The sequence below is a fragment of the Diabrotica undecimpunctata genome, chromosome 10, assembly GCF_040954645.1.
Source record: "Diabrotica undecimpunctata isolate CICGRU chromosome 10, icDiaUnde3, whole genome shotgun sequence".
NCBI classification, from domain to species: Eukaryota; Metazoa; Arthropoda; class Insecta; order Coleoptera; family Chrysomelidae; genus Diabrotica; species Diabrotica undecimpunctata.
The window spans coordinates 51,724,804-51,868,982 of NC_092812.1; the positions used below are offsets into that span (position 1 = coordinate 51,724,804).

Consider the following 144,179-nt stretch of genomic DNA (forward strand, 5'->3'; position numbering starts at 1 on the left):
ATCACTTCACAATCTTCTGGTATACTGGTGTACACTGACTGTACACTTCGAAAATTTGGTCTCTCTTGCACTTTGAGTGGACTCGTTCTGATGTCGATGGCATTATCAATACTTCATTATTAGTTACTTGTTCGATAATGGATTCTTGAAGAGTGACTTCTGTGGTAAAACATTGGGTTGAACTTTGACCATTGAGGAAACGCAAGGTGCAATTGTCTTGTAGTATGGTATCTTCTTTGCAATAATGTTTCTTCTAAAATGGGGCATTCTTCTTTTTGTAGGTGCGTCTCGTCAGAGGTTCGTGCCAAATAATGGTATGTGGGAGTGAACATCTTGTTCTTTGAAATTATTGGGTAAATATGATAAAAATCAAGGACATTTGGTTTTAGGATAGGAATGTGAGTAGCAAAGATCAATTTTGAACTTGAAAAAGTTACTTGTGTCCCTAATAGCATGTAATATGTTATAATATTTATAAATTTTGGAATTTGAGAAGGTTGGTAAATACTGTGCAAATATTTAATCATATCCTGAATTTCCTGACTCGAAATAATTGAATTATGTAATGTGTTTAATTTTGAAAACATAATTCCATTTGCTATATTTTCAATAAAATCTGACAATCTAAATTTATCTGACTTATGGTACCTTGAAAAGTAATATAATTTCCCAAACTGTTTATAGTACTCTGAATTTCTAATTGGAACTTTTGTAAGTTATGTTGCAGTTTTTCTTGGTTTTGCCAAAGTATTTCTAAAAATTTGTTGTAATGATCAATTAGTTTTTTATATAAAGATATTTGTAAGTTCGTTTCATGAATAATCTGTTTCTGATTATTTTCCAGTACTTCTATTGCTTTATCATATCTTTTTCCGTATTCTGAATCTAAATTTCCAAATAAGTATTTATTAACTTTACCTAGGCCATCAATTAGGCCTCTTTTTGATCGAATATGTGGATAGATGTTTTCTAATTTTTTCTCTAATATATTAATTAAAACTTCTGTTCTTTCTAACATGTTTTCTGCCAATCCATGATACGAAAGAGGATTTGAGGCATTAACTTTTACTACATTAGTTTTTATTATTTGAAAATTAACTTTTAAGAGATTCTACTTGTCGAACTATTTCTTTTAAGTTTATATAATGGATAAATGTATGTTTACTATAAATTAATGTACATGTGCCTAATTTAATTGGGAGTAAAAGGTTTTCGAGAGGTGTTATATTAATATCGATGTCAACTCTAACCTGGTTGGACGTCTGGTATATCATCTGTATCAGGGTCAAGACGATTATTGTCTTCATTTTATTGAACCTGCAAAAAGTTTCTTTTATTAAATCTGGGTTTGCGAACTGTGCTTTTATGATACAATCCTTTATCTGTTTCCAACAACAAGCCACGATCGTTGACAATAATTCTTTCTTTAAACTTATGAAGTGCTTTATTGCGATTTCCACTCTTAATGTATGCTCTGTTTTCATTTATGTAATCGTGTGGATCTGACCTCGTTAAATTGCGTTTTCAAAGGGGTATACGTCTATTGGTCTTAGTAAAGTTATCTTCAGAGGTTTGTCTGTCGTGTTTATTATTTCCATTATAGCATAGCCATTTTTTGCTAATGTTAATGTTTCAGGTATATAAACTTCTAAATATGTTTCTTCGATCATTATTTCTCCATTAGGTATACTGACAGAAAGAGGATAAAGCATTCTTTCCTGTGCACCTATAGTAAATTCAAATTAATATCCATTGGTCCTCTAAATTTAATCGGTATCGCTACATTGTTATTATACAGTCGTTTATTAGTAAAATCTAGAACTAAGTTCATTCTCATCATATCTTCTAATCCTAAGATTCCATCAAAATATTCGTGAAAATCATATAAGATATAATGAATATAAAAGTTACTTCTGAATTCTGGGAATGCTAGTATTTTGACTTGATATTTAATAGTCTTAGTATAAAGAGCAGTTATAATATCTACATTTGACTGGTATATTATGCAATTAGGAAAATATTTTTCGGCGATACTTGGTCGTAGCAAAGACCTGGCACTACCGGTATCAATCAGCAATTTTATTTTTGAATGTCCTACTTCAATATATGGTAGAGGATTATTCGAATTTATTTCTATATTGACTGTTTCCTTTCCGAGGCATCTATCTGAAAATTTTGGTCACCTTGACCGTTTTGTGGTAAATCGTACTCAGAATTTCTAAAATAGCTATTTACTCGTTCATGTTGTGGTTCTCTTGGATTATTATTTTCGTTTTGATAATTATTTGTGTATAGCTCCTCAGCTATAGTATCAGGAATTCGTCTAGGGAAATAATTTCTCCGATAATTATTGTATTTATTGGAACTTGATCTAGCGTTTGAATTTAATGTATTTCTGGATGCTATTGACATAGGTTGTGGCCTAGGTAACCGATCATTAGGAATTCGGTTGGGCCTGAATACATTACTTTCTGGTCGGAAGTTTGTGGAACGATTCTGAGATGTGAAATGATTCTGAGAATGTTGGGGTGCTAAAGAATTTTGGTTTTGATAACCTTGATTTCGTTATAAAGAGTTAGAATTGAAAGGGTTTTGATTTTGATATGTAAAATTTGGATTTGTTTGATGTGTGGGGTTAGAATTTTGGGGACGATAATGGTTGCTAGGCTGATTTGGCCTGTTAGATGGATTAAAGGAATTGTGTGACTTAAAATTATGATTGTTTTTTGGAAAATTATTACTAGAATGTCCATATAAATTTTCAAAACTATGAAACTCGTCGACATATGCAATGGCATCTTCAAGAGAACTGGGTTTCTTAAGGTTCATATTATTTTTAAGAACACCTGTACATCCTGCAATAAAAGTGTTCAGTGCGATTTTATCACAATGGTTAATTTGGCATAATTTATCTGCATGCTCTATACTAGTATCGTTACTTATTCTTTGAGCTACATTGCTTCTTAATAGTTGTATTCTTGTTCCAAACTTATGGAGTGTTTCGTTTTTAAATGGTTTTGTTCGTGTTAGTTCTTGCATTAAGCAGTCTGAATCACGTCTATCTGCGAAGCATTGTTCTAATGCTCTCTTTATACTATTCCATGTCGTTAGTTCCATACGATTTCCTACTAGTGCTTCTGCTTTTCCAACTAGTTTATGTTGTATGCACTCCAAAATGTGTTTATTTAAATCTGGATCGTTATATGCAGAATATGTTTGTATTAGTTCGTTGCATCTTAAGATAAATTTGTTAAGGGTATTAAAATCTCCGTCGTAGGGTTTAATATTTTTTAATTTTGATTTGAGAAAATCACAGTTGAGGGGAGTTTGAGTTGCAGTAGCCATATTTTCAGATAAAATTATTTGTCAAAATCTCTCACAAAATTGTATAGAATTATGTATTATAAAAAATATATATGCAATATAAATATTTTTCGAAATTTCAAAAAATTATTCAATAAAAATAAATATTTTCAATAACATAAATATGTATTAAAATGGATAAAAAAGTATCAGTATTCTTATTAAAAAAAAATTCAAAAATTAATCTATCTATCCTTACAAATGTATGAAAGGAAAGGCACTTACAGTTGTCTGGAGCACCTGCTTCTCTTCTCCGAACTTTTGTTTCCTCTGGAACTCTGCTTCTTCTCGTTAATACCACTGTATTCTATCACTTGATGTGTAAAATGTTCTTTTCCGATCCGCACGTATCCTACTGACTGCGCCAATTATAACTTTGTGTTTTGAAAAGGAGTTTTTAAAAAATTATTTTATTTACTTTTTGAAAATACAAATTTACAAAAGTTAACAAACAAAAGTTACCAAGCAAAAGTTTACCACACAAAAGTTATATTAATTGAATTGTCCCTCTATTTATAATATTGTACTGCGTAGTTTCTATTGTCCTACAATGTGCAGATTCTGTGGAATCCAGTGGCGTAACTCGAGTTTATAGGTCAGGTAAGGGGATAGGTCAAACGGACAATATGTATAGGTTTATGTATAAGATGACCGCATGGATAAAGAATTATGAAAATAAGGCAAGGATTAGACAGCTGATTTCGGTATTCGTAAATTGTATTAACTCTACGTGAATGAAAATTCCATCTAGTTTGTGATGATCGTGGTAATCGTTTATGAACTATCTTATCGAATACCTTTGTTCTTTGAGGTGATGTAAAAAAAGAAATAATTTCAATTAAATGGGCGAAAAAAAATCCGAACAGATGCATTAATTGAAGCCGTACTGCTCATAAGATTCATCTGCTGTGCATAGTTTGCAAATGGATATTACTTGAATTATTTTTTGTACCCCATTTACACCTCCGCTCATTGCTGACGCTCAGTCATAACTTTCTGCTATTAACTTCGTCATCGTAGTCGCGTCACTGATTAATTTCATTAAAATACAAACAATTGCTATTGGAATGGCATTATGTTCGGGAGGATTTACAAATTTCCAAAATCTTTCTATTAACTTATTGGATATCATATATATATATATATATATATATATATATATATATATATATATATATATATATATATATAATGACTACTAAAATTCGGTAGCGACATTGTAGTTCCATCGGCAATTACAGCTACATAATTTGATTTGTTAATTTCTTTAGTCACCTCATGGTAAACGCCGAGCATAAAGTCCAATAGTTCATTTTGTATACATTTTTTTAGCTCCCTTTAAATACTTTTGCTTTATTAAAATGATCCTTTATCCGGGCAAGGTGGGTCCAATGGGCCCGAGACGCCAATTCTTTTATCATAAACTGATAAAAAAAATTTTATTGAATTTTATGCATCACTGAATTTGTTTAGAAGTATGTTTCCTAAACGACTTGTATGATTCCGGAAATCCAAAAATAAAGTCTAAACGTGTAACAAACAGTGTAAACATTGCAATATTTTTATTAATCTAATTTATTGTCTTTATTTATTATCAAAGGTTCTACATTTATAACACTTACAAGTTTTTATTTGTACAATATAACTAATTTATTTCACACTAATAATTATATAATTTATTTACATTTATTACAATACGCGTTACAATTCGAAACTCGGCGCGATATTATTTTTTAGACTGTTTCCAACAAAATTCCCTCCTTAAATATAAAATACAGTTATTCGAGATTCCATTCGAATTTGGACGGCGACCCTCTCGAAAATTCAGGTTGGCAAACCGGTCTTTCAGCTGAGCGGCGGAATTACTAGAATAGAATAGAATTAGAAATAATATATTTACAGTTTTATGCGTCATAATATTTATCGTAACAACATCTATTTGATGTGAACATCAAAGAGATGCTTACAATAGGTGTTATATCTATTCTAAATGATTTTTAAAAACTGATAATCATCTTGGAATGCAATAATATTAGGTAGGTACCTATACATATTTTGAAATAAATAATGCATCTGCTATCAGTCGTTTGATATCGATGTTAGTGTCGACAACTAACCTCCTAAAATTATATTGAATTACAGTGAAAGTAGGTAGTACAAATAAAATGTCCCTAAAACCATTATCAGCTGCAGAACTGCAAGATATTGCTAATAATTTATGGGATTCCGATGATGAAGGATCTCCTGAAGTAGGTGGCATTGAAAGTGACTCTGAAATTGAAGATCATTTTTCGGGAGCAAGTGAAGAGGATGATCAGCAAGTAGTATTGAGTAATAATGAAGAAGAATGTGTAGCTACAAGTTCTTAGATTTCAGAGTGTGTAATTTTTGAAACTAAGGATGGAATTAACTGGAAGAGTCTACCACAACCGACAGGACGTATGCGATCCTGCGACATAATATAAAGCAAAGTGCACAAAGTAATGTTAGCCCCTGGTCAAAGTGTAGATGATCCTGTTGATTCCTTTTGTTTGTTTGTGGACGAAAAAATTGTGAACGAAATAGTGAGGTGTACAAATAAATAAGCCGAAAAAGTCCTGGGGATAGAGAACTGGAAATATTGCGACTCTACAGAGCTATATGCCTTTATTGGACTACTACTAACTGCAGGGCACCTGAGTGCCAACAACCATAATGTAGATCTACTTTGGAGTAAGTTTTATGGACCTACTATATTTAAAGCTACCATGGGGTTAAAACGATTCAAAAATTTGCCAAGATTTGTTCGATTTGACGATAAGGACACGAGGTCTGAACGAAGAAGGAACGACAAATTAGCAGCAATACGCGATGTGTGGAATCAAGCCAACCAAAACTTTCAGAAATACTATTTACCAGGAAAAAACATAACGGTAGATGAGCAAGTTGTTCCGTATCGAGGTAGGTGTCCTTTTAAGCAGTATATGCCTTCAAAGCCAGATAAGTATGGCATGAAAATATGGGGGGCCTGTCACTCGCAAACATATTACCCTTTAGGTGGAATACCATGTACAGGAAAAAACGGAAATACAGTAGCCAAAGGTCTTGCATCTCAAGTTGTAAAGCAACTCGTTGAGCCTTATTTTAATTCCAAGAGGAATGTGACTTGCGATATTTATTTCACTGGTCTTGCTCTTGCACGTGAATTACTGGCAAATTCACTAACTCTTGTGGGCACAGTGAGAAAAAAAAATAGAGATTTGTTCCTCGGGAATTTCTACCAAACAAGAACCGTTTAGAGGAATCTTCAATTTTCGGATTCACTCCAAAAGCATCTCTTGTTTTTTACGTTTCAAGAAAACAAAGAAGTGTCCTAGTCCTGTCTACCTTGCATCACAATGCTTACTGTGCAGATGATGTTGACAAAAACCAGATATGATACTCTATTATAATAGTACAAAATGTGGTGTCGATACGCTAGACCAAATGGTTCATAAATATATGTGCAAAAGACAAACTAACCGTTGGCCTTTTGCATTTTTTATGAATATTTTAGACGTGGCTGGGGTAGCCTCACTTATTACTTGGACAAATTTTCATCCAAAATGAAAAGGGTCGGCAAAGGTCGCCGGGATTCCAGACTAACGGCTGTTTGATATAGAGAAATTTTGATTGTGTAAGTTAGTCTGAATAATGTATCGAGTTTTGAAATGTAACGCGCGTATTGTCGGGAGTATAAATTGTAATAAATATTGTAAATAAATTATATAATTATAGTGTGAAATAAATTAGTGTTATATTGTACAAATAAAGACTTTAAATAAAATAAGTGTTAGAACATTTTTATAATAAATAAAGTTAATAAATTAGACTAATAAACTCAGTTAAATTGATGTCAAAAGTGGAACTTTTAATAAATAGTGAAAATGTCTACGATTTATGAGCTCACAGTTACGAATTTAAGAAGATATCTCGAGGACAGAGAATTAGTTTCTACCGGAAAAAAGCTGATTTAGTCCAACGACTAAAGAACGCTTTGGAGGAAGAGGGTTTAGACCCAGAAACTTATATATTTGAAGACAAAAATGCTACAGTCATCTCGTCGATTTCGAAAGTTTCTGGTGACATCGCATCATTAGAGAACAAAGTTTCTGGTGACATCGCATCATTAGAAAACAAAGTTTCTGGCGATATTTCGAAAGTTTCCGGCGACATCGCATCATTAGAGAACAAAGTTTCTGACGATATTTCAAAAGTTTCCGGCGACATCGCTTCTTTAGAAAACAAAGTGTCTATCGAGATTTCTTCTCTGGAAAGCAAAGTTTCTGCTAACATCTCTAGAGTCACTTCTGAGATGTCTGCCCTCGACGATAGAATATCTTCGTTAAAAAACCAAGTTGCTGTCGATATGTCGGCCTTCGAAGAAAAGATGAAAGAGATGGAAAGGAAGATGGAAGAGACAAGGACAGCAGAGGGTAGAAACAATCCGATTACAGTAGAGACAAAAGAAGATGAGACGAAATGTAAGTTGGAAACATGGCCGAAATTTGAAGGAAGTGGAGGTTCTGTTCATGTTAAAGTCCCAACTTTCGACGGAAAATCGTCATGGAACAACTACATGAAACAGTTCGAATCAGCTGCAAGAGCGAATGGATGGTCTTAAAACGAAAAGGCTGTAAACCTGACTATCGCTCTTCGAGGAGATGCCTTAGATGTGCTTCAGACCATAGCCGTAGAGGAGACGGATGATTTCGAACAACTTAAGAAGAGGTTAAATATGCGATATGGTCACGAACATTTGAAGCATGTATATCAGTCGCAGCTTAAAAATCGAAGACAAAAGAGAGATGAGGCTCTTCAAGAATATGAGGTAGATATTGCCAGATTAGTACGATATGCTTATCCAACAGCTCCCGAAGACATGATGGAAAAATTAGCCGTTCAAACGTTTATTGATGGTCTTCGTGATCATTAAATGCAGAGAACACTGCGATTAGCTCGTCACAAGACGCTGGTTGATGTCTTATCCGCCGCTCTCGAATACGAGTCAGCTACGCAGGCCTCTGGCGGATACAGTAAAGTTAGGTCTGTAAAAGAGGAAGGATATGAAGATAAACTTGACCAGCTCGTTAATATGATGAAAAGTATGACATACAAGAAAACGAAGACCATAAGATGCTGAAATTGTGGCGAAATAGGACACGTACACAGTAATTTTATTTATATTATTTTTTTTATATTTTATATTTGTCACAAAGTGAACAAAATGTCGCACAATATATAAATCTCGCCGAAGAGTAAACAAAGACTGAGCAACCAAAGACTAAAGATCTTCCCGAAGGTTGCAAATTTGAAATCCGTGAGATAATATATAAAATGAGCGAAAAGAAAGAACATGTTTCTTTAGATTCAGTGCTACAAAAATTAAAAGACAGAAATATATTTGAAATTTCCAGAACAAGTCTCTGGAGAGTTTTAAGACAGATTGGCTTTAAGTTCAAAAAGGAAGACAATAGAAAGGCTTTGTGTGAAAGAGCTTGTGTCGTTCACAAAAGAATAGAATTTTTAAGAAATTATAACAAATTTAAAAAAGAATGTTCTTCCTTCGTTTATTTAGACGAAACTTAGAAACATCGATAACGAGGGAATGAGATATATTATAGTGCATGCAGGTGGAAAACATGGTTTTATTGAGGGAGCAGATCTTGTGTTTTCATCAAAATCAAAATCAGCCGATTATCATGACAATATGAATACGGAGATGTTTTTGAAATGGTTGAAAGAAAAACTTGCCAAGTTTACATGAACCATCCATTATAGTACTGAATAATGCTGCGTACCATTCGGAAATTTTAAATAAGCAACCAACAAACACCTGGACCGTAGATAAAATACAAGAGTGATTAACGAAAAAAAATATTACATCTACTCAATACTGTGTTAAGCCTCAATTACTAACGTTAGCTAAAAGTCATGCACAACCAAACATATATATCTATAGTAGACGAAATTATACATAACTGTAGACATCGTGTGTTAAGACTACTGCCCTATCATTGCCAATTCAATCCAATTGAATATATTTGGGGAATATGCAAAACATATTATGATAACCATATTGGATACAAGGGTTACAGTGACGAGGCAGTCTTGGAAACATGGCAACAAGCATTGGATATTGCCACTCCTGAAATTTGAGAAAAAAGTGTAAAAAAATGTAAAGACTTAATTGAAGAATGGTGGATCCGTAGGTCGCATCGAAGAAGTTAATCCTGTTATAATTTACCATCCAAATGAGGATAGCGACGACAGTGATTATGGCTGTGAATCTGATGGTTGATGATAGTTTTAGGGGATTAGGAGAATAAGTAGGGTTTTTTGTTTTTTTAATACTAATTGAATATTCGACTAAATAAATTACACTATTTAATCACTTAAGTATTGTTACACTTCGTTTAAATAATTTAATTCAAAAACCAACTTGTTTACAATACTAAACTCAATGATAGTAGGTAATTCTAACCAACATCTGAATTACAACTGTTCTATAAACTATTAACTCTATATTTATATCATGACTTCATATTTAAATCTAAGGTTTATATCTGTCATAACAGTAATTTAAAAAATGGGGAGAATTTACTATTGTGCAATGAAATGAGCACATTGGACCATTTAAATCAAACCTTAAATGGAATTTAAAACAGTCGTATATTCGTGGAATGGTGGTCTTAGTAGTAGCACACATATAATAATTTATTGAATTATTCTAAAATAACATCCATGCCGGTATGTTATAACAGGAAAAAAATGTAGTTATGGCAACAATGCAGAAACAACTTCACCGTAAAACCAAAGAATATAGAGCGTCTATATTCTTTGGTAAAACTTTGTCTATTTGCGAACACGTGGCGCTAGTATTCAATACTTATGAGAATTTATTTTATTACTTTAATATAATGTAAATAAACTGTTCAATATATATTTACTACATTATTAAATATAACAGTATTTATAAAATCATAATACATGTATTATAACACTTCTAGTTTTAAATTTTCGTTTAATACATGCCATGTCGGGCCACCATTTTGAGGGCGTATCCAAAGTACATCGACAACCGTCTGACAGATAATCGGACGATCTTCTCTCATTTCTGTTATCCGGCTACTAAATTTCGTGACAGGTTGGTTTAGTGTGTGAATGAGAAATTTGACACGTCACGTCGTGTCTAAGGACCCCAGTGAATCAATCCTACGTTACCATGTGTGACCAATTTCGTTTATAACTTATACATCCTAGTTTTTTTGCTTGAATTTATGGGTGTGTTTGTTGTTGATTATTTAATTGCATTTGGTACAATAATTTCAAAAGTTGTTTTTTAATTTTATATCCTAAAGAGAGAAATGATGGATTTGTACAAAATAGTCAATTTAAAGAAAATGTAAATAAAAAGAAAATATATATATATATATATATATATATATATATATATATATATATATATATATATATATATATATATATACTTATACATATGTAGATATGAAATAAATAAGCTCTAGAAGTTTATAAATCAAGTTCGGAAGAAAAAACGATATAGAGGAAAATGTAATGTGAATTAAAATTATTGCGAATTCAGAAAAGGAGTTATAGATACATAAGAGGGAGTTATAAAGTTATTGATAATTATCAATCAACATGATTTATTTCAGATTTTTCAAAAGAATAGATCCTGTATAGATTTATAAAATACATCTATTTTCGAAAAAAAATTTTAAGCCTTGTGGTTGGTGCCTTGGAGCTCACTAAAAAATCTAAATAAATTCATAAAGGTTCTATTGACTACCAATCACAACGTTTTTTGTAAAATTTTTGAACTAGTAGATTTTTCTATAGAAGAGTATTATAATACATATATTATTAGTGTACCTACAAAAGAGTATAACAGTTTATAGGTGATAGTGAGAAACTCTTCGCCTTAGCGGATATTAAATAAAGTGTATGGATTTAAATTAAAATAAAACTAAAAAAAAATTCACAAGCAATATTGATTTATCTACTTTACATAAATTAGGTTTTCAAAAAAGTTTGATTTTAAAAGCTGAGGAGAAGGTGTCTGGCGCCTTACGTTTAGAGATAAGGTTGGCGCCTTTTTTTCAGCCAGTTCGGCCTTGGATAAGATAGGAAGATGAAGACAACGGAGAAGATTGAGAAGCGTAAAAAAATCATCAAAAAACTGCATAATTTTAAAATAAATAGTTTATTGATAACAAAAACTTTGCAAACTTTACATTTTGAGTTTTATAAGAGCTGATTTCCCGATGAATTACACCTGACGCGTTAGTTGTTGCCATTATAATTAGTTAAGAGATTTAAACTTCTCTTTCCAGGACTGTTTCCACCATTTATCCAGTCACTATCATCTCCTGCACCAGAAGCCCCTCCGTTACTACAGCTCTCATCTAAAAGATTTACACAACGTTTACCAGGTGTTATTCTGTTGTTATGAGGAACAAAGGGAACATTATGATCATCCAAGACGTTTAAATTTCTCTTTCCAGGACTGTTTCCACCATTTATCCAATCGCTATCATCTCCTGCACCAGAAGCCCCTCCATTACTGCAGCTCTCATCTAAAAGGTTAACACAACGTTTACCAGGTGTTATTCTGTTATTATGAGGAACAAAGGGAACATTATGATCATCCAAGACGTTTAAACTTCTCTTTCCAGGACTGTTTCCACCATTTATCCAGTCACTATCATCTCCTGCACCAGAAGCCCCTCCGTTACTACAGCTCTCATCTAAAAGATTTACACAACGTTTACCAGGTGTTATTCTGTTGTTATGAGGAACAAAGGGAACATTATGATCATCCAAGACGTTTAAACTTCTCTTTCCAGGACTGTTTCCACCATTTATCCAATCGCTATCATCTCCTGCACCAGAAGCCCCTCCGTTACTACAGCTCTCATCTAAAAGGTTAACACAACGTTTACCAGGTGTTATTCTGTTGTTATGAGGAACAAAGGGAACATTATGATCATCCAAGACGTTTAAACTTCTCTTTCCAGGACTGTTTCCACCATTTATCCAATCGCTATCATCTCCTGCACCAGAAGCCCCTCCGTTACTACAGCTCTCATCTAAAAGGTTAACACAACGTTTACCAGGTGTTATTCTGTTGTTATGTGGGATGAAGGGAACATTATGATCATCCAAGACGTTTAAGCTTCTTTTTCCAGGACTATTTCCACCATTTATCCAGTCGCTATCATCTCCTGCACCAGAAGCTCCTCCATTACTGCAGCTCTCATCTAAAAGGTTAACACAACGTTTTCCTGATAAAATTTGAGAATGGATCGGGAGATTGTGAAAATTAAATAATTTCCAAGTTCGTTTTCCAGGAACATTTCCTCCATTTCTTATCCAGTCACTGTCAGCACCTGCGCCTGGTACACGTCCGTTACTGCAACTTTCACCTATCAGATACATACAACCTCGTTTTTCAGGAGTGATTTGTTTAAGCCAGTCGTTTTCATTGGGCAACAAATTAATATCGTTTGTGTTATTATCATCAAAGAACTTTTCACCTCTATTGTTTGACAATCTTTTCAGGACGTCTTCAAGTAGATGTCTTTGTGGATTTCCATAGATGATTTGTCGAGTAGAAACTTCATGAAAAGTCAGGACACCTAGGAACAGCGTTCCTAGAACCAGTTTCATCTGAAATTAAAAACAAGCATTTAATTAACAATTTCTCAGAACTTTCTTTCAACTGTTTTTTTTTCATTACAAAACATTATTAATTTATGAAGTACTTAGATCAAAACATTACAAACGAATGAATAAATAGCTGAAGTCCAAAACTGGCAAATAACGAGAAAAGTGCGAGAAAATAACAGCTGAACGGAAAAGAAAAAAGAGAATTTCCTTTTTTTGCAAGAAAAAAGAAAATTTACTAAATTGAACAAACTAAAAAACAAAAAAAAGAAAAAGAAGTTACGTTATCGAGAAATTACAAATGATCTAAATAGAATATTAAAGCCAATTATAAGCTATTAAAATAGAAGGAGTAAATAAATGGGAAAACTAGTAAAAATATTAAATACATATAGAAATTAATAGAAATAGAAAATTAAATAAAATATAATGAACATACAGAGAAATTATGTAGAAATAGCGTAATTGAAATGTTGTGCTGTTAATGTGTTGTTAATTTTTTTTTGTTTTCACATTGTCAAATTGCTTTTTTTGCAACCTGTCTTAAATGCCCCATTTACATTATTTACAGATTATTGATCAAGAACATTCCCTCGAACATCAGGAAGAATGGTGTTTCTAAAAACCAAAACTGGTCAACGCGGAGTTAAATTTCCTGTGAATTCTCTTGTGTACAAAGACACCCCTTGTGTCTTCCATTTGTATTTATCCATTCCTTAGCAGGTCCTTAGAAACACATTGGAACCACATTGATGATAAGAGATCTTGATCCCGAAGAAGAAGATATGTACCGGAGTAATTAATACGTGGTTACAAAATTAAAACCGATTACCGATTAAAAGCTTACACATAATTTGCCCCAGTCTATCTCTGAAAAAATCATCGATTTAACGTAAAAATCTTATAAGTACTGTTTTTTGAAGATTCTAAAAGGTACTTATATGAGGGATAGCTAATGACAAATCCTTGAAGATGTACAGCTGATTTTGCTTTATTTCGTTTTTAAACAATCATAAACACATGTTTCACTTTAAACAATCAAAAATTGTTCAAATAAAAGATGTATGTCTTAAAAAGTTCTTTAATTAGCGAGTTTCTAAATTAAAATACATAAACAGTTGAACGAGATAATTGCAAAAAAGCTTATTTTGCAGTAATTTATAAATGTTAGTGGCCTTATTTTTTGCATAATGAATAATATAACCACTTGAAATTATGGCAATTAATGCAGCGACGGTTTAACCAGGGGTATTTTCGGGGCTGTAGCACCGGGCGGTTGAAGGTTCCAGGGCGGTACGCGCGAAGCGCGTGCTGATCCGAAATTATGGTTATTGTGAAATAAAATTTGCATACAAATCCACATGATATAATAATAATAAAATTTTGTTTTATCATTAACTTTGAAACTTAACAATTTATAAATAAATTATTATTATTACCGTCGACCTATTAGTTTGCTCTCCCATACATACAAACTATTCATGAAGATAATAACAAAACGACTTGTGAACAAACTGGATAGTTACCAACCTTGTGAACAGGCTGGGTTCCGCTCCAGATACGGAACAAATCATCATCTACAAGTTATACAAACGCTAATAGAAAAGTGTACAGAGTATAACAAGCCTATCTTTCTTATATTCGTAGATTATGAAAAGGCGTTTGATACTAAAGATCATCATAAAATGCTTCGAGCATTGGCTGACTGCCGCATTGACTACCGATATATTGTATTGATTAAAAGTATTTACGAAACTGGTACAGCTTGTGTCCGCTTTCATGAAGATACCAAGAAGTTTCGAATAGAACGTGGAATTAGACAGGGTGATACTATCTCCCCTAATTGTTTACAGCTGTTCTTGAATATATGTTCAAGCAAATGGAATGAGAGGATAACATGGGAATTAATATAAATGGGGAAGATCTGAACCACCTAAGATTTGCCGATGACATCGTTTTAATATCTGATAGAGTTGATAAAGCTACAAAAACGCTGCACACGCTCTATAAAGGGTCAAAAACAATTGGTCTTAAAATTAAAATTAAGATTAAAATCAAAGACAAAATTTATGACCAACCTTGTAGTCAGCGGTAAAATTCTGATTGAGAGCCATAGCATCGATCAAGTAATAGCTTACAAATATCTAGGGCATAAGATTCGCTTAGGCCGAGATAATCAGACAGCTGAAATACAAAGAAGGATAGGTCTCACATGGGCTGCCTTTGGTAGATTGAATAACATTTTCAAGTCTGTTATCCCAGTTTGTTTAAAAAGAAAGGTTTTTAACCAGTGCGTTTTACCGGTTCTTACATATGGTGCAGAAACACTGACTCTGACAAAAAGAACAATAGATAAAATAAGAGTTACACAACGCGCTATGGACAGATCAATATTAGGTATTACCATCAGAGATAAAGTACTAAATCTAGAAATAAGAAGAAGAACAGGAGTCACAGATGCAGTTGAAAAAATAGCCATGGCTAAATGGGCTTGGGCCGGACATGTTGCCAGATTAACGGATGATAGATGGACCAGAAAGATTCTGGAATGGCGACCAAGGCAAGAGGCATATCGAAGCAGAGGACGACCACCGACTAGATGGACGGATGATATCAAGCGTATCACCACAAACTGGATGCAAGAAGCACAAGATAGAAATAGGTGGACAATTTTACGGAAGGCCTACGTTCAGCAGTGGACAAATATAGGCTAATTGATGATGATGATTACCGTCGACGTATATGCACGGTGTTCAGTTTATGTTATCTAAATGTCAGATAACGTACAAATATGCCGCCGTAAAATTATATCATTTTACAGCGCTTAAGAATAGTGTGCGAACACTGCAAAATTGTAACACCGCGTTTGTACCGCGTACAAACGTACAACTAAACTACGGTAAGAGGTTTGTCTTACATTTGAAACTGTATAGGTAATTATAATCTGTAAATATCCAATAGATTAATATAATAAATATTCAATAGATTATTATAATAAATATTCAATAGAAAAATATGGAAGGGCGGAAACAACCTGGATCTTTCTGGCGTAAAAGGAAACAAGAAAAGCAGGAAAGGCAAAATAAAATTTTGAAAGGTATACCCAAAATGACAGCATTTTTTACAACGGATCGAAATCAAGAAGACAACACTACAAATATTTCCCAACCCGGTCCTTAATTATAGTGCTACTAGTGATAAATATATTCATATTCGACCACATGAACCTATTTTGGAGACTTCATAATCAGTACCAGATCACTTAGTATCACCTGTTTAAAAAGTATTAAAAGATGATGAAGCAACCACAAGTAACTCGGGTAAGGCATATTTAAATTTTTTGTAACGAGGCTAAAATACAAAAAGATATCGGTGTCTTACAAAAATGGTAACTAAAACAGGACAATGACAAATAATTATTTTTTATTTCTTTTCAGATCCAAAACAGGATTTACCTAATTTTAAAGATCCAGCACTTTGACAAGATGCAGAAGATATGCAGAAATGATTCTAGAAAAATGGGTCGAACAGACATGTACTTTTCAACGTCAAAAAGCAATTTCGGCGAACAAAACAGGTATTCCAGTAAGCAAATATTTTATAAAAAACTGGTTAATGAAGACGTGGTTCGCCGCGATTGGACAATTTACTTCGAGAGCACTGGCAATATATTTTGTCTTTTTTGTGTCTTATTTGAAAAAAAAAAAGAACCAATTGAAAACAGGATATTCATTATGGAATAAAAGTAAGGAAATATTAGACGAACATGAAAGATCTAATGATCATATAGATAATCTGAAAATTTATACAACTCGCTTATTAAAGCAAGCAACAGTTGATGTAGAACTCGAAAAGAAAATTAGCACTGCGAAAGAATATTGGGTTAAAGTACTAAAAATAATTATAGGTGTAATAAAGTTTCTGGCTACCAGAGAATTGGAATTTAGAGGTACTCATGAAAGAATTGGTGAAAAACGGAATGGAAACTACTTAGTTTACTGGAACTATTGTCAGAATATGATTCATTTTTAAAAGATCATGTTAATAAACGAGCAAATTTAGGTAAGGGCAAAACGTCATATCTATCAAAAGATATATATAACGAATTACTGAATATTTCGTAGAATCGAGTCATTGATGAGATTGTTAGACAAATAAATGCAAACAAATACTATTTTATAAGTGTAGATTCAACACCTGACATAACACACCATGACCAACTTACAGTTATTTAGAGATATTGTAACAATAAAGGGAATCCCGTGGAAAGATTCATTCGTGGAATTTCAAAAAACACTGGGCATAGCTCCCAAGAACTTGAGGAAACAGTTATTGGGATGTTAGAGTCTTTGAAATTAGATATTAAGAACTGTAAAGGCCAGTCTTACGACAATGCCAGTAACATGAGTGGCAAGTATTTTGGTTTGCAAGCACGTATTAAAATTTACAATGATTTAGCTCTCTTTGTGCCGTGTGCTGCTCACTCTTTAAATTTGGTTGTCCAAAATGCAGCAGATTGTTGTTTGGAAGCAACATCTTTTTTTATGTTGGTACAAGCTATCTAGAATTTTTTCTCCGTGACTACATACAGGTGGGAGTTATTGTCTCGTGCAATAAAGGATTCGCCTGAGTCGGGGCAGACACTGTTACCAAAAAGAGTGAATACAACCCGTTGGTCTTCTAGTTTTGATGCCGTACAATGTTTAAAATCAATTACGGTTTGATTAAAACATGTTTGAAATGTCAACGGATATAAATGAGAAAAATGTAGTAAGAGTAAAATCAGCTTCTCTATCGGAAAAACTTGATTTGTTGGAAAACGGAATAATTTTATCATTCTGGTTTGACATTTTACAAAGGGTTAATGAGGTTAATAAAGCAGTACAAAAGGAAAATATGGATTTAAGCACAACCGCTCATCTGTTATCATCTTTAACCAGATTACTTTGATTTCTTACGTGATCATTTTGATCACTACGAGGCCTTAGGAATGTTGTTAACAGGAAACTAAAATTATGCTGAGAAGAGGATTATAAAAAAAATTGCAATTAGGAGAAAAGAATTCGGAGGTAAGTTTAAGCCAAAAAGAAAAAATGTGAACACAATGTTAAGTTTTTATAATAGACAATCTTAAGTCGGAGATTATTCGCCGATCTGATAGTTATAAATCTTGTTCAAGAGCATTTAAATTTTTGGTTAAACTAAAAACTACGGAAGATAAAGATATTTTCAGATCGGCAACCGAATTACAACAAAAATACAAAGAGGATTTGGACGAGTATTTTCCCCAAGAATGTGTTCATTTAAAGCATTTGTTGGGGGAACGTGGGGAACGTCTGTTCCCCAATTAAAAATAGATACTCCTTTAGAATTGGTACAGGTTTTATACGAAAATAAATTAATATCTTCATTTCCAAACGTTAATGAGTTATTGAATAGTGGTAAACCTCGGCTAGATCGACCAAATAATTTGTTTCACTGGGTTTATCCCGGAGAGCGATTATTTAAACAACTGTACTTGCCCAAACAGTGATTGTAGAGGTTTTTGACAGATCGCAATCGATTTTTGAGGCTTTATTTTTAAGATATAGGTATTAAAAAAAATTCAACATTTTATCAAAATTGTTATTAAAAAACTGTTTGAAAAACGGCTGACTTTTATAATAACGTTGATATTTTGATAACTTTGAATTATAAACATTTATAGTAACTTTGATATTTTTTATGTCACGCGCTTGTAAATAGGTTCACTGAAAAGATAGTGAAAAAACACAAAAAAGACCCTTTTATGACGAGTAGGAACCAAGATAGCATTTTTTCTTTAAATCATATTTCCATTGTTTATTAACATTAACAAGAGCTGAAAATTGAATAAATTATAAGTGAAGAACTAGATTTTATGATCCAATTTATAGATAGCATATAGAAAGAAGATGTAAAAAGTTACAATCCGTTAAAATAATTATAATCGTAGAATACCCCTACGTTAATGTGGAGTAGAGAACTTTCCGAGTTCTTTTTTCATTTTTTCTTTTTGTAAACTGAGGTAGCTCGAGAAAACAATAAGAACGGGTCTACTTTCATATCTCAGAAAAATAAATAAATAATTTTTTTCCATAAAAAAGTTATTGAATTTTACTATTATTTTGTAACAAATATTTAGATTTTAATAATTAATGTATATTATTTACACAAAAATACAATATTAATTATAAATTAACACTTCAAATGTATTTACTTAAATTAATTGATAATGACGATGATGGTCGGTCATTCTAGTTATACTGCAGATTGCTAATAACTTCAAAATCCATAGAGTGAACTACCTAGTAAACCACAAGAAAGAAGAACATATTCCCAACATTTGACGAAATAGTGTATTGGGTATTTTATTAACAATAAATACAATTTGACTACTTTGATGTATTTTATAAAGAAATATGAGAAAGTATTTGATCCTCTGTAAGACCTTTTATAATAGGAAAGTCGTGAAACCATTCAAAAAGTTGTATTCGATCAAAACTAACATTGAAACATAGGGAAACTCATAGTGAATCTAAAAGTTCAACTCATTTTTTAGGTACAAGCCAAAAATGTTGTAGCATAAAGAGTAAACAGTGTTCCAAGAAAAAAAAGGGATTTTTATGAGTCACAGTATTTGTATCGTCCTGTATACACAAGAATACTTTGACATTAATTTACTTCATTGACCTCTATGATTCTAATAATTGAGAAAGAAAAATAACTTTTAATAATAATCGTAAATTATATGGATATTAAAACTAATATTTAAAATCCTTACGACTGGAAAATGATGTTTATGGAGATCAGCAAATATAGATATTATTAATTTAAAGAATCCAAAAGCTGAAATATAAAGAAGAAAAAGGAAAATACGACAAAATAGACCAAAAGTTTTCCCCGCTTATGCAAGCTTAACAAATTTTTACTATATTGGATCACTATAATAATTTTTTACTAATCCAAAATGAACTTACCGTTTACGATCAATGACACACAAATAATTGATTAAATATGTTACGGTGTTTGTAGCTTATATAGTAAAATATTTGATCGGGAAACATTTCATTATTGGATAGAATAAATTAATTTGGATTGCCATATGGCGAAAAATAATTAACAATATATTTTCAGTGAGTCCTTTTTATTGCAACTACTTGATATACACAGAACCAGTATTTAATATTAATTTCCTAAACAAATATTACGAACAGGACCGTTTGTAGCTCAAATTTCAGGATAAACATTTAAAAAGACTGATAGAAAATAGATGTTCAGGTATGCAGTTAACGATAATTATTGGATCTTAAAAATTATTGAACGCTGAAAGAAATAAATAGATATTTTTAATGCGCACAAAAAAATTTAAGAATTAACTCACAATAATAGTAAAAGAAAACCGAGAATACTGAAAGATACTAATGGGAAACTAGTGTCGAATACTAACGAGAAATTCAAGAGATGGACAGAATACATTAATGAGGTATTCAAATACAATAGAACAGAACAGATGAAAGTAGAAGTAGAAGTTGATTTGGTTTTAAAGATATTAAAAGAGGAAATTAAATTATCATTAAAAAACAGCAAAAATATCAAAGCAGTAGGTCCAAACTAAATTTCAGTAGAAAGCTTCTTCTTCCTCCTCTTTATAAGCAATTCTGCTTGTTCATTTGCGGATTAACACCTCTATGGAAGGTTGTCACTTCATCTTTTGCGCGTTCGTTCGATACTTCTTCTGCCGATTGGTGACTTATCTCTTTTTGACGACACAGGTCTCTCCCATTCTGCTTATGTTGTTATTCCATTCTTTTTTTCTATTTAGTATCCATTCGTTAACACACTGTACGTTACATTTTCATGTAATGTCCTTCACTTCTCTTTCGATCTCTCAGCGTATTTCCTGTAATTCCTCTCAGTACTTTCATCTCTGCCGTTTCCAATAGCCTTTGTGTTGTGACTGTGTCGGGTCTTATTTCTGAGGCATATTCTATTATTGGTCTTACACTGGCTTTATAAATTCTTGATTTTCTCTCAGTGTTAATGTGTCTGTTTCGCCATATAGTGTTATTAAGGCATCCTGCCAGTCTATTTGCTTTTTGTACTTTATCTCTCTCAGTTCTTTGTCCAGGTCTCCATAGCTGGACAGTGTAATTCCAAGGTGGTGTATTTCCATTACTTGTTCAGCACTGATATCATCAATTTCTATTTTACATCTGGTTTGTTCTTTACTGATTACTATTGTTTTAGTTTTCTGAGATGAGATTATCATATTAAATTCTTTTGCACTTATGTTAAATCTGTGGGCCTGTCTTTACAGACCGTCTTCATTTTGGGTTATCAATATTGCGTTGTCTGCATAACAGAGTATTTTTACTTCTTTATTCCCTATTCTGTATCCTCTTCCTTTGTTAACGCTTTTGATGATTTTATCCATGATTAAATTAAAGAGCATAGGTCTCAATGAAACCCCCTGTTTTATTCAGCTGCCTATTTCTATAGGTTCTGAAAGCTGTCCATCTATTCTGACTTCCATTTTGATTGTTTTGGTAGATGTCTTCAATAGTTTTTATAATATTTAGAGGAATTTCTCTATTATACAGAAGATGGATTACATATTTGAGTCTTACTCAGTCAAGTTGGACACTGAAGCAAAACACATAAGTGTAATATATTGAAGATTTATCAATGTTTATATAATTTATTTCTATTTCTATTTCACATGACATGACAGACATAGAATATATTTTTTGTTGCCATCGACGGCCTTCATGGAATCTTAATATAAAAGGGTTACCAACCCACTAGCTACCACTATATTATACCTCTCCATCCTTAAATTAGCGAATTATAAATTATGTTGATTCAGGAGGTTTTATATTACGACGAGGTCTTGTGGAAACTACTGGACAACTAACCTTAGGAGCACTAGGGAGCTAGCCAAGTTTAAATTAGCATTAGGATTATGTGCACTCGCGTCACTCTCTAGCGATTTCGAACTAACAATTTGCACTCCCGACGCTCCCGCTACTTCAGCTGCTTGACTTTCATTCCTATTATTATAACCATCAGGTCTATTTATATAGCTTACTATACCAGCCCATATAGCTTAACTGACCTAGCTTTGAGACAATTATAGTTTAGACCCATGAAGGTTTATTTAAAATCCTATCATACTTAGTATGAACTTCCCCTTCTTCAAATGCTACCTGTCTACCCCATTACCCCAAACCTTAGTTATAAAGGAGTGTCCTCTATAGTGACGTGGGGTGTGTTTATATATGAAAACAAATATTTACTTAAAAACACCGATAAATCTTTTGAATTTGAAGTATTATCAATTAATAACTTGTTCAGGGCATTTATAAAAGTTGCACTGTTTTTAACAGCCCCATTAGTCGATATGGCAACCTATACCTAGCCAAGTAATCTCTTAGTATTTGTAATATTGTTGTGGTATCTATTTTATCCATTACAAATACTTCTAGCCACTTTGAAAATGAGTTTGTTATGATCAAAAACATCTTTCCTCTAACTGGTCCTAAAAAGTCTAAGTGAATTCTATCAAATACTCCCTTCTTGGCTTGGCTTCTTCAAACTTTACCAATACTGCCTTATTTGGATTACTTGCGTTTGCCATACATGCTCCGTAACCCTTTACATAAGCCTCAATTTCTTCATCCAGAGGTAGCCACTAAACATACTCTCTTAACCATTCCATTGTGTGCCCCATGTATTTCATTTAATAACTGTTTCCTTGTCCTTTCCGGTACAATTACCCTAATTCCCACATTAACATATCATTACCTAGACTTAATTCAAGATATCTCTTCTTAAACGGTCATAAATCTTCTACTTCCTCTGGTCAACCTTCCCTTATATAATTCCCCTATAGTCATTAACATCTTGGCAGATGTGTTGTGGTTCATCACTGAGCTCGGATATTATGATCAATGATACTTCTCCATTGGTCGCGGTCATCTATTACATATACTACCTCAGTATACTGCTTGTTGAGAAGGTTTTTTGTGATGTCTCCCAATCGCTGTGGAGATCTACCGCATTGGCATTGACTCTGAGGCTTTCCTTGGACCACCAACCGCTCCATTTTATGATGATTTCTATGGATATAACCAAAGAACTTCAAAATTCTAGAGTAAACAGTAGGGGAGACCGGGGCTGTTTTCAAATTAAGGTGCCCATATTTTTTTATTGATAGATGGTAAAAAATGTGTTTAATTTCCTGATTAGTATTGTCTTATTTACATAAATTTCAAATTACGTAATGTTAGGACTTATCCTAATTCCAGAATTTAATTTTTTCCTTAAGGATGCAAGTGTACACACCTTGGGATTGGTTGGTCAAGACAGAAACTAGCAGATTGATTAATATTTGTATTATTTTCATATACAAATCAGCCTACAAAAAGTTAATATTATAAAAAAATCCGTGTCTATTCTTAAAAAAACGAATAATCTAATCAGATCCATCCGAATCGCAATTGTGACACACGTAGAAAAAGCCCGCATCTGCGCATTTTTCATGTGCCCACAATTTGCATTGATTGCACTGAATCCATTTCTCATTAGGCAAACTATTTGACCAGGGTTCAACGCAAATCAGGCAGAAGGTGTCCTCATCACTACTTGAATCGTCTTTAATTTTTGCTTGTTTTTTCGTGTTCTTTTTATTTTTGCCAAATACCTGTTTTTTAATTGATTTCGTTTTATTTTCTTTTTTCTTTTTCTCTTCTTCTAAGGCATCTTTAATAGGAGTATCTGTCAAAATTTCAGATTTTCTTTTTTTGCGACCATGTTGCCTTTTTCTTTCTGCGGCTTTTGGAAACGGGTTCAAATTTTCGAGATCTGTGAAATTAGAATGTTGCTTCTTTATTAGGGGGCTTGGGACACTGAGAATTTTTAGGTAAGAAAATATTTGGACCTTTTTTGGTAGGCGTCTGACTTTCTTTAATTCTGCTTTTTCCGCTTGCTGCGTGTCTTCGTTAGAATTAGTTTGTTGGTCTGACAATGGGTTGTCGACACGGATTAAAGTCACTTTGATGTGTGTAATTTGATCAAGTTCCGGTTGATTTGTTTCAACCTCCAATACGGGATTCGGGTTTTGCCTCGAGTTTTGCTCGATAGCTTGCAAATCTTGTTCACGATCTGGTCTATCTGTGACATAAGCAGCCATAAATTAACTGTCCGGAAAAATATCTCTATTAAATGGACAAATTCCGGAAATCTGAAATCCAGCTGTAATATTGTTTGGAGTTGTCGCTAATGGTAGTGCAGTACGAACTATACTGGGTATGTCATAAATGGTCATCGTTGCACCAGGATGATTAGTCATCCAAGAGTCACACGCACTATTGACATGCTTTTTTAATGGTCCATACACACTGCGATCCAGTGGTTGGAGCTTATGGCTGCAGTGAGGTGGGAAGGATAACACTGTTATGCCGTGATCTTTGCAGATGTTTATTGCCTCAGGAGACAAATGCGAATCGTGGTTGTCTATCAAAAGTAGGAGAGGGTTTTCTTTAGATGCCTTGCAGTATTTAATAAAATGCTGGATATATTGTATAAAATGAACTTTTTTCATCCAGCCTGATGGATTAGCACTTCCAGCGCTTCCAGCCGGGGCATCTGTGAGAAAATGGGGCTTAAAATTTACTCGAGGAAATATGAAAAAAGGTGGCACAGTATTTAAAGTAGCAGAAACAGCACACGCTAGAGTTACAAGCGTGCCGCGTTCTGTTGAAGTAACTCTTCCACTTATTTAACACCACGTCTAGCCACGTGGTCAATACGATCAGGTCACTGAACTGTAGTTTCAGTTTCGTCCATGTTCCAGATGTCCGCAGGACTAAAGTTAAATCTTCTAAGGACAATTTCTAGATTGCTGAAAAATCTTTCCACATTTGTTTTGTTGAAACTGGTCGCTCTAGACAAACTGGTGGCTTCAGGCGTCCTTATAGCCAATTTAGTATTTCTCTGTAAAAACGATGTAAACCAATCGGGGCCTGCCATCTCATTCGTTTTCCAGCTATTTGGAACCGACAAATTCAAAGAAGTTGCTTATAAAAAAGCTAATCTTCTCACTTCTTTGGGCGTAAGACCATAATAAATATCTGCCGATTTTTTTATGTAATCTGCGAGGTTGGACTCTTGAATCTCGGTAAAAATCTAAAACCAAATATTTTATTAGTAAGCAGACCATCAAGGATACTATTTTTTACAAAATCTACCTGTCTATTTTTAGAGTATCCAACAATTGTTGAAGGCATTTCCCTTTCTGCTTGCAGTTCCTCTATCGTAAATTTGTGGCAATATCTTCTTAACGTATTAAAAGGAATTTTAAAGTCACCAGCAGCAGACCTTAGAGATTGCCCTCGCAATTTTACGGCTCTAGCAGCCCTTAGCATAATATCTGGAGGTGTTTTGCCCCTTTCTGATTTTTTTTTTAAAGATACGCATTATAATAAAGGTTTCCTTCTGCCTCTTTCTGATTTTTTCTTAAAGATACGCATTATAATAAAGGTTTCCTAAAAAACAAAAACTGGGAGAAGAATGTCATATTTAAAAAACCTGAGGAAATGGTTCTCCACAACAACTAATATATTTAAAGCATCAGTTAATAAAATAACTACAGTCAGAATGATTGCTAAAGTGTTATGTATATAGTGTACTATGTTAGTGGACGTTAACAGTCAGCTCGTTACGACGTTTAAAGAGCTTTGAGATGTGGGTATTTCGTCGTATGCTGAAAATTCCATGGACCGACCACGTTAGAAATGAAGAAGTTTTAAGGCGTATGAATAGAGAACGTGAACTCATTTGCCATAAAATATCAACCCCTTCCTCTACTATAGCCTTCTTAACCTCCACAGGTATTCCATCAGGTCCTACTGCCTTCACGTTCTTCGCTATCCCCGGTATTACATTCTCATTTGGGATCCTGCATCCTCTGTCCCTCCTCTGGCGTTCTTTATCATCCTACACACTCACTCTTTATCACTTTACAGTTCGTAATTACTTTTAGCTTACTTCTTCTACAAACACAAAATTTATCTGACTCTCCCTTCCCCCGCTACTATAGGTAACATACTGGTCTTCAGTCTTCATAAAGAACGTATTAATGACAGCCAAATCCCATGCCACTGCACACCAAGTAAATCACAGTATTACCTTATCAACGAGTTTCCTGCACACAAAGTACACCAATCCTTCTCCTCTTTCTATTAATATTTTAGTAAATTTAGTAAATATGTTAAAAACTTTTTAAGTTAAATTTAAAGTTCTGGAATTTTTTTTCTAAAATTTTGTTCTAAACTTTTATTAATGAATATTTTTTGCTTTTTTAAACATTTTTTCCAATACTTTGTTTAGTAAGGTTATTTATTTACGGATGTATACGGAAGCTCTCTATAGACATCTCGTATTTGCAATTGGTGAATGGTGATGCAGTTTAGCAAACTTTAGTTTTATTTTTCACACAAATTGGTTACTGCCTCCTAGTTTTTGTTGGTAGGTACCAAAAAAATAATATAAAACTTTCCGACACAAATGTACCTAACCTCAATCTTATGTTGACATAAATCGAGAGTTTCATTGCGATACAACAAGTCGTGTAGATACAGTGAATTTCTAGGACCCTTAAGCTAGCGGGGACACATGAGCGGAATCCAATTTAACCTACGTAATATTTTTTCACCCATTTTTCACTAATTTATTACCACCCTAATAATTTTTCACCACCAAACCACCCTTAATGGGAGCGATTCTGCTGGCTTAAGGTTTAAGCTAGCAGAATTAAAAAAAAAACTTTTTGTTGATGGCATACTTTTTCACCCATTTTTCACTAATTTATTACCACACTAATATTTTTTCACCATCAAACCACCCTTAAGGGGAGCGGTTCTGCTGGCTTACGGTTCAAGCTAGCAGAATTAAAAAAAATATTTATGATAGACCACAGTGTTCTGCTAGGTTTTTACGAATTTATTACAACTTTAGTAATTTTTCACCCCTTACTACCCCTTTAACAAAAATTAAATAAATTTGTTTTTTCAAAAATACTTCAATACATTTACACGGTGTGTGTGTGCGAAAAACACTTCCGTTGTAATAATTGGTATATTTAATTAAAAATTACTACTTACCTATTACTTATTAATTACTTACTAAAAGTACTACAAATTTCACTGAAGATGGACTGATAAGTCCGAAAACGTTTTGAACTTAATCCTTTAGGATTTTTAAAATTTAATTAAATATATCAATTACAACAGTGTTTTACTTCAATGTTCGAGTTTTTTAACTATATGATATACAGCCAACTCACGGGAATGATCCCTTTTTAAGTTGTAAAATTTTGTTAAAAAATAGGCAATGTACAAAACAACAATATTGCAATGTTTAGCATATAAAAAAGTTAGTGATGTTGGTGTTTGTGTAAATTCTAGCATTTAAAGATGTAAACTACTTTCCTTATTTGAATTTCTAGTATTTATGGGAATAATCTTCCACACTGACACATACGGATTTCAAGATTGGAGGGGTATTGGAAAACAGATCCACTATTCAACTTAAAATCTTTTTTACAGAACATCGGAAGAGATCTTTTTCTTATAGTTTTAAGGTGCTTAATCTTCATCCATAATCCAATGAGACAGAATGTTATTCCTGAAGATCGGTTTTATAGAATAAGAACAGTTATAGACTAATAAAATGACTGCTCTGCATTATCCAGTAAAAGAATTATCACTAGATGAATCGATTGTACCGTGGAAAGTTAGACTTAATTTTAAACAATATAGGTACTAAACAAAAGACATAAAAGACGATATCAAGGTTAGAATTAATTCGTAAATTCATCATCCAGCCTCAAAAGTCCACTGCTGAACATAGGCCTCTTCCTCATGTTTCCAACCCCGTCTATCTTGCACCGCTCTCATCCAGTTTTTATTGAGTCTTCTTAAATCGTCAGTCCATCTTGTAGGTGGTCGACCGACGCTTCTCTTGTCTTCCCTTGGCCTCCATTCCAATAACCTCTTTGTCCATCGCCCATCTGTCATTCTGGCTATGTGTCCTGCCCATCTCCATTTTAGTCTGGCTATCTTCTCGATGATGTCAGTCACTCCGGTTCTTCTCCTGATGTCTTCGTTGGTTATTCTGTCTGGCAGAGTTATTCCTAACATGGACCGCTCCATTCTTCTCTGCGTGACTCTCAGTTTGGTAGCTGCTGCTTTTTTTTAAGGTAAGTGTTTCTGCTCCGTACGTCAAGACTGGGAGGACGCACTGATCAAATACCTTTCTCTTTAGGCATGTGGGCAGCTCACTTTTAAAAGTTTCTCTCAGTTTTCCAAATGCTGCCCACCCAAGGCCAATTCGTAAATTAATTTATAAAAAAGCAAAGAAAGACGGAATATCGCAAGCGAACATTTACCTATAAATAATTGCTAATAAATCGGACAAACGCGAAACGAAAACGAAAAGATGCAGAGTATGTCCTATCCTAAAAATAAGAAAAAACCCAATTTATGAGTGTGTTAAGATTGTTCCGAGAAACCAGATCTCTCCGTGGGCGATTCTTTCAAACATTTCCATAAACAAAATAAATAAGTTAATATTTTTTTGTAATAACCTTTAATTTTTACCTATATTCAACTGACAATGAATGAAAAATCGACAAAGAATTAAAATACAAATATCTTTAAATTTTTAAAATGTTGCTAATATAAATTTACTTTACTACGAAAATAATCTATATCAGCTGTTCTAACCAACCGGTAATTTCGGTCTCATTTGAATATACCTACTTAAAATATTTATATCCTTAAATGTTTCCAATATAAATTCTTTGTGTTATACACCTAATCTTAAAATTATGTTTTGACCAATCGTTAATACTCTTCTTATACTTATACTCTTCTTATAATATTAAATACCTAAATTATTTTTCAAATTTTCATCTACTTTTAACAATAGATGCGCACGGTCCCGACCCTCCTTTACAATCAGTTAAATAATGTAATAGACGTAATAAAATTATTTCAATTTGAATATTTCTTACCTGGTAATTTATTCTGTGAAATATAAAAATTCCATTGTATTTACTAAAACTTAACTTGATTTCAGTTATTTTATATTCATAAAAGGGACTAACGATTTGATTTCGCTTAGCCATGTAATAAGACTCGAATCAGAGTCAATTTTGTAAAACAGGTAAAATTTATAGTTTTTGGAATAAAGTGTTTTCATATTTTTAATATTTAAACATTAAAAAAATAAATATTAGTTAGTATAGAATAACATTTGAAAATGTTTTTCAATTAGGGTAGTTGAGAAAAACATGACTAGGCTGGTAAAAATATAGTAAAATTCTAGCAGAGTACTCTTGTGTTTTCAAAAAGATTTTTTATTCACCTAGCGTCAATGTGTATCTTGTTGAATGTTTCCCATTAACTGAGGCTTAGGGGGTCAAAAATTATAAGGGTGGATCAAATTTAGTAAAAACCTGGCAAGCAATTTATATTTTCAGTTACAAGTAGAATACAGTAAAATTATAAAAATAGATTTTTTATCACTTTAAATTTTAACGTCGTAGAATTATTGACTCCTCATAGAGGGTAGTTGAAGGGTGAGAAATTACTAGTATGGTAATGTATTAGTACAAATCTAGCATAATACTGTAGTATCTCATATTTCCGAAAAGATTTGCTTTGCATTCAACCAGCGTAAATGTGTAGATGGTGGAATTGGTGGAGTTGGTTAACATTTAGTAAAAACTAACCAGAGAGTTTCTTATTTTATTTATAAATAGTATTTAGTAAAATTACAAAACATTTTTCACCTTTAATTTAAACGTAGCAGAACTATTGACTTCCACTAAGGGTTAGTCGAGGGATAAAAAATTACTAAGTTGGTAATAAATTCTTAAAAACTTAGCAAAACACTGTGGTATATCATAAATAATTTTTTTTAATTCCTCTTACTCGAATATTAAGCTAGCAGGAACGTTTCCAAATAAGATTGGTTTAGAGATAGAAACTTATCAGGGTAAAAATACTTTTTTATGTCAGTTATAAGTAGAGGATAGTGAAATTGTAAAAAAAGATTTTTTTCACGTTAAAAACCCAACAGAATTATTGACTTATCACAAGGGGTAGTTTAGGTGTGAAAAATTACTAGGGTGGTAATAAATTAGTAAAAACTTAGCAGAATACTGTGGTATTTCAAAAATACGTTTTTTTCTTATTTTGCTGGTTCAAATATTCAGCTAGTAGGAAAGTTTTGGAATAGGTTTATAGGAGCAAAATTATCAGGATGGTCAAAGTTTAGTATAAACTTAACAAAACATTTTTTTATTTCAGTTATAAGTAGTGGACAGTAAATTTGAAAAAAAAAATTCTCCTTAAATTTCAATCTAACACAATTATTGACTTTTCACAAGGGGTAGTTAAGGGGTGAAAAATTACTAGGATGGTAATAAATTCGTAAAAACCTAGCAAAACATTGTGGTATATTATAAATATGTTTTTTTATTTCTGCTAGCTTGAACCGCAAGCCAGCAGAATGGCTCCCCTTAAGGGTGGTTTGATGGTGAACATATTAGGGCGGCAATAAATTACTGAAAAATGGGTGAAAAAATATGCCATCAACAAAAAGTTTTTTTTTTTAATTCTGCCATCTTGAACCTTAAGCCAGAAGAACTGCTCCCATTAAGGGTGGTTTGGTGGTAAAAAATTATTAGGGTGGTAATAAATTAGTGAAAAATGGGTGAAAAAATATGTCATCAACAAAAAGTTATTTTTTGAATTCTGCTAGCTTAAAACTTAAGCCAGCAGAATCGCTCCCATTAAGGGGGGTTTGTTGGTGAAAAATTATTAGGGTGGTAATAAAATAGTGAAAAATTGGTGAAAAAATATGCCATCAACAAAAAGTTTTTTTTTGAATTCTGCTAGCTTGAACCTTAAGACAGCAGAATCGCTCCCATTAATGGGGGTTTGGTGGTAAAAAATTATTAGGGTGGTAATAAATTAGTGAAAAATTGGTGAAAAAATATGCCATCAACAAAAAGATTTTTTATTTTATTATTCTGCTAGCTTGAACCTTAAGCCAGCAGAATCGCTCCCATTAAGAGTGGTTTGGTGGTGAGAAATTATTAGGATGGTAATAAATTAATGAAAAATGGGTGAAAAAATATGCCATCAACAAAAAGTTTCTTTTTTGAATTCTGCTAGCTTGAATCTTAAGCCAGCAGAATCGCTCCCATTAATGGGGGTTTGGTGGTAAAAAATTATTAGGGTGGTAATAAATTAGTGAAAAATTGGTGAAAAAATATGCCATCAACAAAAAGATTTTTTATTTAATTCTGCCATCTTGAACCTTAAGCCAGAAGAACTGCTCCCATTAAGGGTGGTTTGGTGGTAAAAAATTATTAGGGTGGTAATAAATTAGTGAAAAATGGGTGAAAAAATATGTCATCAACAAAAAGTTATTTTTTGAATTCTGCTAGCTTAAAACTTAAGCCAGCAGAATCGCTCCCATTAAGGGGGGTTTGTTGGTGAAAAATTATTAGGGTGGTAATAAAATAGTGAAAAATTGGTGAAAAAATATGCCATCAACAAAAAGTTTTTTTTTGAATTCTGCTAGCTTGAACCTTAAGACAGCAGAATCGCTCCCATTAATGGGGGTTTGGTGGTAAAAAATTATTAGGGTGGTAATAAATTAGTGAAAAATTGGTGAAAAAATATGCCATCAACAAAAAGATTTTTTATTTTATTATTCTGCTAGCTTGAACCTTAAGCCAGCAGAATCGCTCCCATTAAGAGTGGTTTGGTGGTGAGAAATTATTAGGATGGTAATAAATTAATGAAAAATGGGTGAAAAAATATGCCATCAACAAAAAGTTTCTTTTTTGAATTCTGCTAGCTTGAATCTTAAGCCAGCAGAATCGCTCCCATTAATGGGGGTTTGGTGGTAAAAAATTATTAGGGTGGTAATAAATTAGTGAAAAATTGGTGAAAAAATATGCCATCAACAAAAAGATTTTTTATTTTCTTATTCTGCTAGCTTGAACCTTAAGCCAGCAGAATCGTTCCCATTAAGAGTGGTTTGGTGGTGAGAAATTATTAGGATGGTAATAAATTAGTGAAAAAATATGTCATCAACAAAAAGTTATTTTTTGAATTCTGCTAGCTTGAAACTTAAGCCAGCAGAATCGCTCCCATTAATGGGGGTTTGGTGGTAAAAAATTATTAGGGTGGTAATAAATTAGTGAAAAATTGGTGAAAAAATATGCCATCAACAAAAAGATTTTTTATTTTATTAGTCTGCTAGCTTGAACGTTAAGCCAGCAGAATCGCTCCCATTAAGAGTGGTTTGGTGGTGAGAAATTATTAGGATGGTAATAAATTAGTGAAAAATGGGTGAAAAAATATGCCATCAACAAAAAGTTTCTTTTTTGAATTCTGCTAGCTTGAATCTTAAGCCAGCAGAATCGCTCCACTTAAGGTTGGTTGGTGGTTGGTTGATGGTGAAAAATTATTAGGGTGGTAATAAATTAGTGAAAAATGGGTGAAAAAATATTTCGTAGGTTAAATTGGATTCCGCTCATGTGTCCCCGCTAGCTTAAGGGTCCTTGAATTTCTCAGCGACGAATCCAGGTAAGGTCCACAGTCCAAAACAGCAGTCACACAGCAAAACATTGACGCGGTTCGTCAGCTAATTAAGTGTTTTATTGTAACCTACCGGGAGATAGAGGCATCTTTGGACATTTCAAAAACCTCGATTCAAAAGATCCTACATGAAGAACTGGGTGTTACGAAGTTGGTTTCCCGTTGGATCCCTCATTTGCTCACAGAAGAGCAAAAAGCGGTTCGCGTAAATTAGTGTCGAAAAACATTGAAACTGTTCAACACAGGAAGCTCAAAAAACGTTTATAGTTATTGTTAGTGGCGATAAATCTTGAATTTACTCATACGAACCGGAAAACAAACGCCAATCCACTGTGTGGGTCTTTCACAATGAGAAAAAACCAACAAAAGTGATCCGTTCTTGAGGTATGTCAAAGAAAATGGTTGCAACTTTTGTGTCAAAATCTGGTCATGGGGCAACAATTGCTTTAGAAGATCGAAGAACAGTTACTTCTGCTTGGTATATAACCGTTTGTTTACCAGAAGTTATCGTTAAACTCTGACAAAGCAACACACAATAACAAATCATCCTACATTCGATCAGGACAATGGAAGTGCTCACACTGCCCAAAAGACAATAAAGTTTTTGGAGCTTCAAAACATCGAATTGTTAAACCATCCCCCGTATAGCCCCGACCTAAGTCCCAACGAGTTCTTCACGTTCCCAAAGATCAAGAATATTCAATGTGTGGGCACCGATTCCAGTCGCCAGAAAAATCCATTAAAGCCTTTAAAACAGCGATTTTGCAGGTGTCAACTGAAGACTGTAATAACTGTTTTACCAATTGATTTGAACGTATACCGAACGTGTATCGATCTTGGTGTGACATATTTTGAAAAGCAATAAGGTAGTTTAAGTCTATATATTTTTTGTCTTTATGGCTATACGCAAAACTCAAAAGACTACCTTCGTATATTTAATTTTAAGGTTGCTTCGGTTTATAAAAGGCGTTTTGGAGATTATAATAAGGTAGGTATGTGGATTTTCTCGCCAATGTGTACACATAAAACTATAACTAAAAATAATTTAGTTAATAAGTTAATAATTATTAACTAAAATTCTATAGAAAATCTACTCAAAATTTATTTTTCGCAAATATCTCTAAAATAATGCAAAACAATGGTTTAGTCTCATAAAGACACAAGTTTATCTAAATGACTCAAATTTATTGTATAAAACAGTTTACTGACAAATTTACTAAGTACCTACTCTAAATACCTACATCCAAAACAGTTTTTCTTAATTTAGATAAGTCATTGAAATCTTTTCATATCAATAAAACTAAAAGGTAGTTTATAAACATTTTGCATAGTAATTTTTGAATTATGTATAACTGTCTCCATTAAACAGTATATACCTACCATACCTACTCAGAAAATTAAACAAGGATTATTATCCTTTCCCTTATTCAAGGATTTCCATTCCATACTCTGCAATTTCAATTAATATCGCATGCGCATTACAGTGTTTCACATATTAAGCCCGATTTACACTCACTGAATGGTCAGTACCTATTAAAGATTCATCTCCAAAGATAAGGAATATGAACAGAACATAATACAGAAAACTAATTTTAAATTGTCTCTCTTTCATCTTAAAGCAAGAAATTGCCAGATGTGCTAAAAATTTTGTACCAATATGGAAGAGAACGCTTCTCATTTAACTTAATACTTTTCTAATTACAATTAACATTATCTAAGTATATGCCCTGCAATTGACAAACCGGACGAGATCAGCGAAATATTTTATAGCGAATTATGCAACAGTGTAAGAAACCTCCACAAAAAGGATCTAGGTTTCATAGTAGGTGCATAGTATAAAAAAGATACTGTGGTAGGTGACATAAATGTCAAAATTATTACAGGTCAAAATTAAAAATTAATAGGTCGACTTGGGCTTGGGAAATGAGCGAGGAGACCGACTGACTGAATTGGCAGCAGAATTAGAGTATGTTATTAAATAATAAGTATATATTTTAAACACATATTTTGTTTATTAAAAATTTATAAATAATGATCATAACTGCATTTTATTTTTTAAAAATGTTTAAAACATATCCAATCTTTTCGATAGTAACCGCGTATCATTAAAATCTGATTACTTATTTATCAACTTTGATACAGATCGATTTATATTCACACTATTCAGTTCAGACTGTAGTTAGCGATCGCATAAGAGCATATTATAATAAGTACCTACCTGGGCGATTTATTCATCTCTCTCATAAAAGTAAAATTTTTAAAAGTTGCAATCCATCATTCGCATCCATGCACGCCATGCGCTGGCTTACATTATAAAATAGATACAAAAATAAGTTACTATTTTTTGATTGGTTAACATTAAATTTAACATAAATATTACTGTAAAGTTAACAAAAGTCGTTATGTGTATTTTGCGGCAAACCGGATTTAATACATTATGGAGTTTACTTACTCTGGTGTAGACTTAACTTTAAAGAAAATACTGCTTCGCTGAACTGTCAGAAGAGGTCCCTGTAATCTAATAATTGTTGGTTCACTGTTTTTAATGGCATTGGATTGGTATGTGTATGTATGGTGTATGGCACAAGCTGACGCTGCACCGCAGCTAAATAACAATATTTAAAAAGAAAAACTAAATTTTTTGTACAAAAATTATTCAAAATTAATTCCTATTGTATGAAATTTATATAGGTAAGTGAATTTGAGATTATTTTGTTAATTAATGTATTTTTTAGAGAAGCACATGGTTAGGTTAGATTGTTTATTGAATGGATAGAATAACAGTAAAATATTCTACTTTTTAATTATTATTTCTTTTGCCTCAGGAGTTCATCCGGGTACATCAAGATGGCAAGAGGTCAGCAAAAACTCCAATCACAAGCTAAAGCTGCGGAAAAAGCCGCTAAAGCCAAGAAACAACAGGGGCACAGCGCCACAGACCAGAAAAAAGCTGCTCAAAAGGCACTGGTTCATGTTTGCGCTGTTTGTAAAGTAAGTAATATTATTTAAATTTGTTTTAACAATAAATAATATTTCATAGTAATAACTACAGCCATATTCTTGGTTGTTTCTTTGTTGCTTGATGTATAGATTATACATACTTACACATATAAAAACTTTAACAAGTTTTAAAACCATTACAGTTATCAATATCATTAAAAATTATATTTTAAATAAGTAATATATTACCTAATTAGCTGTTAAGTCACAAATGTAATTATTTAAATATTAAGTGGGTCACTGAAGATTCTTCAACAAATATATAAAATTTGAGTGATTATTCCATATCTTTCTATTTCATCTGTTTCTGATACAGAGTTAGATCTTCTTATCTCATATTGTTTAATAGTTCTTTGTACCTTGTTCTTTGATTTTTTTTTTGTTTTTACACAGGTAGTAGGTACTCAATAAGTGGTCATGTCATTTTCTCTCCTAAAAATATATGTGTGTAGTCCATAAATGTCTTGGTAGTAATATGTAAAAGTTTATTATATTTCTAATTAAAAAGCAAATGAAATAATAATTACCAGAAGCAATTTACTGGAAAGTAACCATTAAATAAATTGTATGACCTTATCAATGTTGTCACTTTATCATAATTTGAATTTGTTCTCTAAGAACTTGTGTGTAGTAATCCAACGGTTTTCAAAACAGTTCACATCTTAGACAAAGAAAAAGAGAGGATGCGTAATTGTTTGGAATTGACTGATGCCTAAACCAGCACCAGAGGGGTTGCCAGGTCATATTTTACTTCTACAGTAGATTGAGAATAATGGATTTTTGCCAAAATTTATAATTGACCACTGATATAGTGATCTCTTTTTGAATATGATTTTATCATTACATATCTTTTAGTAGATCTATATAGTGTTTCAGTAGATCAGTAAATTGAAGTTGAAATCAGCAGATCTACTGAAAAATCAGTAGACCTGGTAACCCTGCAGGTAGCAATGCGCAACATACAGGCATTAAAATATGGCAGTCACATCTAAACTAAATTCACGTTGTGAAAGCTTTTTAAATGCATGATACCTGTCCTCTCCCTTTCCTTGTCTAAGGTTCACATTGATTGAAGAGCCAATGAGAACACTAGACAGTGCTGTTTCCTGTTTCTCTTAAATGACCTTGAATATGTAACCAGACTTCCAGTAAATATGTCAATACAGTGGAACCTCGATTATCCGTCAGGGCACCAGACCAAGGGTATGACAGATAATCGAAAAGACAGTTAACAGAACATTAAAAAAATAAAAATTCATAGTATAACTCACAAATTTTATTAGCATGTTTTATTTGACAATATATGAGGGATTTATGTTAGTACAGTTGAATCAATTTGATTTAAAATATTTCGAAATCTTTGTTTTTTATTGTTACTTCCCATTTTGCAACAGCTGAGTTTTGCTTATTTGCTTCTTCTTACCGAGAATACCACTCAATGACTTGTTGTATGTGCGATGCAGCTTCTATAACTTCTTTACACAAATCTTTGTGAGTTGCAATAGCATCATCAAGATCCCCACTTTCAAAGTCTCTGTCAGCTTCTGAATCAGTTTCATCCACCTCTGTTACCATTTCAACGATTTCATCATCTGTCAGTAATTGATAGTCGTTTGCATCTTCATCACAAATTAACCATTTGTTTAGGTCATCTTTAGGCAACGAAAACAGAAACAGTTGATTCAGCCTAACTTCATTTGTTACTGTATCACGTTCGGCTGTCACGGGGTCATTTTCATCTTGAGTTGATTCAGGCCAGAATTTATTCCACGCTCTTTTCAGTGTTACTTCCGATACATCAACCCAAGCATTGTCGACTGCGTGTTTTAAATTGTATGCTTCTAGTATTCTGGCAAAGAATATTCCTCTTCCATAACTAGGTTTTGAATAAATTTTTTTCTGTATCTTCTTTTGAATGTTTCAATGCCTTTTCGGCAACAATTGGTCCAGACAAAGGAACACCTTTGCTTCTTTTTTGAACGAGCCACAAATACAGAGCCGTGTCGAGTGATTCATTTGTGGTTTTTTTCATTGTCTTACAATGTTTCACCCGGCCATCCAACGAACGATTCCATTTGCCAAGCATACTTTTCAATTCCTTCAGCATTTTTCTTTAAATCATTGATTGTTGTTCTCGGAACATCATACTTTTTGCTCAACGCGACAGCAGAACCTCTCTTTAGTTCAGTAATAATTTCTATTTTTTGTCAATTGACAAAACAACACGTTTTATTTTTGATGCTCCAGATGTGGAAGGCTCCATTTTTCGAAACTTAATTGATAAAACGACTAAGTGACACAATCAATGTTCGAATTTGAATCATACTGAATTATGGTGACACACAGATATTGATTGTAATAATTATTGTGCTGTGCGTTTTTATTTTCGGCTTGCGATTCTAGAAATAAAACTCTAAAAGCATGGTATCATTTCTCATTACCTATTTAAATTGAAATTTAATCAAGAGCCCTGAGTAAGAACAAAAATTATTTACATAAAAAAATGCTCAAACAAAATGAATTGATGAGTAAATTTTTACTTATGTAGTCAATATAACTTATGTATGGACCCTGACAGTTAATAGAGCGACGGATAATGGAGGCTCCACTTAATTTGCAAACTGAGTGAGCCAAAACATAAAAAAATTGTCTTAACATTTAGTCAGTATTTTTGACTAAGGTATTTTATAGGAGAAATTCAAATATTTCTATGTATTAGGTAGTAATATTGTGGAGAATTTGAAAGAAGCAGGTTTTGTGGGAATAATTTAGTAACAAAATTCAATCAAACATTCAATTAAACGTGAAAAATAGTGTGTACTGAATTGAGTTTGGTTGTGATTATTATTTATAAAATTCTTTTAAAATATTATCGAGATACACTTATGTAGTGTCCTTGATGTGACACTAATACTCATAGCTAAAAAACCAATGGAAGCTTCTAAAATTAGCTGCAAGATTTGCAAGGCTGCCAAATTAAACAGATGCCCATTTTTTAAGCTTATGTTGTTTAGTAGCTGAAGAGCCTCAATACAAGTATGATTATGGAGTTCTTTTTGTGGTTCTCTGCAAATCTTATGATTTGCAGTAGAACTCAGATAGCCACGTCTTTGCTCTCTTTTAATTCCTTAAATTTCCTGCCCTTCTCAACTTATACTATATATGTGATTTCCTACATCTTGTCTCATTGTGAATCCACATGTTTGTTTCCTGTACTTTAGTCTTACTCCAAGCATATACCTTTACCTTTTTCTTCAAGTTACTTTCAGTTTTTCTGCACTGGTTTTTTTTATAAGAGATCAGATTTTAAAGGTCGTTTGATTTATCCTCATTATGTTTGTAGGGTGAGTTTTTGACTTTATATATATATATATATATATATATATATATATATATATATCCCTAGATTGGATTTGCCCTATATATTCGTGACCCTCTGTAGGTTCCTAACCATTTCCTCTAGTTCATTTGTATTGCTTGATAGTTATATTATGTCTTCTGCAAATATGTCATTCTCTAATATATTGGAAGTTTCAAACACAACTTCTAGTATATTAGTGAATATGCCAATTTTTTTTATTTTAATGGGTTGTGTGGAGGCAAATAGGTTAAATTGTAAAAATGAACTATTCTGAAACTAAAATGTTTTGAACAGTTTATTATAAAGTAATGTTCAAATTCTGATTAGATTTACTTTAAGATAAAAGTGTTGGTGGTATTGTATGGATATATTTATTGTTATAAATTTTGTTTCAGGCTCAAATGCCCGACCCAAAGACCTACAAGCAGCATTTTGAAAACAAACATCCAAAGAATGAGGTGCCTGCAGAACTTAAAGACATATAACATATATTTTAATGTTTAATAACCGTAAGTGTTCACTTTAAGTTGGGGACACTTTTTTTTACTTACTTGTTTTTATGTTATTATGTTAGAATGTATTTAATTGTATAAATTTTTACGAGCTGTGGGCCGCACTTTCTTTTTTAGTTCTTTGTTTTTATGTAATAATTTTAAGAAGTATTTCTTATTTGTATAAATTCTTGGTTTGTATACATAAATTTCCAATTTAATTTTCGATATTTGTATCTATTAAAGTCTTAGTATTTATAGCAATAATTTTTTATTTAATGTTACCTCTGGGAAATGTGCACATATTAGTACGAAAGTGTGATTAAATTGCTCACCTACAGTTAATTTGAATTTAGGAAAGTGCAGTGAAAAATAAATTACACAAATTATCCTATTGTGTTAAATGAGTATTAAACTCAGTAAGTAGTAAGAAGAACAGATGTAGTATTAAACAAAAAAGCTAAAAAACAAAACATACCTTGCCAAACAAATTTTTAAAAACAATCCATATAAAACGGAGTGCTCGCTGAATCGCCGTTAGAGAACCGTACTGTATTGCGGGTGTATGTCGTATAGACTAATAGATAATAAAATAAAGTAGCCGATAAGAATCAAGTCTCCTTTTTTCTTTCGTGGTGACTAACATTTAGTAAAATTGGAAACAGGTAGACATAGCACCGATGAGTACATAAAAAGAAAGAAAGATAAAACTGAACACGCTATGTTCACACACGCTTTTGTGAAAAGTAAAAAAAAAAATAGGGAGACTTGCAAATTAAAGTCAGGAAGATAAATTAAACAAAATTTGAAGTTTGACGAATGATATGAAAGTTGGATGATATAAAGAAAGAAATAAAAGCCATGAGAGTATGAAGAAGTACTAAGAAAAAATTGGAAATCACAGGAAGAAAAAACGGAGGTGGCAAAAAATTAAGATAAAATACATAAGTGAACCAGAAAAGCTGTAACAAACAGTAAGTAAATTTATGGAAGAGCATCAGAATATCAAAATAAAAGCATGAAATTGTTGCAAACCAATAGAGAGAACGTGTTTAGTATTAGTAGAATTAAAAAAAAACAATAATGTAAAACAAAAAGTGATGCAGAATAAGTTAAAATTAAAAAAAAAACATAAGCGAGCAGATCTTATAGCAGTGTAGGACTAGACACGAAACAGGCAATGAATAGCATAAAAGTAAAAAGCAAGAAAGAAAGAAAACTATGTCAACCGGGCTATGAAAAAGCAAATTGAATAAGTGGAGAGAAAATGAACTGATAAAAATGTGAACTTAAAACTATCATCATCATCTTTGGCTCGACAATCCTCTGTGGATCCTGCTCTAGGATCCGTCGCCATTCTGTTCGATTTCTGGCGACGTGTTGCCATCTTCTCAAGTCGGTCTCAACTCCATCTCACCACCTAATGTGCGGTCGCCCTCTTTTTTCATATGTCCTTCAGGTGTTCCTGTCGTTAGCTTTTTAGCAGTCATATATTGGAACTTAAGTAAACTTAAAACATACGAAGCATTACTAAGCCTTGTAGAAATAGAGAATGATTATAATATACAAATTGTAATGCTACTTGTACAAGAAAAGGAGCCTTACTAAAAAGAACACGCAGAAAGTAGAAAAGAAAGCATTTGGATGAAAAATTAAAAGCTTTGGAAGACAACTATCAAAATAAAGAGATAAGGAACAAAAAAGTGCAGTGATACATAATTCGCATATGTTTAACTGTAGAAATAAACAAGAGGAACTGGTTGGGGAGATAAATGAGAAGACTGAAGTATGGGCGTAATATTTTGAAAATTTATTAGAATTTAAGTTAATTGTACATAATAATATGTAAGTTAATTGTACTGAAGTGTATTAATGTAATAGGTGGAAGATGTCGAATATTTGATCAGATAATAAATAAGCAAACGTTATTAGTGTAATAGATTTTGATAACATTTCAAATTAAGTGTCACATGAACATCAATACAACATTACACTGTTCCCGTATAAAATTGTTTCTTAATCTATCGCTTCCTGTCACTCCCAAAACCGCTCCTAAGTACCACATTTCACACGCTTGTATATTATTTTTGTCCCTCTTAAAGTCCAAGTTTCTGAGCCGTATATAAGCAGGGGCACATATACACTGTTAAATACTTTTATTCTGGTCCTGATACTGACCTCCTTTCTCCGAATAAATGCCTTGTTTAATGTGTAGTAAGCATTCGTTACTCATTTATTGATTTATGGTTCCATTTTCGCATTTATAATTAGCCCAAATATTTGAAATTTTCAGGTTGCTTAATCTGTCTTTGATCTATTCTGACATTACTTTCTTCAACCTTCTTGACAACTACAATAATCTGTTTTGTTGATTTTCATTTTATATTTATTAAAACATTCGTTTGCAAACTTTTTTATAAGCCTTTTTAGCTATTTGCCACATTAACTAAATCATCAACATAGATTAATTCAGATATGAATACTTGTCTTAATTTTCTCACTCAAACTCTTACGTGTTTGACATTTCTTCGCGCTTCGTTGGCTATTTTATCCATTAATGTAACAAACAAGTGAATACTTAGTACCCCTCCTTGTTTAACACCCATTTTCGTAACAAATTCTTTCGATTTTTGGTTGTTCATTCTGATCTAATTTCTTGTACAGGTATATATAGTTTTGAGAGCTAGTAGTAGGTTGTTATCAATCACTCTCTCTTCAATAGCTTTACATATTTTCTCCCATGGTTCAAGTCAAAGACTTTTTCAAAATTTACAAAACCGAAGCATAGTTTATCATTGTAATTCACATTGTACTGTCATACTGTGAATATTAAATCTGTTTTTAACAACAAGCCTTAATATTTTTTCTACAAATATCTCGTGTACCTTGTATACTACGATCAGAATAGATATACCTACCTTTGTAATTTGAGCATTTCTTTTATCTTCTTTCTGACTTATTAAATCGACTGACTCTTATCGACTCTATGACTTCTTCTAATGTTATTTTAATCTCTTGAACATCTTTTAATATGTGTAGTAGTCTTAAGATTGCTTTGAGTTCGCTCTTCAATACATTTGTATGCATTTAGCACTCTTTTACAATGTTTTTACCACTTTTCTATTACATGCTTTTCTGTGATTAGTAACTTCCGGTTTCACCTTCGATAAATCCTGTATCTTCTTTACCTTTTTTTAAATTTATGAGTGTTCTATATAATAGCTTACTATTTTCTTTGCTGTGCAAACTCTTCGCACTTTTGTGTTAGCATTTTTTAGTCTCTTTTACTCTTCTTTGCTTTATATGCTCATAATTATCATTATTTCTTTGTCCCAGATATGTTTTCCAGAGCTTCTTCTTTAATCGTACTTCCATTTTTATTTGGTTATTGCACCATGGTGTATATTTTTCTTTATTAGTAACTGCATATCCACAAATGTCTTTAGCTACTTGTTATACTGTTTTTTTGAACAGTTTTGATTAACTTTAGATCGTATGTTCACTCGAATTTACGCTCTCTAGCTTTTCTGTAAGTCTATCTTAAGAAAGAATAAAATTAATCACAAAACCAACAGTAACCGGTATAAATATTAACAATCTAAAAGAAAACTCAAATCACTACCAAAGGAAAATTGATGAAAGATTGCATAACAGTGGAACTGCTTAAATACGTTGGCAAAAAAACCTGCAAAATCTTAGCAGGCATATTTACGAATTGTCTAAGATCGAGATGCATACCAGACCACTGGAATACAGCAAACACAATTCTCATTCATAAGAAAGGTAACAAAGAGGATATCAAAAACTAGAGACCTATAAGTCTACTACCAATTGTATACAAGATATTCACAAAGATCGTCAACAACAGATTAACAAATGTATTACATGCTGCACAGCTAAGAGAGCAAACTGGCTTCTGAAGTGGATTCAGTACCCTGGATCATAATATAGCATATTTATACGCTTCGAGAATTAATGAGTAGAGATAAAGAACATGAAATACTGCTAGCATTAACCTTAATAGATTTCGAGAAGGCTTTCGATTCTATATATCCTAAGATAGTAATAGATTGACAAATTGTACATAGACACTTTAGCAAATATATACAAAGCAAAAGCTAAGGTAAAAATTTATGAAAACACCAAAATTTCCCACTACCAGAGGCGTCCGATAAGGAGATGCAATATCGCAAAATGAACTGGCAGAACAAAGGCCTATCCATTGATGGAGAATACCACAGCCATCTAAGATTTGCAGACGACGTCGTCGTGATTGCCAATAATCCTGCAGAACTACAAGAACTTATAAGCGATCTAAATGCAGTTAGTAATGAAATTGGCCTAAAAATGAACTTGACAAACACAAAATCATGTACCAACGAGCTAGTGGATGTCCAAGATGTAATAATAAACAACACTGCACTTGAGACAGTAGACGAGTATGTATACATTGTACAACTAATACATAAATCTGGCTCCTTATTCCCAGAAATCAACAGAAGAATGAAACTGGCTTGGGCATCTTTTGGTTGAAATGAAGTTATATTTAAATCGAAGCCGCCACTTCACCTGAAGAAAAAAAGCATTCGATCAGTGTATACCTACCAATCATGACATACGGCTATAAAATTTGCACACTAAAGAAAGAGATACTAGCGAAACCCAAAGGTCAATGGAGCGATGCATGCTAGTTATAATAAAGAGATCGAATAATAGAATGGACCAGACAAAAAACTGATGTAATGTAATGGTCACTGATGTAATCTTCAGAATTAAATTTTTAAAATGGCAGCGTACGGGACATTCAGCGAGAGCAACTGACAATAGATGGGAATAGTGGGCAGAAATGAAGAATGACTAGGTAAGGGAGGCTGCACCATAATCGGTAGAATCCGCTGAGAATGATTATACAGCACGGTAAAGTAGGTATAATACCTACGCTACTGTAAGTATATGACGATTCGATTTCTTCTAACGTTGTTGTAAATTGGCTATCCTATTCTCACTCTTATTTTCCAATAAAATTTTGTGTCTACTACGTTGGTACACATACTGATATTTTTTGAGGGTTTAAGAATTAATAGTTGTATTTTACCATCGTCTGTTCTTTTCTTTTCGTCTGTTCGACATGCTTTTAGAATTTGATATAATATTTAATAAATGAAACACGATTAACACATAAAAAGTTTATTTTTTAAATTCCAGTAGAATTTAAAAATAGAAATAAAAAATATACATCATTAATACAACTTAACAAGTACATATCCATTCGAATAAAAAACAAGCAACTTACAAACGAACCTGACTAAGATCTAAAAAAACGTCATGTTCTGTAAGATAAATAAAAGTATTAGATTTCATTATCAAAAGTACGGCAAATTTACACAACATTCATCAGATTTTCATCAGAGGGGTTTCACCATATTTACCACCATAAAAAATTGGGTTTCAGAGAAAAAATGGTAAATTTTCTTGATATACGTTAAATAAACTACTACAAAAAACCAGTTGTCAAAATTGTTATTCAATTTGATAGGATATTTCCTGTACGTAGATCTCTCTCTCTCTCTCTCTCTCTCTCTCTATATATATATATATATATATATATATATATAGAGATATATATATATATATATATATATATATATATATATATATATATATATATATATATATATTATTCCGAATGTCTCTATCAGTGAAGTTAACCTTCAATCTTTGGCTACGATTTCCATGTATTTTTATTTCGACTCTATATGAGCACTTTGCCTCATCCTGGACCAGCACTGTGTTTGATAGTATCTTGTCTAAATTGTGTTTTTCATTTTTACTGGTTGATTTTATGGTTTATAGTTATATTATTTTATGATTTTTACTTTGTTCAAGGATATAATCGGCGAATTTCCATAAATTCTTTTTACTTGAATTTAGACTTTGATTCTATTACGAATACGGTCATTATGATTTATTTTAATCTCTTTTTTAAGCCACTGCACTTTAAGTCAACCTATTCCTTCTCTTTGTTCTCATTTTGTTTTTTTTTAATTAGTTTGTTCAAATAGTAGGTACGATTTTTAATTTTTGTTTTCATAAAATCCTAAGATTTTATTGATGTTTAGAAAATCCATATAACCCGCAGCTCAATTTTATCCATCAATCATACATCTTAGCAATTATCACAGTATCATCAGAATTTCGGATAATTTATCACAAGCATGTTAATTTCGGTTCTAGCATTTCCGATTGTATTGTTTCATAAATAGTATACTCAGATTACACAATTTGCAGTTTGTCTCTAAGTGTATCTATCAATTGCATCCATTTAAAACAATCAGTATCTTTGATCTATCTCTTTTGTGTCCATCTATACTGGTTTATTCCAATTGCTCCTGTCCATCTTTCATTTCTATAGATTATAACGTTCTTTTTTTAATAAGTCATACTGCTATATATGGGACTAGACTCTAAACAATCACTGAAAAACCATCAAAGAAAGCAAGAAAAGGAGGGCGGAATAGATCCTATAGGTCGCAGGCTGATTTCACCCCTAAAAGTAAACCGCTACAGTATACTCTAAAGAAAAGTCTTCTAAATATTGTTTCTTCTCTTACAGCAGTGTAAACATCTCGAGTATAGTGTTCGGATATCTTGTGCCTTTTATATAATTTGTTAAATATATCCCAATAGTTATATTTCTTGTTTATTTTTAATTGTTCTTATTCTTCTTCATTTTCTGCTTGTTGTTGTCCGCCGATAAATATATAGATTCTGTTTAACAATGTCAAACTACCACTTTACATTATTCTAAAACCCATTATCTTGTTAAGGTTCAATCATTAAACAGCTAAGTTTATTAGAACAAAATATATTAAACTCAAGAAGAAAATTATGTACAGCCTGTTGTGCTGCTTACATGTTTTAATATTTCTCTAAACCCATTTGGCGTGATAAACAGTTCAAAATCTGAGAGTCTTAACTAAATGCATGTGGGGTAAAATACTTTATAAAAGATCGACATTAGTCGACCAATATTTAAGAAAGGCTAGGTATGATTTCTAAGAATATAGTATAAGAATATTGTAGTGGTTAAATGGTGAAAACACTCTTTTAGAGGGTGGTTTTTTATTTACTATAGTTAAATCGTATAAAATAGAGTATAGTATTTTGTGCAAAGCAAAAACCATTGAGCACTACAACACGTACTTCGTGTGATTGTCTGTTAGATATATCACAAATTATTTAGGCATTAAATTAGTTGAATAATTTCAATTAATAAAAGCTACAATTTCATCAGAACAAAAAAATCATAAAATAGATAAGACCTCTCCTGTTGGATACATGATAGTCACTACATTTTCATTTCACGGATGATTTGCTGAATTAAACAAATATCGATAAATATGTTTATATTTCAACGTAAAAAATAGATTTAAATTACAAAGTTAAAGATGCAATTCGCCTAATAAATGAGATTATCATTACATACTGATTTTTATAAAGAATTTTCATTTAGATATTATGAAAATTTAAGAAGCAAAACAAAAACGGCAATAACAAGTCTAAAAATTGATCTATGACATAGACAGAAAAATACAATGACAGGTCTGCTGGAAAAAAATTCAACAATTGAGAAATATTTATTAATAACTATATTTTTGCATTTAAAAAGTTCGAAAATATCTACCTGGGTTAAGTCCTAAATATTTTTAGAGTTTTACTAACGATCTGCTGATATTGTAATTTTGCTTAAATAAAAACCCACCCTTTAATACACACAATTTCACCAATATTCAAGATTATGAAGAGCAAACAGATAAAACTTAATCTAATCTACACGAACTGAGTCTTTAAGTAGTAAATATCACATACATATACGTCATGGAAACTTGTACAGTATGTGTAAATGTACTTGGCATGGGTATTTTTAAACAACCAGCCAATGTATAGTATTTCTTATTCAATTTTTATTCAGATAACCTGCAATTTTATTTATTGAATATATCTACGCTACACATTAAAAAGTTCTCGATATACGCATTTAGACAAACAGCAAATTTTACAAGGATATGACAGATTTTGTCAAACTAAAAATATATAAATGGAAAACAAGGTAGAATAAAAATGGAGCATAAAATTAGTAAAATTAAGAAAAAATTACCGAAATTGTTATACAGCGTTATTGTTTTTCTATTATTGCTAGCTAACGTTTTTGTATCTTTGGTAGTTTTTATTGTCCTATAATTTACTCAACCGCAATCAAATCAATATAATTTTTGAAGATTATTTAAGACTCACGCTTCCACTTGTCCAATAAAAGTAAAAGCACCAATATGATAAAACGCAGAAATTATATCAAGAAAAAAATCTATGGAGAAATAATAAGGAGAAAGACCCTGGATCCGTTTTAAATCAAGAGACAGGAAAATTATAGAAAAAGAGATACCACCACATACTATGTGATGGTTATACTTAAGTTTAATAAAAACTGTTTATCTTAATGCGTATATCTATCTTCTGGCACGCAGATATCATGGTTGATAATATATTTGCTGCAAAAACCATATGCCGACCAAAGAACATATTGAAATGAAAATAATTCTGTAGGCCAACGTTTATATTCTCATTAAATCGTTCCTATTAACAAAAATCTTGGTCCCAATCAAATCTAGATATCATAGTCATTGTAAAAGCCGTTATAGTATTTAAAAAATATGTATGTATAAACTTAGGCCTCTTATCTAAGACGTTTACTTACATACAAGAGAAAGCTGATTTGTAAAGCAGAAACGCAAATTTGATTATGTTATTGGTGCCATTGGTACCCAAAGAACACTCAAATTATCAAGATTCGATCCCAATCGATTCGATTCTATTTTAATAATAAACACGCATGGGATTGCATTTACAACTCCACGTAGTGTGTGACCGCGCGATATGTCGTTACAGTAGGTTTTATGTTTTTCACACCTCTGTGCGAACCACAGCTCCGTCCGTAGCCAGCGATAAGAAAGCTATGCTTCCGATAACTTTTCAAAGCTTCTAGTTTTTTTATTTATTTTCCGATTCCATGCTTCTATTTTCTCTTTTATTAACATCTAGTGATTGATGCTCTTCGACTTAAGAAAATAAAGAATAATTTAAATGTATACTATGTAAAATTAATAAACCCATTAATTCACTAAGGACATATCTAATATTTTTTAGGCTCCTCACTGCGCCTTTGGTGAGTAGATCGAATAATTCACAACTTTTCATTACCACTGCCTGTCAAATATGGACAAATCCTGAAAAAATTATGGTTAGGAGACGTTCAGAGGTATTATCAATACATCTCAAAACATTTAGAATATTAGTATGTTATATTTGTTTCAAATTTTGAGTGTTCTTTGGGAGATATATATTTTTATATACAAACTACAATTGGAATGTATGATCAATACTACTTTAGACTCAAGCTAAATAATAAGATTTACAATCCCGCGTTTCAAAATATTGAAGATTAATGACTTTGTTAATAAAAATGGTGATAAGTGAAAAATGACAAAATTATTTTATAGTAAGTTTGCATATAATATTTATGCATACCACATCCACGCTACAAACACTACTCAGTATATATATATATTAGATAATTTCTTTCACAATGTAGTCTGTTGTTTTAAGTTTCCAAGTCTTGCTTTGACTTCATGAAAATATGGTCTCTTATCTGGATTTAAATCCCATGCCTAAAATAGATACATTATTATAATATTCACGATATAAACTAAACAAAAATATCGCACCACTTACATTTATGTCTTTTAAGTCTGACTTATATTTATGTCTTTTTAAAACAGACGAAAAATAAATATATTTTAAAATATACTTTTAACTCTATATTATTTACTGACAATAAAAAATTACATTTATCCAACAAAAAGAGGTTAAAGTAACAAGTTTTTCGTTACGGAGGAATTTTGGTGCCCAGGCACCCAATAGTATTTTTAATATAGAATGTTTCCAGCTCTAGTTATAATAACAGTTTGAATCCTTCACGCTGCATTCCTCTTATTAAATTTTAGAAGATTTGCTATGGATTGCTTTCCCACTTCTCATAAGCAGTTTGCTCCAATTTAGGTAAAATTCGGTGGAGCACCGGATACGTCTTTTTAGTACGTCTCAGACATGTTCTAGTGGATTCGTGTCGGGACTGCGTGAGGGCCAGTCTAAAGTTAAAATGCCCACTTCATAAAGGTAATGAAGAACATCCTTAGCCACGTGGGGTTAAGTATTATCATGTATTAGCAAACAATCTGGTCCTATAAAAGGTGCAAGTGGAGTACATGTTCATCATCATTTCATTCTATGTATTGTTACGTTACCTGTCTGATATAACCCCAAGTAAACAATGCCGACGTCGGCCTAACAGTAAACCGAACAGTATTATCTAGGGCTAGATCCAAGGAGCAGGCATCTGCGTGACGTCACGGAAGGGTCCCGCTTTTTTTAATACATTAAATGGAAATTTCGCTTTTTCACCAGTTTCATTCATAATAAATCATTAACCAAGTCACATATGATGCAGCCCTCACATTCTTATTTTCTTATATGGTGGCCCCCGTTTGACAGCTGTGGTGTAGAATATTCGATTCTTCTTGATTATAATTTACCAAAGTTTCGATCATATTTTCAGAATTCCGTAATATCTCCCTAATGGACTACGTAAGTCTGACGTCACAATGGGCGGGGATTTTAAAGACCTTTCCAAACATTTCTAATTTGTGTGTATTTGTCCCATAAGAAGTTGGAAATATTGTTTTTTAATTGTTTGAAGAATAAATAAGGACTTTTGGTTATGAACATTCAACTATGCGATTTTTATGATTTGTTGTTCGTGAATTTCTGAGGTAAGAATGTCAAAGTAGTAAGATATTTTCTATAAATGTTCATATTTTAAGGTTATGTTATTGTTTGTTTAAAACTTTAATTATTTTTTTACTGTATGTCAAGGTATTTTGTTGTTGTTTTTACCAGGGTTATTCCAAAATAAATCAATAAATCATTGAATTTATTTACGAAGTTAAAAAATATTTAAATTAATGTTTTATTCTTTTTTTCGTTGCCAGTGATTTTATCCTGTTAAATACTAAAGATACTTGTTTTCTCGTAGTTTAACTTGTAATATAATATTCTGTGGAAACCTTTCTATGAAATTGTCATAACGGGTGTTTAAAAAAATGTTTTTTAATGTTGTAATAGTTTATTTTTTAGATTTGGGTATATAATGGCTAGAAAACATGTGTTAAAGATATACACTATTACTGAATTTTTCAGTAATGACAACAAAACTACTATTAACTATTTAAACTACGAGAAATCCGACACCCTATTAGGGTAAAAGGAAGGGGAGAAAGAAACTACGAGAAAACGAATATATTTAGTCTTTTAGGGGATAAAATCACTAGCTCTTATACCTTATTTATTCTTGAAACAATTAAAAAAAAAAACCAATATTTCCAACGTCTTATGGGACAAATATACACAACTTAGAAATGTTTGGAAAGGTTTTTAAAATACCCCCCCCCCCATTGCGACGTCAGAGCTTAGGTAGTCCATTGAGCTATCATATACCTCGATTTTTAATTTCTTCTTTCTATATAATTTTTTCAATCATACATAATTTTGTTTTCCTGTTTTTATTTTCTAATAGAACCTGTCCACCACATCCACTTCCACTTCTTGTTGTTCTTCGAGTATCTTCTTTTAATATTAGCGAAAGCATTAAAATCTATAAACAGTAATGAATTTCTGAGTCATACCGAGGATGAATAATTAAATAAATATGCTACAGTTATTAAATAAATTAGATGAATTATTCATATTTTTTAATTCTCTTTATCAACTTAAACATACCTGTCTCATAGTTTCGTACACTTCTGGGGGACATCCTTCTGGGGCTTCCATTTTATATCCTTTTTCCACATGTTTCACCACATCGGCCAAGGGCTAAAATATGTATGTTAATTTTTGTTTTTATATCGAATATATTTTATACTTACTATCCTAGGATAGGGAACCCTTCCAAATGAATATATTTCCCATAAAAGTATACCAAAACTCCACATATCAGATTTGTTAGAGAATTTCTAAAAAAAAAAAAATAAACATGAATATTGTGTGAAAAATATTAAGATGTTATTTACTTTTACATTAAAATAACATAGAACATATACTAGTTGCAGAAAGGACTCTGCTCATTTCTTATGGGAAATGGCCCTCAGTGCTAAAAAATGAAATTCATAATATTCTAGATTTTGATGTTAAAACGCCATTCCTTCTTACTTTAAAGATTATAGATTATAAATATACAGAGTGGTCTTTAAGTAATTGTACAAAAAGAAACAGCAGATAATACACTTTAAAATATTTTCAGCCAACTTGCTTTGATAAAATTTTAATATTAAAAAAGATACAGGGTGTTAAAGTTAAAAATATAATTTTTCGCTATAACTTTCATGTTTGTGGACACTTCTGTATAAAAATATATAACGGAGGGCTTTTGAGTCTGATGAATTATAATGTGTTGCATACTTTAATGTAAATGGTAGAGGACGCCACATATGTGGCATAAAGGAGATCGCACACATCTTATGGAAAATGTAATGCCACTCAAATGCAATAAAATTTACGTGAATAAATTCGTCTCGAAATTATAATCATTTGATATCATTGCGCCAACTCTGAATTTTGATTAATAACGGCGTAAATTGATATAAATAAATCTAAAATCAAATGGATATATACTTAAGTAGCTGAGTGAGAAAAGAGATTTTGTAAATCGTCACTTCATAAATCTTTCTGCAGGTATTAAGGCAAAGTACCATTACCAAAGTACATAGTTCCTCTAATCTTCTTAGCTCACGCCGGTTAAAGCTGTTTTCAATAGCGACTAGACTAAAAGTATTTATGAATGACAGTTTTATGGACTTCAAAAATGTGATTTCCATAAACTTTAATTACACAAAAAAACAAATTAAAAATGCTACAAAACACATCAGTTTTCGAGATAATGATATTTAAACAGCTGCAAAATAATTCTTAATCAGCGACTTTTGTAATATAGTTTATTTTGGTTTATTAAAAAAAGTAGAAAATTCTGAATAATAATTAATTAATAGTGTTAGAAATAATTATTACTTACGTTTTGCTTGAGAGCTTCAGGTGCAGTCCACTTAATTGGCAATTTAGCTGACTCGGAAGTAGCGTTCTTTTCATTCCTAGCCAATCCAAAATCAGATACTTTGGCTCTTCCATTTTCTGCTATCAGTACGTTTCTGGCCGCCAAGTCTCTGTGCACTACGTGCATTCTTTCCAAATATTCCATTCCAGAACTAGTATCAAAGGCAAAATTGATTTGATCTTTTTTGGTGACGTGTTGCCTCCCTCTGGACCTTAAGTAATCTACTAGACTTCCTTTACTCATATATTCTGTGACTAAGTAGATTTGTTCCTTTTTTCTGACTATTCCAAGTAAATTGACTAAGTGTTCGTGGTGCAGAGACCTAAAAAAATACATATATGCACATTTATGACGTCCAAAATAAACAAGTAATCTGAGAAAACGCCATTTAGAAACAAAAATCGAGGGGTGTCGAATGGTGTTTCTCTGCTATTCGGAAATTTTCTATACAAAACTGTCATAAGCAAATTTTATTGAATGTTGAGAATTTTTGTTAATAAAATGAAGGGCAATAGTAAATTAAATATATATATATCTTTAAAAACCTACACATTTTCTTCTTAGTTTTTGAGTTATGGACAATTTTATGCAACTGTGACAGGGGACTGTTGTAGCCATCCAGGGGAATGTTTTTATGGACAAAAACAATTATTTTTGTTAAGTTTAATTTGATAGTATTTTTAAGACTATAATTTTATGACACTACAGACAGTCATAATAAAATATAAAAAACATTACTTCTGCTTATTAAATATCACAAGAGATATTTAAGGTTGACATAATACTTTGAAAAATTGATACTTTTGAAGTAACTAAAGTAATTCATATTAATTATACGGTGCCTTCAAAAAAATCAGTGTTAACATTGTACTTCAGGAAAAAACTTTAAATTAACTTATTTCTCAAAAACTGGTACAGATATAGGAAAATATTCTTCCTTTTAGATATAAATCTAGATCTGGTAACTTTTGCAATATTTGTCAAAATTAACATCAGAAATCTGTTGTGGAGGTAAGTGGGCAACCGTTATTTTGTTTAGTGCTACTACTGCGTCTGCTAATGAACTCCGCGTCTCAGTCGTAAGTGAAAACAGTCCTCTGGTAACCAGAGTTTTAATTACCAAAATTTGTTTAAAGTAATTGATTACCTAGTATGTTAGTTCACCACAGTTGGTTCTTTAATCTGATGTTTAAATAATTTTATTTTATTAAGTATTCGTGTAAAAATAGTCCAGTCCCCTGTGCTATAAAACGGCAGGGACTGTTATTTTTACATGAATACTTATTAAAACAAAATTATTTGAACATATCAGATTAAAGAAACAGGTGTGGCTACATACTAGATAGATAATCATTTATTTTAAACAAATTGATATCAAAACTCTTAAAATAGTAAAAAAAAAGCTCACCAGAATGTTTTCACTAAGGACTGAGACGCGTGCTTCACCAGCAGGCACAGAAGAAGCACTAAACAAAATAGCGGTTTCCCACAATAGAACAAACTTTACACCGATTACGTTTCGTTTCACAATCTAGATGTCCCACATCAAAACAAAATTTGACTCAGTGTTATTTTCAAATTTTAATTTTGAATAAAATTTTATTTTAAAAATATAACAGTGATGTTTAAAGATGCTTACCAGGTTTTTATGTATTTTGATATTTTTGATTCAGTTAACAAAAAAAAAACGTACTTATAAGATTTGTAATTATGAAAAAGGACGTATCAGAGGACTGTGTTTTTAGGTGTTTGAGGTTCATTTATTTAAATATTCCATTATTAAATTACTAAATATGTGCCAATAATATCTAATAATATGTCGTTGATGATACAAAGAACTTAAAAATATTAACATTTATTACATAAAATTAGCACTTAGGATAGGGATTTTCCATTTAGTAGAGAATTATCCAATAATATATATATATATATATATATATATATATATATATATATATATATATATATATATATATATATATATATATATATATATATATATATTTTAAATTTTAATTTCATGATAGAATTTTAAAATCTGATCACATACTTACTTCATTAATATTGCCTCAGCTTCACTCGAATCTTTTAATACTTTAACGGCTACTTTATTGCTTTTCCACTTCCCAAGCATTACTTCACAAAATTCTCCCTTCCCTATTGATTCTCGGATCTAGAAACATAATAAAAATTATACTAAATAAAAAAATTAGCAAACACTAAGAGAGAATAAGAGGTAGATTTAAAATCGCATTCAATATCGACGGTGAAATTGCAGGACCATCTAGACCTAAAACTGCTCGAAAGGACAACCTATAAATCTACGTAATTTATCTGAACAACAGTTAGAAGAATTGCTGAATTCATATTTTCAGAAAGTGTGAGTGACTATGAACCCGATGATGATGAGCTAAGTTCCTACGAAGAAGAACCTGTAGATGAAACTAATTTAGAAAATCTTAACCATTCACATGCTCGTTTAAATGAAAATATACGTAACATAAATACCGTGCTGTTATGGAGTAATTTACCAAATTTTAATAATTTTCAATTTTCTGGTAATCCTGGGCTAAAAACAAGTTTACTTACAGGTAACCCGTATGACTTTTTACTTTCTTTACACAGTATTCTTTACTAATGACTTTTTTGAACATATAGTGGCGGCAACCAATACGTACGCTGTTTGTTTTTGAGCGGAAAACAAAAGAGCACTCCAGAATAACTACATGGAAACGGTTAACCGTTTCATCACTAAAAGTATTTTTGGGTTTGTGGTTGCACATGGGCAATATTCAATTGAATCGTTTTCAAGATTATTGGAAAACAGATAACTTAGACAATCTTCCATGTTTTAGACTGTCTATGAGTAGAAATCGTTTTCTTACAATCTTAAGATGTTTGCATTTTTCGCCAACACCACAAGTAGGCCAGCCAGATTATAACGATCGCCTGAATAAGATTAGGTGGCTGCAGGATTTTTTTAACGAACCAATTGACCAAATTCATTACCCAAATAAACAACTTTCCCTAGACGAGTCAATGGTTCTTTGGCGAGGGCTTAGCTTAGCATTTAGACAATATATCCAGAACAAGCGACATAAATTTGGAATAAAACTGTATATCTTAACTGAACCAGATGGACTTATTAAAATTAAGAATATACATTTGGGCATTCATTGTTTATGGACAATTAACCTTGCTCTCAGTAAAGTAACACATAAGATTAAACAGAAAAGGAAACCCTACAGAAGTTATAAACACAAAATTGACTAAAGGGGGAGGGGAGTTATAAGTAAATATGCTGACGGAGTCGCAATAAGAAAGTGGCGTGACAAGATATAAATATATTTTATTTCTACAAAATTTAGCGGTGAAATGATTAGTCTACAGAACAAGGGAAGACAGATGATCGAAAAGCTGAATGCTATTGTGCGGTATAACAAATACATGTCAGGGATTGATCGCAAAGATCAGATGCTGTCATATTATGTCAGTGAACGGAAAACGATTAGATGGTACAAAAAACTTGGCATTTATATAATGTCAACGATGTTACTAAACAGTTTCCATTTATTCAACAAACACTATTAAAAAAATGTCTATTATGATTTTCGGCATGAAATTATAAAGATTTTACTATCAGAAGTCGAGAAAAAATTATTCTATTATGTAAGTATTAGTAGTAGAAGTATATATTTAACAAACCGCTATAACTGAGCCTCAGGTCACAACCAAAATTAGGATCAAAATGAAAATAATAAAACAAAGAACAACAGATGCAAAAATCGATACAAGTAAATTACGGAACCCACTAAACACAACACTGACAGATGATGTAATAATTTAAAAATAAAAATATTCATTTTTTTAAAAACTTTATGTTTATTAATAATTTAATACGTTAAATAATTAATTTGTAAGTTAATGTTATATAAAATTTAAGGTACATACTGTTAGCTCCTGTTCAGGAATAACAAACAGATCATCTCCTTCCTTAATCACCGATGTCTTGGTATTGGAATATAAGGCTTCGTTTTCTTTAGGCAAGGTTTTCACTAATTTTGTACATAAACCATCGGCATCGTTCTTGTAGTGTTCTATAAGTTCCTCTAAATTGTCAAAAAATTCCTCGTCATCGATTGTCAACCTATCGTTATTCGATTTTACCCTATAGTGTTCAACTTTTGATTGAAAACATACGCATAAGGTGTAATCACCAGGGAAGTTTGTGGATTCTCTAATTAGGAACAGGCCATCTGACCTTGGACGCAATAAGTTTTCAGCTTCATCACGAGATATCTTGCCATGGTACCACCTACAAAAATAGTGAAATACTAAGTATGTAAGTCAACATTTATTCTACTGTTAATAAAGTGATATAAGTGGCACAAAAATATGGAAACACCTAATTAACTCTTAAATGGATAATCCGAATTGTACAAAAACCGGGATACGCCTATTCTGCAATACGGAGATTTCAAATGTGCTGCTTGTAATGTTGCCAGATTTACCATTTTTCTAATATCATTAGTCAATTTGGTTTTTTCAATACAACACTCTGTACATTATATTATTATTGGAATCCTAACTTTAATACAAGTTCAACCACTTGGTATTTGATCTAGTTACGAAGTTCTTAAATAAATAAAACTTCTCAGTGCCAAATGGTTTTGAAGTAATTCAGTAAATATGGAATGCTGTGATTTTGACATTAATTCATAAAACTAACAATGGCTTGACGTTTATTGAAAAGATTTGTAAAATAAATTGTATTAATAACTAAAGCTGACAGTTGTTTTATGTGTTTTTAAAAGCTCTAAAATAAAGATGGTTTTTAATGAAAAAGAGGAAATGAATACTTTATATAAGGTTTTATAGGACCAAAATTATTAATTTTTGAAATATTTACACTTTTATTGAGTAAAACGGTAATATTTAAAGGGCTGTGGATTTGGTTTTACATATCCTACATTTCAATACATCCTACAAGAAAAGCCTTCGTAAAATTTTTTACTTTAGGCAATGTGCAATATTTAAAACCATTAATACCAAAACGGTTTTAGGGATGGGAATGAGTGATGTTACATTTAATAGATAATCCACATATAAATAAGCGTCAATTGAGCAATAATACAGAGTTAAATGCAACAACAATGAACAAAGTAAAAAAAAAATCACCCATTTAAAATTCAGGTGCACCAGGAATTAAATGAAAATGATTTTCAGAGAAAAATGAATTTTATATGTGGACGGAAGAAATGTTATGTCATGTAAATTTTTTGGAAAATATTGTATTTCTGACGAATAAACATTTTATCCCAATAGGTTGATTAACAGATATAATAATCATCATTATTAATCCTATGAAAATCTTCACTTATTTCGAGTTAAGTCCTAGAACAGGTGATCGTTGAATATTTGTAGAGGCATTGTTGGATATGTTACTGGAACTTATTTTTCCAAACGGTTACTGGCAATGAGTATTATAAGTTTTTAACAGACGAAATGCCTGGATTGTTAGAGGATGTTCACTTGGGAATTATAAGAAACATGTGTTTTCAACATGACGGATCATCACCGCATTGTACAATAAATGTTAGAAGTGTGCTAAATAATAACTAAAGCGACAGTTGGATCGGATACAGTGGTACAGACTATTTTTTTTTGGGTACATCTGGAATATAATATTTGAAGACGAGCCCATAACACAGGATAATATCAAAATTCGTATACAAAATGTCTTTGACATTGTTGAACCTGAAATGCTATGGGGCGTTCGGTACTCCTTTATCAACATTTATTAACATAGTTAATAAGACATTTATGAATATAACTTAAATATAAGGTAACTATTTTAACATAATGAGTTATTAAATTCATATAATTTTTAATAGCATACTTTTTTAATTTTTGATATCTTTATTTATGTTTATAAAACTAGATTATACTTTTTGTTTGTTATATTTCAGTAGGAACACAAAACTTATTAATAAAAAATTTGCAAAAACATAAAATCTATAATTCTCTTCTAAATATCTACAAAACGAAACATGCTAGGCATGCAATACGTAATACCAAAAGAAAGGTTGTAATATTTTTTACAGAATAAAATACTAATATACAGGGTTATCCACTAAAAAATGAGAAAATTTTGTATTTGAAAATAGTAATCACACTGTATATTGTATGGCTCGATTTCAAAGATATTAAATTATTTAAAAATAACTCTACACTAGAAAATATTTGACATATCATTTACTTTTTCATTACCTTGCAAACCTAATCCACAGCCCTTTAAATATTACCGTTTTACTCAATAAAAGTGTAAATATTTCAAAAATTAATAACTTTTATAGACGTCTTTGTCATCAGTTTTGTTTGAAACATTTTTTATATACTCCATAGTGTTAAGCCATAATTAAAAAAAGTATATATAAAAAGTCTAAAAATTAAAGTATATACATATATATATATATATATATATATATATATATATATATATATATATATATATATATATATATATATATATATATATTGATTTATAGTATCAGCAATCGGTCAGGAAATAAAACTCTTATTTGTTCAGTCTCAATATTTCGTCACGATTTTGTGACTTCTTCAGGAGAAAACTGTAAATTTATTAGAATAATTAATGATTATATGTCAACAAAATGAATATTTTAATACTTACAACTATAAGAATGAAAATTTAAATTTTTTTGACATATCTAAAGAAGTCACAAAATCGTGACGAAATATTGAGACTGAACAAATAGAGTTTTATTTCCTGACCGATTGCTGATACTATAAATCAATATTTAAAACAGTACGGTCGAAAAAATAATTTGAAATATATATATATATATATATATATATATATATATATATATATATATATATATATATATATATATATATATGAGAGGAGAGTACGTTATTATTTATAATTTTAAAATACAGAAAACTTCACGCTAGTCTACAGTACCGCCTAGTGTACCACTTTTTTTGAGATATAATATCATAGGCTATTTGAAAGGTAGAGAATGAGTAAGTTCAGCTATTAACCAAATGCAGTTATTTTCTCGATTACCTGAGAGATAACAAATAGGTGATTCGTTGTTAATATCTGTGTTCTAAAATCAGAATGTTTATCAGCTTCTACATTGGCGTGCCCATATACTCAATTCAATCTCGAACATTTATAGCGTGAGAAAATACTAAATGATTTAAAAAAAATAGTAGAGAGGTGGAAGATATAAGCAAATGGCATGCTAAAAACCTTGTCAAAGCTTAATAGCTTGACAAATATAAAAAAATGGTTAATACTTACGAGGAAAAGGCATACTTTGAACTCGACCTCAAAGGACTTTGTACATTATTAACATTAACGTCATGTTCGCTATTACCAATTTGATTTCTAAAATTAACGGCATCAGGAGAACTTGTATTCATATTATTTTGCCGCATAAGTAAATTGCACTGGTGTACTACATTATTATCCATTTGTTGTTGTGGTAGTGCTTGTGGTGCCATCTGCAAAATATATCTATTAAACCACAAAGGACGAGGGACTTCCTGGTGTATATTTTTTATCAATCTTAGAAATGGTTAGACTTATATATAAAAAAGTACAGATAATTAACAATAAAAAATATTTTATAACGTTTGCTGAATTTAAAAGATTTTGTGAAATATTCATTAATTTATTAATTTAATATTATACATTGTTAATAAATTACGCGAAAATGTTTTTGTTTCTAATATTTTGTGAAGTTTAATTTATATTGGAATTATACTTATAAGATTTTTGTGACTGTGCTACTCAGTGATAATATTATTGGTCTTAGGAAATGGTAGGTGAATTTATATTTCTATTTTTAGTAAGTTGTAAATATGAATACCACAAAAGCATAATATAGCGAAATTAGAAATTATTTACCGCAGTCTATGCAGTGAAAAATTATCGATTTCACGTAAAAATCTTATACAGGTTTTTGGAAGTTCTAGGAGTAGCTTTTGACAAATACGTGAAGACGTACAGCTGAATTTGCTTTATTTTTTTAAACAATCATAAAAAGTGAAAAAATAATTTTTTGCCTACAAAACGTTTCTTATACATTTTAGAGAAAAATGTCTAAGAATTTTCCATTTTTACTATTCCTTGTCCATTGTTCTTGATCTCTGATATTGCTAATATACTTGCCTCTGTTCTGTTGCCTCAAGAAGACGATAAAAAGAATTCCTTTGAGATGGGCGTGTATAAAAAGATTCTGAAGATACCATGGGTGGATCACGTTACGAATGTTAAAATATTAAATTCATAATCCAAGACAAAATTGAGGACAAAAGCAATATGGGAAGAAGACCAATATCTTGACTGGGTAACCAAAGAACATGAATTTTACCCAGGTAGAAGTAATGTGTCTAATTTCTAATATATCAGAATGACCTGTTGAATTCTTGAATGGTTCTCAAATGGATTGCGTTTATAGTTTCCTCAATGTCAAATCACACTTATTTTTAGCAAAATTAAGCGCTATGGGATTAGGTTATCATTTGGTATCTTGATTTCAAAACTTTCTACAAGATCGATACCAGTCGGTTAGGCTGAATAGTAAAGCATCATATATACAGGGTGTCCCATCCTATACGCCTCGGTCTCTGTACGGAAAACGACTTAATATGCAAACCTTTTTCTTCACAGAATTATGCAGGGTCGTTAATACTACAATTTAAAAATAATGTGAATTATACAGGGTGCCCCAAAAAAGAGTGGTATATCAAAGTTATATTTTTTTTATCGAACACCCTATATTTGATGACATTTTTGAATTGTCAGTAAAACATAAGCTATACTTTTATAAGGGTTTCCTATACCTAAATACAGGGTTTTTGATTTATTTCAATTTTTCTAAAAATGTAAGGTTTTACAAAAAATTAAATGTCCAACTAAAAATTGGAGACAAGTTTTGTCGTGGACCTTAATAATAGACCATTTGTCATATTTAAACAGATGTTTATTATAGCAAAAATTTTTACAGGGTGTTCAAAATATTAGATTGTTCTATTAGCAAATTCAAGCTGTAATAACGTACTTATTTTAAATGAAACACCCTATATTAGTCTGTCGTGTGGAAAATTTACTTAGCTTTTCATCTATATTAGTCTTTTCTATACACTTTTAAAATATTTAAAGATTTCCTAATTTGTAAGCTTTAACAATTATAATCAAGTATGCCGTGGAACACATCACCGAACACCGGCGATATACCGAGCCAAGATATTATTAACAATAGCATTTAAATTTTATCATTTCATCCCATCGGATATTTTATTACTTTAGTTGAATTTGTTCTACATGTGACATTGAATAATATTCTTATTAACTGTCCGCCTGTTTTAAAAACGTAGTTCGCAGTCGATTTTAATAAACCTTAATGCATTTTGTTTGCTTTGGTTTTGTTTATGATAGTTTACAATTTGACAAAAAAAAATAAATAAAATTTTTGCGACTGAAAAATGCCGAAAATATGGTCAGTTTTTGAACAATTTTTTCAAATGTCTGCCATTTTATTTCTTTTCAAGCATTTTCTATTTGGCTGGTAAATTATCATGTAAGGGCACTTCTTTTTTAAAACCCTTCTCAAATTTTATACTTCAGATTTGCCGTTTCAGAGATTAACTGTCCGCCATGAAGCAGTAATTTTGGATGAAAAGTTCTTGGCAGGAAAATAAAAAAAATTTTTGTAATCTTCAAGTTGTATAATATAAAACAAAGTTTGATTGCCATATATAATAGATAAGATACAACAAAATTGTTGAAAATGTGCCATTTTTTAGCATTCTGGACGGTAATAGTTCCTTCATATTTTTGTTAAGACGATCGTTTTCATAAAAGTAGCAATTGAATTTAATTATAATTAGAATTGTGACTGACATTCAGTTTGACATTTCTATTTAGAAAACAGGCTGAATGACTTCCCGAATACTGTATAGAATATATGGTACGCCATTTGAAATCAGAATATTATTCAAAGTCACATGTAGACCAAATTCAACTAAGATAATAAAACCTCCTATGTGATGAAATGATAAAATTTAAATGTTATTGTTAACAGTTTCTTGGCTAGGTATATCGCGGGTGTTTGGCAATATGTTCCACGGCATACTTGATTATAATTGTTAAAGCTTACAAATTAGGAAATCTTTAAATATTTTAAAAGTGTATAGAAAACACTAATATAGATGAAAAGCTAAGTAAATTTTCCATACGAAAGACTAATAAAATATAGGGTGTTTGATTTAAAATAAGGAGGTTATTACGGCTTGAATTTGCTAATAGAACAATCTAATATTTGGAACACCCTGAAAAAATTTTGCTTTAATAAACATATAAAAATTATATATATATATATATATATATATATATATATATATATATATATATATATATATATATAAAACAATGTTTATCAAACGAAAAACAGAAGACTAGCGGATTTGTGAAAATCACATCGTAGTAACTAATCCTGTTAATTTAAAACGCGAATGAGGATCGCTGATGCTTGATCATACTGAAAGGTAACATGTTTTTATTTTCGTATTAGTAAAAAACGTTAATTTATGTTATTTTGTGAGCAAATAGGTTCCATTATAATTTATAAACAATGAATACGCAATTGTGTTCTATTTTTGTACTGATATTACCTAGTCCACTAAATAGATGTACAGACAGATATCACTTAAAATCGTATTGTTACTTTCACCACAGTGTACTATCTAATTCGATAATTCCATACTTCATTATAATGAAAACTTATCGTTTAGTCGTCAGAGATTTGATCTCTAAAAACGAGACGAACGAGCTGGATTTTGTTGTGAATGTCAACCTAACCTAACCTAAACCTTCTCCCTCTCCCCAGCTCAGGGGAAAAACGGAAAACAGCGATTTTCCAAGAATCTCTACACCAAACCAGAAATATAGCTGAGATAATTTTGAACTAAAATGTTTGTTAGCACTTGTAGAATGAACGATTCCCTCAAACAACGCTTGTAGCGACCAGTGATTTTGAATGTCAGTCACGCGCGCGAAATCAATTTTTAAAAATAAAATTTGTATCAATCCGACGGTAAAAATTCGATACTTTTTGATCAGAGTGTCCTATCGACAAAAATTAAAATGGTGCAGCTTTTAAAGGTGAAGAGTGCAGCTTTCCTATCTTAGGATAGGATCTTAAGATAGGACGTCTGAGGTGGATAGGGCATGTAATGCGGATGGAACAAAATGACCCAGCTAGACCCAGGAAAAGGTTCCTTGATAACATCGATGAAGACATGAGAAATATGAAAATACGTGCTTAGCGGAGGAAGTCGTTGGATAGGGACGACTGGAAAGAAATTCTTGAGGAGGCTGGGGCCTACGCAGGGTTGTAAAGCCAGAATGTTGATAAGTGCAACTTTCGTATGCAATTTTTTTATTTTGTCGCAAATCAAATCAGTGTTTGTAAAGGTGTTAAATAAATAAACGTTGTGCCTTTTTTGCCATTTTTTAAGATTCTCATGAGATGCAATTTCGTAGCTGAAGATGTGTAGTTTCTAAACACCTACTTGTGCACTTGAAAAGAAATTGTTTTATTTGAAGTATAAGGCCAAATATAACGATTTCCCCATTTTTCATAAAAACGTATATAACTTTCGATTCCGACCATATTTCGTGACGTTCGAAACGGAAGATTGAAGCTGAATGTTTCAGCTGAAAACAGGTAACAATGCGCATTCACACAACAAGACTAGGTTAACCGCACTTTTTGAAGATTACCTTGTTGGCAGAAAATTTCGCAGTTGAACAGCTCGTCATTCACCAGCTGTAATAGTGTCTGAGGACATTGACGTTCTGACCCTTGCAGTAGGCCTCACTCCAACGAAGAAAAAAAGGATATTCACATCCCTCAAAACATAATTGTCCCTTGATTCCACTTTTATGCAAGCTTATGCAAGTAATTTTGTACATTTAATAAAGACCGTTTAGCAATAAAAATTATAATTGTCATAAATATTATTACTAGTAAAACTCTTACTTCGTACGGTTAATAGGGGTTGGTTGTAAACTTTTCCTAAGCGATCAAAGGCTCACGGTTCACTTCACAAAAAACTGCTAAGGAACTTTTTTGTCCACAATTATCTCCAGCTACATTTTTTGTTTGAAATATTTTTTTCTACGGCGTACAGATTCTTGGAAAATCGATGTTTTCATCTTACCCCCTACAATGGAGGTTTTAGATTAAAGCCTAGGGGTAGGAACGACAAACTTTTTTGATCTTTTTTGGAGTCCCAAAATTGAACACGAAAATTGGTCCCAAAATTGAACTTCACAGCAAAATTCAGCTTGTTCCTATGATTTTTAGCGGTTGAGAGGGATTTTCGTCTATAACGACTGGATTATTACAATTTGGATTTAAAGAGGTTCTGAAACTGTTTTGAATTGATTGTAATCAAAATTACATTTTTAACTAACGATTGACGCTTCGATTTCCACTGCGGAAATCGTTTTCGAAAAGAAAGAATCTTAAATTAAAATAAGGATTGTATATTGTTGTACCAGTTGTTGTATATTAGTTAAAAAAGGGGCGCCAACTAATAAACAACAACAGGTGTAATAACCTTCTTATTTTAACTTAAATTTCTTTCATTTTGAAAACAATTTCCGGAATGGAAATCGAAACGACAAAAGAAATATAAAATTTAATTTTCATTACAATCAATTGTGACTTAATCCCATATAAATATAATATTTGATTTATTTTTTATTTAATATATTTTTTTTTTCACTAGTAACGAGAAAACAAATGTCTTTCTGCTAGTTTCTTGCTCGTTAACTCATTTCATTGTCTTTCATTACTTCTTGCAAATAATAATTATTTTTAGTTAATTTTATTTAATTTATTTTATTTTACTTCATAAAAATATTTTAAAATCAAAATTATCCAAGTCTCGAGTTGTTATAAAAAATATATTACATAAAATTATAATAGGTGTATTTAGTTATGTATATTAAGGTATACCGCAAGGTTACTACACCCGTCTCGATTTTTCAAGTCACGCTAAATAGGATTTCGCACCCGTCCAAAACATCATACCGAGCAATAGAAGTATTCACTTTAAAATAAAACAGCGTCTACTTAAAATCGGTCCAAAATTTACTTGTAAAGCACTTAAAACACTTAACGTTATCATTATCTTCAAATGTTTGAAAACTGTTAATAGTGTTTTATTTAATGTTATAGTTATATATAAAAAATTATGAAAATACTTACCCAGGAAGATTCTTCATATGAATGCGATAATTCGCTTGGGGTGTTTCTCTTGACACCCCTAGCAGGAACGGTAGGAGGATTTGGGGCTGCTGAAGGGTCCCATTGGCCATCGGGTTGACGGAATTGGTCAAAAATGTAAGGTTGGTACCTCTGTAATTTTGAAAATTTAGAATGATGACTATAGTATGTCAAGAAGTTTGTATACAAACAATTACTGTCGTTTATATTTTTATAAAATGCTAACTTTTACATTACTTATATTCTGAGCCTTGGTAACAATGAGTGTTTTCAAGGGTCATCTGAAATTTTCACTAGAAAATTTGACATTTTTGACATAATCTTTTATTTGAGTGCAAAAAATTTAAATTAACAAGATGATCTGTTGTATATTTAAAGTTGCTTCTAAGTTTAAGTTGCTTTTATTTTTTCTTTGAAACGTTTGGTTTATAGATTATCGTTTGCGATTATCAGAAAATGATCGCTATCTGCATCTGCTTCTCTGTAAAATCTCATACCCTTATGGGGATGTCTTCATGGGCAAATTTCGTGCTTATAACATATAGTCCTTCTGTTGTTGCTTTTACTACTAAGTTTACTAGTCTTTGTCCGTTATCATTACTAATTTTGTGTTTGCTAAAACTGCCTATTACTGGCATATACATTTCTTCCTTTCCAATCTTTGCATTTTTTTCTCCTATTATTATCTTTATGTCCTGTTTTGCTAAATAATTAAAACATTTTTCTATGTTTTCATAAAAAGCATAATTTTCTTCGTCCTCTTTATCATCGCTTAACACATGCAGGATACTTATAAAATGTTCTTTCGTTCTAAGCCTGCACATTCTCTCTAAAATTGGATTAAAACTTTTTATTATGTTTTTATTTATTTTGTGCACCATAAAACCTACTCTCACCATTCTGTCATTATCTCCACTATTGAAAAAAATGTATTCATTTATATGAAATTTCCCTTTTGTTTAGTTTCTTGGAACAGTAACACATTTAATTTATATCTATTTTACTGCTTAGCCCATATTCGAAACTGTCTCTCACATTCCAAGCATGAATTTTCTTTTAGTTTCCAATATCTTTTTCCTTTGGCCCTGTTTTAGGTTTTTTGTTTATATTTTTATTAGCTCTTGTTTGCTGGTATTCCATTTCAGAATTATTCCGCCTATCGTTATCTATTTTGAAATATTATATTATTGAAATAGCAAATTTATTACATTCGGCTGGTACACACTGTACATTTGAATACAATTATTCAATTACATAAAACAATTAAAATGAATCACTACTGTAAAAAAGTAATAAACTATAAATTGATTTGTTTTGATACTAAGGGTTTTAACTGCAAACAATACTAAGAAAATGTCAGTACATCACTGTTCTATTTTACTGGAAGAGACTCTTATGCAGGGTATATATGAGGCATTATAATTGCAGACCATTCTAAACTTTATACAGTGTAGAAAAATTTTAGTTTTCGTATTTTGCTCTTACATCAGTGATGTCTATTAAGAAATTTCTACACAATTTAAAAAATCAATTCTACGCAACAAAAAGGAGTGACAAATATTGAAATTTTCACACATTATTAATTACTGATAAACCCTGAAGTTAAAGTCCAAGGTCTGTGAAAAAAATACAGATATTTCATTATGCATTTGGTGACTAAGCTTTTGTCACTAAACGCAGTTAATAGTCATCGCATTTCGGTAAATTTCCATATTTTTAATTGCTGTTTTGATTTTCATTGTAATGAAATAAAATTGCAAATATCAAATATGTTTAGTTCTTAACAGAATTAATAATACAGGTACATATGAACGTAACAACAGGTTATAACAAATAAATTAAAACAAATTAAAAGTCTAAGAAATAAAATGAATTTTTAAATGAATATCTGGAGAAGGATAGTTAATATTAAAAAAAAATAATTAAAAAATTTATTTTATAGTTTGTGGAGTTCAAATGGGGTAGTGATGCTCAAAATATGACGCTGTATCCTGTTAGCGTCACTAGCCTCTCCTACTCAATCAAGACTTCACCTCCGTAATCTGAGCAACTCTATGGAAGATGTGCACATGGAATGTATGAACCATTTATGTCTCACCCGCTCTTAGATTGCTGGCACAAGAACTGGATAAACTGACAGTCGATGTAACAGCGATTTTTAGAGATTAGATGGACTGGTTCAGGAATTATCGAGAGAAGAGACTGCAAGATATATCCTATAGCGGATATATCACCCGACACGAGTTTGGCAGTGGTTTTCTAGTCAGTAAAACATCAAAGTAATTAGTCCTTAACTTTAAACCCATAAAAAACAGAATATAATTATCTACGTCTTAAAGGAAAATTCTTTAATTATAGCTTACTTAGTGTACAGCGTCTCCTATATTGGTATGTTTTGCAAAGTATACCGAAAACTAGAGGAGATAGAAAAAAAGTAGTGAAGATGTCATGACTTCTTTTTTCGTTAAAGTAATGATTGCCCAATCAAATCATCAACAGCTCCTCAACGTAGCGAGATACAGGGCGATTATTGAAAAATGTCGAAAACGACAAACTTAAATATCTTCGTTATTAAGAAAACTTTTAATAGAATTTTTGATGGAAATATTATGACAGCGTTCAGTGCCGTACAAAATCTTTTTTTAGAGGTCTCAATAAGAGAAATATAATACCAACTTTTGTTTTTTTATATGAAGCACCCCATATATCTTGACATTTTTCGTTTACATGTTTAATTCTCTTTCACCTGATATGACATGTTATATCTATTTTCAGTTTTTGAAGCTACTATGCAGATATGGTTATAGTTGACGTTATCTTATAGCCACTTAAAAATAAAACACTCGCAACAATAATAACGCATTTTAACATTTTATTATGAGGATAATAATCCCTTGGCAGTATTATTTAGCAAAAATAAAATCAGTTCCTACCTAACTTGAAAGTAAAGTAAATACTACTGCTAATTGATGGTTCAAAGTGAATTATTATTTTTAAAGTATTGTTTTATTTTATAAATAAAATTTTATAAATAAAATTGTCACGGAATAGAACACACTGTATTTTATTACATTTTTCTATTTTTTTTTATTTTTGTTTTGAAGCTATTTTCTTGTGACATTTTACTAGTTTTATTGGGAATAAGCCTCAATTTTACTTTAATAAGTTTATTGTGACGTTTAGATTTCCGTAAATTGCATTATTTTTTTTTATCTAATATAACATATTGTTACATCTTGTATAAATATTTATTTTGTAGAGTAAGTTATATTAAAAGGTAATAGGTAATAGTGAAGGTAATATTTAGCGATGAAGCTCACATATCCAGTGCAGGAATATTTAACTGACACAATGAACTATATTGGAATGACTCAAATCCTCACTTCGTTCAGGGGATCAGGAGATAAGAGAGATTCGGTTTTAACGTTAGTGTTTTGTTAAGCATAATAAATAATTAGTTCATCTTGTATTAGATGTTAGACTAACTGCTACCGGGTATAAAGGGTCTTAAAAACGAATTTAAATAACATTTTTAATGAGAAATTCATATTTGAATGAGAGGAACACATTTTTGTTTTAACAAGATGGAGAACCTGCTCACAAGGCCGAATTCGTTGGAAATTATTTAAATGAAAAATTTCATAATCGATGGATTGGAACTTATGGTTCTTGTTCACCAGAACTAAATCCTCCTAATTTTTTTTATTTGGCGATTTTAAAAAAATAGTATTTATAAAACTGGCTTTAATACCAAGGAAGAATAATTCCAAAGCATTCATCAAGCATTTAGAAAAATAAAGCCAGTGCATATACTCAATTGAGTAAGATCTGTAAGAAAAATGTGTCAATTATTACAACAAAACGGGAGCATTTTGAATATTTATTATAATTTTTAAGTTTTTGTAAAATGAATTCTATTTGTTCTTTTGTGTATTATTGTAGTTTTTATGTTTATTATAATGTTAATATTTACGTAAAAATAATTCTGATTGTTAAGTAGTTTTTTTCTGCTACTAGAGGTGTTACAATTCCAGAAAATTTTGCAGCAAGTAACCGTGATGTTCTCGGTATACGCATATTTAGCGCTCTAATTTTCATATTTTTCTGGACTAACGCAATTCCTAAAGACTTCAGAAACAATCGACGAGAAGCCCGAAATTCCGCATTCGTATTATTGGATCTTAGTATATAATAAATGCATTTATAGCTGCAATATTAGCCAAGCCTTAGCACAAAACAAGAAACGTCCACCCGCCTGTCAGGATACTTTTGCAGGTAGCGATTGAAGAGATTCATACAATTTACACCAGTGGGACAACTGTTAATAACTGCTTACAAAATATTAGCAAATATTCCTACAAAAGGTTACAAGTTTACACAATGGGCATAATTGGAAAATACCAGGCCAGATTCACATCAGAAAACACAACAATTGACCAGTTTCTTTAAAAAGATAGATGCACGAGAAAACATTAGAATTTAACATTGAGAAAATAGAGATGATTAAAGAATTTAAAACAGACACAGAATTTAGAGATTAAACAAACAAAACAACTAAGAACATTAATTATTAAGGAGAGAAGACCAAAAAATAAAAGAATTAAACTAGCCATGGAAAATATATTAAACAAAAATTGCAAATACATGTAAATTTATAATCAGCACACAACTTAGGAGGAAAAACCTGCTTGATCGAAATCGGAAACTAAGAAAAAGAAATGATTATGTAAAAGAAAGACAAGCTAAGAGAACGTAAGATCTATGTAAGTAAATCATGATATGACCACAACAGAGTATGAGAAAAACAAAGAAATAAGGAAAATGACAGAAGAATAACTTAAAAAAAAAATGTAAAACTTGGTTGTTTGTGTAAACGATAAGGTAAGTGTAAATAATAAAAAACTAGCAATAAAAAGTAAAGATGATATGGAAAAGTAAACATGATGAATATGGCAAAGAAAAAGATGTGATTAAAATGGACATTAAAATTATTGAAACAACTCATACATCTAAAAGTAGGAGAAAAACATACAAGAATAAAACAAAAAAAAAGCGAGAAGAAAAAATAATCATACAAATAGCTACAAGATAGCAGCAGTTTTGGGACTAATAGTCAAACCAGAAAGGGTAAAGAACATAATTGGTAAAAGATATGTAACCAAAGAATACTAGTTGCGGAAATAAGAATGAAACATGGAAATAATATTATCGTCTTATAGTATAGGGGCCAAACAATACTACACAAAGGATAAAGACAACTATTTTTGATATATTACAAGAAGAACTAGACAAGGAAACATAAAATACAATATTAACGGGATATTTGAACGACCGGGTCGATAGAAAGCGGAGATGGTTAGGATAATGAAGATGAACTGGAACCAATGGCGATGAACGAAATGACAGAAGCAGTGGATGAGATAAAAATCATACTCGTCAAAGCATTTACTAGCATTGGGAAAGGAAGGAGGATCTGATTTTTATACTGAGGCAGATAGTAGTACACATATGTGTTTCATTGACTTAAAAAAAAAGCTTTCAGCAAAGTAAGAAGAGATGACATCTGAAAATGTTAGAAGACAAGAGGAATAGAAAAGAATATGATAAGAGATGATTAAAGCTTTCTACAAAAATGGCAGCACCATAGTAAGAACACACAATCAAGAATCTTTAGAGTTTGATGCAAAAGTGGGATTAAAACAAGGTGCATAGATGACGTAACAAAAAAATACAAAAATATACTAGCAGGAAAATGCAAGATGAATTATGTTACTCTACAAGAACTACTATTTGTTGATGGTATGGTCCTAGTAGATGAAACAGAAGAAAAACTACAACAAGTCGTACATATATACATAAACAAATTAAGAGAAATCAACTCTGATAAAAACAAATCAATGGTAATGGCAATTTCAAAAAAGAAACTTGCAATTGCAAAAAATTAGAACAAGTCAGCAACTATAAATATGTAGGTACAATTATTAAAGAAAATGGAAAGGTAGATGAAGAAATAATCGAGAAAATTGAAGAAATAGGAAAACTATTCAATATATTAAGAACAATTTTATTTAGAAAGAGATATATACCTAAAAACACAAAAGTAAAGCCCAAGTATATGAGAAAGTAGTGAGACCCTCAATAATGTATGGAGGTAAGTCATGGGTACTAACAAACAACAACAAAATAAAAATTGCAGCTACTGAAATAAAAGTTTTAAGAAATATCAAAGGGATCACAAGATGAGATATGGTATGAAACATGAAGGTAATAGCACATTTAGAAACCAATAGAAACAATTAGAAATGAGAGACAACTGAATGACTGTCATGTGTACAGAATGAATAACAGAAGGACATCAAAAGAGCACAGAGAAAAACAAGGTTGGCTGACTGCAAAACTATCATTAACATAGGATGAGAAAGATAGGAAATATATAGAAAAATGAGGAATATAAATCAAAAAGATCTGAAATTTGGCACAAAATAGGGCAGCATGGAAAAGAAAAATCAGAATCTTTATTAAGGTGAGACACATTTATCTCTGGCACTTGGTCATAAGACCCTTGTACTATCAGAGAAATCATACACTAATACTAATAAGAGAACACTCAATATAAACTTGGTTGATTATAAATATATTGCAAATATTGTAAGGGATGCAATTAATTATGAAATTTAGTTAATAATCTAACCATTTAACAATGTATTGGTCAAATAAATAAAAATAAATTCTGATTTCCCTTTTGGTAGGTTCTTAATTTGGTATATCATACTCTGTATTCTATTTTTAATTTCAAATGGGATTTTTTTCGTTGATATATTCTTTGCTGCAAGATTTTATTTTGGCAGATGGTCACGACTCAACATCAAATAAGATGGGGTTTTGTCAGTTGATTCATTTACAGCTGATAGGTTGACCATCAAGAACAAAGGAAATGATGGAGTGACTAATCCTTCAAATATTAAAAATACTATGTTCAAAATAAAACATGAAAAAAGCTGAACAATAAAATCACAAAGAAAAAAAAATCGGTTGCCTGTAAAGTCGGTTTTACGGGCGAAAATTTTACGTGACAACGTCTTTTTCTCGGTAGAATATTTATTGATATGAATATTATTAAATTGCACAATAGGAACAAGGAATTGAATGAAAATAAGAATTGCACAAATTTTAACTATAGAAATATATTTTGTTTACTAAAACATTGTACATGTAAACTTAAACTTAACTAATTTCTATTTGAGTGATTTTGTTGAGGATAGGACGATGATAGGAGAAATAGCATCGCACCAGCGGACCGATCATGTTTTAGTGGGAGAGAGACGCAAGGCATTCGCCGGTCCGGCGGGCCTCTCTCTCGTTCGGTGACTCATCGTAACAGACGTGAGCGGGCGTTACACTTTTTCATGAGTGACTCCGAGCCACAACCTAATTTAAGACGTTGTCACGTCAACAGGCAACTTATACACAATGCATTTTATGAGTTTTCTAGTACAGGCAACAGAGACAATCTATTTAATGTATATTGAAAGAAAACAAAGTTTTCAAAGAGGACACAGGTTGTTGTGTTTAGAAGGTGTTTGATGAAATCCTCCATTTGAATAATAAAAAATACCTGTAAGCCAAGGATTCTTTACAAACTCCTTATATATTTCTGAAACTGTTAATAGGACTATTTTAAAATCAAGCATATTATATAAAAATACATGCTTAATAAGGAATCACATAAATTATGCAAATACAAGTATTTGCCTTTAGATCCAAACATTTCAAAAATGTGTAATTGGTATAAACATTTTTGCAAAATATAAAGACAAGCATGACACTTGTTTTAAGTATAACAAACAAGTTTCATCTGCCGAAAAAATTAAAACAAATAAAACTACAAAAATTATATTGGAAGAAAGTTTAGGCCAGAAAAGTCATTACATACAAAGGTACACTATAAAAACTTTGTAGTAAATCCGACAATTTAAATGTATGTTAAACTATAAGAAAACTGCAAATTTTATCAACCTTACCAGTACAAATGCTACTTAAATTATACATAAAATTAAGTCAACAAAATTTTTCTTATAACTCAGTAAAATTACTGTATATATATATATATATATATATATATATATATATATATATATATATATAATGGTAATTTATGTACTGGAAGAGAAAAGAATGAATGTTTATAATCTTACAATGTATAGTGTAAAACATTTACAGCACTTTATGCAATATGTGACATGAAGGAGTTACTGGCCCTTTACTTGGGATATATGTGGGTGACAAAACAGGAAAATATTTAAAAATGTATATATATATATATATATATATATATATATATATATATATATATATATATATAATCAGAAAAATATTTTTGATGCAAAAAGCAGGTAATGCTGAAATCGACATATAACAGTTTAATATGACTTAAATCCAAGATAGCAATGTGATTCAGTCCATATTTATTTTAAATATAGTAAAAGTGAACTACATTTTAGAAATTTTCAAACAATACGAAGAGAGAAAAGACATTCAGCTCCATAAAAAATATTATTGGAGTAGTCTAGAAGGGAATAATTATTTCTAGTCAAAGACACTATATAGAATGATTTATTACTCCTGACTTTATGATAACTCTAAGAATGTATGTACATTTTGTAATTTTTGTAGGAGTATAATTGCATTTAAATAATTTAATCATTGTTTAAATTTTAAGGGTCAAATAACAAAAATTATGTGTATTGTAACATCAGTAATTTTTAATTGTACAATAATAGAAAGAAAAGAAATAAGAATTTAATTTATTTGACTTTTTGAAACTTTTAAGCATTTGTAGTTATGTTCATGTAATTAATTATATGCCATCAAATTGATATTGAATTTGCCATTAAATAGTTAAATTTCCCACAAAAGTGATTAAAAACATGATATTCTGGTTCTAGTCAAATTGACACTGTGATATCGTGAAGAAAAAATAGTAGTACAAAAAAAGTAAACATGAAAAATGAAAACAACAGTATGTTATTGATTCTGAAAATAATAACATTCTAAAAGTACGATTGTTTAATATAAATATCCTACCTGTGTAAATGGTGAATTTTGGCTTGTCATCACTCTCTAGGTTCCACCATAATACTCACTGGAACAGAATGTAATTCAACATTAAAATATGCAATGAGTAACCTTACAGTCCCTACCATAAAAGTATAATATTGTGCTTACTTTGAATATACACTTAAGTCAGAAATGAATGAAAAATAATCAGAATATTGCACATTTTAAATGGAAACAAATATATGCACATATGAGTAAAATATTTCTTTTAAGTGACAAATGGGGTAATACAACCAAAAATAAAAAAGAGAAAATCTACAAATAAAAATGTTAAATATTCCAAATGAATGAATAATTTAAAATAGATATATAGATTGATAGAATTCATGAAAATGAAAAAATTCATACACAAACAATGAAAAAATTATACATTATATTACACATAATACAATTTAGTGAGATTTCCAAGTCCTAATAGTCTGTAATTAAAAATAACCAAAACACAAATACTGGAAGCCTACATATCAACCAACAAAAGTAGAAGAAATATAAGGAGAAAGTAAACATATCATATAAAAAGACATGGGAGAAACACTGGAACAACTATAACTAATAGCACCAGATTAAAAATACTGGTAAAAGTAGATAATGTTAAGTATCAGAATTCATAATTTCACAATGAGTGTGTTAGAAAAAGCAGGAGTATACAGGTATTGCCAAACGATTTAATATTATTCAATTTGCTAATTTAGTTTGGTTACTCAATAGAAAAAGAGATCCTTAATTTGCACTTTTAACAACAAATTTAATGTAAGACAATTAGATAATATATGTCCATTTCCGGTATTTTTCAATGTTATGAACATTCGACCAACGAATAGCTGAATAATGTTTGTAATTATGATGATGATTAACTCATACACAATTGTTGGCCTAATAAACAATTTAGAAAAAGTGATTTAATGTATATTATAAGTACCACTTACCATTTATCTAAGTTTGATATTTGCACATAGTCCCTTTAATAATATTTTCTTATGAATAATAGTGTTCCTTTAAAAAACATATTTTCTATAGTATTATCTGCATAACAACCACCATTTTATTTTAGGCTTCGATTGACATTGACAGAAACATAAAATGACATTTACGTCAAACGACACACAAAACTCAAATAATCAAAATTTCTCCACCAAGTAACAAGGAACGACCTGCAATCATCAACAACTATGTAACCGTTATCTCTCTCGTTACCGATGAGGAGTGTCATTGTCATTCAAGATCTTTATCACTTTATGATTATTTTGTTTACATGATGTAATAAATAATGAGTTTAAACCTAATTGGGTTAAAACTTCGTGGTAATATATATGAAATACTAAATGAATACACCCTAAAAATTTTGTTAAACCGTTTAGTGGTACAGTCTACATTAAATTTAAATCTTTGAGTTGCCCCAAATGTAGGCAACTTACAGTTACTCGTTGCAGTGCTGCGCTGCCCGGGTACATGGTAGTTACTTGGTACGGTGGTTACATTTAAAAAAAATACATGAAGACGCGCGCGAAAAGCTATTAAACGCCTATCTTTTTGAGCTGCATATCTTTTGGAAGATAAACCTTGTTCATTTTTTCTTCTCGAGGGATATATGCTCACTTAACTAATTTTAGATGAACTGATGATGTTTATGGATTCATATATGAAACACCTTCAAATTAAAGGATGAGTAGTTGGTATCTTTTCTTTTATTCTCCAACTTTGGCCTATAACACTCAACTATCACAGTGATTTATATATTTACAAATTTACATGATACATGAGAAAAACCAGATTGTTTTTGTTGAATCCTGTGCATGCGTTATGATGGTGGTTCTATGGTTCTGATCACAGACCACTAATAATTCTGATGAAGAAATGAAGGAAACTGTACTTTACAACTTTACAACAAAACGATTTGTGGAACTTGGAACTACGATTGCTATGCAACCAGCTACGCTCACTTGTCTCCTTGTTTTTGTTATCTACTGTAATCTTTTTTCAAATGTCAAATAAACCGATATATTATTAGGTGATTACTTATTTATTAAATTTTAGATTATCACAATAAATTATTAAATATCATCAGAGAAAGTCGCACTGAATTGGTAAAAATATTACAAATTTTATTTATTAAGTAAAAAAATGGCAATAATGTCAATTAAATACACAAAACTCATAGCAATTCTCTTTGTTATGATAATAACATTGAAGTCACTTGAATATTTTATAAAATATCATGAAGATGTTGAGAAAGATGACGAACTGGAGAGGGTTAAAATATCCATTCATTATGAGGCTCTATGCCCAGATTCGAGATTTTTCGTGGTATATCAGTTGCTTCCCATATACAAACGTCTTAAAAATAACATTGACTTAGATTTCATACCGTATGGAAAAGCTAAGGTAAGAATTAATATTAACCTTCGAAACCCACGCCTGCTATTAGATTACACCGTATTTATCACTGCTATGTGATTTTAGTGTCCAAATTAGGTATATGTTAAAATTTGCATGTGTATAATGAAAAAGTAAATCTAAAATTTTCCAATTAAAACAATGTTAAAGTCGTCAGGACCATGAGACTACTCTTTCCAGCATTACTCATAATGGGTAGTCCAGTTGCTAAATTTGAATTCTTGTGTAATTACTGTGTTATACCTACACCATTTCGAAATTGTCATATATTTGCAACAAACATGTGTTGTTTCATCCTGACAAGATCAAAAACTAATACCATGAATGCAAGTCAAGACATTCTTATTGCCCAAAAACTAAAATCAATTTTAATAATAACAGGGGAATATCAAAAAAAGTCAGAAATTCAAGAAATAGCATTGTATAAAAGATTAGAAACATAATTTGATTAACAGGAAGACATTCTAAACTATCAATACACTACAATATTGAGAAAATAAACATAAATGTACCCTACATGTTTGAGTCAAAAAGTCTTCTCAGCTAATGTGTCCTCTTTTTGTTCATAGGCCTTCCTTTTTGTCCCCCACTGCCATAGCCAGTACTGCTGTGATCTATTTTGGTTCAAAAATTTTTCTTACTGGAAACACTGATGAGAAGATACTATTCAATAAATATTAGTTGATCATAGGTAGAGCAATAAATAGCAAAGATGTTAAAAACTACTGTCCTATCAGTAAGCTAATGTTTTTCTTGGCATTGTAAGAATATTATTATTGATGAGCAGCATGGTTTTTTCACTGGAGGGCCACAGTAACTAATCTTTTGATATTCCAAAATATCATTAATTCAATAGAGAGTGTCAGTCAAGTGGATGCTATATATACTGATTTCAATAATCCTCTTTCAGCTCATTCTGGTGTTCCTCAGGGATCTCACATTGGACCATTGATTTTTAATTTGTTTATAAACAACAGTGGATTATAAATGCCATGAAGGATTTGGGAGTTTTCTTTGATTCAAAGGTATCTTTTAATCACCATTATAATTCAATTACTTGTAAAGGTCTTCAAATGATTGGTTTTATTTTGCACAATTCAGTGTATCTGTCCAATAATTCAACAAAGATAGTGTACAATGCATTGGTTAGCTCAACTTTACAGTATGCATCTTATGTATGGTCTCCATTCTGTCAAATCCATGTTATTGCTATTGTAAAACTTCTGCATACATTTCTAAGGTTTATAACATACAAATTGAACAGGCCTTTGCATACTTACTGATATGAATATAAGTACTAATGCAACTTAAGTTTATACTCTGGAGAATCACAGGATAATGTGAGATTAAATACTTCTTTTTAGGCTGTTATCTGGCCAAATTTGTTGTAGTGCCCTGCTTGAGCTGTTCTCTTTTAAAATACCTAATAGGGTTACCAGAAATACTTGTTTGTTTGATGTTTCATATCCCAGCACTAACTATGGATTCAGAGATAAGGGTGTAGGTTTTACTGGATTATCTTTGTTTATTTTTAAGCCTAACATTCAACTAGCTTTAAATGATTTGTAAATTCCATATTTTTGTTTTCAATGTATTCTTTTTTATGATACTTATAGTTATTTATAAGTTGTTGCTGTTTATTGTTTTAGATATAAAGAGTTGGTCGTTATCTCTCATTTTTTGAGCTGGGAAATTGTATGTTCCCTTAAAAAATCTAAACCTTTATCATTGACCCAATAATATATATTAATATTGTCTTAATAATTATAATGTTTGTTACCCAAATTATGTAATTTAAGGGTCATCTGATCTTTTGAACTATGACTACATCTGACTTTATGACTATTTGAATAGGAAATATACACAATTTACTACAGATGACATTGTTGTGTGCACTATTATTAGCTTTTTAATTATGCTTAATATGAAGTGTTATTTACATAAAAGGAGCTTTTCTAAAGATTCCTTAAACTTATTTAAATTAAGATCTAATTACTGTATCCAAATAATAATAATAATATTCTTATAGAGTTGAGCAGTCACATTATTACAACCAGATATAATTATTCTAGAAGTCACATATAAACTATCTATGTGTAATTTATAAAACTGTTGCATAAAAACATACGTCTTTTGTATTTTAGACTATAGAAACAGCAGGAAAAATCGAGTTTGAATGCCAACATGATATTACAGAGTGCTTTGCTAATAAGATCCATGCTTGTGCCATATCAGTTTTGAAAAATCCTGAAAGGCTAATTAATTATATATCCTGTCTTCTTAAACAGTATCTGTCACCACCAGAAGAAGCAGGGGAGCTTGTAAGTGTTTAATTATATTTAATATCCAATTATAAATATTAAAAATTCAGTTACATACACTAATAAATATATAGGTATTATAGATAAGCAGCATTTCAATTCGAGGTACCACAAGTCTTCCTGATGAGAGATAAAACCTCAAAGAAGAATGGTAGAACTCGAATTAAAAAAAATGCAACCATCTGCTTTCATTTTAACTTATTTTTAAAAAAATTTTCTACTCTTGTCAATTATTTCTCTCTTGATTTATATGTTGATCTTGTTTCTATGTTTCCACCTTTTTTAACTCCCAAATCTCATAAATTATTTATTATTTGAAATTTTTTTCTGAATTCTTCTATTATCTAATTTGTATATAATACATAGTATTTCTTTTATTTTCTTTTTAGTCTCACATGTGACTTGTGCTTTAATTTCTCATACAACATTGCACTATTGAAAATGTACTGTATTTCTTTATTATTTAATGTTTAATATATTATTTTGACAATAAATTCTTGAATTATGCTTCCCTTGCTAACTAATCAGTTAACAAAGGCCATAGCCGGATAAGAATGTCAAAACTGTCCCAGCGTAAACTTGACCCCACATTTTGGGGTAATGTTTGGCATCACAAAAGATGAAGATTCATCAAATTTTAGTACAAAATATTGACACATAACCTCAAAATTTCATAAAACGTCAAAAATCGATTTTTGTTAATAACTTGCTTATTTTTTTACCAGAATAGATTTTGTTTTTTTTTTATATTGAAGGTTTTTTTGTGCTCTACAAAACTATTTAAACGAAAATAAGAGTTGTCAAGAAATTTAAGTCTATTTGTGCGTTTGAAAATTTTAAATGCCTATAAAAAAATAAAAAATATATAGATCTCTCGAAAAAAATATATATGATGTACGATCACCAAAACTATGGTCCAGAATTTTTTCAGAATTTTGAAAGTGGTACCAGGCAGATTAAAAACCGAAAAAACCGTTTGTATGTGTGTAAAACGCGTATACCTACATACATTCGATGGTTTGGACATGATTTCAAAATGAGTGTAAGGTCTTTATGGTGTACCACCTTCCTTGTTTGATTTTTTCTATATTCCTATATGCATATGTCAAAATCGGACCAATACCAACTAAGATATGATATAGTGATCATTTGGCAATACTGTCATGTTTGTTTTTCTCTTAAAAATGCATCGGTGTCTAATCCCCTTTCATTTAACGTATCATACGCTCCAATCTGACCAACAACGAAGATACGATATAGTGCCCTTTTGTAAATGTTGCTTTTTTTGTTTTTATGTCTAAACATATTCGCTACTCCTCACCTTTTATTTAACATCTCAAACGTCAAAATCGGACCAATAACAACGAAGATACGATATCGTGCCCTTTTGGCAAAGTCGATTTGGTTGTTTTTTGTCTCAAATCTTTGTGCTACCCTTACGGCGTCTCACAAATCTGATGCTCCATGCCAAGGCCAAGCTTACTCGATCTTGTCTCGCACAATCGCTTACTCACACACACAGTATCACACATATACATTGATCACTCATGCGCAGTGTACCTATATTAATATTTACACGAAATAAGCCACAAACCGGCGAAAAAATGGCAAAATATACGAAAAACAGAAAATTCTAACCAGATTTTCGTTTTTTAAATCATCATAACTCCGTTTCTACGAGTCCAAAATGGTTCATTCGGTATCCAAATTAAAGGTATTAATGTCGACTGATGGAATCAAATGATTTTCAAAAGAGTAGCGTCTCTTTAACTAAAAGTATAACTCAAAACGGTGAAAACACCGGAGAACTGAAGGTTCTTATCAGATTGTTTCTTTTAAATCAACATAACTCTGGTTCTAAGAGTCCAAAATGGTTCATCTGAGGTCCAAATTAAAGATATTGATGTCATCTATTTGCACAAATAACTTCCAAAACGGTAAAAAACCGTTTTTTTCGATTTTTAACTGCCTACCACTACTGCCTACGCTACTGCGTACCACTTTAAAAATTCCGAAAAAATTCTGGAACATAGTTTTGGTGATCATACATACATACCTATTTTTTTTCGATCTATCCATATTTTTTGTTATTTTTTATAGGCGTTTAAAATTTTTAAACACTAAAATCACTTTGAATTTCCCGTCAACTCTCATTTTTGTTCAAATATTTTTGTAGAGCAGAGAAAACCTTTAATTAAAAAAAAAACAAAATTTATTTTGGTAAAAAATTAAGCAAGTTATGGCTGAAAAACCATTTTTGATGTGCTATGGAATTTTGAGGTTATATGTCAATATTTTGTAATAAAATTTGGTGAATCTTCATCTTTTGTGAGGCCGAACAATACCCCAAAATTTGGGATCAAGTTTCCCCTGGGACAATTTTGACTTTCTTATCCGGTTATGCTCTTTGTGGAGTTCCTATTATAACTAGCAGTCTCTGTGTTCTCTCAGCTAGACCTTCCACCCGGTTCTCTCCTTTGTTCTACATTTTTGGAAAACCTTTTTTGTAATTCTTTTTATTGGTTTTAGCCATATTATGCCTGATGCTTTATTCTACTTTCTTACTTAACTTATTTTTTTAGTGTGCCAAAGAGCAGAACATCAACTTTACACCAATACTCGACTGTGCGAACAGCAACCACGGATCTATACTGTTAAAACATTATGGAGAAAGAACAAACGCTTTGCGTCCTCGAGTAAAATTCATTCCAACTATCCAATTTAATGGCAGCCAAACCATAGTTAGTCAAGCACTAATCTTGAAAGATTTTAAGAAGGCTTTCTGTAGTATGCTTAGAGTTAAACCAAAATTATGTTTAAATTCTTAATCACTATGATCTCGTATACAAATCTACAGAACATATCATTATCCTAAAAGTTCGTCCTATAATTTTAAGAGAAATGTTCCCTCTACTTGTATCCCTATCCCATACATTTCATTATATGGAAGTGAGTGGGCAAACCTGATCTGGTGTTCCGCTCATGTACCAACGTTTCATAATTCACAATTCCTAATTATTGTATTATAAATTCCAGATCTGCACTGATCAAGCGGACACGTTTCAATAATATGTATTATTTATATACATTGAAATTTAAATAATGAAAAATTCTGTGCACACTATGTATATAATTAACTGTACTATAATTAGTTAGAAGCATTAGTACTTGCTTTCACATTGTCTTTTTTAATACTTCCATCGAAAGAGTAGTCAAAATGATTTCAAAAATATACCACGTACCATGAAAATTGTGATCATTTTATAGTTTAAGATCTACAATTGTCACTAATAGTATCTTTTGTCTGGAAAAGAAAGTAATATGAACAATTTACAATTTTATGACAGTTACGATAATTTTAAAATACTAAAATATATTTAAATAATCCTTCTTAGACATTTCCACGATATTACGTCACTTTTATACAACGAATTATAAGTATCTACATAATCCTTTACTATATACAAACTTACATGTGGTGACTACCCAAAAACTTACATCGGTCAAACTGGTAAAAACTTTAACAAACCTATAGCAAAACACAAAAGGGCTTTCAATAAGAGAAAAACAGATTCTACGTACGTACTTCACCTTCTAGATCATAATATTCTTTTAATGACCAATTTCAAATTCTGCAGATTCAAAATAAAGGCCTTAGGCTATATTTATTAGAATCTTTGGAAATTAATAAATTAAAAATAACAGATATAATTCCGAATGTTAAACTTGAGACAAACAGCTCTCCCCTTCTCAACTTATTCAGTTAAAGACTATATAGTAGACGCTTAGTAAAAATACATCACTTGAGAAAGGCACTCTGCCGAAACCGCTGTAGTGATAATAAACTATAATAAATTTTGCGGAAGTGTTGAAAACAAAAGTTTTCAGAGTTTTATTGCTAGATAAAATGAACTATCATCAAGTAACAGTTGAATTCATTGGTACGCTAATATTTAATGAACTAAAAAACATAATTGAGAAAATTATTTTTATTAATAAATAATAAACTTTTAATAAACATAGTAGCGCTGATGAATCAAGTGCTATAAGCACATTGCGGATGTCAAATCTAAATGGCCAAAAAGTCAATTTGTTCCAATAATTGACAACCAGTAAGTAATTGTTTATCGATTTGTTAAAGTTTTTAAAACAATTAAAAAAATGATATCAGTTAATCTTTATTAATATACAGAATAAATGACACTATTAAATTCTCCAGATGAGTTGATAACATCCCTAACTCAACGAATAGATAGAATATATCTGTAACTTTACCCGTTTGGTTTGAAATTTAGAGTTTTTTTCTGAAAAAACCTGTTTTTCAGAACAACAAATTAACCATTAAAAATGCCAAATGTTACTAGCCTTTGAACAAATTAGAATATATTTTTATATTATTATTTATATTATATACATATTAAAAAAATAAAAAAAAACTATTAGAGTTATTAGAAGTAATAGTGTAATGGGAAACAATCCATTCTGTAGAACGTGAGTAAACCCCTAGTGACAAACGAAATTTTACTTTGGTAACCAAAATTTTTGTTTCATGCATTACGACAAAAAACATCTCATATTGAATGAATCATAAATGTGATTAATTAGAATTTTCATTAACGCACCTGATTTTATTCCTTTTGGCACCAAATCTTTTTTTTTTCTTCTATTTCTCCGCATATATATATATATATATATATATATATATATATATATATATTTAAGATTACAACTTTTTATAGGCCAAAGATTACTAATAATTTCAACACTATGAGGACTGTGATGTAATTTGATTTAAAAATGTCTTATACGTTTTGTCTGAAGTAATTGCTTTTTATTAATACTACTATCACTCGTTTTTTCAACCTTGGTCCTGTTCTTACACAAACTCTAGCGCTCATTTAGTTCCAAAACCGAGTATTGTTTCTGTTTCCCTATATTATTTACATAAAAAACTGTCATCACGAGCGTTTCTTTTTTTCTCCGAACTAATTCTTCCGAAGTATCATCTCGTCATGTATAAAGGTATCAGAGATTAAAAAAACATATACTAAAACAATTTTTAATTGAAGGTGATTAATTGGCAACATCGCACTTAACGAAGCCCTTAACGATAACTTTTCAACGAAATCATATTCTACTTATCAATTTTGTAGAGGCATACCAAAAAAAAAATTTAATTATTTATTTAAACACACAAAACAACAGTAATTACGTAAAAATTAAATTTAAGACCGGTATAATTATTAAATTATCAAGTGTCTTTTAACAGGTATCTTATAGTTGTCTAACAAAATAAAGTAAAATTTTATTCTTATTAGAGAGTACCTAATACAGTACTTAAAAAACAGAAAACTTTGCAAAATACTTATTATTTCATTAGACTAAACAATCTGAAATTTTAACATACGATCTTCGCTAAGTAAGCTAAACTATTATCATGTGAATGCGTGTATATAGTAGTGCATTTGTTTATTTCAGTAAATTCTCGAAATATGAAATGAATATGGCACTAACTACTAAAGAGTTATTAGCTTTGTTAGAAGAAGATTCAGATTGTGAAAATGCCGACTCACTTAATGTGGTTTATTTGCCGCCGAAATTAGATGAAGTTTCTGATGTAGAAGACATTGATGATAATATTATATGTGAAGAATCAATAAAATCGGATATTGCAGGTACATATGAAATACAAGTGATTGGGAATTCTGACGATTCTGATTATCTGAACCACAGATAAAACGTCTAAAGAAAAAACCAAGCAAAAATAGTAAATCCAAATTTGTCTTAAGTTGGGTAACCACAGATACTCCTTCGTGCTCAGTAGTAATTCAACATCAGTCTGATATTTAGACAATATAAAAGCCAACCATGGAGACAAGTCATATATTGAAGTTTTTTCACTCTTTTTTGATAAAAAAGTAATTGAGAGCATTCTATATTTTACAAATATTTATGCATCGCAGAATAACCGTCACGATTTTGAAATGAATAACATAGATTTAAAAAAATTATTAGTATATGTATATTATCTGGTTCACACTCTGCTTCAAGTTGATATGCATTGGTCGTAGAATGAGGATAAAGAAGTGCACATTATAAGAGAAAGCATGAGCCGACTATTTATAATTTATAATAGTTAAGAAACCGTTATATCAGTGTCATACTTAGTACATGGACGTCAATCTAAATTTGCTTTACCAGATGAAACCAGATTCGACAATATTGACCGCATTACAAAAAAAGACGATAGTGCAAGAATGTAGGATGTGCAAAAGTAATATTTATGTAAAAGATGTAGAATGCATCTACACCCCGAATGTTTCGAAAATTGTTACCTTAAAATTTAATTTACATTTATGATACAATATGTTCCTTTATTAAAAATTGTACTGTTTTTCCTTGAAAATGAGAAAAAAAGTCTTTTTTTCTCAAAATTTTCACCTTAAAATTTAATTTACATTTAAGATACAATATGTTCCTTTATTAAAAATTGTACTGTACATAAAAAAACACACTACGCGTATGCACATATAGAATGTAGAACGAATAAACTAAAATATATTTCTCTCATTCTCATTCTTTCTAAGAACGTAAGTATATATAGACCAGCGAAATAACTTATCTAACTATACGCTCGTGAATGGCACCAATTTATATTGTTACGGGGGCAAAATTTATGGGACTATCTTACTTTTTCACTTATTACATGAGCGAAGCATACACAATAAAAATGACCCCGGTAAGAATTTACTACTGACATTTAACATGGTTGCCGTTGGCGTTTAGTTCAATTTGTAGATTAGTCACCTTTAATTGAAAATTGTCCGACTATAGTAGGGGCTCGAAGTATATTAAACATAAAGTATAGAGTCAGCACCTTTAGAAGAAATTGACATCAAATTTGGGAAAACATTTTGATGACTTTTGTTTGCCTATGACTCTTATAACCATGATTTCCATATTTTTATGCTCTCTCTTTCGTAGTTTCATATTACAAGAATTCAATATTACAAGACTTATTATTAAACTCAACAGGTTTCCAGGTTGAACCACGTCGATTATCACTGCGCCGAGTTTTCGAGATCCTCTCTCATCCTCTTTTCTTCAGGCCTCCCGAGCACCCAGACACTACTACACTGATCACTGATCAATGCATTACTGCTACTGGGAACAGCGGATGATTTTTTTATACCGTCGATGGTAACGTGGTTTGGGTGGAGGTTGGCGCGAACATTTCTGATGGCAGTATTTACTTTTATTGAGACAATTTGTTTTTTTTTTCAATTTCTATGGCTTCTCGGATAATTCTTGGTTTATATAAGCGGATGGGGGCTACGGTTCTGGAGTATTCAAAATCAATTTCGTGACCTCTATGAAGATAGTGTTGACCTAGAGATGAAATTGAATCGGAATTGCCAACAGAAATGGAATGTTCATAAATCCTATTTTGAATTTTACGCTTTGTTTGGCCTATATAAGACCGGGGGCAATCTGTACAAGGAATTTCATAAACTGTGTTGTTAATTTGGAATGTTGTCTTTGATTGATTGTTGGGGAGTAAATATTGTCTTTATGCCTCTTGATTTAAGAATATTGTTGATTTTGTCGGTGACACATTTGATGTAAGGAAGAAAAGATTTTGTATGATAAGTGTCGTATGATTAGTGATTAGTGTAGTTGTGTCTGGGGGCTTGGAAAACTGAGACCTCGGAAGCCACGAAGAAAACATCAGAGAGGATGTCGAAAGCTCAGCGCAGTGATAATCGGTTCAACCCGGAAGCCTGTTGAGTTTAATATTAATTCTTGTAATAGTATTAATCTTAGCTTTAGGTTTAACTGTACTAACCGCGAAAATCTTTCGGAATATATATATATATATATATATATATATATATATATATATATATATATATATATATATATATATATATAGGTTGATGAAAATTTGTATTCATCCAGACTTGACAGTTGATTTTATGAGGATGTTAATTAGAGGGCCATAATATTAAGTGTCAAGACATACATCAGACACATAACATTCCATACTTCTCATCATTTATGTTGCAGAAATATAATTATAATATTGAAGTTGCATTATATCCAGTATTTGTAATACCCGAAGTGAACTTCCTTCGTATGTATTTAATATTACCTGCCTTTACTCTTCCCAACAGAATTTTTGGATAATGATATATGTAAATGTTTCTTGTTAATCTGGTAAGTCACCAGTAAATAATACAGATGGTTTGTAGGTTTATAGATTTTATTTTAAACTGTGTAGGTTGTGATTTGTATATATTTTTCCCTGTCCACTATAAAAGAATCAGGATTAAGTAAGCTATGAACTCAGGCGATTTTTAAGCCAACGACAAAGTACTGCTTATTTATTATGTCAATCTATTCCAGAAGTATTTTGTTTCTTTGTGCATTTTAAAGATATTTTTTATAGTCCTAATATGTAAACATCAGGAAATTTCTATTTCTACTTCAAGTGTCAACTCCTCCTTCGCAACTAAGTAGACTGATATTTTTTAATAATCCCAGATTGCTACCATTAAAAAAAACTTATACATCCTGAAGCGCGGTATACAATCTTTACTGACTAGTGTTTAAATAACGTAATACTAATATAAAGTTTTATTATTATTTCGGTTTAATGAAAAACTTAAGTCTATACCCGATACACTGTTTATGAAAGTAGGAAACTAGAATATCCTTAACATTTAAAGGCTTCCAGAATAGGTCTACATAAGTGAAAAATAATAAGTGTCATGAAATAATTATCCGTGTCCTATGTATACACAACTTCCTTAAGCAGTATTTGCAACAATAAACGCTGAATGTTTTATCAAAATGCGCTTTTTCTCGTTATTTATTTAAAGAGTTATGGTTTCAAATTGTTATTCCATATTTTGATAGATGAAGTTGAAAAATTTAAGTCTGAATTACTTAATATATGTGACTATGCTTGTTCTTGCTTCCTGTTTAACTTAATTATATATAAGTTTACTCAAATATGTATTCTTAATTTTTGTAGGGCTGTGGAAGGCAGACTGAATTACCAGGTGTGATTTTTAAGACTTTATGAACTGATTTTAGATATAGAGGATCCCAATATGTGTAAATACATACTGGTAAAAAAGCAGCTCAAAAACTTAGTCAATATGTATTCTTTACTGGTGACTTATTTCTATTTATCTAGTCAACAATATAATATTCACTCGGATTCCATCAAATATTTTTTACAAGAAATGACCAAAATTGAAAAAAGTTTTTAAAGTGTTAATAGATTTTTGTATCTAATACCTATTGATTTTTTTGAGATATAGGAGGGTCACAAAAAATATTTAGGTGTTGCTATATCGATGTAAAATAAAAACAGTTTTGAGTTGATGTTTCATTAAAACTACATTAATCTAAATCAGTTAATGTTTGATACAAGTAACCACACAGAACAGAAATTAACAACCTAATAACATATCCTGAATAAATAAAGTATAAACCAGGGCAGATTTGTTTTGCGGTGGATGTGAGAAATGGCATTCTGATTTTTGCAGAAAAAAATGTATGATTTTCTTCAAAATAACTTCAAATTTTCTTCACTTTCTTGTATGATATCTTCAATAATCATAATTGACTTTTTCTCCCTCTTGAATAGTTTGAGAATATTTAAAAATGATTAAAAACATCGTTTTTTTCTACTTTTCTTGCTTGTAACTTCAAACGATTCATTTTGGATAGGAATAATAATATTGGAGCAAAGTCGTAACGAAATAAAATAGTGATAATTTAATGAATAAGATACGATTAGCTAAAAATGTTTAAATGTATACCGTTGTGAGAAATAGCAATAAATACAAAAAGGGGGGGGGGAACCAAGCATTTTCTTATTCAATGTTTTTAACTACTTTGATTGCAATTAGGACCTTCATAATTCGTCTAGAAAATCTTTAAAATACAATAAAACAGATCACCAAATTTCATTAAAATCTTATTCCTAATTTAAAAAAAATTAAAATTTTTTAAAATCTTAAACAACAAAAACTAAACCATACAGAAGTTTGTAATATTTTTTACATATTATATAAGAGCACTCAATCTATCCAACGCACTTTATAGAATTGAAATCAGATTATTTGGGCGGCCTCAGGAATTTTTTAAAATTGTTAACAATTTTTGGCTTATAAACAAATAGAATATCTCGGTAACTATTAGTTTAAATTATATTCAGACAACGGCGTTGGAAAAGACTCGGAAATACGCTTTTCTTAAAAACAATAGTAGGATTACAAGCAATGGCTCCTGAGATACAACCGGTTACAGTTGACCGGTATTTGCGACGAAGAATAAATAATACCGTGGCAATCTTTGAACCTTTACCTTTCTCTTTCGAAGCTCGTCTCGATAACAGTTTTCATATCGTGAAATACCAAAAAAAACTAGATTGAAGAAAATTGAGGTTCAAAATCCCAAATACCAAATCCCAAAGATGCTTTAATTTTGTTATAAATGAATTAATATATTTATAACAAATAAAACTACATATTTTTCCTATGCTATACAGTTTTTTTAGAAAAATTAACAAACGTGTATCTTTAACGCTCTAAATACAAATATTCTCCGCTCCGAAGATTCCTTTTAGGATGAAATACGTATAAGCTGATACACAAACGCACTGTACGTGAAATCAAATCTTACTGTCTTTCCTTTTATTTCGATATACTCTTTATGAGTACTAGAAACCAATTTGCTAAGGATTTTTGCTTAATTGAGGAGATATGTTGTGGAATGCAATTTTAGATTCCCCATGTCTCTAATTACATCTTTATCAACGTCTGTTTTGCCTTGCAATTCTTAGAAGGCACAGACTAAAGCAGAAATCTGAATTTGGTTTCGACAATTAGAAATCTTCGGATTTCGTTTCGTGATTTATCATCAGATGTCGCTATTGCGTCCATATCGAAGCCATTTTAGTGTTGCTTCTACTAGGACAGGAAAGATTGTTTTCACGTTCAGAGCGTTTGTGAATAGCCACTCCGAAGATTCCTTTTAGGATGAAATACGTATAAGCGGATACACAAACGCACTGTACGTGAAATCAAGTCTTAACTGTCTTTTCTTTTACAAATATTCTCATTTGAAAGCTGTATAAATTTAAGCAATTTTTAATACAAATTAATTTTTTTTTTTGATACATTAATAAAAATGAACTTTACAACAATATAATTTTATGTTATTTCTTGTAGAAATTGTAGATTATTTCTTGTAGAAAGTTTTTTTTGACAATATTTGGATGAATTTTCGTCTAGGCGTGCTTTTTTGCGCCGTCCACTGGAAGGATCTTCTATTACTTGATTAAAACCTTCATCTTGAAGTTGAAAGTTACTTCCCAAAATTTCATCCTGTAATTCTAAATCAATTTCATCAAAGTTGATAGCAGTAGCAATATTTTCTTCTTCGAGATTAATAATATTGCTTTGTGAATTGTTGCATATTTGTCTGTGGCATATAGAGCAGTAGTCAGTGCACTTGAAACCGTATGCAACCACATACCTTGGAACATTCTTGTTGCGTAACAACAATATTTAATATTTTTATTTTATTTTGTATCATATTATTTTACATCACACTGTATATTAGTTTAAGATTTATAAAATTCCTTTGTACCATCTAATAATCTGTACGGCGCCGATAGCTTGCTCAAATAACTTTCTAGACATAAGCTTCTAAAATCGTCAAAGAATTATAACAATGAAGGGATTAATGATTTCCATATATCGGTTTGTATCATTCGAAAATTCCCAAAATTAACGAAAGTTGAAAAATACCCTTCTCAGGTAATTAATTTTACCAATGAAAGGAAAGTCGAAGGTATTTTAAATGTAAACATATCCGTTAGATACGTCGAGGGGGTCAGGGGGAGATTTCTGAATGTTAAGAAACGATTTACGAGCCGAGTGATTTAAATCAGTTTTGCATCAGTTCAAAATCCAGCATTGGATGAGCGCTAGGCTCTACTCGCGCCAACCGCACTTCAGAAGGTTTAACACAGTCGGGATATTAATAGCCGCCCAAATAGTTCCATTTCAATTCTATACAGTTCGTTGGATAGTTGAAGTGATCTGTTATATTTAAAAATTTGGCAAACTTCTATATGGTTTAGTTTTTATTTTGGTGTTTATATTGTTTGTGTGTTGTTTAACATATTAAAGAATTTGTGCAAAAAATTTAGATTGCAAAATTGTTATGCGAAATCTAATGAATTGATTTGAATGCAATTTGGTGAACTCTTTTATTTTTCTAGGCAAATTATGAAAGTCCTAACTGCAATATAAGTGGTCGAAAACCATTGAATAAAAAAATATTTGTTTCCCCCTTTTTTGTATTTATTGCTATTTTGCATCAAGGGTAATAAATTTAATCATTTTTAGCCAGTCGTATCTTGTATAAAATTTAATTATCGCTATTTTATTTCAGTACAACTTTGCTCTAAAATTAATATCAAAGTTATAAATAAGGAAAGTTAAAAAAATATATTTTTAATCATTTACCTTTTTAATAATATTACTGGCCTATTTGACAGAGGGAAAGTCAATTAGTATTTTGAGGTTATCACACAACTTTTTCTGTAAAAATCAGAATTTCACATCCAAAGGTTTTTCATAGATACGCCCTGGTCTAGTAGTCAGGTACGAGCAGTTCTCGTCGAGAGACAGTCAAAGCTCTGGTTTTCTGCTACAAAAGCACCAAAATAATCAAGACTAGCGAATAAATGTGTACAAGCCGGAATTTACGATTGTCTAAGTAAAAGAAGATAAGCAACAAATATTCTAATATATATTAAAAAACTACTGAGCGTACTGTAAGCATTGGAGCTATGTATCTAAATCTAAGCAATATTAAATATAGAAACATGTATATATTGTGAAGCAGAAACAATCTTTGAACGGGGGCATATATAATAGAAGATGAGCTATTATCTCCCTAATTCATCTTCCACATATAAATTTCTTAGATTCACTTTATACAGGACTGCGTGTTATCCATCTAGAAAGCAGAAATGACCTTTCCTTAATGTCTAAAAACATGGACAATTTTACATCATTCTCTTTTCCTTTTATCAACGATACCACGCATAGACCGTAAACTACTCGGTAAAAAGCTATCCCGTAGCTTTAATAATTTGGTTCTATGGTTTAGCTTATCTTTACCTGAAGTTCTGTAGTTTTCGTTTTTTCTGGAGTAAGGCTTATTTTAAATCTTTCATAGTCATATTTCACAAGTCGTCAGGACTTAGAAGATCTGCTATATAAGCTTTACGTCAATATTTATATTCTTTTATAATATATTCTTTTCCAATATTCTTTTTATTTGCCCCTGATGTACCCAGAGCTCTTGTAACAAGACGATATTGAACGTTCTAATCGCAACTGCTATGCCTTTGTTCTGTCGAAACTGCACTAATGGTTCACCTTTAATACCATGGTTGGAGTCATTGATTACCTTAGGATCAGAAATCGTTTTCCCTTTGTTAATTGTCTTAAAAATTTTAGATATTTTCTATGAAGTACTGTAGTTTTTAATTAGAAGCAATATAGAAAACTAGATATAATAGACCAAGGCGGATCTGTAAAATATCAATATAATTTTTTTGGTATTTTTCACGCACAATACCGATTGTTATTATTATTATAATATATGTTACAAATATCTTGAAGATATGAAATTTTTATCGAGAAAGAGCATCGAAAGATAAAGGTAATGGTTTAAAGATTATCATCCCATTGTTTATAATTTCGTCACAAATGTCGGTCAACTTTGACAGGTTGTATCTCAGAAACCATCGCTCGCAATTCAACTTTTTTTCTTTTGTAAGAAACGTCTTACCTAACGCCGTTTCCTCAATTTAATTTAAGCTAATAGTTACCGAGATATTCTATTTGTTTATAAGCCAAAAAATTATTTGTAATTTTAAAACATTCCTGAGCCCGTCCAAATAATCCGATTTCAATTGCATAAAGTACGTTAGATAGGTTAAGTACGTTTTTATAATTAAAAAAATTAACAAACTTCTATATGGTCTAGTTTTTGTTGTGCAAGATTTAATTTTTTTTTTAAATCTAGATTGCAAAATTATTAAGCTAAATTTGTTAAATCGATGTTTTACTATGTTAAAGATTTTCCAGATGAATTATGACGGTCTTTAGTGTAATCTAAGTGGTTGAAAAACATTGAATAAGAAAAGGCTTGTTTCCCATTTTTTTTTTGTATTTGTTGCTATTTTGTAGTAACGGTAATAAATTAAAACCTTTTTAACCAGCCGTATCTTATCGAAAATTTAATTGTCGCTATTTTATTTTCTTACGACTTTGCTCCAAAATGAGTTTTTTTAAGTTATAAACTAGGACAGTAAAAAAAAATCGATGTTTTTGATAATTTTTAAATATTTTAATTTTTTTATTAATGTTCCCGACATATTGAGAGGGAGGATAAGTTAAGTATTATTACTGAAGTATTCACCTATCTCTGCAAAAATTTGAATTCCACCTCTCACATCCACCTCAAAACAGATCCGCCCTGGTCTATAATGCAAGTGGGGCTATAGATAGACCTAGGCTTGAGACAAAGATTTAAAGCTGAAAGAAAGCAAGGAATGACTAGCGGTCCATAAGATAGTTAAACATATGAACTGATAGATAACTAGATCATCTTAAGCTCGCAGTGTACCAGAGGTTTATGAGAAAGTCAAATAAAAAAATTTTATTTGCATGATCTTCTACGTATCTTACAAGTTGGTTTGGTTGGTACCTAAAACAAAATATGGCATGTGCGTTGCTATAGTGAATTAAAAAAATATATGTGAATGATAACGCGTGTACAAGTACTAACTAGACAGAGTATACATGTTTTTAACCGTACATTGACTGTCTTCTGAATTCTATTCTACAATTTGTTTCGTTTATTTCTAATAATTTTGGAATTAAGAAGTGCCACTGTAATTCACTACTGCGACCAATCCAACAGCGAGGAAAAGTTTAATTTAGATCTAGTTGCGTACAGCCAATGAAACAGGTCGTTTTTTTTTCACAGCTGTAATGGAAAATCTTACAAAATGTCGATTAAGTCTTGAGCTAAAAAATTTAGATATAAATCAACATTTAAATTGTGAGTTTATTAGTATTCCTAGTGATCTCATTATTTCGTATAGTCCGTTTCGTGGTAGGCCTGTTTAAACTCGATAAAGAGCATTATGCCAACCTAGATTTTGTTCAATAATTGTTGTTTTGTAATAATTGTAGCATAAGAATTTGGTCAGTTAATCTTAAATAGCACAGTCTCTCTGATATTGATTAAAAGTCAGGTCCTACTCGGCTTATTTTATTTGACACTATAAAACCTATTCTCAGGTATTTGTTTGGCCCACCGCTTTTAAAAAGAGTCCTTTTCCAATATTTACCATTCGCTAGCTGCTTGGTTTCATGTAAAGCCATTATTTCGATTTTATATTTCTCACGCATTTCATCTAAATTTCTTAACCCCTCCCTCCATGGCTTCCTTTTACCGTCCATGCACTTTCAATCCATTTTAAAGTTGTTTGGTTGCTTTCTTGCTATCTTCTTTTCTTTCCGCCAAAATCATCGACCTTATCGTATCCGAGTCGTTACCATTTTTCCTTTGCCGCTTACTATTTTTTAATCCTTCTTGTAGATCTTCCTTTTTTATTAAGTCTAGCTGCTCTTTATCCCGTCTCCATTCTCCATTTTTCCTTTCGACACTTAATTATTTGTTTCTGTATTTCTTTTTCTTTCATTATGAGGTCATTGTTTATGTAAATGCGGTTGTTGTGGTTTTTTTAACTTGCTCTTGTTTTTCAGTCTCTCTGTTTTTTCTATTTTTTTTCTATAACGCAGAGATTCTCCCAAATCTTTGTGGCATTCCTTAATTTCACTTTCACTTGTAGTTCTCTGGTTATGAAATTGTACATTCCTTCTCTTATGTTTGTACCGTCGTCTGTGTCCATTTTTAATCTTAATGTTATCAGGTTTTCCTTCTTAGTGTATTTCTCTATATGTTCGATTCTTTCCTGTAGTTGCTTTACTTCTTTTTTCAGTTCAAGATAACGTTGAAATTTTTTTAAGGTTGCGCATGAGTTCAATACATTTAATAATTAAAAATTTAATTAAACAATTCTCATAAACTTTTATAAAAATCTGTTTATCAAAACAATTATCTCTTATTTTCTATTATACACTGATAACTTTTAAATTGCTTAATCATCAGTTTGTAATGTAACGAAATATTTAAATATATAACAAACTAATTTATAATCCACTAGGAAACTAAGTTCCTGTAGCTGGCTGTATACCATGTATCACAAATTTTTTATTTCAAATCCTTTAATAAAAGGTATATAATAAATACCCAAACGGGCTATATCACAATTACATCGTCAATTATTTATCAGGATAAACTAATTTATCCTGATAAAATAATACAAGTGAATGAATATTATCCTCAATTTACTATAACGCATTCACATATACTCCATTTGTGTTCATACATATAACCGTTCTATTATAAGATTCTCTTAAGACATTACGAACCTTTTCAGTATAATTATTCTCGTTTAGAAATTAAAAAAAAAGTCGAGTGGATTAAATCTAAAGGCCAAGGAATATCAGAGAAACACTTCCATTGAAAATATTTTCAATGTATTATATACATCTAATCTGCTGTGATATAAGGCACCATTTTGCTGGAACCACATATCTGCTAACGTTCAAGTAATGGAAGGTTATTAAGAAAATTACTTATTTAATTATATAAAAGGTACACATATTCGCATTCAAGGTGTTTCGAAAAAAAGAAATGGTTCAATTTTTTGATCTTTTTCAACGTAAAATGTGGATTGTATCACTCCATCACCGGCAGTTTTGTCTAGAAACTGTTCCATTTGACGAGAATGTACTTCATCAGAAAAAATAATACATCTTGACATAATGGGCAATTTTTTAAGTTTCCTTGTATATTACGGCAGCATTCAAATCATCTTTCATTTTCTAGTGGTCTTAAAGTATGAATTTTTTAAGATTTGTTCGGGTGATATTTGTGTTTTATTTAAATCTTTGAAATTATATCTTTTATATTATTTAGTAATGAAGATGCCCTTTTTCAACGTGTGTACATTAAAACAATATATCAAATCACAAAAGGTAAAATATATCACATATTTAGATTAATTAGACTCTTAAGTTGCCTTTTGAAAACATTAATGTTTGGACAGAATGGATCCAGTAGCAGGTCATTGCAAGAGCTGAACATTCTCGACAAGGTAAAAAGACGAGATAATCAGTCCTATGAAAATTAATATAAAAGAGTGCAGTGTGTCGAGTTCTATGTATTGTGCTTAAGTATACATTGGCTAATAATGGAGGACAATTAATAACGTTGATTAGAATTTTAACCAAAAATAACATATCAGCTCTTAACCTGCTATTCTTCAGTGTAGCAATGTTAAATTGAGACATTATTACACGGTAATCTATGAAGTAATTTTCAGTATTTCTCATATTAATATGTGCTTTAAAATCTAAAGATCTTAGAAACTTCCGCTGAACGCTTTCCAATCCATCAATGTTAGACTTGATAAAATGGGGACGAAACAAATAGAGCAGTATTCAAGACCTGAGCGTACCAGAGAGCAGTAAAATGATTTGAATACAATAGTTGAGAGATCATGACTTACGGTAAATAAAACCAAGACTAGGAAATCCTGTTTTCTTAATTTTAAGAAAATCCATAATACACACAATCCAATAATACACCCAAATCTCTAATCTCAGTAACTGAATTCAAGAGTAACATCACTAAGAACAAATCTCTTAGCTATTAGATTATATATACGACCAAATGAAATACAAGAACATTTAGTTGGATTTAAGCCTATTTCGACCATAAACATATATTATTTACATCATCTTGCAAGAGATCTCTATCCAATTTATCACATATATGTATACAACGAAATAAGATCATCAGCAAATAGCAGAAAGTGTGAGTTTTTGATAGCCATACCAATATCGTTAAAAAACAAGGGACCACAATGAGATCCTTGTAGAACACCAGAACAACAATAGAATTCTTTTGAAATGTAATTGTTAATACGAATTACTTCAGTCATTTTCCATGGACTTTAAACATTGTTAGCCTAAAGGCAGCATTTATTAAATATGTCATCTCAGCCTAGTGTCACTTTTTTAATATGTCGCCTATTATCATATCCTGCTACTTGGGATTTAGGTATGTTCTATTGTATTTCTATTGCTTTTGTAAGCGATGTTGAGATTATTCGTTCTTCTAATTGGATAATTGGTCTCTTTAATGTCTTTGTTTTCTTATACAGTAAGTAATGCGCACTATGATGAGCTGTTAAATTGCTGAGGTAGGCACCTATTAATTGTTCATTTCTCTTAATTTTTGAATCTTTACTTTGAGTTGTTGATTACCGTTATTAGGGCTGTGTGTAGCCTTTAATTAATGTTGTGGAGTCCTGGGGTGCTGCCAACTTCTTCTGTTTTACGAATTTTCTGAGCAATAATCGTTTTCTTTGTATTAAACTTGTCTCATTTGACATAAGTCCTGATATTATTTGTTGAAACACTGAATTCATTGTACACAGTATCTTACGGTCGTTATCTTAACTGCCGGATATCACTCGCCTGCTCAACCTATCACTTCCATGTACCTAATAAAGAAATTTTAATTTATCGCCTAGAGTCGCATAAATACTGCCAAAAGGTAAACCGATTTGTTAAAGTAACTGTTAGAAAATTAGTTACCCTAAACAAACGTAGTGACCATTAGGCAAACATTGTCAACCGTATCACATGATGCCACTTGTCACTACATCTTAATAAATGAAAAATTAAAGAGAGGATAAGAGTTTCTTAACACAGATTACGTTTAGATTTAGCCAGGATAAAATTCTTCGTACTTGTTAATATTTTAACCCCATATGTACTCTCTCATTTTATTTATAAAAAATATTCTTATTCTTCTACCAACGTACATTTACGTTTTATAGACATCTGGTAATGTTTTGTAATACAAGATTTAAATGGAAACAACAATACACAATTAGTAGAATAAAAATCAATACTAAATAAAATCTAATATGTTGGTTACAAAGAAATCCAGGAGAAAGGCATCAGATGCAAGAACAAAACAGCAGCAAATACGAGATCATTATTTAGTAATACAATAAATCATAGAAGAGCAAGTACCTATATAATCCTACAAAACAATAAGAAGTCAAAGCTCATAAAAATGACATACCATTCACTCTGAGAACGATTTTCGAGTTGTAAATCCAAGCGTCACATATAAAATATTTTTAATTAAAATTATGGCTTATTCCATGAAATATAATAGATAAAACATACGACAACGAGAAATATACCAACTGAATGGCTACAGGCAACGTTCATTGCAATAACCAAAAGAATAAGGCACATAGATATGATGACCACATACCTTTGATGAGTCATACATTTAAACACAGTCCTTAAAATCCTCCATAATAGACTATACAAAATTAGAAGAATTTAGCGGAAATACTCGATCGATTTCTGAAACGGATTAGGACCTAGAGAGGTACTATACAGTATGCAACTACTAACTTAGAAATGCTAAGAGCAGAGAAAGGACGTATTTATAGACTATCAAAAGAAATACTGCCCATACTAACAGTATAAAAGCAGCTGCACATTGTAAGACTCGGTCGCACTCGACAAAGAAGTAGGCAGATTGAGACCTCAGTGCTGTTTGACGGTTCTTGTATTTATACAGAACAAGATACTGGTACGCCACGAGTGAGGGGAATCGGCAGATTGAGATCCCGAACTCGAAAGGAACCATATCTCTCGATAATGGTTCCAAACTGAGTGCCGAAACGTCGAGTATTCAATTCTCAACCTGGGTTCTTCCCGAGAACTTAGTAATTTTCGTATATATATATATATATATATATATATATATATATATATATATATATATATATATATATATATATATATATATATATCTACATACATATAAAAAAATTTCTTAATAGCTTAAAAGCATGGTAAAATAATTTTCTAGCAGTCAAATACAATTGAATAAAACTTTATAGGTGCGCCTATGAATAAAGTGAATTCGGCATTGTATAATGCCATAATATGTATGTTTAAGCCAAGGTAATATTTAAAGGGATTATGTTCAAAGATCATATCCTACACGCGGAATTTTAAAAATGGGGCGTGTTTTGACATAAACAGCGCATGACTGCTACTGTAAGAAATTGAATCGAATTCGTTTATGTTGTTTTAATGGCTGGAATGTAAAGAGATATAAATTTGAATTAAATGTAGCTTAATTTATATTAGGTTATGGAATAAATTTTTTTTGTACACATAGAAAAATTTCTAATTTGCAAAATACATAATTGCATAATCACTATTTTTTGAACGAATTGCTATCGAGTAGAGGCGGGATAGTCTGCAATTGAGCAGTGACAAAATAAAATTGATTCGTTACATTACTAATGTTACATGTAGCAGTGTTTTTAGAAGTAGTTTAACTTGTTTATGTATTATAGCCATATACCAAACATTGGTTGAATATGTATGATATCAGATTATTGTAATATATTTGAAATGTTCTGATTTCCCAGTCAAGCGATTTTGCAATATAAAACATGTCTTTCATAAAATAAACAAAATATTTCCTGCTATAATGATACTTTTAAGCTATATTAATTTCACGTCTACGTATATTGTATTAAATCTCAGCTACATCATACAGTGATTGTTACAAAAGCGAACCCATCCACCTTTAATATACCAATGACTGATTTCTCGTACAAACCTAGCCTTAATTTAAGCCCACGTGTGATGCTGTGGTGTTTGATACAAAGTTGGGTGTTCTATGACATGCGATTGTGACATCTCTGCGCAGTCAGAGAATATCGGCTGTCCTGTCCGGCAGAAAACCAATATGGAGTGTATTATTTCGTTAAAAAAGTGGTGTAATGAATTGTTTTTGTAAATATAAAAGTTTATTAGTGGATTAAATGATTAAGTAGTATATATTGCAATATATTACATAAGGAAATTCCAAGGGTCATTCTAGTTCCGTTATACGATCGCCATAGGAACATGATACATGTCTAAATATCTGTGGATGTCAAGATAGTCAAGTGAGAATTTCCTGATTTATTTGTCCATCTAATTATTAATCACTCATTACTGATATACACATCTAATTAAAATAAAAATAATAGTGTAGTTATTCGAGCGTATTAGGCCCATAGCTTGATTAAATATTTTCTCTTTAATCTAATTTTTTCTGTTAATAATTTTAATGAATCTACATAAAAAATCTGAAAGCACAAGACAACACACAGGGACATTACCCTGAAGAATTAAAACCCAAAGACAATAGCTAGACAAGTAATAAAATACCAAAATAATAAAATCATTACAGGAGAGAGTGCACTTTTTGTATACTTGATGTTTTTCAATAAGGAAAATATAATTTACAGGAAACATGGGATGAAAATCTCTCGGAATAGTGCTTCAATACACTAATGTGGTGTATGTATTTTAAAAACTTAATTACACTTTGCAAAAGTTCTGTTAAAGTTGATCTGAAACAAGTAATTTAGATATAGGGAAATCAATTGATAATGAAAATAGAGAAAAAATATAGTTTTAGACACAAAACTGCCAGCAGAGGTCAAATATTAATATTAAAATAAATATAGGCTTATATTTTACTGAATATAGAAATGAAAACTGTTATGTTATAATATCTGAAAAAACTAATTTTTTAAAATATGTAGACATAAACTACCCACAAATAAAATGCATGAACATGACTGTTGAGAAATGATAGGTAATGGAAAACTAATGGCAATGAAATTATTGAATCAGTATCATTTCTAATAAAAAATATTGGTCCTAAATACCTAAATACAAAAAAACTTAGTAAACTCAATACTTATAAAGTCAGCAATATTATGTGTGACACAAACTATCTAGACGAAAAAAGGGCAGAAAAATAATTTCAATATTACGTTTGAAAGTATATTTTTTTCAAGACAATTCTTGGATATATCTAAATGTTTCATTAAGTAGTGTAATTTAGTTGTAATTAATGTTTTACATAATGTTATTAAATTTGTGTCCTGATTGTAAATATGTTTTGCTCCTTATATGCAATATATGCATCAAGTTTTTTTATAAGTATTCATTTAACTCGTCCTTTATCATATAAGTTTTCTTATCCTAATTTTTGCTTTTGACTTAATTTCAACTGTTAATAAATACATCATAAGTATTTGTGTTTCTTGTACATCCATTATGTTAATTCTAGCTTCTTATTACATGTTCTAGCAAAATATTAAACAGCATATATGACAAAAGATGTCTTGTCTAAAACATTTTCTAATTTAATTATAATATTGTAAAAGTTTTGACCTTATAAAACTTATTTTTAGGTAAGGAAAGTGCACATTTTTGTTACAAAATGGGAAAGTTACTGTCAAAAATCTTTGGTAATAAAGAAATGAGAATATTAATGCTTGGTTTAGATGCTGCTGGAAAAACAACAATATTATATAAACTTAAATTAGGACAGTCAGTAACAACAATACCAACAGTGGGATTTAATGTGGAAACAGTGACCTACAAAAATGTTAAATTCAATGTGTGGGATGTTGGGGGACAAGATAAAATCAGACCGCTTTGGCGACATTATTATACAGGAACTCAGGGTCTGATATTTGTTGTGGACTGTGCTGATAGAGATAGAATTGATGAAGCCAGACAAGAACTTCATCGTATAATAAATGACAGAGAGATGAGAGATGCAATAATACTCATTTTTGCCAACAAACAAGACCTGCCAGAGGCAATGAAGCCTCATGAAATCCAAGAGAAACTTGGCCTCACAAGGATTAGAGATAGGAACTGGTATGTCCAACCAGCTTGTGCTACAACTGGAGACGGTCTTTATGAAGGACTTACATGGCTAACTAGCAACCACAAATTATAGCATCCAGGTACACATTCATTTTAGTATATGACTACAACCAGCACTATTGTAATATTTTCTTCAAGGGGTGATTCTATAGGATGCAGGCTACTTTGTAATCATAGTCTTAACATTCCAAATATTGTCAAGTTCTCTATGGATAACTAAAAACACATTTTTTTTGAAAATTTTCATATCTATTATTTGACTCCTATCAAAAAACTTGATAGTATAATTACTTAAGTACATTAATATTTTGTATAATTGGAAGATAATTTTACAAGTGTAAATTTATTTAAAAATTATATCCAGTTTGCTTGTATTTTATAACAAAATATTAAAATTTATAGAAAAAATATAAATGATATAAAATATAATACCAAATTTTGGATTCATACCAATAACAAATGAATTATTGGTTACTATTAAAACATAATCTGTTTTTAAAACATATATAACATGTTATATTTGAGGTTTATTAAAAATGTAAGTTTTGATTCAAATTGCAATATTAAATGTAACTTTTACACTATAATGTGATTTTTAATTTTAAAATATTGTAAAATACAAACCAGTCACAACATGTTTGGGAAAACCTAATAAATGACTGTAAAATTTGATACCTGATTATTTTGTTTCATAACTTTGGATGTACAGAATTTTGGTTGAAAGTTTTTTTCATTAAAATAATAATGAAAAAATATTTATATAATTCTAAAATATGCAAACTCACAGTAATAACCATGCCAATCTTTTAAAACCAAAATTAATGGTATAAGTAACACTGACACTATAATTTAATGAAAGTTAAAAAGTAAATTTACACATTGTAAATTGTCTATTCAATTTTTTGATTACAGATTTACACATAAGTACATAAATTTGAAATCTTAATAGTCTTACTGTGTTATAATATATATATATATATATATATATATATATATATATATACATATTCTTTAATATATATTGGTGCAAGGAAACACATGATAGTATCAATTTTTCCAAGCTAGCCTTCCATTTCTGAGTACCTGAATAAAATATATACTTAGAATATACAGCCTTCTTTATACTTTCTGTTGTAGTTTACTGTAATTAAATCCATGTTTTGCTGTTTGTAAAATCATAAGTGTTCTCCATTGTAAGTAATTAATGTTTTCCTAAAAAAAATCTCTTTCTACTTTTATTTCTGACTACTTCTTGTTATGCTATATTAAGAAAGCATTTTTTGTCAGCCACTTTACTTGAGTCCATACAATACCAGCACATGGTCACTATTTCAAGGTTATTGTATTGTACAAATTCAAATACAGTGACTAACAGAAGATTGTGCTCCAGAGGCATAGACTGCTCTACATAAAGTTTTAAAGAAGAAAAATATCTTCCATCTGATACAGTTTTGAAAATTATTTAAAATATTAATTTTCTGTGCAACTTTTTTATTATATCATTTACAAAATTACTTTACAAATAAAGTAAAATTCCTTTAATTTGGCACATTTGGGAATAATTAATGTTAAAGGGCATGTCTTCCTGCCTGCAGAGTTTTAACTGTTACTACTTTCAGGAACAGGTGCCCCAAATTTTGTCATTACGTTTTTGGAGATGTTTGTTAGTTCTTTGAAAATTTACAGTGGTTTTGGAAATCACTGAGAAGCCTGGTATGTTTAAATTTTTACCAGAGATGTCATTTATGATCAATTTGTTGTATGCTCTTTGATTTATTTGAGGTTTAAGTTAATGTTAATTGTAAAAGTTGTGGTAATATCAGATAAATAGATGCATACCTTGTATGCGTCTATTTATCTGATATTATGATATATATCCGTTAATGTTAACAGAGGTGTCCAGAATTGATGGTTTAGCCAGTATTCAGCAATACAAATAATGTGTGGTTCAAGAAGTTGTTAGTAGAAAAAATATGGACGAAATTTTGTCATTCTGGGTATACCATTAATTTATTTGTCATTAGTCATGCTCGCCGTGATTTTTGTGAGTTGTAGTTCATTTGAGAGTTATTTTAAACATTGTTATTAGGGCTCGTCTCTGCATAAATTATTAAAATTTTTGTTGTAGCCTTTGGCTTTTCTGGTTTTTGAGAATGCCATTAATGTGGTGTTCCTAAGCCATTACTATCTTTATCATTTGTGGAAATCGTTGGATAGGTTTGCTGACTTTACACAAGGTGATTTGGTTTTCCTGACCATTTAATTTTATGGGTGTCATCATCTTTTCTGTGTTATGCATCACCAGAAGAAGATTTTGGTACATTTCTGATTAGAATATTTTTGGTTATGCGATCTACAGCATCATTAGTGATATTATCAATTGATATGAAATTGAAATGAATCAATTCTCTTATGAATTTCCATTTTACAACTTAGCAGATCTGTTATTCCTGATATATTAGAGACATTTGAATTGCACGAGTTGCATCCATGAATTTTCTGCCTAGAGATGCAGTCCTCTGTAGAAATATCGGTGTAGGCCATGTGTACAGGCGGCTTACAACCATTACACTGCAGTTTATGATCAGCTGTGGCTACTGTTTTCAAGCAGAGGTGGAAGCCATGGTCCAGTTTTTGTTGTAGGTAATTAGTAATTCATTTTACATGAATGAATTTGTGAAAGGGTTGTTACTTTCAATAATTGAAATTCTTTTTTCATCAACTGGAATTGCAATTTTTACACAATTACAAACACTGCTGACTTTTGTATGTAGAATTGTTAGATTAAATTTCTGTATGAAATAAGAGAATGTGTCATCAACCTACTAGCAGGTTCAAAAAATGAAAAGAAGCAGGATGCCTGATTAAAGGAAGTTTACTGTACTGCTTTATAATTTGACAATGTTCTTCAATACAATTTGCTAAGTATTTACTATTAAAGTGAATTAAATATGAAAATAGAGCTGGGTATCAAGGTATAAGGTACAATGAGGTTGTGTGCATCTATTTCAGTATGTTATTTAAATAATTAAGTAACTAAACAAAAATCATTTATCCTTGTGATACAGTGGTCTTTCTTCCTGTTGAGTAGTTAAAAAGTATGATAAAACATAAAAGTACCATTCACAGCTCAAAAACAGGAAAACATCAAATTTAGACTTATATCAGACTGACTATTAATTTGTACAGTAATACTAATAGAAGCTAGCATACATATATGCCAAAAGTAGCATGCCTAGGGTCTATAAGTATGTACTTATTTTATAATAAAGATAAGTTCTAAGATACAATATTGTAAGATGACAAATTAGTAGCTGTAAAAATGAAGAAATTACATAATTAGACAGGTGATATATTACAATATGACTTAACTCACAGTCATGCTAGTCTTAATAAGGACTTAATATATATATATATATATATATATATATATATATATATATATATATATATATATATATATTAGTTACATGAATTTATTATTAATTTCTAAGATTATCCATTTCTAAGAAAAATATGAGATGTACTATGAGCCATATGTACATCCGGCTGTTGCACTTATATTATTGGATATGAGAGTGTAAATAATTGCACCACATGACCAAAGTCTAAGTAATATAGAAACTGATTTATGTTGTAAAGTATAAGTACAAACACTTGCATCTTACCACCAGTTTCCAGAGGTTCTTTTTAACTGAGGATATGTATTCCATTGTCATGATTATTAAAATTATTAAGATTTCAATATTAAACTTATCCTGTAAATTATGTGGAGTATAAAATGTTCCAATACTTTGTTAATGTTTATATTGTTACATATGTTTAGCATATATAGAAATAATGCTCCTACATGGGGTAAATTTCAAAATGGTGTTTTTAAGAAATCCAATGTGAATTTAGCCATTCAACTGCCAGTCCAGAGTCCAAATTGAACTCATTGTGTATAAAGTGTGGCAGTGTTTTTTAAGCTCTTTAATCATGAATGGTTGTGACCTTGGCATTAGACCCGTATTCTTGAAATTACCTCAGATGTATTTTGTAAATAGTTTATTAGTATTATTGTATTGTTTTATAATGTGAAATGTTGTTGCTGCAGTTGAAAAATCTTAAGTATAATTTTTTTTGGGGAATAATCCTGTTGACTTCAGAAATTCCATTATTGGGCGAGGTTTTAAAATGCAGTCAAGGTTTTCTAACAAAATAATTGTGTAATACAAAAAACAATATATACAAAATTTTTTACACTTTTAGGTGTGTCACATAGTAATGATGGACCTGTCTTTTCCACTTCTTTGAGCTTCCAATTTTTTAGATCTCTCATTTTATGTAGTATCGATTTCTACTTTGTCCTTGGTACTACTTTTCATTTTTCATTGTACACTCTGTTCTTCAGTTGTTTTCTTCTGTCCTTTTTAATTTGAATCTCAAATGCTAATAACAATAGTGATTTAATAAAAACCTTCCAAATTACTATCTTCAACAGTAGATCTATTTAACCAAATATTGTTTATCTGTATAATTTGCACTTCTAAATGATATGTATTCTGGGATTTGAGATGCATACATATTTCTCTTCATTGCCTAATACTGATAATTAAAAATTAAGGGGCTTGGTACTGTCGTTTCTGTATAAATTCAAAACTATTTGTTTATTGGATATTCTTTTTTTTTTTTTTAATTATTATGACTAAATTTAATTCATTTTCTTTTTATATTGTCGATTCATATGTTTTTTTGTATAATTCCATCTATTGCCTATATTTACAAAATGGTTTATTAATAACTTACGCTGTGTGACAAAGAGTAACAACATTCTTTTGTAATTTGTTTAAATGCTTTTACTAATTTTTACCTATATAGTTAGGATTTCATTTAACACCTTTCTTTTAGTAGGCTGTTGTTTCATGTATTCTAATTTCTTAGATGAAGTCACCTTTTACTGTTTTTGGATATGTGAAGTGTTTTAATTTTTTATTAATTTCTTTTTGTCTATAACTCGCCTCGTAATTTTTTGTGTCTATTGTTTATAGTGTTAATTCGATTATGCTTAACAGTAGATTTTGAAATTATAATCGGTAATTTAAAAAATGCTAAAACCCTAAAGTATGAAATTCACTGCTAGTTAGAGGTCAAATAAAGGTGTTAAGTATAATATCCAAAAATGGGAAGTCTTTGTATTTTGTTATTCTCAGATTTCACTTTATTTATTATTATATGCACTTTCTTAGATTAACAGAAACTATCTGAAAATAATAAAAATATTCAACAGGGTAATTCTCGTTACTTGATATTTTTGGTACAAAAGTAAGAGATATATTTTTCCTTTTCTATATATATTGCTATGCAAAATCACTAAGAATATATTATACCTTCAATATTTTTCACTAACATAGTTTACGTATGTATCAAGGTGGCTATATTTAGAATATTTCGATGGTTATTGATTTTTACTGAAATATTCATTTCCAAAATGTCCAAATCTCCTTCCACCCGGTAAAGAAATTTCTTTTTAGAAAATATTTTTGTAAAAAACACATTCATTTTTGTATTAGCCATGGATTTTCAACAAAAGTCTAATGCTGTGTGTAATTGTAACGAGAAAATTTTCCGATTAAAATTAAAATAAGTGTCTCTAAACTTTTTTAATATTCTTATAAACGACATGTTGTCTAAATGGAAAATAAAGTGTGATTAGGTTCATAATATACAAAAAAAATTGAATGAATAATGAACAAAGGTTAATTTTAGAAACTTATTTGAAAGTTCTTACGCTAACTTATAACTTTGATATGTGCTTAAACATTGTTTTACATTAGGCTAAATATGGAAATTTGATGATTTTATTAGTTTATCCTTAGATACATACGTAAAGTTGCAAATGTTTTAATGTTTGCTAAATTTATAGATTTTATTTTTCTTTTTATTTCAGTGACATTGCCAAATAATAATACCTTTATGTAAGTAAAGACTGAATAGATATAAGATTTTTCTCGCCCGTTAATTCAAGTGCTATTTGTGAGAAAAGACCACTTGCAATTGTTTAATTTCTGTTTTCGATAACAAAAAATATCCACATAAAATTTTGAGACTTTATATTATGTTTTTATTTAATCAAAAATTTGCTATTTGGTGCTAGTGAGACTAGCAGTACCAGACCGGAGGCAGTAGGTGTCCTTGTTGGTATGTCAAACATCTTTTAACCGTTAATAAGACATGATATATAAGAAGTAATTTGTTTGTTTTTATACTTTTGATATTTAAATTTAAAGTAAATAAAACATTATTGTTGATATAAAAATAATTAGAAAGATTAATAAAAAAATCAATGGAAATTATTTTCCCGTTATTCCTTAAAGAATGTTTGTAGGTGGGAAATTATTACTCTTGTACAATTTGTGGAACAAAATTTATTTCATGAAAAAACACAAAAATACTTAATACTCAATACTTAACTAATGTATGTCTCCACTACAGCAGTGTGAAATGATTTAAAACATTTTTTTGGACATAAAGCTACTTGACAATAACTATATATGATGTTAGTTCGTTTTTCTTCCGTTTTAATTAATTTTTATTTAACTTTTTTAATTAAATGTCACAGGTAGAGATTTCTTTACTGTAAAATCGCCTATGAGAGCTCTTCCAAGATGAAGCCTAAAATCCTTGGAAGTAATATGTATTAACAACACTTACATCTAAAAAAAAGAACAATCTCATTCACGATTATCTAGACATCCTAGTTATGGGATGCCATGCCTGAAAGTGGTCAAAGTGATTGACACCTCCCATGCTTAGCATATAATCTGCAATACCTTTTGGGCACATTATATCTTTCTTTATACTGATTGTTTGTGTATGTTTTATCATGATTACTTCATGAGGTTGATTATGAGTTGTAATAACCATGACATTTTTGATATCCAACCAATATCTTCTTTATTTTACTTTTATAACGTTTTTTATTTCTTGCTTGTCTTTTCTTCTTGAAATCAGATAAACCTTTATGATTAGGTCTAACTGTACATACAGCATACAGCTGTTTAACTTATAAATCTTGCAATAGTTTGCAACTTGTAAAAGTTATCAAAAACAATAAAAGATTTGTGTATATCTTGGCACAAATAAATTACATTTTCACAGCCTTCAGTTTTTTCAGTCAAGATAATAAACTAGCACAGATACCCAGTGATAGCATCACACTTTTTCAAATTTATCATCATCATCAGCCTCTCTCAATCCACTGCTGGACATAGGCCTCCCCTGTTTGTCTCCAAAGTGTTCTATCTTGTGCTTGCTGTATCCAGTTTTTTCGTCTTTCGTAAGTCGTCTTGCCATCGTGTTGGTGGTCTTCGTCTGCTACGTTTATCGGCTGTTGGTCTCCATTCAACTAGTTTGCGAGTCCATCTTCCGTTCTTCATTCTGGCAACGTGTCCAGCCCATTTCCATTTTAAGTTACAGCTTCTTTCAATGACGTCTATGACTTTGGTCTTAGCTCGTAGATCTTCGTTACTAATCCTGTCTGGCAGAGTGGCCCCTATCATTGATCGCTCCATTCTTCTCTGCGCTACTCTTAGTTTTTGTGCGTTTTTCTTTGTGAACGATGTTTCTGCACCATAGGTCATCACCGGTAGCACGCATTGGTCGAAAACTTTTTTCTTCATATTAGTTGGGATGTCACTCTTAAAAACGTTCCTAAGTATGCTGCCCATCCTTGTATTATTCTTCAGGATACTTAGGTTGTTTGATTGTCCTAAATTTATACTGACGCTTAATTGGCTTCTTGGGCGTATACTGTTTGATACAACTACATCCTTTAAATTTCATCATACATTCATCAATAGAAAATCTACTTCCAATTCTGGCTTGTTGTTTAAACATTTTCATTTAGTCCAACTCTAAATGGTCTTATCTTATACAATATGTCAAAGTTAGGTGAACCTCTCTTTGCAGTTGCTGAATTGTCATTTAGATGGATATTTTATATTAAATATTTTGAATCTGGTTATTTTAAAAACTTTGGAGATATGATTATAAAATGGATCACTTGACCAATATAAATCTCAGTCTGGGAAAGAGTGTAGCCCCATTAAAATAAAAACACCTAGAGCAGTACCAATTATTTCTTCTTGGCTAGTGTTTTTGTAGATTTTGCTGTCTTTTTCTACATTATATAAATTCGTTTTTATTAGTAACAATTTGTTCTACTAGGTCAGAAGGAAGGAAGTTCTCAAAATAAAATATTGGTTGGCTTTTGTGGGTGAGTTGAACAGTTGACCATTGTCTATTAAATATTTGAAATCCTTGCTCAACAGTAAGATTAGTTGGGGTAACCACTGGAGTCGGTTCTATCAAGACACTTTAAATCTCTTGTGGGTCATTCTCAGCTGTTCTTTAAGTTGTGGAATTTACTTCATAGGATGTAGAAGGAACAGTTTCACCAAAAAAATGTTCAATTCTGCTATCAATGATGGTATCAAAATGTCATCATCACTACCTGAGACGGAATCAACATCAGACCAATCTTCTAAGGCAGCAAGGATTTCACTTTCTCATAATCCCATTTTTGAAGGCATAATGCTAAAATAAAACAGTTGTTGGATTTAGACAAGGAAAATATTTTTCCCACCAATTTCAAAGACAACAAACAGTATCCTTTTAGAAATTTGTTTAACAAATTAATTTAGTTTTGTCAAAAAATAAATATGTCAAAAATACTTTGTAATAACCAGAATTTTTGGATCGGATTTACCAAATAATTTACGAAATTGTAGTAAAAAGAACGTTTAGCGGCAAGAAGCGTTTATCCATGAAACGAATACTTAATATCACGAAATTCAACATTCTGTATATTGACACAGTCGAAATTTGGCGGCAAATTAAAATGGGAATTACTTTCCCATTGTCTTATTAAGGGATAAATTAATATGTATGTACATCAGTACTGTATGGTGTTTCCTGTGATATTTATTCAAAAGTGTTACTGTATCCTATTATTCTCAACAATATTAGCATTCCAAAATCTATTAATAACAGTTTTAAGAACCATTTATGATATTAAGATTATTATGATCCAATATTCGTCCATTTCGTACTTTTGACGTAAAGAGTTTCAGAATGTATTTCATCTTTCTGTAACAATTGATTTAGTCTGTTGATTAAATTGTCAATATTGGCTCATAAAAGATGGGCAAAAATATATTCTAATTGGTCACACTAGTATCAACTACTTGTTAAAACATTTCATAGACGACATCGACTAAATCAGTTAAAATGACGTACATAGGATAGTTCATACAAACAATAAACCAACGCGCTGATCTTTGAAAGAGATCGTTCAAATATCGATGGTGTGCACTTGGAATGCGAATGGACGAAAATCCGATACCCCAACAAATTAGGGATTGTAGCAAGGTCGAGAAGAAGGTAGGGGGAATGTGTAGATCGGGATATAAGGTTAGGAAAAGGCTTAGATGACAATCTTAAAATCAGCCGAAGTCGTGACACATAGTGTGAAATACTAGTTTTATATGATGAGGGTCTTCACTGGGAACTATAATTCTGTTAAAACAATAAACAAAAATATTTATAAGCCCTGAGTTTAGAATATTTTCAAAGTATATTTTAAATAATTATAATATTCGGCAATTGTAATAGTGCCTTTAATGATCCAAAATAAATGAATATCTTGTTTTATTGTGGATACTTTTTGTTCCGACAGTATAATGTAAATGAAATACAAACTGTTCCATTATTCATTTTACGCATGGTTTATAAACATTGATACCCATATTTTTGGTAAAATGTCGAAGAAGGATGGTACAATTCCACAGTTAAGAGCTTCAAACTCTCCTATTCTGCTTACTACATAAGTATGCGGTGATATTTAAGTTAAAATAAATTTATATGGGTTAAGTACGTAGTAAATCTTGTTTTTGCTTGTAGTCAACAGTTTTAACAGACTTAAATAAATTTTTTTAATTTTGAAAGTATAATTCGATTAAAATCTGTCATAAATTTTCATTAAAAACAGAATTTTTTCATATTCTACTTAATTAAAGCTGTAGTCATACCCAAAATATTATTGTATTGCATCTAAATCATTCCTTAAATATTTTGGATGCAAAAAATTGTTAAAAATGGAAAACTTTCCATTCTTAATTTTTGATTTGTAATACCCTTGACCAATATCAAAATCATGGGCGTCAATATTGAAACACCTTGTATCGGTGTATAATATTATTAATATATTCTCCAGGAACGTCTAACACTGTCTTTGATTTTGCCTAATGTATTGTTATTGGAAACAGAGCTAGAATCTAACGCCTTAGTTACGAGATCCCTTAAAGCTCAAATGATGTCAATATTTTTTTCTAAGATAATTTTTAAAAGCTTATTGTGGAGTAAAGGTGCTGAAAGAGACAAATACTCTAGCTCTGATTCTGATTTTGTCAAGGACAGCGATAACTCATATTAATATAAGTTTAGTAAATGTTTTGAAAGCAGCACATAGTTGTAGTTTCTGATATATTAGCCCAAGATAATATTGTGGGAACCATTTTTATTTACCAGAATTTTATTCAGCGGATTGTTTTTTGTTGCTACCATATATTCTGGGCTATAAATATAAAATTCCAAACGCTGGGACCTCTCAAACAAACTTATTAGCTTCACCCTATTTGTAAATGAACCTTTTTTAATGTTAAACACTAGGTACTTCCTTTCTTACGCCTTATTATTAATTTCAAACTTAATTTGAACTTTTAGCGGAAGGTGATACTATTCGGCAACCTCGAGAAATTTTATAATCAAAAACTATTCGTGTACGAAGTTTAAAATCAAAATTTTTGAGACCATCAATAGTTTATAACATCCCACTAACAAGATAAGTATTTTTTTTGAAATACATTTTCTTGTACATGTTTAAAATTCAAGTTTACATACTGAAATGAACTAAAACAGTGAAATGCACTATCATAACCAAATGATTAATGCGTAGTCAAAAGTATGCTATGTTTTTGCTTTCAGGGAGGGGATCTGCTTAATTACATCTAAAAAAAAACGAAAAATTTTGTAACACGACCAATCCTTTTTTATTTCATTGAGTATATTACCCCTTAGTCATTAGCTATAGAAATTTATTATTGCTCCAGTGTTTACACTCCTATACGTAGTACCTAAAAAGGATCAAATTCAAACTTATTCTGTAAAAACTTCAGATGCTCTCGTTGCTCGATTGATTGTAAAATAAATTAAGAATTGCCTAGTTAGCTTAAAGCAAGTCGCGTAGGTAAAATATTTCCTTCCCCTATCTAAATTTTTGATATAAAAATAGGTTCATTAGTTAATAAAATTCTTCATATAGTATGTATATAAAATTCACTGTAAGTTTGTACATATATTTTTTGATCTTCCCTGTATTGAAAAATAAGGATGATTTACAGAGTTCCATGAGTTTAAGTATTACACACTGCTTTTTCAATTTTTGTTTGTTTCTTAGTATATTTCGTATTAGTCAAATGCAGCTTTAGAAACACTGAATTATATTGAGAGGTCGCTGCCTTTAACCTAATTAGAAAGATGATTCTTAAAAAAATGCAAGTCATTACCATTACCTATATTATTCTAAGTATATTCAATATTTTTACCTATCCAAATATATATATATATATATATATATATATATATATATATATATATATATACATATATATTTTATATTATAAACATATTAAACTTCTGCAGTCCCTGTGTTGAACCAAGTTGGTTTAGACTGTGTCAAGCTTTCGGCTCCCTTTTTGGTGCCATTTTCAAGATTTGGTGTTGTTTCGTTTTGCTCAGTCTGCTGACTTTCGTACACATCACAAGCACTAGCACTAATAGTGGTGGTGTAGTGTCGTCTTTATGTGGGAAATTGAGAATATTATATACGCACTTTATACAAAAGTATAGATCCTAAAATTTCTTCTATTATATTTTCATTTTTATTTATTTCCTATAGCTGCTACGGTAACTTCACCATAGACAGTAAAGCTTGATCATGATTCTTGAATATATGTATATTTTTGTTTTTATCACATGTGTAATTTAATATAATAGGCTCTCTTTCTATTTTACGATTTAGTTATGGATAACTATATTGACAAATGTATCTATAAAGAAGTGTTCAGTTAAAATTTAGATCTGTGATATGATTTGGGGAATTTAGCAGTTTTCAATGAAATTATTACTCTTTCAAGATATTTTTTTAGGAAACATCTGATTTTTAGTGTTTTGTTAAATAGTAAATTGATATTTTTGATGACATTCGTAATAGAGCAAAGTGAGCGGATTAAGCACAGGCTTGGTAGAAATAATTAGAAAAATAAAAAGGAATTAATATCTATAATTTCTTATGCTACAATGCTTAATATATTTTAAGATTTTAGGTTCCTTATCATTTCTGTATAGTATATTTGCAAACTAAGTAGGCCAGTCCAGGTACCATTACTTTAAAACTAATTTAGAACCAAATATAATTCTACTAAGTAGATAATTATTTTAGAATATAAATAATTAAGTAATTTGTGCCTTTTGTAGTTGATAATCAACATTTCCAGCGCATTATATATATTTTTGGTAGGCATATATTGTTATCCTGAATTATATAAATTTTATTCTTTTCGGCTTTTAAGCGGATCTTGTGAGCTATATGCTGATAGATCAGTTCTACTGAGCTGAAGAGATATAATAACAGCTATTAAAATAAAGGTGGTATGAGAGTTGTATGGCATATAGTGACAAAACTAATATCTTTAGTGAAAAGTTTTATCTTCTAATGGAAGATAGAGAAAAGAGTGCAGCATGTGTTAATTTAGATTTTCCTGTTTGACTTTCAGTCTGATAGATAAAATAATAAAGAACAGTCTGGGTACTTGGGTCTCAAATTACAAAAATAAACGGGAGAATAAAGAAATAGGTCCGACGAGGTTTACAAAACTCTCAAATCTAAAATTAAAAAGTAGAAAATGTTCCTGGTGTCCTACAAGTGTTTTCCAAGAGTCTATTCTGCTTTACTAACATTTGGTCTTAAACAGGGACTTTTACAAAAGATAAAATGGATCGAGGTAAAGACAAACGAAGAGAGATGTGCCAACTAGAGTAGCAAACTGCTGATACATCAAAAACAGATGAGATCACAAGCACAAAGAAAGACTACAAACAGACGTGGGATAATCTTCAATTAAAAAAAATTGAGGTAATTTGGTTAGGGTAGAGGGGCATTTAAGATTAAAGGGGAGGATTATGTCCAAAAATAGATGTTAGTGGCTGATTAGACAAACATAAATATAATCGTGACAAACATTTAATATTAAAGGAAAAATGGACCAAAGCCTGTTTTGAGTATCAACGGCTTATTAAATTTTTCAAGAATTGAAGGCTTTCTAAAGTTGAGTGAGTTCGTCAGTAAATATTGAATGTATGTGGTTTGTGTGTATGTATTTTTGTTTGTCTATTGGGTCAATTTTTTAATATAAGTAGGTATACATAATTTTTAAAGAAAAAAAATATGTTATATTCTTGATATTAAATAATAAGCAATTATAGTGCGTAGTTTTTCCCGACATAAATACAAATAGCCTATATCATAGTGTTTCCCGACATAAATACAAAAAATATCGAAAAATCTGATACTTGGGCATTCTTGTTGGATAAATAGCATTTTTTTTTTCAATTCAGTTTGATGTTGTAATATTTGGTGTTCTAGTCTCTTTGGTAATCCTTTTTCATGTAATATTATGTTTTTTAAGAAACCTGTGATTATTTTGCTGAATTATAATTCAGATAGTAAAATATTTATTTGATTTCTTTTTTAAACTTTCAGTAAATTTAAATTATTTTTATTATGAAAATAAAATAAATGTAACTTTGACTGGCCTTCGAAATATTTTATGTATATGTAACTAACTGATATACTTTTTAGTTAAACAATTATTAAATTATGTAAATTATTTAGCTTAGATATGAAAATTTAAAAAATCTAAATTAATTCTTATTGCCAAATTGTTATATTCATTTATCTTCTATTCAGGGAGAAGGTATGTTCGTTCCAGCATGTTATTTATAAAATTTTTGTGATACACATTTTTTTAATTGAATTATGCGAGGCAATATTAATAAAAATCTACAAAATAAATGTTGTTTTAATAAATCCATCTCTTTCTAGGATTTTTTCTAGGTCTTGTAGAATATGCGATTATATTTCCTTTTTTACGTCTAATTTTTCCAGGTGATGTATAGATAGTTCTTTGTTCCCAGTTTACTAGTATTATATTATATTACTAGTATATAAATCATCTATTAAAACAATTATATTAAAATAATAGAACCCACAGAGTTATATTAAATAACGTAATTAACAGAGAATTGAAGCCCACCAGAGGGCACTATTTTTCAGTGGGAAAAAAATTTAATTTGAAAATTAAACTTGACTGAATATAAGAAAAATTTGAAAGATCTCGCTTATGTTGACTTTATTTGAATCGCTTATTTATGAAAGGATATAAGTCACTACTATGTAAATTGAGATTATGACGAAAATTTGATTTTGATACTTATATCTAACATTTAGTCATAAAAGAATATGTCTTCCGTACTATTGTACGGTGTAAGTCATTGACTTATATCGTTTCATAAATTTGCCGCTGATCTTTGACTGGCGTTAGTAGTGTCATGAACAAAGCTATTTTGTTTGGTGATAAATTGCAAGCAGGTTCTGTCAAATACTATGTGATTTAATATGAATGATACTGATGACATTACAAAAACAGAAAGAAGGGAAATAAAAACCCAGATGAGTATAAAACTTTTAAAATTAAGAAAAATCGGTTGTGGGGCTACCAATTACCAAGGACACGTGGTTCCAGGAAAGGCCATTGAAAAAGCTTGCACCTAAGTTTCAAATGTTTTTATCATTTTTGTAGTTTATTGAACAATTATTTTATTGAAATTGCAAGTCAAAATGTTTTGAGAAGAAAAGCACAGCAGACAAAATTAAGATAATGAAAAAATTATATTCTTTTTTGACCAAAAACGAACAAGATATTTATCTGCAAGGTTTAATAGAGTCGAAAGTTATTAAGAAGAGACGGCCTCTTAAAGAAGAAGCATCACAAAGAACTTCATCCTTTTACTATTTGGTGTTGGTTAACACAGAGCGACACAAAGTTACTGAACATGCATTTTTAAGTTTACACGGCAAAAGTTATAAAGCAGTTCAACGCTTACAAGTTCTTTTGCATCTCAGAAAATCTCTTAAACATTTGAGGGGTCTACAGAATAATAGAAAAACTGTTCCTGGTGACATTGTGCATATTGTACGTGAGCACATTTCTTCATTTACTGTTAAACAAAGTCATTATTTATCCAAAGAATATCAATACCTAGATACAAAGCTTGATTTAAAAATTATTTATTTCTTATTTAAAGAGAAACATGCTGAAGTTAATGCCAAATATTCAACATGTATTATTTTTAAAGAGCATTTTGAGTATAAATTTGGGCGACCGCAAGTCGATTCATGCTTCCAATGTGAAGAACTTAATATTAAATGCTCAACTTCTTTGAATGAAACGGCTAAAAGAGCTGCCTTAGCTGAACTTACGGTGCATAAAAGACGCTCTAAAAAATTTTATCGTAGCATTCAAAAACGGAAAAACTGTGCAATGAAAATGACAGCGTTTTTGGATTTTGCTTTGATTATTTGCAAAACATTTCATTATCGTCGATTCCAGTTCAAGATATTTTTTATTTACGTCAGCTGTTAGTTTTTTCTTTACCACTAAGGCGTGGCTAAAAAAAGTCCAAATGAAACTTGTTCCTTTATTTTAAACTATTTGAAACAAAATATACCTACCATAGTAAAAGAACTTCATCTTTAAAGTGACGGCTGTGGTGGCCAAAATAAAAACAATGTTATCATCCTATTTTTGCCTTGCGCTTACTGACACAGGAATGTTTGAAAAAATTGTCCACAAATTTCCAGTTCGTGGCCACTCTTTCTTGCCACGCAATCGGGAAATTGGCTTGGTAAAACGCAAACTCAATCGCATGGATAGGTTGTATACACCAATGGAAGTTTGTGAACCAATCTGTAGTTCTTTAAAGAGGCAAAAATTTACTGTAAAAATAGTCAGAACTAATGACATTTTGGATTTTAAAAATTAGTGGTCCAAATATTACAAAAAAATATGCTTTTCTTTTGAAACTCCCACTACATCTATTCAACGTTCACAAAAGGAGTCATTACCAGTTTCCAGTTTTATGGATTTCCGCTACAATTATGCAAAAAAGGACTTGTTGAATCATTGAAGTTTATCTACGGAGCACTAACCAGTTCCCTTGTTCTAAAAAGTCAGAACACCGAAAATGTTTAACTTCCAAAGGAAAGAGCATATCCTATGAACAAAATTCCAATTAACATTAAAAAATCAATGATTTTTAAAAGATAACTAGGTATCTTCCTGAAAATTATCAAGAATTTTATAAGGAAATAATTGGTTGGCCAACCAGTGAAGTGGAAAGTACTGACGTATGAGTATCTTGTAAAACACTGCTTAATGTTTATTTTTTTTAGTTTAAAATATTTCATTTGTTAATGACTGGTAGGTAATAAAGTTTGTCAATAAACGTTTTTTTTGTTAATTTGAACAAATACGGCCAAAAATAATAAAATACAGCCACTACATGTGACATTTTTTGGACCGCTAAAATCTGCCTATAAATGGATGTTCACTCTATATAAGACGAAATGTTCACCAGAAAATAACGCCATTTGATGTGTCTGAAATTTTCAATCGCACATTCGTTCATGTAGCAACCATGGACAAAGCAAATAAGTGGTATTGTTTCATATACAACAAATATTTTCACGAATGAAGATTTTTTGCCTTGCACCCTTTCTAATATTCCCGCTGTCGAACTACAACTTCCTGAAGCTGATATTACTCCTTATACCCCAGAAACAAATCGAGTGCCTTCAAAAGATGTAGTCTTGGAAATAAATGAACCGGATGTTATTCCAACTACATCAGAAGCCAACGAAGCTCAGGCAGATATCACTCCTTCATCATCAAAATCGGATCTTACAAATCTAAATAAGATACAAGGAGATATATCTATTGAAATGACACCGTTGTGCGTAGTAACTGAAAATAAATAAAAAAGAGGGGTAGAAAATTAGGTATTTCAAAGATTTTGACGGTAACTCCAGAAAAAATAGAACTGGGGCAAAAAGAAAATAGAAAATTACAGAAGAAAGAAAATCAAAAACTTTCATTAACTGTGAAAAACGTCAGTAAAAAAGCAAAACGTGGTGTTACAAGGAAAGTAAAGTTTGATGATAGTTCTTCAAGCGTTTCATCCAACGAAGAAATGGAAATTTTCAACGAGCATAGTTCGGATGATCCCAACAGCGACATAGAAGAGTGTATGTTTTGTGGTGAATATAATCAGAAATTTGGTACAGTTGCAGAGTTTGCCATAGATGGATGCATAAAGAATGTAGTGATTACATTGATCATAAAAATTTTATATGATATTATTGCAAATAAAGTGTAGTTTGAAAAGTTTTTATATTAGTTTTTTTACTTAAGTGTTTCTTTGAATATGTTTTTTTTATAAAAAAAACATATAGATGCTTCCAAGAATATGCAAAACTTACTACTATAACGATATTGGACGTAACGGTTATAGTGACGCAGCAGTTTTGGAAACATGGTAAGAAGCATTGAATACTGCTACCTACTTCTGCAATTTGGGAAAAAAGTGTGTGGAAATGGGAAAAGTTAATAAACATAAAGAATGTTGGATGCATGAAAATCGAGGCGTCGAAGCAATTAAAATTGTCATCATTAGATAACAATCCAATTGAGGGTACCGATGACAGTGATTATGAGAATAGATCTATGTTATGTTTTTATTTTCTCATTAAGAAAAATTTTGAGTGGTATTTTTATTATTTTATCAGTAAATACTTACCACTACAATTTAGAAACAATAGAACTTATAATTTTCTTCTAATAATTCTATATTTCTCTAAATTAATGTACCTAAAGTAAATAATCAGAATTTGCTATTAACTTTCTCTGTACAAGAGACTGTAAAAGTCAAAGCTTTCATTCCTAATCCAAAATAGTCGCAAAATCGTGAAATCTACTATACCTAATCAATTCATTTAATTTCAAGCTATATACAATGTTGCATAATGCCAATAACGTAGTTCCTGATATTAGCTGTAAAAATTGGCAACGTTGCAAGCATCAAATATATTTTTAAAACTTCTCTAACTATAAACATTTTCATTGAAAATACCCGGCCAGCCATAAGGGTTCCTATGATAAAACTATCGGGAGTTAACCTGTCAACTTAATTATACAATGGTATTTTTAGCTTCGCTCTAGAAAATGTATACAATTCTCTTAGTATACTTTTACGTCTATTGCCAGTAATATATTTGATTTGTTAAAATACGTTCCTTTCAATAACTTTATCTATGATACGCTTTTTCCAAATTTCTCTATGTAGTTCTAAAAATATCTTGAGTAATATTCCTGATGTGTAACAAGTAGCAAAAATACATTTAGTAGCAATACTAAAACGGAAAGTAAAATGCTTTTTAAGATTATATTATGTACTATATTTTGTATTTACGTGATTATAGGATTAAATGGCACAAAAGGATCATTACAAGGAGAAGAGTATGTATTTTTTTGTATGCTTCATGTTCCATGTGACCTACATACTTTTTTTTAGAGTTCACCAGTGGGCTAACACGATCGGCAAAGAATTATGGACTTTAGGACAAGCAATTACCCGATATTCAGAAATCCAACAGGTAAATTGTTTGGAAAGATCTTTTTATATTATTTATAGATCTTAACTTTTAGAAATACACGTTTTTAAATGCCAAAGTGCAAAAGAAAGACCCTATAGGTCTAATGGCTGAAATTAAAGCAAATATGTCCATTATGATCAACAGAAAAATACGTGCTATAAAGGTAATTGTTTTATATTGTATCTGCATGTTTATTTATATTTTAGTATTTTATAATATTTATAAATTTATAAATATAAAGTTTACGAAAGAAAATACAAGTTTATAATATAAAAAATCAAAAATATTGAGTTTTCACAATAACTCCTTGTTTTGACTGCATGTTTTCTACACATTTGACATTTTTCACTCCTTATGAAATTTCTATTGACGCTTTTAGATTTCTTTTTATACGAATTTTCAAATATTTTGCATTATATTAAGATCTGGCGAATAACGAGACTAATCAATCACATCTTTGCTTATTAATCCACGAGCGACATAATATAACATTAAACCAGCAGTTTGTTTTGAATAGTTTTTGAAGTTCCTAACAAGATTCGTAGATGTCAAACTTTCATCGTGACCTCTTAGAGCTAATTCAAACGCCCCGCAAAATTTAATGCATTCGATTATTCTATTTAAAACATATTGATTCTAGATATGTTTTTCTTGGGGTGATAGAATTTCACATTTCCACCACCAGGGAATATTCCTACATCCGGCCCTTTTGCAGTTTTAGACCAGATTGTGTACCGAAGATATAACTTGGCAGTGTGGGTTATATGCTTTTTCTATCTCATCCCTCTCGTGGGCATATGCATACTTGGAAAGGTACTTTGGGCCCTTATATGGGTATCATATGGTCAGAAATCATCATCCATTCGGTATCCCTGATTTCGTTTATGTTGTTCTGCTGCTGTTGTAATTTCAACTCATACAATTTTAATTACAATTCATTGTGGTTTATTCCATGTAAAAATATTCAGTGAAGTAGAATTAATGATAATGAATATATAAATTAATAAAATAAAAGTTAAAACATTAAAAGGGAAAAAAGAGATTAAGAGCAAGTCAGCAAAATATAATCAAATACTGTATCTAGTATTTATATAGGAAGAGACTAGATGATAACTTTATATCGCATAGTTTCCGAGTGGAAGCTTACAATAAAAGAAGCAGAGGAAGGTCAGGACGATGAAATCAGATAAACCATGGACAAGAGACCTCTGGATGAAAAACACAAGGATGGAAATGTGGTATACGACCTTGAATGTCATAAAATTCCAATTGAATGATTAATTTTAAAATTTATATAGAAAAGACAGTTAAAATTTGATTTCACGTATAGTGCCTCTGGTTATTCGCTTATACGCATTTCGTCATAGCACGACTCACCAATGAAATAACTTCATTAAGACGCTAAGGCGCCATCTGAGAATAAAACCAAAAAGTAGACATCCGAATCTGATTTTGGTTTCGACAACCAAGAAATCCTTAGATTTCTACTTTTTGGATTTAAAATTTACATATTTATATGCTACAGTTTGTTTTTATTTTAGGTCATTCAAGAAACTGCAGAAGTAGTAGCTGAATCATTTGTTCCTAACGATACGTTTACTTACTACAGCTCAAAGTATTCTCCCATTGGAAATGAAACTTTTAAGTCGCAGTACAAAGTATTGAAGAGAAATAAAGATTTGTATAGACCGATGACATTCAATAATGATACTCACTTTTATAATGTTGCTGTAAATACAAATTATAGTGCTGTTCACGTTCCAATGTATATATATGATAAAGGTAAGAAACCATTTCTTTAGTATAGGTTGACCAATTGGGTAATACACGTTTTAGATCCAACTGTTGCATTTCACATTCAGTGGTCAGAAAAATTAGATAGTATCTTTATTTCTAATTACAAAATCGACCCGGCATTGTCTTGGCAATATTTTGGAAGTATGACTGGGATTATGAGGCATTATCCAGGTAAAAATTTGTAAATTATTATATCTTAAAAATCAAATAAATTATCTTTCGTTATTGCAGCACAAAAATGGGAAGACAAAAAAACTATGGAGTTACAATTATTTGATTGTAGAATTCGCACCTGGTTCATTGAAGCTGCTACGTGTACGAAAGATATCGTTATTTTAATAGACAACTCCGGATCTATGAGAGGCAAGTATATTATCCAGGCTGTATCTAGCTTAGAATTATTTCCAATACTTTTACCTCTCCATTCTCAATTATTGTCAGGTCCCTACATCTATGCTTTTTAGTACTCCATACTGTCTATTATTTATATTTCCAATTAGTTCCTTTATTTTTTTGTGGAGAAGTTCATCATCGTGTTTTTTTCGGTATGCCTACAATCTCTTCTACTCGATTTATATTCTTAAGTTCTCGACATTTTTTATTAATGTGATATATGATGTTATATTTTGCTTCGTATAATATTTCTTTAGTAAGTTCATGTCTGGTTTTGGTTCTTTCTTTTTTTATTTTGATTCTTTTTAGTTTATTTTTAAACTTGGCTACAAGCAAGGTGTGGTCGGTGGAAACATCTGCACCGGAGAAGGTTTTTGTAGTCATAATGCTATTTCGGTATCTGATCATTATGTGTCTGATTTCTGATGGAAATTTCATAATTGTCTTGTGGCGATTTCCATGTGTATAATCTGCAAGCTTGTATTCATACCAATTATGTTCTGTTTTTGGCAGAACTAAAGGTCTGTCGCGTCTTTTATTTCGTAGTCCCAGTATTCGTTATTCACTAATGATGTTTTCACCTCTGTCTTTTCTCACTTTTGCATTGAGATCTCCCATTATTATCGTCATTTCATGTTTTTTCGTGCGCTGCATTGAAATTTGTAGATCTTTATATCAGGGGTTCCCATTTTTTTGGTCTCGGAACCCTAATTGACGTTTTATTTTTTTTTTGGAACCCTAATTGACGATATTTTTTTTTTTTGGCGGAACCCTATTTTGATAAATAAAGAAATTACCTTCTATCAAATCTTAATTCTCTTCTTCCTTTTATTCCAATATACCCTGTACGAGTACTAGAAACCAATTCGTTAAGGATTTTTGCTTAGTTGAGGAGATATGTTGTGGAATGCAATTTTTAGATTCCCTTATTGCCTTGCAATTCTTAGAAGGCACAGATTAGAGTATAAATCTAAATTTGGTTTCGAAAATTAGTTTACGGATTTTAATATCAGATGTCGCTAGTTGAGTCTATACGAAGCCATGTTAGAGTTGCTTCCTAAGACAGAAAAGATTTATTTTCAAGTTTAGAGTGACTGTGAATATCCGTCTCTGAAGAGCCCTATTATGGCGAAATACGTATAAGGCGGATACACAGACGCACTGCACGTGGAATCAAATCTTAACTGTCTTTTTCCTTAAATTACCTTGTAGTTTGAATATTTTTCATGTAAGACTGTAAAAGAAGGAAGAAATTATGAATGAAAAATAATATTATAAGGAATACAAAAGATTTATTATACAAAGATAAATACAATTAAGTAAGTAACTATAGCTATTTCAATGTGAAGAATGAAGTTTTTTCACACACTTTCTTATAATAGTATTAAAATTAGGCTTAATGTCTGACAATTGAATACGAAGATCCGGAGCTGCATTTAGCCTATTTCTGAACTTGTTTTACTCGCATCGGTAAGTCGTCACAAAAGGAAATAGAACCATGATAGCTTTCTCAACGATTGCGAGGTATTCATCTTTAAGTGCAATCCAAAAGTCATTCAGATTAAAATCTTGTGATTCAAATTTTTGTTTTAGAAGGGATGAACACTTAATGTCGATCAAATTCTCATACTCTGGCATCAATGGCTTGGTATGTTTTGTGAATGGATTCTGAACCCAGTCGATATCCTGTAACTTCACCGGAAAATAATCTTTCAAGGATTTTTCGAGGTTAATTAAATGTTCAATTACGTTTTTTCCACATATGAGGTTACTCCTAACTCATTCTCTTCCAAGAAGTTATTTTAAAGAGTAAAACATTGGTAATTTTTTTGTTCCACACATTCTATCCACAAGCAAATTTTGTTTTTAAGGGACGATATTTTGTCTTTTACTGCAAATGTAGTTACTGTTCTTCCTTGTAGGGACTGGCAGAATACGTCGAGTTTATCGAATATATCAGCTAATGAAGCCAATATCATCAACCATTGCTCATCAAGCAATAGTTCAACAAGCGTACTAATAGATACAGAAATGGGTTGTTCAGCAAAGAATATCGTAAGCTCGTTGCGCAATTCAAATAATCTTGATAAAACTTTTCCTTTTGAAAGCCCTCTTACTTCCGTGTGTAGCAAAAGTGATTGATGCTGACTTTCTACTTCTTTACACACTTTTTTAAAAAGCCTCGACTGGAGTGGACGTGATTTAACGTAGTTAACAATTTGTACGGCTTGATCGAGAACTTTCTTTAAAGCCGATGGAATTTTTTTTTCGACAAGGGTATGGCGATGCAGAACGCAGTAACTGCTACTACAATTGGGTGCAATATTCATTATTCTTGTTACAGTTCCTTTTCTTTTGCCGGCCCTTTTGTTCCAGTCAATATGGTGTTTAGTCATATAATTATCAATGACTTTAAAAATTTCTTCTCCTATTGTGTTGGTCTTTAAGGGTGCACAGAGAAACAAATATTCTTCAATTGATCCTTCGAAGGGGTATCTCACGAAAAAAAGCAGTATTGATAACCCAGCGACATCTGTACTTTCGTCAAGTTGTAAAGCAAACATCTCACTGTCTTTCAACCTACAGATTAATTCATCTTCAATGTGGTCTGAAATCTTATGAATTCGATCAGATATGATGTTATTGGAACACTGAACTGCTGCATCTTCTCCGAGTACGCAACTGACGATATCTGCAATACATGGTTTGATTAAATTCTCTGCAATCGTGTGTGGTTTACCAGCACGAGCAATTCTGTAACTTAGCAGGAATGATGCTTGTGTTTCGTTTTCATTATCTATTTTAACATATCTCTGTAAAGCAGCCATACTTGTACTTCTTTGTGTCTTTCAAAAAAGCTTACACTTTTATCTTTCAGTTGCGGATGGTTGGTGTCAAGATGTCGTTTAAACTTTGCAGGTACAAGAGAGCTATTGTACATAATTTTACTGCAAATAACGCATTATCCATCTGGATTCTTAGCAATTCCCACAGGAATAAATCCGAAGGAATCCGAAGTAGGATTCATCATATTTTCTCTTTTTTGAAATAGTTCTCTCCTTAGATTCAGCCTTTTTGTTGGTCGGTGTATTTTGTCGGTCTTGTCCAGCACTAGGGTCTTGCGTATTTACTTCCGTACTCTGTAATAAATTGTTAATGATCAGCAAACGACATTGATAAATAACCAGCAACAACAATAAATATACTTTATAAATAATAAACAACAAATATATTAAATGAAAAGTAAAAGTGGTCATTGGTAAAACTGTATTAAATAGGTTAAGTAAATAAAACTTCCTTACAGAACAACCAGTAACGACTTTTTATGAAATGTTTTCTGTAGACTCTGCTGCTAAATGTGATTGAACACTTTTGCTACTTGCAAGCCGTCCCGTTTTGAGCCAATTATCATTATTATAAACTGAAACAAAAAGGAAAACCTTAATTTAATAAAATATCATGATGCACACGACAGTTATTTTAATCGGTTCCTAAATCTTGATTAGTTACAAAATTATACATTCGGTACTTGATAAAAATAAGTAAGAACATCAATTAATCATTTGCATTTGATTTCAGTGTGCTTAAAAATATTTTAAGCGAGAGCAAAGATCGAAAATTCCAAATTAAGACAAGAAAAATTAATATCACTGTAACCTATTTTCTTTACATTACACCAATAACATGAACACATTTATAACTACACGTGCCGCAGCGCCAGCACTTTTATAAGTTCCATAGCACTTCTCAAGGGTAGGTAGCCGGTGGCTTACCTTCACCATGCCTTCACCACTCAACCAAATGGTTTAAGATGTTTGCAGCGCACCATACCGGGATTTAGAGAAAAGTAATTAGTAATTAGATGTAGTTATGAGTCTTTTTATACGAATGTTTTATTTAACTGTCCGACGGACACGGAACCCCTGTGCCTCTGACCACCATTTAGGAACCGCTGCTCTATAGAATTGTTCAGTCTCAGTATCGGGTTTATCGGCTTCTGGAGCATATACTTGTATAATATTAATGTTGATTGGGTTTATAATTAAAAAAAAATGTGTATTAATATTTTATATTTTTGTTTTTCCTTATAGCTCTCTTCCACTAATTCTACTATACCTTTTTATTAAATTGAGACAATGCATGTTCTTTCTGTTTTTATTTTGCTCATTTCGTCATAAACGCATTCATAATAAATTTATAAGTCTATCAATTGTACATTCAGAAAAGAAGATAATTGAAATAAAATGTAAATATATATTCTATCTATTATGTTTAAGGTATGCCTCACCATATAGGCTCACTCACAGCTTTCGCTATTCTGGATACCTTATCGAACAATGATTATGTCAATGTATTAAATTATACATTAACAACCAATTACACTATCCCATGTTTTGAAAATATGCTTGTACAAGCTACAGAAGAGAATATAAGAATTTTCAGAGATGCCGTTGAAAAATTACAACCTGAGGGAAAGACACAGGTTACCCAAGCTCTGGAGGTTGCGTTCAAGCTACTAGCTTCAGTAAGTTTTTAAGTATTATTATGTTATTAATTCTTTATAAATTCTTCTTCTTATCGTACTTCTTATGCCCTATAATTTATATAAAAATTCTATTAATCGGCCTTAGAAAGTCACGCCATTTTTGTTTCTAACACAAACCTGACATTTGGTTGTCAGATACCTAACAACTTTTTGTGAGAAAAAAAAGTAAGTAAACTTTTTTGATTTCAATGAGCGATTTATTCATCATATAATCCACAATATAATTCAAATTGTTTATTTTTTTTGTTGAATTTAATATGATATTAACTATTAATTGAATACGAATTTTTACTAAGAAATTTTAAAACATATGCAAACTTTTGAAAACTATTTAGCTCTATGTTTCATGCAGTTTTTTGAAGTTGTGGATACGGCAAAATTATAGATTTGCAATAGATGTCGCTATGGAAGCCAGCAATTGCCATGCTTAATACCACTATTATATTTATCTCGGTCATGGGCTACGCGTGGCAATTGGTCTGGTGTCAAACCGCTGTTATATGATAAAATATAAAACTTTTTATACAAACCGCAATAAACAAATGTAAAACTTAAAAATTACAACGACTTGTGCATATGTTCAGTGTCCTATTTATAGATAAGCAAAATAAAATGACGATTCAATTTATATTTCCGAGATTTATTAATGCAGTGGCGCACCCAGGGGGAGTTTGGGGGTTAACCCCCCCCCAGGACCCTATTCTGACACTGTTACTCACACACTTTAAGGACTCAAAATGGAGGTAACATAATAAAAAAAAATTCGGTGGCCAACTAAACCCCCCCCCCCCCGAGGCAAATTCTAGGTGCGCTACTGTATTAATGAATATAGTTTAAAATAAACATTAATCAACGAGAATAATCCAGTAAACTATAAAAACGGGCCGATATGAATATTTTATTATTCAATGTGTAAATCTAAATGAAGTCAGCAAATTTTTCCCATATTCATAATTCATAAAAATTGTTTTATTAAAAGGATATTAAAAATACAATACAACAAAAATGATAATTCAGTTTACTACAGCCTAAAATATCTATGGAAATTTTTTTCAAAATTTTTTTTTTGGAAAAAATTGGAAAATTTAAATAGATTTTAATGGTTAAAAAAAATTAAATGTTTAGTGATCTATAAATAGGAGGCTGGTCAATAATGGGTTGTTGCACTATACAAATACGCATTTAAAAACAATCAAGTATCATATATAAATTTTCAGCATTGCACCTGATGACTAATTCAATCCAATTTTAGTACAGAATAAGAAGAAATTGTACCGATGAAAATAGTAATTGCAACCAAGCAATAATGATTATTACTGATGGAATAAACGAGGACATTACTGACATAGTTACCAAATACAATCGTCTGCACAATGACACCAATATACCTGTCAGAATATTTGGATATTTGGTCGGAAAAGAAGTGACAAATCCCCAAGAAATGAAAGACACGTGCTGCGAAAACAGAGGTAAGTTTTCGACATGGAAACATAAACTATTAATCTATATAATAAAATACAAGGCCAATAGCTAGGGTTGTAACTAAATATTTTGCCTACCACATAGGGTATTATTATGGGGGGTTGAAAATTGGGACAGAAGTTACTGGAGGTGGAGATAGGGCAAGCAAAATAAATCGAAACTTATGCGAACGGCACTCAGGGTTTATTTGGAGAGCTGGGGTCGTGGATAAGTAAATGAAACAAGGGGATTGGATTGGGATAACTACAAAAAAATGAAACAAATGGGTACTTACATGAATCTCCTAGACAAATGGGTAACAAAACAAAAACAAGAAGGACCTCTAGCTATTTAAAATAAGGACGCCGCTTCGAAGGATCCTTGTCTTGCTGGATAAAGGAAAAAGGCTCTTCCTTTGGGACTTGACGCAAACTTCGACTGGGCTTCTTAAAAAAACAGGAAACTGGACATCGTGGTCATATTTCAAATTTGTTATACACGCCGTTTAACAAATATCTCAGATCAGATACGGCATACAACAAAAAACAGTGATTACTCTTACTTTAGCAGACACATTACTTTGAGTATAATCACGTTTTCTCACAAATTTGGTGTGTTTTGACCGACTCAACTAAAACACGTCTGTCTTCAATAGGCCATCTTCCAATCCTGAAACAAACCCACAATTCTGGTTCAAGGTCACGGCATCTGACCTTGAATCATGCTTGCTTTTCTGAATTGCAGAACTAAGACGTACTATTTGAATTATTTTACTGCCAGTTCTTGTGAATGCATCTCAAAGAAGTTTTTGTAAACACAAAATTGGAGAAATATTTAATACTTGGCCCAGAGACGTACTGGATAATTTTATACTTGAATATAAGATAGTTTTCAAGGAATTTTCTGCATGCTACAGGGTCCTTATGAACGTGAATATTTTTAAAACTTACTTCTTCAGGAGTTTGTTCTTATGCTAAAACACTGTGTATCACAGTTGTTGATTTGTTCATCCCTATTGACTACTGTCAATTCCGTCTCTGCCACATTTGCACATTGGGTCGAGTTGATACTACTTCATGTGATCTTATTGCTATTACAAACGTTTCTTTTATCAAAAAAGTCTTAATTTATGATGCGTCCAAGAAATGTTGTTTTTGACTATTTAAAGAAGTTTTGTAAATAAGTTTTTAGAAATGTGTTGACTACTCTACTATTCATTTGTCTAAAACAACTTTTAATAAAAACTTTTAAAATAAGAGATATTAAAATGCTAAATATATTTTTTTATATTTTTAATAAATATATTTAAATATATTTTTTCTTATCTACTTATATTTTTTAGGTTTTTATACTCCTGTGCGAAGTTTAGAACAAGTCAGTGTTTCTGTAATTCAATATGTGAGTGTTATTGCACGGCCATTAGTGTTGCAAGGAGAAGATCACCCTGTATCTTGGACTCACGCTTATGCAGATGTAACAGTAAGCACTTAAAATATTGTGAATAATACCTTTGTATTTTTAGGTTTTTTAAAATGTACCAGCAACAAAAAAATGGTTCTATAAGGGTTAATAATGCAGGTTTATACTAGTAAAACGAAGTATATACGCAATAAAACTGATTATGGAACAGGAGCTATAATTTTGAGTTTTACCGCCTTTATAGTTCACTATATATAGTGAACTATATAGGCGGTCCAGAGCACGATTTAAAGACCTAGTGGAAGAAGACTTAAGAGTAAACCAAGACGAAGAATAGAAAGGAATAGAAGCTGATCCTGGTGCAGACCGAGACTCACTATGTAAAGCCAATGATGATGATGTTTACCATTTAGTTTTCATAATTTTACCTTAAATTTCTACTTGAAATTTTCAGTCGTATATTTTATTCCAAAACTGTTAAAAATACTGACCAAATAAAGTTTGAAATGTTTTATTATTTTTTCAGTATGACAGCAAAAAGGATATCACTGTTGTAGAACCCTATAGACTGTTAACTTCAGTGGCCATACCATGTTATGACACAAAAACGAATAAAATGAATGATACTACAACGGCTTACCTTTTAGGAGTTGCTGCTACGGACGTACCAATTGATGAATTTGAAAGGATTACAGTTCCCTATAAGGTATTCTTATTTCTAAAGTAAAAAAAATATAGAGATAATACTTTAAGTTAAATATTTATAGTAACATTCGAAGTAAACCACCAGGTTCTCCCTGTTTTTAAGAAGAATATTTACCGATCCTAGATCTTCTTCTTGTGGTCAAGAAGTGAATTCGTCATATTCAACCAATTTCTGGAGTTGTGGTGCGATTTTCTGGACCTCACTTACCAAATATTTTTCGTTTAGTAACCAACGGAAGGAAATCATATCTATCATTATTTCTCATAACTTCATCATCATCATCATCATCATAAGTGGCTCGACAATCCGTTGTGGAGCTTGGCCTGGTCACAAAGAAGTCGCCACTCCTGTCGATTCCTGGCAACTTACCTCCATCTTCTGACGCTTACAATCTATAGGTTGTATATACTATATAATTCCACATCATCAATTGGTTCTTTTATCATGGTGTTTTAAAAAAGTGTAAATTAATTTCTCTTCTTCTTTTTAGATTGGTGTCAATGGTTATGCTTTTATTGTTAGTAATAATGGATATCTTCTAATGCATCCTGATTTACGTCCTATGGTAAGATAATTTTAAATAAATAAACAAGTGTTAAATGAATATTATTGATTTACACAAGTTACAGCAACATAAGATACATCTTAATTATTTACAAATATAATTAATTTATATTCTTTTCTTCAAAGTCTTATTAGTATTTTATATTTTAATTCATATTAACATAAAATGCCTTACTGACATCCTTTGTTTGAAATTTATTGTCTTATAAAAGCATGCAGGAGTACTGAAATTCAACTACAATAGTGTAGACTTAACACAAGTGGAACACCACGTTGACGACGAGGTGACTCTGCCTAGAAAAATTACAGATAGTGTTCTGGAATTAAGGCAAGCCTTGGTCGATGGCCGGACAGGAAGTTTACATAACATAACTGTAAGGTACCATTACGACAATATGAAAAGAGTATTTGAAGCAAAATATGATTACTATTACACACCAATCGACAAGACACCGTTCACCCTAGGAATTGCCATTCCACATGGGTATGGGATGTATTCGCTAGAGGTAGAGGATGAAATTATGAGGAATAAATATACTGGTGAAAATTTGACCTCCTTCTTTACAGGAAAGTGGAAAATTAACCCCAAATGGTAAGTGCAGTGTATATATATATATATATATTTGTATAGCACACCATTTTATGAGTTCATATACACATGTTTATATATTTTCGATTTAACTTTATCTATACAGAATTATGACAGAGCGAAACTATACTAATCGTTGTTCAGTCAGTGTTTTCTGCATAAATCATCATAACTATATTTTAGGGTATACTGTAAATATCATTATCTGGAAGGTCACGAATTTCCAACACCAGAAAAAGAACTACTTCACTTTTTGGCCAAAATGTATGGACCCTTTCGTTGGGAAAGTCAGTATGAGGATAAAGTAGAACTACTAAAGGAAGATGACTATTATTGCGATATGCATTTGGTACAAAGACTTATCTTCGATGCTAGAATAACGCATGAGATTTTTAAAGAAAAATGGCAGTTTAAACCAAGGGAACAACCTCTTTTCGAAAGATATAATGCTTCGCTTAGATTTGTTGCAACTATGAGTGGACTTACCAGATGGGATTACATTTTTGATGAAGACAAAAATGATAATACCAAAGGACAAAACAAGTAGGTACAACTTTGTGACGCTCATTCAAAGCTTAATATTAAATACTTTTAGTTTCACTATATAAAAAGTTCATTATATTATATTCCGCGTTTTCCCCGATTTTTTTTTATGGAGTGAGAACACCCACCCGCATGTCCCATCTCTTGCCGTATTGCTCATCCATATGTCTAATATCATATCCATATCCATGTAGATTTTAACTACTACGTTAGCCTTTTTGTTTTCTGGCCAGGGTTTGAACCATTCAATATATCATTCTTCAACAGTTTATCTATCATCATTTTATCATTACAATTTTTAAATAACTTAGCTATTTTCATATCTTTTGCGATATTGTGTTTCGTCTTGTTACTTGTTGTATCAATCGAGAACATTTGACTTGACAATGAAATTTTCGACATTCTTTATGAAACCGCCCATTAAATTAATCGATATTCTTGTTGATAAATCATATCTTTCTTGTAAGGATTGGTTGGCAAAAAGTTAGTCGAGACATCTACTTTGTTCAAACTTTGTTAAAACAATTTATATAAAACTGAACACATTAAAAGAACGATTAAGTTAGGTTGGGGCTACGGCAACATTTGCATGTAATAGAGCAAATTTTGTTATACTTTCTACATAAGGGTATTATTACAATATCCCATTACATAGTATCTGATTCAAATGTTCCACTTAAGTCATCTTCTTAATTCATTTTGATTATAATAGACTTTCAAATTTGTACAGTAGGTGATCTTCAAATAGTAATAATCCATAGATAATGTATTTTTATCTGCAAATATGTTTAAGAGAGTTTGGGGACCTTCATCCATATGCTATTAATGAACAATGGTATAAAAATGCAGTGATCCAACGACAATATGACGAATCTTTTGTGTACTCGGTACCGTTTGATGCTGGTATAAAGGATAGTAACAGAATAGTAACAGGTAGTTTTGCTATATTTCCATCTGAAAAAGGCCATAAAACACCTGGATCCGTGGTTGGTTTTCAGTTTTCCCAATCTAAGTTACAAACCAAATTTCAAGAAGTATCAAATAAGTTATCGGTGAGTATCAGGTTTTAAATTGATACTAATCGAGCGTACCTTATTATAATAGTTTTATTGAGAGGAAGAGGCGGAATCAAAATCATCAATATTTTGTCATATTGCAGCCTATTTTACTAAACGATTGTTAGATTTAATGACTACAAAATACACTGTTTACATCCAGATAAAGCTGCCAATATAAACCTATTGCATTATGAAGATATCGACGAGAGGACAGCATACATAAAAGCTACAACTATATGTGTAAAATTATAAAATTATTCGATATGTATTTTTTCAACTTTTTTTTTTCAAATTGCGTTAAGTTCTCTAGCAAATATGTATTTGTTGAGACTCGTGTTGTAAATTTGAAATTTTTAAATAAGTGAAAATTATTCCTCTTTGTGTTTTGAGGAGTGGGTAAAAAATAAATTTGAGGATAGGCATTTGGTATTAGATTTTTAAAAGCTTGCAGAATGGGAAGAGAATAGCCCAGTTTTCAGAGAGTTGATCCCTAAAAATCATACGATTAAGCTGAATTTTGCCGAGAATATTAACTTTGAGACCCCAAAAAGATGCAAAATAGTTAACCACTTTACGCCCGGGCTTCGCCCTAAAACCCCCCTCGTAGGGAGGTAACAACGCAAAATAATCGATTTACCAAGAATCTGTATGCCGTAGAAAAAAATATTTCAAATAAAAAATGTAGCTGAGACAATTTTAAACAAAAATGTTAATTAGCACTTTTTGTGTAGAACGAACCGTTCTCTCAAAAACAACGCTTGAAACGACCGTCAATTTTGAATGTCAGTTGCGCGCACGAAATCAATGTTCAATAAAATTTGTATCAGCTCGAGGGTACAAATTCGATATCTTTTGATCCAAGTGTCCTATCGACAAAAATTAAGATGGGTTTTAAAGGTAAAGAGTGCAGCTTTCGTATGCAGATTATTTATTTTGCCACGAATAAACTCAGTTTTTATGAAGGTGTTAAATAAATAAACGAGGCGCGATTTTTGCCATTTTTTACGAATCTCGTGAGATCAATAGAATTGATCACTTTCATTGACAAGTCGTAGTAAAATTTGCATTCTTAGAGATCAATCTTAAAAACCTATGACATAAACTTTCAATTTTGATTGGTGGCAACGAATATGAGTCATTATTTGAAATATGAATAAAAAACGCAGAATTTAATGTTTTACATTACAAACAATCGCACGTCACGGGAAATGCCTCAATCAAGATTTTGGATGTAGTTTATAGCAGAAGTTTGGTCCTTTTGAAAAAAGTACTAGTGTAATTGAGAAAAAAAGTTTTAAACTTTTTAGATCGTTTGTTATGTGAAAGTTTAAATCCAGCGTTTTTAAGCATATTTCAAATGTCTTACATTTGTTGCTAAAACTCAAAACTAAGATTTCATGCTAAGTATTGGCTTTAAAGGTTAGGCTCTAGTAATCGAAACTTCATAGTGGCCAGTCAATGAAAGGGATATAATGTATAACATCTTTATAAAATCTGGGTTTATTTGCGGCAAAGTACAATAATTGCCTACGAAAGCTGCTCTCTTTACCTTTAAAATGCATCTTGATTTTTGTCGATAGGACACTTGAATTAAAAGATATCAAATTTTTACCGTCGAGCTGATACAAATGTAATTGAACATTGAGTTCGAGCGCGCAACTGACATTCAAAATCGACGGTCGCTTCAAGCGTTGTTTGTGAGAGAACAATCCATTCTACACAAAAAGTGCTAACATTTTTGTTTAAAATTTTCTCAGCTACATTTTTTATTAAAAACTTTTTTTTTCTACGGCGTATAAATTCTTGGTAAATCGATTTTTTTTGCATTTTTACCACTCTGTGAGGGGGGGAAGCACGGGAGTAGAAGTGGTAAACTTTTTGGCATCTTTTTTGGGGTCTCAAAATTAATATTCTCTACAAAATTCAGCTTGTTCGTATGTTTTTTAGAGGTTCAGTGGCATTTTCGTCTCTGACGATTGGAGTAGAAAGGTTATGTAGCATTTGGGAAATTCTATTAGAAGAGTATCGATTTGTAGTTTATTTATTTTATTATATGTTTAAATATTCAGAACTCCTAAATGGCTATAAAGTTGACGTTAAGTTTTGCTTATCTGCTTCTGTACTGTAAAATAAATGTAATATTCTACAGAGTGTCCAATTAAGTCATATGGTAAACTTAAAAAAAAACTGAAAATACAATCATCAGATATTAAATTTTTTTAGTCATATACACGGTTTTTGACAAACCGCGCACTAAAAAATTTAACACCTGATGATTGTATTCTAGATTTTGAATCATTCAAAAAGAAAAACTATTTTCATAAAATTAAAAATAAAAAAGTTTCCCATATGGTGCTAACTTAATTGGAAACCCTGTATAAAGTTTTATTCAAATCTATTTTTATGTTATTTATTTGGTCTTACTTTACAGAACCAATGCACACATTGTAGTAGATGCAATGATAACTTGGATTGTTATATAGTTGACAGTTCTGGATACATTATTGTAGCAGAATACGATGATAGAGCAGGGCTATTTTTTGGAAAAATCGAAGGTGATATTATGGGATCCATGTTAAGAGTTGGAATATTTAAACAGGCTACTATGTATGACTATCAAGCTTTTTGCAGAAAAGAAAACCGAACAGATTCTGCAGCAAATACTATTCAAACAGTAAGTGACTCTCGTTCTAGAATTTCTAAAATAAATTATGGAGATATGTGTTGAGATAACGTTGGCCTAGGGCTGAAACTGAATCGAAATTACGAACGGAAAATTATTTTGGATTCACCGATTGGTTTGGCCTAGATGTATAACATTGAATTTTTAAAAACAACGACATATTCAAACCTTTGCTTCCTTGACTTGTGACTTTTCACAGTCCTTCTTTTCGATTATTTAGTGTTGTATTTAGATAAATAGCTACAGAGTAACAACTAATTTTGTTTTACCTCTTTCAGACCGTAGGATATGTGCATTCACTATATAACTGGTTCATTTGGAATTTTTTATATTCTCTAGTAGATATTAATTTTAGTTCTTTTTCTACAATGTTTACTTTTGCCCAAGATTACTTAGATTATGGAATGGGAAATGAAACAGATGCAGATACACCTGACGAAGAAGGTATGTAAATTTTTTAAATATTTAGATCAAATTCATCTTTAATACATTAGGTAATCCAATAATAATTAGAGCTTGAATGGGACCAAAATGGATTTTTTTGTTAAAACGATAAAATTTACGATTATTTGTAAATAATTGAGTCTTCACATCTAAACTCAAATATATGGTAGTGTCAATCTTCGCATGCATTGTACAATTGGATTAAATTATTAAAGTTTTTCAAGTGTACCTACCTAATTATTAGCGAATAATTTTTTACAGTTCTTGCGTTGTAACAAAGCTTGCAATTATGCATTAACTTTATAAAGTAGTCTTTATAAATCCTGGAGTGGAGAAGCAACATATACTCCAGTCGTCAGAGACGAAAATGCCACTGAACTTCTAAAAATCATACGAACAAGCTGAATATATTTTTTGTATAATATTGGATAATTGTTGGATAAGGGTTATGTTTTCTATTACCAAGCATGTAAAACAATTTCAAAAAATATACTGGCTCTAAAAAATGTTTCAGACTATTTAGGGGCGTTAGAAATTTACTTAAGTAGTAGACACTTTAATAAGATGAACTCAATGACAGTCAAACTTACCGGCATAATACCTAAACAGTGGCTGTTATCAACGTCAGTGGTTAATAACAATTAAATAAAATATATTTTTTGAACGTCTCTTTTAATAATGTTAATTTTGTGATTTAGATGAACCTGAATTTGATGAATCTCAAAACAACTACTATGCTTGTGAAACAGAATTGAATCTATTCATTTTACAACAGGAATTATTCCTTACAAATTTTAACGGAGAAATTGCCAACGAAGGTGGAAGGTAATTAAAATTTTATTTTACTAAATGCCAGTATATAATAGATATTTATTTTATACATACAGTATAACCTCATTTAACCGGACTAACTGGGACCGGAAGTGATCCGATAAATCGAAAATCCGGATAATCCGGAAATATAATAAGGTTAATAAAACTACATATGAAATGATAACTTATTATATTTACACCCTATATGATTTACGTGAGCATTAGTTTTTATTTACAAAAAAGTCATTGATCTTCCTTTGTTTTAATTTTGTGTGACGTTTCAATGCGGCACGATCACCTAAACGTTTCACCATCATTAGTTCAGCTGGGGTGGTGTCTTGCTGTTGCTTCAAATACGTCATGATGTTGTTCAGCTGTGACGCCGCGTCCGCGTGTGTCATCTCTGGCCGTGCGATGTCTCCCTCCGCCTCGCCCTCGCTGTCGTCTGCTTCCTGAGTAGATGTACACGCTGCAATTATTTCGTCATCTGTCATGACATCATAACCTCCCTCGTTGTTGTCTGATAACCAATCATTAACGTCGTCGATATCAACATCGGAACAACCATCAATTCTTGCAAACATGCCTAATAATTTCTCTGCATTAACAGTGGTTTCATCTGATTCACTTGTGTGTGAAGTGCCAGCATTCATTATAAGGCATATGTTTGGCCACAATTTTTTCCAAGACTTTTAAAGAGTGATTTTTTTTACATGATCCCAAGCGTCTGCAAGCATGTAGATCACGTCTTTGACGTTTATACGCTTTAACAAATCAATCAGGCTCTGTTCGCCTTCTTCAATAACTTTGCTTAAGAGTTCCCTGCGATAAACACGCTTGACAGTTTCCAAGATACCCTGATCCATAGGTTGCAAAATTGCAGTCATATTTGGGGGGAGAAATTTAACTTTAATATCCCCGTTTATGAGATCTTCTTCTGCAGGATGAGATGGTGCATTGTCGAGAAACAAAATCGCTTTTTCGGGCAGTTTGTTTTCTCTGAGGAATTTTTTTACTTCAGGGACGAAATTCTCAAAAAACTATTGTTTAAAAATAAAGCTGTTCATCCACGCACTTTTTTGATTTTGATACACTACAGGCAGAGATGCGCGATTTACATTTTTAAGTGCACGGGGATTTTTTGACTTCCCAATTATCACTAGTGGAAGTTTATGGTTTCCAGAAGCATTGCTACAAGCCATAGCAGTTAACCGATCCTTACTTTTTTTGTAACCCTTGGCTGATTCCTCAACTTTAGAAGCCAAAGTTTTGCTCGGTAAAACAGTCCTGTTTCGTCCGCATTGTAAATTTGGCCAGGTGACAGGCTCTCAAAAGAAATAATTTGTTGAAATTTGTCTTTACTTCGTTTACTGCCTGCCTGATCACTAGAAAGGCTTTTGCCAATAACGGATAATTGTCGGATGCCATGTCGATTTTTGAACCGCTCTAGCCATCCCTGGCTAGCTGTAAAATCTGGATCTGGATTTGGTAATTTTTTGTTAAAGTTTGTCGCTTTCTCAGACAAAATCGGCCCAGAAATAGGGACACCACGTTCTCGCTGAGCACTATACCACATAAATAATGCCTCGTTTAGCTTTAGCCTTTTTGATAGTTCCTCTACCCTGTAAACTGTCTTTAGATATTATCTTGAATCAAAAGTCTTCAATATTTTTCCGATTTTTTTTTCCAGTCTGACACAGTTGATGTCCCCACACCGAGCTCTGCAGCAAGTTCGCCCCTGTCGATTCGGTTCAACGCATCTAACTTTTTATCCACTGTAAGCACATTTCGTTTCCGTTTCGACGCCATTTCAACTTACACACGCACACGGTAACACACGAATATCCGATCATAGTGTTATAAAATATACACCGTACAGTACGATAGCAGAACGATGTCTTCCAGTGGCTAGCACCTGACAGACTGACTGACTGTCTTTGTGTCCGCGACTCGGGTCGTCCGTTGTCACTGTCATTGACAATAGGCGAAGCCTTTGCCGCGCCACCTGGCCTTGGTGAGTTTCCGTGCCGGCCGCCGGTGAAGGGGGATGGGAGTGCGGCGGTTACTGCTCCTCGACTTTCTCTTTCCAGCGTGTCCCTACCCTAAACCGCCCGATCACTCAAGGCAACAAATTAGTGACCGGGAATCGCATTACATACATACATACAATTGACAAAATTATTTTTTCATTCCGGACTAATCCGGACTTCCGGATGAACGAGGTCCGGATTAACGAGGTTGTACCGTATTTTTAATTACAGTAGATTTTCTTCATCTAGCCTAACCTAACAGTGACAGTGTTACTCGACACAGAGGAGTAGGCAGATTGAAATCTCATTGCTGTTTGATGGTTCTTGTATCTCTACAGAACAAGATACTGGTACGTCACGAGTAAGAGGAGTAGGCAGATTGAGACCCCGAACTCGAACGGAACCGTATCCCTCTTGATAATGGCTCCAAAATGAGTGCCGAAACGTCGAGTTTCAAATTCTCAACGTAGTTCTTCCCGAGAATTTAGCAATTTTCATTTACCTGACCGCGGAAATTTATCCGAACATTTCATATATATATATATATATATATATATATATATATATATATATATATATATAAAATATTTTTTTTTAAACTTATTGATGAGTATTTCCCGTTTTATTTTCACATGTGTCCTTACCCGCAGTTTAGAATTTGGAGATACCAAGATATTTTCAAAATATATTGCTTGGTTTTTATGTAAAGTTGATTTGGATAGATTTTATCAGTTTATAATCGGTACAGAATCTTTTTAATTCGAAGTAACTAGGATTAACTGTTGGGCGCGAGTTAGTTGGCTGCTCCTATGCGTTCTTTTTTTGCTTGTGACTAATTTATTGGATCTACGTAGGAAGAAACTAACTAACTAACTATTTTTGTTTCAGAAATTACTATGTTAAAAGAATACCTTACAGCAACTTAATTTTTGTTGCAATAAATAAATCCCTACCACAGAATTATGAAACCTATACTACAGAACCTATAAGAATTACTGAAGAAGCCAATTTTGAATATGATTTTATTAATTATACGTTACTACCATGCCAAAAGTTATTCCTGAATACGTTGTCAAGACGAAGACTAACTGGTTGTTATAATGACCATCCTCTGGTAACCTATCACTAATATTTAAAACCTATTAAAGTTTTATACACACACAGACACACACACACACACACACACACACACACACACACATATATATATATATATATATATATATATATATATATATATATATATATATATATAAGCTCTATAAGCTATAAGTAATGAAATGCTCTTAACTTGAGAGTACTCTTTTCTATTATTATTAACTCATGTTCTCTTGTGACAAGCCAAATATCCTTTCCAAATCTATCGTCCAAATCTATTTTTAAATAGATTTATCAAATCTTTTATAAGCTTATCCGAACTTGCTTTTTAGTTTTATTTGTTTTATATTATATATCACTTCTTGCTTAGATGTATCACTTTTTACGTTTTTGACTCTCATTTTGTGATTTCCAACTAAATCTTTCACTTTTTATCCTCCAATTTTTATATAAAAAATTTCTCATTACTTTGTTTTTGTCTCATTATTCTGTTTGTAATATATTTTGGTTAGTTGTTAATTGCGATTTCACTATTGACTGCAAGTTGGCTGCAAGTTCATATGTTCACCATATTTGTTTTCGGTTAGTGCAGATTTCTGTAAAATAGTCAATCTCTCCACTTATGTTTTATTTGTAATAACATTACTTGATGCAAAAATTCGTGACGGAATTGGTGATTACTTGTGCCTTAAGGTCACACTATGCGTTTGTAAAAAATTTCATCTCACTCGGAGTAGTAGAACATTCCATTTTTATTTCTCTTTGTATTATTCCGTGTACAACCTTATTTGATCAAATCCCAAATTTCGATTTCCATTCTTTGCATTTTTGCTATTCTCCCGGTCATTTTTCACACACTTTGATCACTCAAAATATGCAATAGACTGATGGCCACTTTTTCAGTTTTACCTACCACAATAATTAACCAAGAAAGAATATTTGAGTTGAGACAGACAGTCAAATATTATTTTTGGAACAGTTCTTCAGTGTTACTCCAGCAATAACATGGCTAGAGCCAATTTTTTTTTTCTGAATTATTTCTGCAGCACTGATGAGCATTATTTTTGCTTGATTTTACTTATTTACAGCTAAGATGTCTTTCTAAATACAAATACAGTGATTATTTTACTTTTATTGTATTATTTTACCGTTTTTTGCTATTGTCAATATACAGTGGAGGATAATATTATTAGAGACACATAGTAAAATAAAACTTTTTTTAATATTTAAAGGAAATCATTGTTTAAAAATGATTGTTGTATTGTATATAAAGATCGCTAGGGGGCTAGATCGCTTATGGATCATTATTTGCGACCCCTCCAGAATAACGATTATAATAGTCACTAGGCTTAAGACATAATATTTTTTAAACATTTTCTTGTCAAGACCCAATTCTTGTCGACTACGTTTTAATTTTAATAAGAGTGACAATATAAGAATTACGAATATAGCCAAACACATATTTTGCAGATTAGTTATAAATAAGAAGTTGCATTTTACCTGATGACTCGAATAATTTGATCACCCACTGTACAAAATCAAATATTTTCTATCTTTTAGGAAAAAGAAATAATAGACTGCGGAAGAGCAGCCCCTACTCGAACAACTTCAGTTATTTTATTACTTTTAATTTTAATTAAAATATTGTAAAAATGTTACGCAAGAAATAATTAAAAAATAAAATTTCTAATTATATATTTTTTATTTTTATTTTGTTTATGCTCATAGAGGAAAATTGGTTAAATGTTTAGTAAGGTATAAGAGAATAAGGAAAAAAAAACAAATTATTTCTATAGAAATGCCATGTATACATAAAATATCTAATATCTCGTAAATATTTATATACATGTATACAAAAAAATGCAAGTAGTTTACCCTATACGACACGATAATATATATATGTATATATATATATATATATATATATATATATATATATATATATATATATATAAACTAAGGAACACGGTATATGGTACGTCGCCATGTTACCATATCCACTGGTAACTCTAGCATCATAAAATATAATACCAAATAATGTAAACCAAATTGTAATAGATAAATTTTAACGGGTTTTTACCCTGATATTTAGTGGCTCAAAACATGTACACCTAGACACTGATGATGGAACA

General features: G+C 31.0%; 6 protein-coding genes across 7 annotated transcripts; 4 read left to right on the plus strand and 2 right to left on the minus strand.

The window, feature by feature from the left end:
• Positions 1-11,586: 11,586 nt before the first annotated feature.
• On the minus strand, positions 11,587-20,163 carry LOC140452083 (uncharacterized). The gene is made up of 2 exons (XM_072546139.1): positions 20,067-20,163; positions 11,587-13,071 (listed from the first exon to the last, which is right to left on the minus strand). Exon 2 carries the CDS (start codon positions 13,069-13,071, stop codon positions 11,686-11,688), a length of 1,386 nt encoding a protein of 461 aa, XP_072402240.1. The 5' UTR covers positions 20,067-20,163; the 3' UTR covers positions 11,587-11,685.
• Positions 20,164-35,302: 15,139 nt separating this feature from the next.
• Positions 35,303-39,890, plus strand: LOC140452325 (zinc finger protein 706-like). The gene is made up of 3 exons (XM_072546512.1): positions 35,303-35,462; positions 35,597-35,762; positions 39,528-39,890. Exons 2-3 carry the CDS (start codon positions 35,619-35,621, stop codon positions 39,615-39,617), a joined length of 234 nt encoding a protein of 77 aa, XP_072402613.1. The 5' UTR covers positions 35,303-35,462; positions 35,597-35,618; the 3' UTR covers positions 39,618-39,890.
• A 4,904-nt stretch (positions 39,891-44,794) lies between these two features.
• Csk (C-terminal Src kinase) lies at positions 44,795-76,366 on the minus strand. The gene is made up of 10 exons (XM_072545667.1): positions 76,220-76,366; positions 75,261-75,318; positions 66,159-66,308; positions 60,176-60,378; positions 56,794-57,157; positions 54,897-55,015; positions 52,804-53,164; positions 51,662-51,748; positions 51,516-51,608; positions 44,795-49,348 (listed from the first exon to the last, which is right to left on the minus strand). Exons 2-10 carry the CDS (start codon positions 75,288-75,290, stop codon positions 49,262-49,264), a joined length of 1,494 nt encoding a protein of 497 aa, XP_072401768.1. The 5' UTR covers positions 75,291-75,318; positions 76,220-76,366; the 3' UTR covers positions 44,795-49,261.
• Positions 76,367-77,263: 897 nt separating this feature from the next.
• On the plus strand, positions 77,264-90,971 carry LOC140451935 (GILT-like protein 1). The gene is made up of 3 exons (XM_072545910.1): positions 77,264-77,675; positions 79,832-80,008; positions 82,591-90,971. Exons 1-3 carry the CDS (start codon positions 77,415-77,417, stop codon positions 82,834-82,836), a joined length of 684 nt encoding a protein of 227 aa, XP_072402011.1. The 5' UTR covers positions 77,264-77,414; the 3' UTR covers positions 82,837-90,971.
• A 10,007-nt stretch (positions 90,972-100,978) lies between these two features.
• Positions 100,979-113,297, plus strand: LOC140452104 (ADP-ribosylation factor 6). 2 transcript variants are annotated; one of them, XM_072546172.1, is made up of 3 exons: positions 100,979-101,246; positions 102,549-103,112; positions 108,962-113,297. In XM_072546172.1, the coding sequence occupies exon 2, from the start codon at positions 102,578-102,580 to the stop codon at positions 103,103-103,105; it is 528 nt and encodes a 175-aa protein (XP_072402273.1). In that variant the 5' UTR covers positions 100,979-101,246; positions 102,549-102,577; the 3' UTR covers positions 103,106-103,112; positions 108,962-113,297. The 2 variants fall into 2 exon arrangements, with proteins under 2 accessions (XP_072402273.1, XP_072402272.1); XM_072546171.1 differs by having other exon boundaries at positions 102,549-113,297.
• Positions 113,298-121,385: 8,088 nt separating this feature from the next.
• Ca-Ma2d (Ca[2+] channel Muscle-specific alpha2/delta subunit) lies at positions 121,386-143,744 on the plus strand. Its single transcript, XM_072546101.1, has 19 exons — positions 121,386-121,766; positions 121,822-121,903; positions 121,956-122,066; positions 123,445-123,685; positions 123,740-123,871; positions 123,932-124,063; positions 128,371-128,618; positions 129,892-130,108; positions 131,443-131,579; positions 132,046-132,225; positions 132,716-132,790; positions 133,002-133,381; positions 133,562-133,921; positions 134,715-134,973; positions 137,411-137,653; positions 137,941-138,106; positions 138,805-138,931; positions 141,838-142,063; positions 143,608-143,744. Exons 1-19 carry the CDS (start codon positions 121,678-121,680, stop codon positions 143,695-143,697), a joined length of 3,495 nt encoding a protein of 1,164 aa, XP_072402202.1. The 5' UTR covers positions 121,386-121,677; the 3' UTR covers positions 143,698-143,744.
• Positions 143,745-144,179: the final 435 nt, after the last annotated feature.

Excerpts from the sequence above, each read along its gene's own strand:
- LOC140452104 (XM_072546171.1), top strand. The coding sequence starts at position 102,578 with ATGGGAAAGTTACTGTCAAAAATCTTTGGTAATAAAGAAATGAGAATA.
- LOC140452325 (XM_072546512.1), top strand. The coding sequence starts at position 35,619 with ATGGCAAGAGGTCAGCAAAAACTCCAATCACAAGCTAAAGCTGCGGAA. Across the intron at positions 35,763-39,527 it reads ATGTTTGCGCTGTTTGTAAA|GCTCAAATGCCCGACCCAAA; the intron begins GTAAGTAATATT and ends ATTTTGTTTCAG.
- Ca-Ma2d (XM_072546101.1), top strand. The coding sequence starts at position 121,678 with ATGCTTTTTAAGATTATATTATGTACTATATTTTGTATTTACGTGATT. Across the intron at positions 123,686-123,739 it reads AATGTATATATATGATAAAG|ATCCAACTGTTGCATTTCAC; the intron begins GTAAGAAACCAT and ends TACACGTTTTAG. Across the intron at positions 128,619-129,891 it reads CGTTCAAGCTACTAGCTTCA|TACAGAATAAGAAGAAATTG; the intron begins GTAAGTTTTTAA and ends ATCCAATTTTAG.
- LOC140452083 (XM_072546139.1), bottom strand. The coding sequence starts at position 13,071 with ATGAAACTGGTTCTAGGAACGCTGTTCCTAGGTGTCCTGACTTTTCAT.
- LOC140451935 (XM_072545910.1), top strand. The coding sequence starts at position 77,415 with ATGGCAATAATGTCAATTAAATACACAAAACTCATAGCAATTCTCTTT. Across the intron at positions 77,676-79,831 it reads TACCGTATGGAAAAGCTAAG|ACTATAGAAACAGCAGGAAA; the intron begins GTAAGAATTAAT and ends TTTGTATTTTAG. Across the intron at positions 80,009-82,590 it reads CAGAAGAAGCAGGGGAGCTT|TGTGCCAAAGAGCAGAACAT; the intron begins GTAAGTGTTTAA and ends TTATTTTTTTAG.
- Csk (XM_072545667.1), bottom strand. The coding sequence starts at position 75,290 with ATGACAAGCCAAAATTCACCATTTACACAG. Across the intron at positions 66,309-75,260 it reads AAAATTCACCATTTACACAG|AGGTACCAACCTTACATTTT; the intron begins GTAGGATATTTA and ends TCAAAATTACAG. Across the intron at positions 55,016-56,793 it reads TTCCTGAACAGGAGCTAACA|ATCCGAGAATCAATAGGGAA; the intron begins GTATGTACCTTA and ends TTATGTTTCTAG.